Below are 131846 nucleotides of genomic sequence, written 5' to 3'. Positions count from 1 at the left end.
GAGTTTCCAGAAGACAATAAATTTGTGTTATGTATCCTTTTGGGGGACTGCTAGCACTGTGGGAGGCAGCATGAAACAGTGGTTTGATGCTGCATAGGAACGGGAGGAAAGTTGGCATTAGTGGCCAGGCAGAGGCAGCGGGTTATTCTGTCACAGGAAGCGATGAGAGAGGATGGAGACTGTGCACACCTTGCATCTGAAAGTGGCACATGTTACAGAGAGAGAATAAAGGAGGGTGGCAACAGGAAGGAGATGCAGGCAAAGCGGTTGCAGGCAAGGCTTAATTCTCCAGGCTAGGGAAGAGCATGCTGTAGTAACTGAAACAGATGATGGGAGCATAGACGAAAGATCATCTGTGTGAGAAGGCACCAAAGATCAGCAGGCCTTTAACAGCGTGGGATTGAATGGAAGGGCTCAGAGGGATTCACATCAGAAATGTTTAGAAATGTTATCAACAGGGAGGATAAATGCTGCTCAGGAAGAAGCAGAAGTAAGAAGGCTGATGAGGCGGGAGGTGATACTAGTTTTACTGTTGTTCTGTGTGAAGGGTTAGCCTTTAAGAGATGTGAGCTGAAACATAAGATTCCTTGGCACTTTCTGGTTCACCTTCGTTGTTCACGTGGTGTGGAGAGAAGGAAGGATGCAATACTGGAAGATGCTTAGATTCTTCATCAAGAAAAATGGTCTGAGAGGCAAAATATTCAGGGAAGTGGAAGAAAAGAACATAACTATATCGTTGTCTTCTGGTACTACGAAGAACCTTTCTTTTTCTGATATCCTTGGGTAGCAAGCAGCAAATTAGCAAATCCTCAAAATGAATTTTGAAAGTAACCACACTTTCTGCTCTGAGAGAGAAGTTTAAAATGTCTAACATAGTTTTGTGAGGAAGAGGAAAATGTGCCGGAGGGCTGAGAGTTCTTAAGACCAAGTTATAAGCCTTTGAAAATAGGATTTTATAATGGAAAAGCAGAGATCATTAACTATTGTAAGCACCTCTAAGAATGACACCTCTATAGTAAATTACATTCAAATTAATATAAAACTGTAAAGATTCCCTGACAGCTTTGATTATGTAAGTTGATTTTAGTAGTTAAATGTTGACTTTCTATAATGCATTCTCCAAATATTATACTGAATGCTGCATCATATATAACAATTACCATGTCACAGTGCTATTTTGTGTAAATTAAATTATTGACAGCAATATAATTTTGTATTCACTTTATTATTTTGATTCATTTTTCTGTCAAAATATACAATGACTCTTCACTAGATTTAGAAACCAGAAAAACTCTTTAGATGGTGAAGTATTATTCTCCATACATTATTTTTCCTTAGCCTGTAATGAGGTTGGAGGGGTGGGGGGGAGAGAAGCACCATTTCATTCCTTCTCTGACATTGTGTGTGTTTTTTAGACATGTTCTCAACTTTAAATCGTGTTACAATAGGTGTGCTTTCCAGCAAGCCTGCAAAGTCCAGAGCAGCCCTGGTCAGCTCCTCCAGGGCTGCAGTCCTGGTGGTTTTAGTGGTGCACTAACACAAGCACTGTCCTGAGTTGTGGGATGGGTTTCTTATTATGATGATTATTCAGCTTAGCTGTAAGGAAGGTCCATTGTACATGGCAGGGGGAATACTTCCTGTTCTTTGATATTTCTTATAGATAGAAGTAAAAATCAGCACCTGTTCATTGCTGCTCTTTCTCCATACCTTTTCTTCCCAGGTTCTTCAAAGGTTATGGCAACACTGATTGTCCCTTCCAGGATGCCTGTAAAGTATTTGCCGGTGGTGGTTGTAACTGTTCTCACCAAATGCACAGCCTGACAGCTTCCCACGACCTGCTCGGAGCTAGAGTGTGGAAATCAGGACACCAGCTGCATATTCCTACTGGACCTTGGCTCTTCTCCGGGTAGGTGCCCTGATCTTCCCTGTGGAGCCAGTCCTGCTCCCACAAGTTGGCCAGTGCCATCCTGTGAGGTGGAAGAAATGGGCTCAGATGCATTCAGGCAGAAAAGGGGGCTGAATCCACAATGTCACACACTGTGGGCAAGGGTAACTAACTACAGGTAGAAAAAAAAAACAAACCTCTGTTCTGAGTGGTGGTAGAAAGGTTCAGAAAATGTTTATCTTCTCAGCTGGTCCAGACCAAGGATGTTGGAGAAAGCCTACGTTGCAAATCTCAGTGGGGTTCAGTCATGGCTTAGGTACCGACAATCCTTAGTCACATCTGCATCTGCTCAGTAATAGAAAAGCAAAGGTATTTTGACACTGCTGAGAGCGCTGGGAAAAGTTTCTGGTGCCTGGTCCAGTGAGGTGCATGTAGCTGTGGGCTAGCTCCTTCTTCAGCAGGTCTGCAGCCCATATAGTTGAGGAGGCAGAGAGGAAAGCTGCAAGCTTTCAGTACGGTGAGGATGGGACAGCCCATGAGAAGGTAACAGGAGAAGGCTAAATCCTCTCTGAGTTCTCCATGGACTTAGCAGTGTTCTCTAAATACCTGAACGTTCACTTGTGTCTGTAAACCTGGGGTTGGGAACACAGATAAAATATATTTGCTTTCCATGGCAGCACAAAATTGCAAAAACTCATCTGATACTGATGAAATAACACTTAGCCATTGCACTTTCATTTAATGGAGTATGAGATGTTGCTATATTCTTATGTCTGCAGCATACACCAAATTTTTCTGTGCTCAGTTTTAAGGGAGTGAAGCCCAAAGAGACACTTGGCAGTCTCTGGGAATTAGAGTAGTGCTGAAAGTAAATGTCACTTCTTATCCTGGATCCTTCCTTCTTCTCCTTGCTTTGCCTCCACTTGGTATGGCACATACAAGATCTGTAGTGTGGTGGTAGTAGTATGTGTGGAGCTGGCAAAAGGCCTGTTTGCTCAAAGACGGAGATGTTTTTATATTAGATGATCTGGTAGAAAAACATCACAACTCAGCCAAGCCTGCCCTCCTAAGGCATTGGTATTGATGCATATTCTGTTGGCAAAATGAATGTATTAACAGTTATTGCAGAGACAACTGTGAAAGCCCCACATTAGCCCCGCATTATGTTTTGTGTTAACTGGTTTTATAAAGTCCCGGGAAGTCCTTAATGGATGGAAGAATCATTTCCTTTTAGCTTTAGCAGCCTTCCCGCCTTTGATTTTTTTTTTTCACTTGCAACTAAAGATCTTTTCCCTACATCTTTCTGCATATAATTTCACGCATCTTTCTTTGTATGAAGCAGTTTCACACACAACCACGTGTACAGCAGTATGGTTTTAATAGAACCTGCTTCATTTGAGAGCAGACAAATAGACTTGGGTCGTCTTTTGGCACAGGCACAAAATGCAAAGCTCTAATGCTGAATTTCTCATTTGGCCTCAATTCTTGTTTGGTCTGCCAATGTGGGAGTTAATCGTATAAACACAGAAATACAGAGGACAGGGGGAAATACATTCTGTTGTGTCCCGTTCGTGTAGCTCTGGTTCTCACTGGCTATGCTAATGCATTGCTTGCAGCAGTTCAAATGGCCGTGGTGATGAGGAACAGGTGGTGATGAGGAGTTAATGTGAGAGGACACGGAGAAATCATGTTGCTCGATAGGAAGTTGTTCCTCCCAGCATATTTCTGTCCTAGCCCATTCAAGTGAGACTCTATAACAGTATCCTGTGACTACACCAGAAGATACAACTGCACCGAGTTCAAGTGCTAAACAAGTATATATCCTGTTTCAGCTAATTCCAGCATCTGAGATTTTAGGTGGCAGTCATTCCCCTTGATGTACGAGTGCCCAGACACTGCGAAGATGAGCTAGGCCTTGTTAGGACCTCGTGCTGCTAACCTGGAAAGAGGATTAAAAGCTAAAACAGAGCAAACAGAAACTCATAGCTAGTTAAGTTATCCTGAGAGTAGGGAAAGACAAACCTGCTGGGCAGGTATTCCCTAACAATGTCATTTTGACATTACTAGCCTGCCTTCTCCTCGATGTATCCTCTATTTGTTCAAAGCAAATCATCTGCTCCTCTCAGTTATTTCAAAGTAAAGTCACAAGAATAGCTTGTTCCCACTCTATTCCAAATATAGCTGTTGGCAGCGATTGCTGAGATAAGGGGGAAGGAAAAGGAACTACCAAGGAAGAGGAAAGACAGGAGGGGGAAGAGAGAAAAGAGCTGAAAAGGTTGGACAATAGAGAGTAAAGAGAGACAGATGAATGAGAGGGGAGGTGAAAGAATAAGGAAAATACATCTCAGCAGAGAAAATAAATCAAAGATAGAAATAAACTCCTGCAAAAGAGGTGGAAGCAGCCCAAATACAGAATGAAAAAGCACCGTGCCCACCCTCAGGAGCAGTTTGAGTTTTAGCCTTGAAAAGTAACTAAACCTTAAATAAAAACATGCCCAATTTTGACTTGCACTCAGATTGTAAGGGTTAGAGCATCAGAAAACTTATGCTAATTTACACTGCTTGAAGATCTGGTCCTAGAAATTTTAAAGCAAAACATGTTGCTTATTTTAATCTCTCGTGGGATTTTTTTAAATTTGTCTGCTCCAATAAACTTTGTTGGCAGTTTCAGACAGAAAACCATCAGAACCTCAGCGCCCTTCTCAGGAGTTTGCAGTCTTCTGGTGAGACTCGAGCATCTAGCCATGCCCTTGGGAGCAGAAAACAAATGATGATAAGAAATAAGGAAAAGTCAGAACCACCCTCAGACTGGCTTACCCAGAGCAAAGAGCTGAGGGGTTTCCAGGCTCAGGGTAGACTGGTTTAAGACCAAGGCATGGAGAAATGAAACGTAAATGGGAACAGGTTGTGAAAAACAGCACACAGACAGGGCAAACACAGACGAGTCCTTGGCAATCCAGAAATCCCACGAATGGCTCCAACTTCCCTGGAGGGGTGGGAAGCTTCTGAGAAATAACCCCTGGAGCTCTTCTGCTTCTCATCTCAGAAGACTGGTTGGAAAATGGTGCTAGGGTTCTGCTTTCTCTGCTGGTCTGCTGCAGAGATGCGATATGTGACCTTACTCTCCAGCTGAGGATAAAAAGCCTTACTCAGTCCTGCAGGTGGTGTTTCCTCTGAACTGAGCACATCTGGAAAGCCTTCTGGACAAGCTTTCTAAGTACTCAGGCACTAGGTAATGGAACCAACATTACTGAAAGTGTGACACTTGCTATGCTTTTATGTCAGTCCTTCAAAGAAGAAGGCCATTTGCATTGTTAAAGGATGTGCTCTATCAGTCTCACTCTGGGCTAGAGGGCCGGTGCAGCTTTTGGACAAATACTATTTACACAAAGTGTGGAGATGCATTACTGCAGGAAATACAAGGTTAAGCAAGGCTGCTTTTGGAAGAAAGGGCTGCAAAGTAAAGCTGAGCAGTCAGACTATCACTATTCAGAAACAAAGTCATCATTTTGAGAGTCTTGTCACATGGGTGGTGTATGTATGAGTTATATCTGAGTTACTCTCCCTGTTGTGAAATACAACTTTTTTTTTTTTTTCTTTTCCAGCAAGCATCATGCAGAGCTGATGTTTTACCCAGTCAGCTTATACACGTGTGGAGGAGCCGCTGACTTTGGTCACGGAGCTGTGTGCAGCTTGCAGGCCACCTGGGACACTTGTGGGCCGGATTGGGTGGCGTAGCTGGCTGCGGGGCCAGGTTGGTGCTGGGCTCGTGGGCAGCAAGAGACCCTGTGGGCAGCAGTGAGTGGGAGCGCCTGGCCGGGCTGCCCAAGGCTCCCAGCCCCACACAGGAGGGTGCTGGAGGGCTTTTTGGCTGGGATGCCTCCTTCATGGCTTGCTCCCAGCGCCTCTCTGCGTTATGTGGTGTCTAACCTTAATGCTCCGGGGAGAGGGGCGTCATCGCAGGCTGTGGGACTGCAGCCATCAGGCAACCTTGCTGCCCTGGCCTGGGATCTGGGACCCACCGAGGCTCTGCATTTGTGTCTCTACAGGTAGCACATCCACGGTGCAAAGCTTCGGAGGGATGCCGTGCGCTGAAACACCAGGAGCACCCAGCCCAGCGCGCAGCTTTCTGCTCTGCGGGCCGAGTCCTCTCCGGCTCCCGAGCTCCTGCTCCCAGGAGAGGGCAGTGGAGCCGCACACGCTCCCGTGCTGCGGCCGGCAGGAGGGCCGGCTCCCTCGGGTGCTGGGCGAGGAGAGGAACGGGGCAGCAGAGGTGGGAGTACAGATTTAATACGTATGCTAGGAAGCGTGTTCGGGAATATCCAGGAAGTGTTCCGCGCGTTTAATAACGAGAATGAGTTGTCTGTAAACAAAAATAGATTTGGGGTGACCGAGTTTGTTGTTGCTTTTATTTGACTGGAAGTTTTCTCTGTTACATGTTTGTTTATGGCCACACACATTTTTACCAGTAACTTGCTGATTCCGCTCAGGCTTAACTTCTGTAGCCTGAATTAGAAATGTTATTGACATTTAAAGAACCCCTCAGGATGCTGCTACAGCTCTCCTGAGCCAACTCCTCACAATGCAGTCATTTACTTATTTCAAATTTACAGGCATTCACGCTAAGACAACAAGAAGCCTGGGTTGAAAACCGCAGAGTGTGGTTTTAAGGTACCATAATTAAGGGCAGACTGGGATGCCTTCTCCTCTACTCTCTAACCACCCCCCTTCCCTTAGCATGCGAGCAGTCAGGCAGCTGTTTCCTGAAGGTTCGTGTTTACACCAGGTTTCTCTGGCTGGGTACTGGCTTTCAGTGACCAGCCAGTAAAGGCTAAGAACCTGCAGCAGGTCTGTGAGGGAATGGCAGGTTAGATTTAAGGGAAGTGGCTTTTGACTGCAGCCTGGGAATCCAGCAGACACCCCTGGCAAAACACAAGGCATTAGTAAACAAGTATTTCTTCCTGTGAGGACATGCCAGGTCTCTCTACTTTCAATGAAAAAGGGCAAATTTATGGAACTCTGAAATACGGCTTCGAAGACGAGAACTTCTCTTTTATGTGAAATGGGTAAACAAACAAACCCCAGTCCCCCGCAACAAAAAGCACCCACAAACCACACCCTGAATCTAGCACAGGCTTAGGATCAACTTTTCTTGCTGTCATCAGAAGACAGGGACACTTACCTCTGATCCAGGAGCAAGGCCCGGCTCCCGGCTGAGCTGGGGTAACACTGTCCCCCAAAGCAGCGAGGCGCACAGTGGAAGCGTGAGGGTGTGTTTCCCGAGCAGACCTACTGGTATCACTGCTGTTAGCACATGAGGTTGGTCGAGTTTTGCTATGAAAACATAGTAACCCCCCTGGAGCAACTCGGAAGTGTGGTGTTAAGCTGGTTAAATGGTGCTGCCAGCTCCTGCAGATGATGAGTTGCCTTTTCTTCCTCAGCCCTCTTAAATTCAGGTGCAACATTATTTCTGCAGCTCCTATCTCAGGTGCTCGCAGTAGAGAGTGGCTGCAGGAAAATACACCCAGTGCAGCACCAGCTAGCACCTTGTTAAAAGAGCACGTATAATAAATCCAAGGGCAAAGAAACTGGGAGTGAAAGAGAAGTTCAGCCCTTCAGCTCTGAACTCTGCACTCAGGCAGCGCCATAGCCGGTCAGACATGTCACACCGGTAAGGGGAGGAGGCAGGACCACTCCGTGTAAGAGTAAATCTTCTGTTCTTGGGAGAATCCCAACGTGCAAGGTACCCAGTACAAAGCTAGCATGCATTTCTGTGTTCATTTCCGATTCACTTCGGAATCATCTGAAATCAATCAGTGAAAATACCCTGAATGGGTTCAGGGTGGGTTGCAAATTGGGTAGTTTTGCCTTTGGAAGCTGCAGAGTCCAGGGAGAAGCCAGATACTTGCACGCATACGGGGCCACTGAAGCACAGCTCCTCTCGTGGTGTGAGTGGGGCTTTGGCAATTTACACCAACAATCTGTCCGTCATATGAGACCACGTGGTTTATAGGAACCACAGGAATCAGTAGGATTTTTTGCGTGTAAGGCTCATTGACGTCAGTACGAGTTGGACGGTCTAACCCTGGATGCTAGTTTAATCAGCCAAATGAGGATCAAAGGCACAAAACACATGCGGAGCTCTACAGCACGAATATCTGAAAAGGGACGAGAACCATTCAAGTTTCATCTGTCAACGTCTTCCTGAAGACCAAGCATTAACTATGTTTCCATCTTGCCCTGCACCAGATCCTGCTGCCCTTCAGACAAAGCTCCCATTGAGCGTGACTTGATTGTCTGCGTAGAGGCTGGAAATCAGGCACAATTTACCCCATCCTTAAGAAAGCTTTTAAAATGAACCAACGAAGTCAAACAGCAGCAGTATTCCTTCTGTGAAGTTAGCCAGGAGGTCTGTTGAAGTGTATTTGTGTCAGTCTTTGATGGAATCCTTTGCCACAGCGGAAGAATGTTAAATTTGCCGAGTTGGTTCAAAGGTGGAGTTGAGATATGGGGATGTGAAACTCTGCTTCTTCTCTCTCTCATGTGCTTTATGATTTAGTGCCATCAGTGGGCGCGTGGCATTTTAAAATAATATAGGAAGATGCTGTCAAATATCGCTTAAACCCATATCTAACATTTGCACAACGTTTTTTAGTGAGGAGGACACTCTTCTTAGAGTTACCCATTTCTCAAATTCCTGTAAAGTAACTCGCCCCACTGCACAACAGATTCCAATATTTTGTTCTTTCATAGTAGTGATGAGACCAATTATAGCTCCGCTGTAATGGGAAGGTACAATACAATTGCTCCTACTTCTCAGTCAAATTTCCCAGAACCTGTCTCTCTCTCTCTGTCTCTCTGTCACAATTTAACTTTTAAATTGAGATTATTTTTTTTTTTAAAACCAAAATATCTAGGATCCTACTGAAATTGAACACAAGCTTTCTTTCAACTAAGTCTCACATGCCAAACTGTATTGGCTGTACATTAAGTGCTAGAAAGAACTGGTAAAAAAAAAATAAATCTTACTATATGTTAAAAAACACTAAGTGTATATATTCCCTAATTACTGTGCGCACTTCCCAGATCACCCATAAGGGAAAATATCTAGATTTGTGCCTACTGTTCCTTAGAAAGCATGACAAATGCCCCTGATGCTTTTACTTTTTTAGGTATGCTCCTGTCTAGCCTGGGTTCTGCGCTGACTGGAGGAGCAGTGAAACAAAAACTGAGCAAGTGAGAGAGCCTTTCTCAGCTGGTGTAAGGTGTTGCACGGGTGGAGAGGAGCCTGCGAGACGCGACCCGACAGCATTTGGGACCCAACACAGAAGTAAGTCCATGTGGCACGTGCCTTAATGTCCTAAAACCTGTAAATGTTGGTGTCTAGAGTTAAAACTGAAAGGTGAGGATTTTGTAGCCCTCCTGTGTATGCTGGTTTGTTGCTTTGGAGCAGAAGTGTGCTTTTGGAGCATCTCTCAGGTGTCGCCGTGTCTTGCTGCTGCTTGGGTTGTCGATTTTTTTTTTTGGCCACCTGTACGCCACTGGGTAGGGGTCTTACGCGCTACAGATCGTGTGAGAGTTGCTTTCCTGAAAGCAGGAATAAACAGTCATGAGATGAAATATTCCAAAGTAATGAGATTGGTGACAAAAACATAACATGGGCTCCAGCTTTCAAGCATAATTACGTGTGACACCCCCATCAGCAGGAAGATGTAGGGGCTGCAAGCTCCGAGCTTGGGAACAGTGCAGGGAAGATTGGCTTCTCCTGGGAAGGGAGGCACAGGGGAGGTTATTTTTAGCGCTCGGGAAGAAAAAAAAAAAAGCTCGAATTTAAGCACTCCTCGCTTCGATCCCCTTATTCTGGGAGAGAGCAGCGGGGAAAAAAAAAAAAAAAAAAAAAAAGAGTGCGAAGAACGGCAAAAGGGGGCTGTGGAGGCGGCGGGATGGGGCGGCGGGGGCCCGGCGGCAGGCGGCAGAGCTCCCCCCGGCTGGGCTCCGTTGTCGCGGCGGTGCTCGTAGCGCAGGCACCTCCAGCCGTGCCCGAGGCAGCCGCCGCTCGCTCTCGGCGTGTGCCCGCCTCTGCCTGAGCCACGAGCGCGCCGCGGCCGCGGCTGCCGAGAAAGTGAGCGGGGTCCGGCGGGGCGGCCCCGGGCCCTCCCTCCGCGGCTCGCCGAGCCCCGGGCGCACCGGAACGAGGCCTTTTTAGGGCAGGCGGGGCGGGGCCGGATCCAAGCCTTTTTAGGCCAAGGGCCCCGCCACCGGAATCCCCCCCCTGGGCGGCGGCGGGCGGCGGGGCGCTGGCGGCGGCCCCCGGGGGGCCGAGCGGGGCCGAGCGGGGCCGGGGCCGGGGCCGCCCCCGCGGGGCGCGCGCGGGGCGCGGCGGGGCCGGGGCGGGCGCGGGGTGGCGGGGCCGCACGCGGGCGCCCACGTGACCGCCGGGCCCCGTTCCCCAGTCCTTATATGGGCAGTGACGTCCCGGGCATTGAGGGGGCCCCCATAAATAGTTACCGCCAGACTTGTCCTCCAGCGCGAGCGGCGGCGGGAGCGCGGCTCTCCCGGGGCACCGCCGCGCCGCGACGGGGCGGCCGCCCGCCCGCCCGCACATGCCCGCTCCGCGCCGGCTCCGCGCCGTTCCCCCGCGCCGGTAGCGGGAGGCAGGGGAGAGCCCCGGCCCCCCGGCGCCCCCCGGCGCCCCCCGTCCCCGCCCCGAGCGCCCGCCGCCGGCCGGGAGCGCCGCTCCCCGCGCCGCCCGCCGCCCCCATGATGACCGCCAAGGCGGCGGACAAGATCCCGGTGACCCTCGGCGGGTTCGTGCACCAGCTCCCCGAGGGCATTTACCCCGCGGATGACATCTCCGCCGCGCTGCCAACTTCGGTCGCGATCTTCCCCAATGCCGACCTGGCGGGGCCGTTCGACCAGATGAGCGGGGTGGCTGCAGGTAAGCGGGGCCCGCGCAGGTGCGGGCCGGGCCGGGCCGCCCGAGGGGGGCGGCGGGGCCGCGGGAGCCCGGGGCGGCGGCGGCAGGCGGGGGTCGGGCCGGGCCGGGCCGGCGGCCGCGGCCCCCCGGGGGGCTCGCCCGGCGCCGCCTCCGCGCCCCTCGGCTCGGGGGCGAAGCGGGGGCCGGCGGGGCGCAGCCCCCGCAGCCGGAGCGCGACCTGTGCGCGCCGCGGCCCCGCAGCCCTGAGCCCGGCCGGCCGGCGGCCGGGGCGGGCGGCGGGGCGCGGGGCTGACCGGCGCCTTGCCCCCCCAGACGGCATGATCAACGTGGACATGGGCGACAAGAGGGCCCTGGACCTGCCCTACGGCGGCGGCTTCGCGCCCGGCGCCCCGGCCTCCCGCAACCAGACCTTCACCTACATGGGCAAATTCTCCATCGACCCGCAGTACCCCGGCGCCGGCTGCTACCCCGAGGGCATCATCAACATCGTGAGCGCGGGCATCCTGCAGGGGGTCAGCGCGCCCTCCTCCGCCGCCTCCTCCGCCTCCTCCGCCGCCTCCTCCGCCTCCTCCTCGGCCACCGCCGCCTCCGCCGCCTCCGCCTCCCCCAACCCGCTGGCCGGGGCCCTGGGCTGCACCATGGCGCAGGGCCAGCCGGCCGACCTGGAGCACCTCTACTCGCCGCCGCCGCCGCCCTACTCGGGCTGCGGCGACCTGTACCCGCAGGACCCCTCCTCGGCCTTCCTGCCCGCCGCCGGCGGCGGGGCGCTGCCGTTCCCCCCGCCGCCCTCCTACCCCTCCCCGAAGGCGGCGGCGGCCGACGGCGGGCTCTTCACCATGATCCCCGAGTACGGCGGCTTCTTCCCGCCGCCCCAGTGCCAGCGGGAGCTGCACGCCGGCCCCGACCGCAAGCCCTTCCCCTGCCCGCTCGACTCGCTCCGCGTCCCGCCGCCCCTCACGCCGCTCTCCACCATCCGCAACTTCACCATGGGGGCGCCCCCGGCGGGCGCCGCCCCCGGCAGCGCCCCCGGCGGCGCCCCTGGCCCCGGCGGCGGCGGCCCCGGCCCCGGCCCCGGCGGGGGAGCGGAGGGCGCCCGGCTGCCCGGCGGCGCCTACAGCCCGCACCACCTGCCGCTGCGGCCCATCCTGCGGCCCCGCAAGTACCCCAACCGGCCCAGCAAGACGCCGGTGCACGAGCGGCCCTACCCCTGCCCCGCCGAGGGCTGCGACCGCCGCTTCTCCCGCTCCGACGAGCTCACCCGCCACATCCGCATCCACACGGGCCACAAGCCCTTCCAGTGCCGCATCTGCATGCGCAACTTCAGCCGCAGCGACCACCTCACCACCCACATCCGCACGCACACCGGCGAGAAGCCCTTCGCCTGCGACTTCTGCGGCAGGAAGTTCGCCCGCTCCGACGAGAGGAAGCGGCACACCAAGATCCACCTGCGCCAGAAGGAGCGCAAGGGAGCGGGAGCCTCCGCCGCCGGGGCCGGGGCCGGGTGCGCGCAGCCCGGCGGCGGGAGCGGGGCCGCCCTGGCCCCCTGCGCGGCTCGGACGCGGACGCCCTGAGGGCGCGGGGCGCGCAGGAGCCAGCGCGGAGCCGCCGCCGCCCAGCGCGGCGGGGCGCGGGGCCCGGCGGGGCGCGGGGGGCTCCCCGGGGGCTCCCCGGGCCGGGCCGAGCCGAGCCGGGCCGGGCCGGGCCGGGCCGGGGGGTGTACATAGGGGCTGCGGCGGGAGGATGGATGCATGCAGTGCCGTCGTGGTGAGGTGTCCTTGGTGCCTTGTGTGGTGTAGAGCCCGGTCCCCCGGCTGCATGCGGCGGGGTGCCTTACCGAGCCGCTCCGACGACAGCGGCGACGCCGAGACCGGAAAGTTTTCCCTCCCTGGTTTTAGTATGGCTGTACATTTCTGCCTATTAATATTGGGATTTTTTTTTTTTTTTTTTTTTTTTTAGAGACTATATTTTTGTACGCACTGGTTTGTTTTTGTTTTTGTTTTCTTCTCGGTGACTTAAAAGTGTTCCGTTTGTAGTAGGACTCCGCACGGGATGTAAATACTCGCGCTGGAGCCGCCGCCCGGCGTCCGGGCTGCGGAGCGCGGCAGCTAACACGAGTGATGCACAACCACTAACGGGAGCTCGCGGGAGAGGGGGGCTCTCCCCGGCCGCTCTGTAAATAAACTTTTCGACAGGAGGGTCGGTGCTTACAACGTTTCTAAGAGAAGACAAATAAATCTCTTAATTATGCTAACTTGACACCTTTCTTTCCGGAGCTCCCCGGCGCCCGGGGCTCGCCGGACCCCCGCGACCCGGGGCTGCGGGGCTGGCTGCGGGGCTGCGAGGCCGTGGGGCCGCGATGCTGGGGGGTTGCGGGGCCGTGGGGCCGCGATGCTGCGGGGTTGCGATGCTGCGGGGCCGTCGGGGCGCCGCCGTGCGCTCCGCCTCCTCTCGGAAAAGCGGAGGCTCCGGCCCCGGCGCGCAAACAGGCGCTGCCGGCCGCGGGGATTTCCCTGCGAGACGCGAGCCGGGCTAATATTAACCGGGGAGCGGGGTGGGTTTTTTTGACTCACTCTGTTTTGTTCCGCGGCTGCCACCAGCCCGGGGCGGGCTCCCCGAGGGAGCGGCGGCTCCCGGCGGCGCGGGGCTGCGCGGCGGGGCCGGGGGCGGCGGCGCTCGCCCCCGCGGGGCCGGGCTTTTCCTCGGGCAGCGGCCCGGCCGCGTTTCGTTCGCGTTTTCGGCTTGCCCTTTTTTTTTTTTTTTTTTTCCCCCTGTTTGCTCGTTAACCTTTCTGTAAGTTCTCGTTGAAGGTGCGGGCCCCCCCGGGGCTCGGCACCGACGTCCCGGCCGCCCCCAGCTCCGTCCCGGCGGCGCCCCCCTGCTCTGCCCGAAGCCCCCGGAGCCGGCGCCGGCTCCTGGAGCGTGGCAAAGGCCGAAGCGAAGGGGGCCGGGCACGGCGCGGCCCGGAGGAGCCGAGGAGCGGGGCCAGCTCTCTGCGGGAGACGCGGCCTCCTCGGTGGGCACCGGCACCGGCCCCGGCCCCGGCGGGCCGTGGTGGCGGGGGTCGGCCGGGGCTGCCGGGCTGCCCCGCGCACCGTGCGAGGCTCCGACCGCCCGACGGCAGCCGTGCTGCGAGGCTGAGCCCCGGTCGGCAGCGAAACGCCCAGCTCGGACACGAGATGAGAGAGGAATCGGCCAGCAACCGGCTGCAGCAAGCGAACCGTGCGTCGTGGGATGGCACCGCCGGCCCCGACCCCGTGCCTTTGCTCTCCAGAACAAGGAGCTTCGCAACACCGCATGTGCCTGGATTTGTCTGCGGGGCGACGGGGGGAGATCTGGGCTGAGCACCCAGATTTAGGCGTTGCCTTCCGAAGAAAGGCCAAACGCAGCACCTGGGCTGTTCTGCAGAAGAAAGTTGCGCTCTTTACCACAATTTGGTTCAAGACTGTCATACTTGTAAAGGAAAGTAATGACTGGTCAGTGGTGAGATATCCTGTATTTATTCTGTAATTCAGCAATAACAGTGATTTTGCTGTTGTGAAAACACAATAATCAGATTGCAGAGAGAAGGAACAGTGTTACAGACTCAAACCTTCTGCCTACAGATATCCAGAACATATGAAGGAAGTTTCAATCACTGAGTAAGCAAGAAGTTACACAAAGAGGCTTTTCTTTAATGCATCTCAGGTTTTCTTTGCTATTTTCCCTGGCACTATGACTTTAATACTTTGATGCTAACACCTTTATTAAAAAAAAAAATAATTAAAATTTTGAAATTTTGCCACGACTGTTAACAGCACTCTGCAATGTAAGGGACCATGCTGTCCTCTATGGAAAGATGCATTAAAGTCCTATCCCATTAAACATCTCGGCTAGATTTTACACATGGAAAAAGACTTAAAAAAAAATAATAGAGACCTAAGGGGGAGGATAGAACAGACAACATCCAAAATCAAAATACTCTGTCGCAGTTTGTTTTTCCAGTACAGCTGTTTGCATGCAGCACGCTGTCTTCTTTGTGGGCTTCTGAAAAGGGGATGATGCTCTTCAGTAGCATTGGAGCGAGTGAGGAACACAGGCTGTGCCCTAGCGAGGCACTGCATTATAGTTAATGACTACGTTCGATAGAGAATTGTTGCACATTAACTAATGCTACGCTGCAGGGGAATTCCAGGAAAAGCAGGTAAGCCAGCTGCAGAAATATCAGACACTTTAAAGTGCTGTAAGAATAAATGGAAATTGCCTGAAATAACTTCCACCAATTTCTCCTTGCAAAAGAATTAATACGTGCATACATAACGCTGACTGTATTTTATGTTAATTCTTCATCAGTCCCCCTTCCCCCCCAAAAAAAGTTAAAGAAAAAAAACAAACAATGCCATCACTTAAATCACTTAAACATTCACACATACAAGCAACTGCACAGGAAAAACAAGTCTGCTTTTATAAATACACAAAGAAAAATGAAAGCCAGTTGTGGAACAGTTTCTGGAGCAGGTTGGTACATCACTTAGGAAGTTGGTTAAGTGGTGGTTTTTTATTCAAATTCCCACATTGTGACCGCGAGGGTGAAGGCTGCCCCGGCTGGGCTTTGTGGTACGAAGCGTGCTTTAGGGATAAACAGGCACAAGACCATTCCCTGCAGTATAAACAGAGTATGTCACCTATAGAAAAAGCTTCTCCCGTTAGAAAGAGCGCATCCCCTGTCAAGGACAAACTGGATCTCAAGGCTGCTTACACCATAGCAAGGCAGAATTCGCTGCGTGTCTTCTACGCTATGTTTATTTAAAAGCCTTATGAAAAAGTTATCTTTATAAATAGTATAAAGACGGAAACCGCAAGGCTTCCAAAGCCCAAAGTGTTCACTTGTCCATATAAAAACACAGACCACGGATTAGAGAGAAGGTATCAGGTCAAATCTTATCTCAACCTAGGGTACGCATACTGCTGGATATGTAGGTTAGCTGCAAAAAAGTAACGTCTGTAGTGTTCCACGAAGCACGTGTTCCATGAGGCAACAGCGGATAGTCTGGTTTTTGCTAAGGATGCCCATGGTTTCCGCTACCCTCGGCCACTGCCGTATGAGAACTTCCAAGCAGGGTTAATTAGCAGCTGACCAGTCTCCTCCTGGCTGAAGGACACACGCACAGAAACGCTCTGATTTCAGTTGTGACAGACGGATCTTACACACAGCACTTCAACGAACTGCTAACAAGTAATTCTGAACCTGACGTTGTCCCTTAGGAGGGGGAGCTCACTTAACCACAACCCCAGGAACCAGCGGTGTTTAGGGAGCACTTCCTGCCTCAAGAGTTGTTCTGGTTTGTGTTTTCTTGGTTTGTTTTTTTTTTGCTAGTTCAGTCCAGCTCTTACTGAAACTCATCCTGGAGTCCCCAGCAGCGCGCAGCCCCAGTGCGTGCGGGCAGCGGGGCGGCTCCGAGCAGGGCTCTTATTGCATCCGCTCCCCGCCGGAGCCCCGCAGTTTGTGCGGGACGGGCCGGGCCGGGCCACTGCTGGCCGGGCACTCCGCGGGGCGGGCGGGTGACCGCGCAGCTCTCCCACCGCTTCACGGCTCCCGCGGGGCGCCACCGCTCGCAGCGCTCCTAACGGTCCCAACGCTCCTAACGGTCCCAGCAACGGTCCCAACAGCGGTCCCAACCGTCCCAGCGGCCCCGGGGGCCCCGAGGGCCGGCGCGGCCGCCTCAGGGGCAGACGCGGGGCCCGGGGTAGGGCTCGCCCCCGCACCAGAAGTCGGCGGCCGGCGGGGTCTCGAGCAGCCAGACCTCCCGCGGCAGCTCGCAGCCGGGCGGCGGCCCCTCCAGCAGGCGGTAGTAGTGGCAGTCCCGGCCGTGCTCGGGGTCGTAGGGCGGCGCCAGGATGTCGAGGAAGGCGGCGGGGCCCTCCACCGCGTCGATCTGGTGCAGGTTGTCGCTGTGCGGCGACAGCAGGCAGGGCGGCGAGGCGGGCGTGTAGTGCTGCCGGGAGCGCAGCAGGGCGCGCAGGCACGGCCCCGGGCTGCCGGCGGCGGCGGCGGGCGGCGGCGAGGGGGCGGCGGCGGCGGTGGGAGCGGGAGCGGGAGCGGGCACGGCGTCCATGCAGGCGATGCGCAGCGTGCCGTACAGCACCTTGAGCATGCCGTTCATCCCCGGGTGGTCGTGCAGCGGGATGCAGGCGCCGCTGCGCAGCAGGAAGACGCCCATGCTGAAGCTCTCGGTCTCGCAGATGTGCATGTAGCTGACGGGCGGCACCGCGCCGCCCCGCGGGCACCCCGCGCCCGGCACCGGCGCCGGCCCCCGCGGGGCCAAGTGCAAGTCCTCGGCGCGCACCTCGTCCAGCAGCTGCTGCAGCCGGTGCAGGTTGTCCCCGAAGGCCGGCCCCGCCGGGCTGCGGAACGTGATGCGCGCCTGCCGCGCCACCCGCTGGATCAGCGAGGCCATGTTGTCCCGGGGCATGGCGCCGCGGGGCCCCGGCCCCAGCCCCGGCCCTAGCCCCGGCCCCGCCGCTTCCTCCCGCGGCCGCCCCGCCGCGCAGGCGCGCCCCCGCCGCCGCCGCCGTGCACCACGGGGCTGGTAGTCCCGCCCGCACCCCCCCGCTGCCGCCCCGCTGCCCCCGCGCCGCCCCGCCGCGCCCCGCGCCCCCGCCGCGCCTCAGCGAGCCGCGGGGACCCGCCCGGGGCCGGCTGCGGGGAGGGCGGCGCCGCGGGGCCCGGCCCGGAGGGTGGCGGCGCGGGGAGCGGGACTACGGCTCCCGGAGGCCCCCGGCTGCGGTGAGCGGCCGCCGCTGGGGGCTGCGGGGCGAGGGGCGGCGGGGCCGGGCCGGGCGGGGCCGGGCAGGGCCGGGCGGGGCGGGGCAGGGCCGGGGGGACCGCCCGCGGCCGCCATCTTAGGGGGCGCCCTGAGGGGAGCGGGTCCAGGGGGGCCGGGGGGTGCCACACGCTGGGCCTCAGGGCCACGCGGTTGTTGAAGTCAGAAATTAACCCGTTAATTGTGGGATTAATTGAACAAAATTGGGCTCTCATCACAAGAACAGACAGGGTTATGCCACCTCGGGTCCAGTTATTTCTGCAGGTGTTCAGCGCCTCAGTGCTCTCGTAGTGTGGGCCCAGCTGGTTATGACTGGAAATGAGCTGCGTGATGCTTCCGTATTGCATAGGGCTCCAGTGGCTGCGGCCCACCAAGTTCAGTAATTTCATGTAAAGATGCGGTGATCCGGTGTGTTTTCTTGGTTAAAGGCAAACTAAAGTCTTAAGATGTGTGTTAAACTTAAGAAAGATGCGAGTGGAATGTTCTTGCATATAATGCAGGCTTCTCATGGCCTAGCAAAAGATGAAATAATGATACTTTAAACATAGATCGGTGATTTGAAACCCTCTTCCCTAACTTATTTTGTGCCTTCTATAAATGTTTGGTGCACAGATTGCAAATTTAGGTCATGGCATAATTGCTTCCTCTTCACAGAGGAGGATGCTCATTCGAGTTGCTAGTTTTGGGTTCCACCCCAGTCTATAAGCATGGTGATATTTGGCTGTTCCATGTTCAGGCAAAGGTATTTTTAAATACCTTCAACACCCCAATGCCAGCGTTGGAAGCACAGGGTGAAGATCAGGAGAGTTATTTCCATACCTGGCAGGATATTTGGGATAAGGGGGCAGGCATCTGTATCTTGAAGTGAGAGGCAGAGTTGGGCTTCTGTGGCATGTGACTATGGGAGTGAGGTGCCGAGGGTGGTGACAGCCTCTCCACGGCTGCATTCATGGGCAAGTGGAATTACGACCGAAACCAGGAGATTTGGAAGCCTCCATGTGTAGTAGTCTGCTCTTCTAATTGCAGGGTCAATCAATTTCAGTGTGGAGGTACGGATTGGAATTTTTGGCAGTTATTAGGGTAACAATAAATTATCTCAGATTGCTAGAATGCTTACTTTTGAACACACTGGTTCTTTTCCTGTGCAGCACAAAAATAAACCGTTTTGTGGAAACAGAAACACTGGGTTTTGGTAGGATGTTGGGTGCTATTGTAACATGCCGTTGTAAGATCGGGATGGAAAAAGAGCACCCTGAGTTCTGATCTCGGCCTGACCTTGACTTGCTGGGTTTTACTAGGTGAATTACGTGACCCTTTAGTACTTACTGCTCTGTAAACCATGAATCCCACATGCTGTGTACGAGGTTGTTTATTAAAATTTAAAAAGATCTTAAGAACATCTTTATGTGAACATTCCTAGTGCCGTTTTACGTTTGTGATGAGCTTTATGTTTTGCATAACTGATCACCTTACAGTCCCCAATGTTTTTAACTACTGTATTGGTTTCCTTTTCTAACAGATACAGACAAAAATATGTCCTTGGCACTTAATGTTCCAGTTAAATGTTATATCACACCCACATTTTTAAGTGCAGTAATATATATAAGAAAATATATAAGAAAAAAAAAAACCACAACACGCACTTAAAAGCAAGCTGTCCAACCAACTAACAATTAAATTGACTTTTTTAACTTTTTTTTTCTTTCTTTTGGATAGGTTTATGCTTAACCAACATCTACCATCTTGAAAGTATGGGAAGGAAAAAACAACAGTGTAGTCGGCTTGTTTGGGCTTTGCAACTGCTTTGTGTTGGTGATGCAATGACCAAAGTTCAGCCCAGTGATTTTGAGATAAAAGCAGTATGAGTGAGGTCAGAGTCAGGCTACAGTTTTGGTCTCTTGCTGTGTATGTTGTTTTTCCCCCCCACACAGAGTGTGTTGAGAACTGTTAACAGCTATTTTCTTCCCATCCCCTCTCAACTACTAAGTTGCTCTCCTTTTTTCTACCTGAGCTCCCCTGTGGAAATGACAATTTTTTAGCTTCTTGCTGCTCTGTTACTTTTATGCATTACAGTTTTCCCCAAAGTCTGTGAAATACCCCAAGCTCATTTTCACTTTCTTCTAGGGGTTGCTTCCCAGATCCTCTTAATTTGTTTTGAGAAGTTAGAGTTGCCTGTAATCATGGGGTAAACCAACAGCCTTGAATGGACAACAGTGACGACCACCTAATTAGAAGGTGAGTTGTTAACTGGAATTTAACCTTGTGTCATGATGCTGGAATATTTCACAAGGTGTAGAACCTGGACAGGCAGTGCAGAACCCATCTTCTGGCAGCATGTTGCCCGCCACTGCAGAGGTGTGTTTACATAGAACAGAAAATAGGACTGTGTCAAAGAACATCCTTTTCGCGCTGTTGATGCCACCGATTCTGCAAAGGTATGTGTTTCTTTACTTTTATAGCTACCACCAATCACAGAGAGAGATACAAATGCTAGCCAAACGTGATTCAGATGAGAACAAGGCTAAAAAGAAAGAAGACAAACATGTCTGTAATATTTGCTGTCTCTTCAGTAATGGCTTACGTAAAAGAAAGTTGGTTATCAATTATTCATCAGAGAATTTTTATGTATCAGTAGAAATACAGAGGAGTGCTAGATATAACTGTACTGAAATCAAAAGGGGAATTAGGTTCATATATATACCAAACTTCAAGCAGATCTATGTAACATTAAGACTCCCACCCACCTTTACCATTTCTTTACTGACACATATCCTGTATTCCATTAACCACGTAATTCACCCCTTGCTGCAACTCTTCATTTGTTGCAGCCTCCCAGTTAAATGCACTACTTCTATATAAAGCACATCATTAATGAGTTTTATTGACAGTTTGCTACTGAACAGCCTAGAGCAGGAGTTGGAGTGACTCAGAGTAGGAAAGGCTGTGCAGCATACAACTCCCCGTGCATGAATTTGCAGAGATAATGAACCTCATCCTGCTCTTCTGAGCTTAGCTCCACTGATTTCGTGGTTTCCACTGGTGCAGATCAGATCTGTGCTGGTGTCTCTTCTGACTGTGCCCAGGTTAGACTGTGGTGATGCGTACTGTGCGTTAGTCATGGCCTTATTCCTTCTGAACTCTCTGACTGTCTGGGACCAATGCTGCGTATGAGGAAGGAGACATTTACCAGTGTAGGTAGAAACTGCTTTCCCTTCAGGTGCTCTCTTGTTGGCATTTAGTTTGCATGAAGCTTTAGTTTGTGTGAGCTGCCTGTGTGGTGGCAACGACCTGCTGCAGCTGTGGAGCTGCGGGATACTTTTGCCAGTTGTATGCAGCCGTGACAACAAAGAGAGAGAGGGGGGAAAATCCACCAGTGGCTGTGGAAAGGGTTATCATATGACATTTCTAAGTTTCATGCATCTTGAATGTTCTTGAAAATAATCTAATTGTATAACTTGGGATAAATATGACTTCTAAGTCTAAAACTTAAAAATATAGCCAAAGAATATCGCTGAAGTGTCCGCAATACTGGGTGCTCAGGAATGGGCAGGAATGTAAAAATACTTTTTTTGATAGTTACTTAGATTAAAGAAACCCACAGCTCAATTTGCAGGTGTAATTCTGAGTCCAGAAGGAGCTGTATCATCGCTCTTATTACTGGCACAACTTTCAAAACAAGATATTGACAGAAGATGCATAGATACTAGGTTATGGAGAATGTAATTAGAAACAAATGGGAATCACTTAAGATTTTATATTATATTGGTTAAACTAAAAATGTAGAGAACACCATAATTTGGACTACCACTTTTAGTCTTTTAACTGACAGAAATGGGCAGAAGCTAAAAATGAGGTGTGTTTGCTCCTGATTTCGTTCTTGCTTATTTTTATATCTGGTTGTATTAAAATAATTTTGTAATTATTTTACATAAACACATTCAAAAGCAGCAAAATGCATGGGTTAAGTATCGTTTTATTGATGTAAGTTAATTTCAGTGCTGTTTCAACTTGTTGGGAAAGTTGAAATCTGTTTTCCCGAGATATTTGATACAGAATGAAAGTCGTTCTTGGCTGTAGTCCTGACACTTCGTTAGCACGAGGGGCTTATCCTATCTGGAAGATCCTGATCTTGAGTTTGGGCCGTGAAGTGTGGTTGAATTGCTCGCAGCGAAGGGGAGCACCAGCATGCGCCCTGTTGTGGCAGGTCCACGTAGTGAGTGTGGGGTCCTGCGTCACAGCTGAGTGCTGCTCCAGGCACGCCGGGGAGGGAGGAACCGCGCGGTGCTCGCTGCCACCGGCCCTGTACAGTTCCACAGCTCGGAGCAGGGCGTCTCCACCGTTTCTGAAACCACATCCCACAGATCCGTTGAATTCTTTCACCATCACCGGCTGCCAGACCCACAAGGCCCCCCCGGCTGTTGTTACATCAGTGCCAAACTCCACTTCGTTTTTCCTCTCTGTGACTTTTTCAGAGAATCCCGAGGGCCCTGTTTGGTTGCTCAGTCAGGGAGCGGAGGGTGGGAGAAAGCTTGCAAGGTCACCTCTGTTTGGAAGCAGCTCCCTTGGCCTTCAGCCCTCCCCTCGGCAGCTGACTTCCAAATGGCAAGAGAAGGTTTTGTTCGTATGACCCAGGGGAAGGGCCCACTCCGCGGACAGAGATGCTGCCGAGTCTCGTCATCTGGCAGTAAGGAGGAAAGCTGCTCTGCAGGGAAAGCCTGGTGTTCCTCAGCCCGTGTCTGTTCCTCCCAGTATCACTGACCGCAGTGCCGTGTTTGCTTTCGCCTGCTTTGAGATAAAGTGCGTTATTTAAGCACTTTTGTATTAGTGCAGGGTGTGATTCTGTGCTGTTGGAGACTGAGTTTGAAGTAGATAATTTACCAGCTCCGGGGTCCCAGAGGGTACTGGGTGTGGGTCTGCCACTGCCTGTGATACCTGAGGTAGTGATCGCGGGCCAACTTTCAGGCATGGTTACTAGCAAGGACTAAAGTTATCCTATTTTTGTGGCTTACAGGGTTACTGCTGTGCAGCTGAGTCATTGTAACCTGTTTGGTGCTCAACCGTAGCCTTCCCTCCCTGCCAAAAATGCTTTAGCACAGACTATCTTTGAGCTGAGCCCTTCTATTTCACAATCCCAGGGTGAGGACTGGGTACGGTCATCACACAGGTGATAAGCAGTAACGCATGAAGCCACAGGAACTCGATCGCCCTTGCTTGTACAACTGGTCTGTAACACATTACTCGGAGTCTGTTCTCAGCGTGAGAGGGAAATTTGTTGTTTCTGTTGTGATTTCAGGAGCAAATCTATCCCACTGAAGATCTCTACAGGGTTAAGCAATTGTGCTGAATTTAAGAAGGAAAGAATAAGTCACATTTGGGGAATAGCCAAGGAATCTTTTTCTATTTTAAATAAAAAATAGGTATATTTTTTTTCATGAAAAACCTTAGTGTTCAGTAGAAAAAGAGATGAGTGATGAATTGTAGTAGGTAAGGTATTTAGTGGGATAGGGAAATTTCTTTCAATGTTTTTAGGATTTTGGTGTGTTTAGGTTAATCAGTCAGTTTTCACTTTAGCTTCATGCCTGTCGGTTACACACCACTTCTGCTCTGTGCTGCCATACGCGTTTGTGTATCTTCATGTGACTGAGGGAAAAAAAGGTTGCCAGTGTATAAAGGGAAATTAGTTCAGATATTTAGTATCTAGATCTCACTTTTTCATTTCACAGCATGGTAGCAAATGTGTGTCAGATTTTTCTTAGAAAATTAGGATGCATTCCAGCAGAAACTGATGCACAGGCTCAGCTTCTCCTGAAAAATAGCTGTCACTATTCCCCATAGCTAAGTGCTTGGAGTCTGCAGGATCAGGGCCTAGCGAGCCTCACATCTCTCTTACAGTTCTTTTTTTTTCCTTTCTTTCTCTCTCTTCCAGGAAAACAAAACTCTCTCGTGTCTCCATGTTAACACGACTGGAAATTGAACGTAGGGGGATCTAGCATGTGATTCCTCTTTTTAGACAGGATTTTCTTCATAGCTGAATTGGACCGAGTCCTTTTTTTCCCAAACCAGATGGTAAGTGATTCAGTACTTTTAGCAGTAGAAAAATGATTTGTTTTCTTTCCCCAGTAGTTGGTGTGAATGTACTTTTCTTTATCTATTTACATATTATGTAAACACACTTTACCAGCATTTATGTACATAGTTTACAGTCCTAATCCTGCAAAGAGCCCTGTATAGGCAAGGCCTTGCACATACCAGGGGTTGACATTGCTTATGGTGAGCTGTTTGCATGGAACTCAAGGCAGCGTTGTAACTGTATTTGTATTTTTATGTATACACTAAAATTTATGACTGTATGAGGACGCAAACAGAGCCATAAGCCCACAAAAAGTTGAGTAACTTCGTGCACTTTACTTTTTTCACCTAACAAAGCCTTTGAGGATGCCCTTGATCTCCTCTGTCTTCCTGTGGTAGGTTGTAGTTCTTGTGACTCCCAAGTTAAAGCTAAAAGCTTTGGCCTTATTATAGAGTGTTAGGGTGAGTTCCTGCTGGTGTGCAGGGGTAATAAGGGCCTCATTCGCATACCTTTTGGACTGAGCTTCTACTAATGCTACTGGGGGGGCTCAGCATGGAGTGTCTTCTATCCTGCTGCTCCTGCCTGGACGCAGGAAAGCAACACTGGGAAGGAATTCCATTAATGGTGAGACATATTTGAGGGTGTATTAAAGATCTCATTTTACATATATACCTGATTTCTCAAGGTCAACCGCCTCCATGTTTGTGCATGTGCATGTGTACTGTTAAACCTGAACGCTAAATGCGGGGCAATGTCTTGTTTTGTGCTGGATAGAGCATGTGTGTAAGCCGTATGTATGTCACGTCCGCGTATGGATAACTGAGGCAGAACAGAAGGATCTGAAGCTGATCGCATACTACACTGTAGGGAAATGGTGTGTTACAGTGTCAAGCTGCTGGTTCCTTACACAAGCAGGTACAAATGGGGCTGCCCAAGCAGGCTGACACCTGTCCTTTCCAAGCAGATAAGAATTGTGTTTGTAGGTTTGATGTGCTTTTACCCTAGCTTTGTCTGAGAATTACAGTGTTGAATTCAGAGTCATGCTGCTGCTGCACTGAGATGACAATTCTCCACTTCAAAAATAGCGGCCAGTTTCTGTTTACGAATCTGTCTGTACAGAGTTGGAATGTGATTATCCGATTCTCCTGGTTCTCACCTCATCTGCACTCACTTCAGTTGGGTCACTCGGGGTTCATGCACAGAGAGGCCTTTACCTTGTTTCCCAGGTTTACCCGAGAGCTAAAACACAGATCTTAACATCTCCCACTTGAAAAATGTGACGTTCTTCTGCCTCCATGAATTACAGTGGGGGAAGAAAAAAGACACATGAATTTGCATTGGGAGTATCATGCTGTGACTTACCAAGTTTTTCTCCTTAATTAGATTATCATTTAGTGGAATTGTGGCAGAAGAGGACCCTTGGTGGGTTTTTTTGACAGGCATCAGTAACCAAGTTGGGGTGATTTCGTGTCTTACAATCTGTAATAGCTTACTTTTCCCTTTATACAATGGGAAGCATTTGGGGGAGTTTGCCTCTTGAACCACGTGGCTGTTGATGTGGTTATGCAAGGTGGCAGAAAATGTGCACCTGCGGAAGGACAGACAGTCCTGCTGGGTGCTGCTGCGTGGGGTGGCCTCTGAATCCCCCCGAGGTCAGGCAGCGTGCTGGGAGGAACACGGGCTTGTTTGGCCACCGTTGTCTGTGTTTTGTTTGCCCAGCATTGGCTGTGTTTTGTGCACTGAGGGCTGCAACTCTTGACACACCTCATCCCAGTCATGAACAGTCTGGTGTCTTTATAGCCAGGAATTGCTTTATTACAGTACCAGAGAGAAATAAAGGCACCAAGTACTGGGTATGAGTTTGTAAACGCTCTACCTGTAAAGGAGCAGAATAACTCCTGCCCCAGCCGTCGTGGGCACGCAGGGGAGTCCTGTTAGGATTTCTGGTCTTGTGCACGTTGTGGTTGCCCCCTTACCTGCAGCAGGGCTCTTGCTGCCTGGTGGGATCTTCCTGGAGTGCCTCTGCACCGAGCCACCTGTCCTTCGCTAGCAGATGTTGCACAGGGCACGGCACCATGCCTGGCAGTGTGGCAGTGACCAAGACGTGTGTAGGAGGTGAAGGGAGTCCGGGAGAACTAAGCTGGGCGATCTGGTCAGTCAGGGTGCCTTCAGCAGTGAGGCTGTGAAGAAATGGGGTCGGAGACCGGTTATCTGTTACCTCCTGTGAGCCCCAGTGAGTGCCTGTGGAGAAAACTTGGCTCAGAGCGTGAGGACTAAGTAATTGCTGGAAGCTCTGGGTTACTCAGGACATAAGCATATATTTACAAGCACTGGAAGTACTGAAGAGTGTTTCTTCTGGTTTCAGTTAATAATAGGGCACGTTGTGTACAGTTTGTTTGCTGGATAGGTTCATTTTATTGTCTGTAAATACACTGAAGAAACAATTTTGTCTTTTGTTCAGTGTTACCCAGCTGGCGTGTTTCTTGTAAATCAAATGAAGGAAGGGGAACAAGTAGCCTGCTCTGGTCTGTATGGGAAACAAGAAGCATTTAAAATAAGGGCCTCATGCAACTCCCCAGGAGTTAGAAGGGCCGAGCAGGGAGACAGCGTGTGCCACAGAGCACAAGACCTCCAATCCACCTGCTCTGCAGACAGGGCAAGAGGCTGCTGAGGGCAGTCGCCTCTGTGCAGAAGCAGCCTGATCGAGCTCTGCCCTCCCGTGTGCGGCACAGGGCTCGGCAGCTCGCAGTGCAAGCATTGTGGTTTAGCACTAGGGCAAAAGAGAGCAGAGCCTGGCCAACTGATAATAGCTTTTTGTGTTTGAGACTGAAAGGAAGGATTAAGAATAAAGTGGCTGTGTGTGCAAATAATTGTGTAAGTGTGACTCCTAAGTGACTTATAAAAGGCAAACTCATTATTTAATTGTTAGAAATACAAACTGTTTGGCACAAATCTTTGGGTTTGGCTGAGCTGTACTTGACCCGTGAGAGAGCAAAGGTGATTTTAAGTCCTGGGATCCAAGGGGCCAGTCTGTAATGTAACTAATGCAAGGCAGAGTCAGTGCATTAGCTGCTTTGTAATTGCAGATTTTTATTTTGTGTACAGAACCAGTTGATTCATTATCTCTTGTTTCCATTATCTAATCCCAATCTTTATGTGTGAACCTGAGCTATTTTACTTCCAGGGTGGCATGTGACTAGAATGAAAGAAAGGTTTGATAAGAACAAATTGGTTCTAATGTAACCAAAATGATAAAATTGGTTAAATCTGCGTGCAGAATCTGAAAACTTCATGAGAAGCACGAGTTGAAAATCACCTTTCTTCAGTTCTACTCTAGGCCCTTCGTTTCTTGCAATATTTTGCCCTTGGAACAGGGACAGTTTGGATCCTAGAACATGAAAGAAGATTGCAAGCAATCATGTTTCTGTAGCGTAACACTTTGTCACTCCTCAACTAAGCTTTAGGAACCAGCTGTAGGGACTCTGCTGTCACGTCCTGCGGTGAAATGACACCTGTTAGCTTATTGCATCTTCATGTTGTTGAATTCTACAACTGTGGTAGTATCACTGCAAGTTATCAGCTGTCCTTGTGCCTAGAATTGTGTTCATCCCATTCTCTGCGAGCAGAGAACAGATTTCCTGAGGCCAACATTTAAAAATGCTTTCACCTTTCAAAGAACCTCCAAAATTTGAGAATTTGATGAAGTAAATTTTATTTGTGCAACCTTTTTTTTTCCCCTTCCTTCCTTTTTTTTTTTTTTGGTCTTTTTATCACGTCAACCTGACAGCTGGTTTAAATCCAGATGATGTGGGGGGATGTTGAATTTTGCTGGGACATAAATGTGAGCCCAGAGTGAATGGGGTATGTATGGAAATACTTCCTGGCAGAAGTTGCACTGGCTGCGAGTCAGAAGCTTGCATCCAGTTGACATCACTGGAAGATGCACATGCAAAGTGAAAGTACTATGTGGCCTTTAGACTTCTGTTCCTGTGGTGCATGAGGTTTGGTATTACACAGAAGATCGAACCATTCACTTTTCTGGGTAACTGAGATAAAATGGTTATCTCTGATCAATTTCTGTCTTCTCTGTCTGGGGTATCCCTCCATGACTTCAAGAAAGTGCTGTGTATGTGCGACAGGGAGACTATTGGAATGGAAACCCTAATACAGGAATGATTAATTGATACTTGATCATTTTTAAAAAGATGAGTACCGTAGTTGCTGCTTATCCAGGTCATAGTAATAACTTGAAGGAATATATTCACTAAAGGGAAATGTTCTCTAAAGTGCTTGCTAACAGGTTACTTATGCTTGTCTGCTCTGAACACAGTACCTATTTTCCTAAGCCAAACTGGCAAGTAAGTTTTCTTCTTACTTAAGTATACCAAAAGTTACTGTGAGCATGGTGGGACTGCACTGATGTTAAATGAATGTCACATGTGGAAAATCAGGCCCAGTGCTTTTTTCTGTGTTTGGCAAAAGGAAGGGGCATTTCCATTTTCCATTGCTGATTGAGTTCCCCTACGATCTTATCTAACATACAGGAACACTGAAACTGCATCAAGAATGTATTCTCCCTGGTGCCCTACCACACAGAAAAATCACACAACCGAGTTCCCCATTTGAGTGTGTGAGGAGAAGCATATTTCCTGTCTCCTCCCTTTGCCTGCTTCGTCCTGCTAGATTTGGGCTCTCAGGGACAGAGCTGTCTGCCACCGCGCGCGAGGCTGTGAGTGCTGCTGTGCTGGAGAGAGCCAGCTCCCGCTGCAGCCTGCTCCTTGGGCGTTTCTTCGAGGGCTGAGTTAGAAGGCTGGTGGGTGGCTTGCTTACTTCTCTAGGGGAAGCCAGTGAAGCGGGTGGGCTGCGTGAGTTCTGCTTCACTCTGCTTGGCACCGAGCGTGACTGGGGACATCAGAAATCCCAGAGCTGCTCAGATCAGAGCCCTGTCTGCACGCATCCACAGCACTGGTCTCCAGGGAGCTGGGGCTACGACACCGCAGGATACGGGTTGCATTACCACGCCGGTCCCTGGCGGGGGGTTAGGAGCAATGGCAGAATAAATACTTGCAGCTCGCTTTCATGTTGCACTGCGCTGGACTTGTTCTTCCTTCGGTGCCATGAGTTGTACCCGGTGATCCCTGTGGGTCCCTTCCATCCGGGGATATTCTGTGATGCAATGATTCCCTTCTCCAGTGCTGCTTTGATTGCATCCTAAAGCCTTCATTTGCCATTAGCCTCTTGTGCGTTGCTGGCCAGCAGGTCTGTGTAGCAGCAGGCCCACCAGTCTTCCTGCAGGGAGTTCAAGGAGTTTTTGGAGAAATTGAGTGATTCCAGAAATCCACCACTTTCCTCTCTGCCAGTGCCCTGGATTCGAACTGGCCCTGGTGTCTGGGACAGCTGGGCAGCAGCGTAGGGAGGGAAGCAGCACTGGTGTTAGGGTGTTTCACGGGCTTGGGGCTGCCGATGTTAGGTGCTGTAAGCAAAAGTTTTATGAGAAGAGGGTTGTGGCAGAGGGGGAATCATTGCTATCAGGTCAACTAGGGGGTAGCACTTTGCCATCTCAGCACACAGGACAGGCAGAGGAGAAGGGACGACTGACAGGACAAAAAATCTTCTTAGCCTGGGCAATATCAGCTTGTCACTGTGAGTTCAGGAGTTAAATAGCTGCAAGCCTACTGCTGCGTGCTGCTCAAGGGGCAGGTTGTTCATTACAAGGCACAGCAGAGAGCAGCATGCTTGGGGCTTTGGGGTGCTGACAGGCTGGTACCACCCAGAATAACTGCGGGGAGCATGGTCATGGTCCACACGAGATCCAGTTTTACAAACTGAAAAAGCCTCAGCCTGCCAGCCTTGAGGACAACACGCAGCGTACGTACCGAAACCTAACACTGCCTTGCTTGCTGCCTCCACAGCAGCTGCGTACACGTGTTCAGCCCCGGGCACCTGGGAATGGCCTGACTGTGCTGGGTAGAGCAGGGGGCTGGAGAGAGATCTGCATGCTAAGGTGTGTAGATCCCTGGCAAGCCAGAGCCCGTGTGAGGATGTGGAGGCAATATTGCGGGTCGGAGAGATTGCAGGACTGAGTTAGGTAAGAGAATGCAAGAGCACACTCATAGGGCCACTTAATGGGGAGCAAGAAAGGGTTTTACTGTTTGTGGCTTGAGGGATGGGGCTAGGGGTGGTGGCTGAGCTTGGGAAGGTAGAGGAGAATCTGGCTGGGCTGCAGTAATCTTAAAACATACCCAGAGTTTGCAATTTATCCCGGACCAGATTGGAAATGTTAAATATTCCTCAGCAGTGCTTAGAAGCATCTGACAGTCACAGTGTTGGCCGTCCAACTTGCTACCCAGAGCACTGACAATTTGTCCCCTCTGGTTTGTCACACACACCTGCGGATTTAATACTTCTCTTTTGGAGAATGCAGCATTTCTCTGTGCTGTGAAACAATGCCTCTCTTCTGCCATTCTCATGGAGATGTGTTGCGATGATATCACTTCCTAGCAAGGGTTGGTGAATCACTTTGTTGGTGTTCATGAATCACTTCTTTGCTACCAGTTTCTGCACTGGTCTTAATATAGTTTCCAAAGGCAAAAATCATCATTGCAGAGACCTCCTACTTTTTGTTAAAGAGACAATACTGGGCTTATCTCATTGCCTGACTTAGCAAGCCCAAGCTCCCAGCATGCTGCAAAAGAGCTCTCCCAAATCTGTTCCTGCAGCTGAAGTTATTGCCACCCATCCAGTTGCCTTCCACCCCTGCAGAGACAGGATTGCTTACAGCAGAGCAGGGAGAGGGAGCACGCGTTTGTCTCAGAGGCTTGGGTGGTAATTCTGATCCTTGGCTTAAAGCTACCTTCCCTCCTCACTTAAATGGCTGGACTTCTCACTGGAGTGCTTGAATCCAAGGTACTTGCTCAGTTTTATTGCTCTGCAATGGGTCTGATACCCCCTGCACAGGAGCAGAAGCACTCTGAAGTGCCACGGGTAGGTGTGCAGAGGCTCTGCTGCTCGACACTTGGTCAAGAGCCTCCTCTATTTTATTGCCTGCCTAGGCAGTGTAACTGATTGTTCTTCTCCATCAACTTTGTGGGGTAAAGTAGGCAGGAAGCTGGAGGAAGCAGGTCCCTCAAATTCCTTTGTGTAAGGGAAGAGCAGGCAGCAGGCTGTGTGGGTCTGTCGAGGGAACGTCAGTGGTCTTTGACACCCACCTGGTAATGCCTTGGCACAGGGCTTTTTTCTAGGGGAAAAGGAGTTGTGCGAGGTGTGAACGCAGTGCTGTAAGGGTAAAGGGTTATTCTCGGCACAGCCTGAGGCTGCTTTAAGTAGTCCTTATGACACCACTAATCTTTTGGCAACCACAAGGCCAGGGAACTGCACAGGAGGCTTGGAGGAGCCTCTGCTCATTGCCTCGTGGGATGGGGCAAGCATGCCTCAGACACAAAGATCTAACCGATCTCTTATCCAGCACAGCGTGTTCGGAGGGTGTTTTCCCCCTGGTTTGCCTTGACCATTGTGATTTGCCATTTCTCTGTAACACATTACACGTTGTCAGCTGGTGTTTGTAACATTTCCCAGCAGCATTTTAAAATGAGAATTCCTCCGTGGAGGTCAGCGTGCCGTGCGGGACACGGCCTGCGTGTGGGCAGCATCTGACAGATTCCTGTCACTGTTACCCAACAGGCTTGCCAGAAACCACAGCACCTGCCTGCGGACTGCACTAGCACAACATTACCAGCCGAAGAGGGAAGCATCAATGATGTTGGTCGCTGTATGTGTTCGTGTTTGTAGCCCTTCCCTGCTATGTTGGGCGCGTTATAAATGTCTGCATGGATCGTTACAAGTGGTAGGATAATGATACCAGATACCATTCAGTGCTGAGCAGCCCACGTGTAATTATTGTAACATAAAAGCAGCTCAGAATATTGCTTAAGAGTTTCTCAGTTATCAGTGACTTTTCTACACAGAGACAGATAAAGAGGGAACCTGGCTGAAAGATTGCTCACTCCAGAATTAGTGCCAAGGATCAGATCTTCCTGACCCCATCACTAGGAAGATCCGTTCCCACATTCGTGGTATGCCTATGTGCTGGAGATTTTTCTGTTTCATTTATCATTTGTGATGGATGAAGTCACTTGAAATCTGTTTTTGATACCAAAAGGTTATTTGGCTTTTTCTGCCTGCGTTGCAGCTGTTAGTGTGTTTCATGTGTGTTATTAGCACTCTGTAGCAGAATGCCATTTTGTGCCCAGTAGGGATTAACAAAATTGCTTCACCCTTTCTGTAAGCTTGCCTGCAGTTCAAGCTGCTTAATTTTCCATGTGGTCTGGTGTCAGCCTCCCATTGTAAATTATCCGCCCTTGCGACCACAGCCTGATTTTTCTTACTCCGTCCAGTGGAGCTACTGACGAGTAAAGTTTAAGAAGTCAAGTTAATGTTAGGAGGATACCTGTGAGTATTTCATGGTTGCACGATTTGTACTTATTTGGTAAGTTTTGTAAGGCTGCTTGGTTCCTTCAAAATACGTGACCGTAGAAATCAGTTGATTTGAATGCAACCTTTTTTTTCATCTGCAGTCCCAGGAGGATTCTAATTGCAGTGTTGGCTTGTGACTGTGCTGAATTAAGAAACAGAGCCGAGCTGAAATTCCCAGACCAAAAGATGTGATGGCTACTTTTTTATACTTTTCTTCTAACAGTATCCGGCAATATCTAAGTCTTTTTGCGTTGTGTAAGTTCAGTGCTTTTGAAAAAAAACAAAAACAAAAACAATTTTTTAAAAACCTATTAGAATTTAAGAAAATAATCAGTCCTCTTCCCCCTTATTTGCTCACTTTCTCCTTCTGTACGTTTAATGTTGTTAACTGAACATATTTGAAAACTTTCAAATAATGCACCGTTTTATAGACAAAGGAATAAAAACCCAACAAGCTCATACTCTGCCTGTAGGAGTGTCAGTTAACGTATGGCAATTTTTGCATGTATAATATGTAGTCCATCAGCTAAGAGGAAAAGGGGAGTGAAGTTACAGATGCTAAATAAAGACAGGATGAGATTATTCAAAAAGACAGGAGGAAGGATTTGGAGCAGAGGATGGAGGATAGGTGGTAAGAAAGACCCAACCATAAGGGTCAGCTTAGCTCCCACTGAATCTGCACGTTATCCCAGAATTACGGCGGTGTGACATCCAAAGCCTTCTCAGGGGGACAGCTTAGCTCAGAGGGCAGCATGGGATAAGGCTCAAAGCATGGACAAGAAAAGGAGACTTTTGGAATTCAACCAGAAAGCAGAGTGAATGACAGCAGTTCTGCTGCATTAGGTTGGTATTTGGAGTTGCGAGCTTTGTTTTACCTCTGGACTCCTTGATCTTGCACAGTCCCCTCAGAGCAGCTGTGAGCAACAGAGGTTTCAGGGTAAGTTCCTATCCTTGAGCAGCTGCACTGGTCACGTGCAGTTTTAGTAAAGGCTGTCCCCAGGGTGAAGGTAGGCTGGTGGAGCTAGCAGCTGGTCAGTTCTCCTGGGAGATGTCCTCTTCCAAACCTCACAGGAGTAGCCATGCAAAGTGATTTTCAGTGGCTGTTAAGAAAGCGACACTGAACATGCCATAGATACGACCAGGTAGCATTTTTCCCTGGCCGTGCACTGACACTGAGTCTGCAGAGCTCTGTTTGATAAAAATCTGGGGCAGCTGAAGGACAGGCAGCCTATTCTGGTGCTGGAGAAGGTGGAGGTGTTCCTCTGCTACGTGGGGAAATACTGGTGCATGCTGAAACTTTCATTAAAAAGACCACTGACTAGAAGATGTAAATGTGATGCTTTTTTTTTTTTAAGTAACTCACAAACAGAGGCAAAACTAGTAATGAGCTGAACAATTAGCTTATCTTTTATCTTTCTAGATACTCAAACAGCTACAGATTCATCTACAATTTCAAATTAGTCTAGAAGAGGATAAAGCATTGATTTGAGGCCATTACACTCTTCCTGATTGGTTTATGATATTCTCCTAGGGAAAGAGTGCCTTTCTTCAAATTATCTTAACCTTCACTTTATTATCATTACTGGTCAAGTTAATTGTTATCTCTGTCAGAGATCACAAACCCTCCGCAAATCTGATTGTATTTTCTTACTTGTTTTTATCTATTGAAAGGTGAAGATGCATTAAAAAAATAAATGACCTTTGATGGCAGTTTGTTGCAGTGAGGAATCACAAACAGATTTTCAGTACAGCAAGTTTCTGTAAAAGTTGAGTGATGCCCATGAGTCTGTACAACAGATCTGAAGTTCTGTATGTACTTTCGGGTTTGCTTTTGTTCCGCGTGCGTCTTTTCCTCTCTCTTCCCAGTCGTCATTTCGAAAATGTCGGAGGAACCACGGCTGAGTGTTCTTCTGCTCCCACCTGTGCTTTGGGATGCGAAAGAATAACATTAGCACATAGAGGCCTCCACTTCCTCTTGGCTGCATCTGGACCATTTTATTAGGCAATCCACTGAGCCCGTGATCGGTCTGAGAGCAGCTGATGATGAGCAGCGCCAGGATACGGTACTGGGCTGCTGATCAATTCTGCATCTTTCAGAAGACTTAAAAAATTAGATTAATGAAGCATCACTCTCATAAGCCACAGTCTCACCATGAGGACATTAGGGCAGCCACATCTGTACAAAATATCTTCACCAGCAATCTTTCACCCTCTGACAAATCTTTTCTTCTTGAAGGTAACTGTGGGTGGTCTTCCTTTGTCTAATTTCTGTAAATTCGGGACATCACTTTCTAGTTATGCAGCTGATACTCGTGTTTATGTGAATGGCTATTTAAAAAAAGGAAAGATCAGATGTTTGTTGTTTCATTTCAACATAAATCAAACTTTGTATTCACATAGCAATTCTAGTTTAGCCCCAGGAATAGCTTTAGTATTGCTAAGTGTCTGGAGAGTATTGACTACAGAGACAGGGTTTTAAGCAGGCTGTAATAGTTTCTACAGCTGCTAACAGTTCCTAGAAGAAAGGCAGTATTATTCATCGGTGTTTAAAATGTGCATGACTTGCATTGCACAGAAGTCAGATTGGGAGAATGTCAGATTTTCTTTCTGAGATTCTGCCAGGAAAGTCTTCAATAACTGGAGAAATTCTTTTCACTGGTGAAATCAACATGCAGCACATTGTGTTATTATAATTGCTTATAGCTCACCATGAAAGTTGTCTTTGTATGCGTGGATGTACGGCTTGTACTGTTTTGTTTTTATTTATTCTGCATTCTTTATTATAATGTTCTTTCCTTTTTTCCAGACCAGAAAGATTGTTATTGAGCTTTCCACAAAGCTGAAATAACGCTGTGTGTGAAAAAAATGTTAACAATTTGAAGAAGTTATAAAAATTTATAAGTTGACTGAATACTTTGGAGATTTCTGCATATTTTAATATAAATAGGTAATGCAAATGTTTGTTCTTTGCATTTAGAGGTGGGTCTCTGTTTTCTAAAGGTCTTGTATATAAATTTGATTCTTACAATTACATTAGAACAAAACGAGTATTTTTTCAGGTTGCATAATAGGAAAAAATGTATTTGCAAAAGACACAAAACATACATGGTTATCTCTGAATGTCATATAGCCACGAAATTTAACATAAATAGTATCAGTTTTTGAATGACTTCATTAAGTGAAGTTAGGGGACTGCGTGTTGCAGTCAGCTGAGGTCCTTCCATTCAGTTCCACGGGTCTGGGGTTGGCCCACAAAGAGAAAGACCGTGCTGCATCTAGCTGAGAAATAAGAGGAAAGGAAATTGTATAGATATCTTGAAGTTCCAGATTGTGCTGGTAGAACTTGCATAGAAATTCAGTTACGGAAAATCAAAGATGTAGGAGTTATGTTAGATGAATTTTGTGTAGCAATGAGCTCAGGCTTTATTCATAACTGGAATAATGAAATAGAATAAGAGGGTCCAAAAGAAAGAAAGGAGGAGTAGAAATTGGTGAAAATAAAGAGGTGAGTGATAGATCACAGGGAGGTGAGCAAGGGCCTAAATGGTAAGACAGGTTTAACAAAAATTACTCCAAATGTTAACAAGTCAAATGTTACGATCCACCGGAGATGCTCTCTGGGAGAGTATCTGAAAAGAAAAATATCATGCTGCTTGTTTTGGTGCTTATTTTTTATTTGGGACGGTGGAGCAGTGTGAGTTTTGGGTGGTGTGCAGAAGGGGTTTAAGATCTGCTGAATGAGAATGGATGTCTGTTTCTCCACAGGCATTGCAGCCACTGGGAATGGACCCGGAGGGCTGTAGCTTTAGTGGGGACCCCTGGACTGCACGCTGCGTGCAGTTGGCATTCTTCACCCGTGCTTCTGAGTTACCTCTTCCAGTTCTGTTTTGTCCAAAAGGAATCCAGTCTGTGCACCTGGGGCCTGCTCTGTGATGCACAGTGCGGCACGGTAAGTGGGGCAGCTGGGGGGCTGTCCTCAGAAGCATGCTCCAGCTCTGAACGTGAACACACCCTGTGAAACTTGAGGGCAGGAGTGGTGACAGGGCAGGGTATGCTCAGAACCCACCAGTCCATGTCACAGCTGCTGGCAGCGCGTAGAGCTGAGAGCAGCGACAGCCATAAGGAGTACAGCAGGTGAAGAGATGGCAGGGATCCGTACTGCAGGGTGATCACTCTGGGAAAGAGGAAGGGAGGCTGATGGATGCAAGTCTGCGTAGGTGTGTTAGGAAAAAAATAAAAAAGACACCACCCCCTTAACACACATCTTAGAAGAAGGATTTGGGGGCGGTTTTATCTGATGAAACAATGCTGTCCAGTGAGCACATTCATGCCAGAAGGGGAAAAAAAAAATATTTTAAATCTAGGCAAGGTAACAGAGAAGTTAGCTGAAGTCCTGCAGTGTCTGCCGTCGACTCAGGATAATGAATTGCTCAGGAAGGTGGGTGCCTGCCCTAAGGTTACTGTAATTCAGTACTTCAGTACGGATTCTGCCCTGTCATACCGGTCATGAAATTTTGAAGGGGCTAGCTGCGTGTTGCAACATCAGCACCATTAAGAAGCGTGCCAAACTAACACACGAGAGTCCCAGGTTTGGGATGTGCTGTTTTTTATAGATCTTTTTCTCAAGACATCCTGGCACGTGCTTTGGTGAGTTGAAAGGCTTCGTTGGTCATTGTGACCAGTACAATGAAATAACATTGCTGCTAGCTGGTGGTTTGCTCTGTAGTAAGCTGCTTCTAATTTTCCAAGGCTGCTTTCCAAATGGCTATCACTATGGTAAATGAATCCAATCACTGTGGTAAATGAATCTTTTTAAGCCTATACTCACAAAACTAAATTCAGTTCAGTAAACTGTTGATTCTCGAGTCTTTTGTGAGTAGTTTTCACTGTAACATTATCTTGGATCATTAATTTTGAGTGTTAAAAATGAATGATTGGTAATGGGGAGTTATCAAAGACTCATTTCCATGTTCCCTGTCAGTATGCCACTTCATACTGTGTTTATTCTCACAGAGCCTGTCATACAGAAGTACCATTTTACAGAGCACAGACACAGAGAGAATTAATGATGTGCATAAGTCTGCGTAAGGAAATATGTTACAGAACTGCTCTTGGGTTTTCTCAGCTTGCGATGTTTAGCCACTGGACTGGCTCTCCTCGTGCTCTGCAGCACAGTTACATTCCTTTCTCGCTGTGGCTCTTGGTCATCCCCTCCAGCACAGCCAAGGAGGCTGCCACAGATACGGCGATCAGGTGAGTCTACACGTGACCAGGTTATATCAAGTAATGTAATGAATAGCTGAGGCAAATAAATGTGTTACGTACCAAAGTATAAGGTGTTTATGTATGCCAGTACTTTGAAAACACTTTGTTTAAAAGAGCTATTATCCTTGCTTGAAGCAATAGGCATGCACAACAGTTTGGCTTTTGAACTTTGCTAAAATTATTTGCTAATAAGATTTTGGCTTATGAAAGATGATGAAATGCACCAGCAGAACACAAATATCTTTACTAGATCTTGTCAGTAATTGTGAAGATAATTTTTAACAATGTTAGGATTTTCCAGGCCTCTTTCAAAATGACTGTGCTGCCTTGCTAAATGTGCTGATTGCTGTATGCCTTTGTCTAAAGAACAGTTGGCCTTAATTGCTTCTGAGCAATATTTCCTTGGAAGCTCTCAGATAAAAGGCAACACAGAGAAATCTGAAAGAATGTCTACTTAGAAACTGGCCATGCTCAATCTGTAAAGTATGTAGATTTTTTCTTTTTTTTTTTTCCTGGGGAAAGGCAGAAGAGGGCAATAGGTGCAGGATGTGGAGGGAAGAAGCAGTGCCATGACCCTGTAGCATTGCTGCATGTTGAGTCACGGAGTGACATTTAAACAATTCTCATTGCACCCAATATGAAAAACTATGATGCATGTCAAACTGCTGGTCGTCCTAGAGAAAGATTTAGGAGAAAAAAGGTCAAGGCACCAAATCCATAGGTAGCCTTTCCCATGCTTCCAATGTTGGGGGAGCGTACCAGCAAAACCTCAAGCCAAATGGTTCTTTAATGCCTTTTTTTTTTTCTTCTTCTTTTTTTTTTTTTTTTTTTTTTTGAGGGAATGAATGGCTCTGGACTTTCCATCTTTAGAGCTGGTGGTTTCCACACCACAGTGATTCAGCCAGCATGAACTCTTGACCAAATCCCATTTTGTTTCCTGGCTTTATTTTTCTAAAATATTTTACATTTAGCAGGGCATAAAGGCCTCCCTAGTAAGTGGTGGAGTAAGAAGGAGATCTGTGCTCTTTTTACTGGTTCTCTCTCTCAGAGGATGGATCTCTGTGCTTCTGAAAACATTGCAACTGAAGCAATTAAAAAGAATCACTGAATTTTGACTAAAACTAAGACTAAATCCTTATGTGGTCTTGGCTTTTTGATGCTGTGTGTTTATGTGGAATTCCCTTTGAGGTTTAATAAGAGGTCTGATTTTTATTTGAGGAATATGCCCTGCCTGAAATGTTCTAAGGCTTAATCAGTGTGTTATTACATGGGAAGCTCATGTACATTTGTTTAGTTGCTAGATAAATAGATTAGTATTGATGACAATTTCAGAGGATAATAGGTTGTTAAATTAATGTGGACAGCCTTGTTCCTTTGCCTCATTGGATGTTTTCTGATGACTGAATTCTCTGGGGCACTCTTTTTAAGTACTATGCTGGTGGTTATCCCAGTTTCTATGTAAGTGGTAGGTTCAGTAAGGACCTAGAGTAGCTTGGCTCTGGGGTGAGAGAGAGATGCCAGACAGGAAATCTATAGCCTTGGAAAGCTACAAATAAAAGAAATTATGTTCTGAAAATTAAAAACATAAAATGTTCTTTCAAAAGTTAATATGTTTATATAGATCCATTATCCCAAATGGTACATCATGAGTAATAAAATACTGCTATAATAGTTTTGAGACCTAAGATGCAAACAGATTACAGTTCACCTTTGTGAAAACACAGCATTATTTCCTTCAATTCCTTCATTATTTCCTTCCTTGCATCCTCTTGTTATTCAACAGACGTGAATATAGGTATGTCCAGGTTTGTTTCAGAGGCCCCTTTGTGCATTGACCCCCATTGTCTTTTTTGTTTTTCACACTACTCTCCCATCACTCTATAATTTTTTCCCCATTCTCTAGTAATTCATTGGCTGTCTCTGATTCTACATGGCTGCCTTTGGCTATGGGCTGAGACAAGCTAGTTGCATGAGGCTATCCTTCTTTTCAAGTGCTGGTACTTTTTATATGGTACAGGTCATCCAAAATGACCTGTATGGTATGTATAGATGTATGAGTTTGCTAATAACATTGCTGCTGATTAACAAAAAGGCAGGTAACAAAAGTTTCCATACTAAGGTTGTCTGCTCAGTGAAAATTCAGCTTTTTTTTTTAGTGGATGTGCACTGAGACAAGGTTTCGTAACATAATCATGTAGTGTTTTTTTTGTTTTGTTTTGTTTTGTTTTTACCTTCTAGCACAGTCTTTGAATAGAGAAATCAGTAGGGAGCTGGTACAGCTATTGCTGCCTGTGTTGGGACTTGAAGTGTGGCTCTGTATCCACCTCCACATGGCACTGAATATCATGTCATTTTGGCCTTGGATGAGTCTATGGCTGGTCACATTGCACATATTGCATGTGTAGCCAGAGGGGAGCAGGTAAACATCCTTGCTGCTGTGGCTTTGGAATCATTGATAATAGATTGCGTTGCTGAAGTCAGTGATATAAAACCAAATTAACATCTGTAATTACCTGTGAAACCTCAGAATTTCACGTTCCAAAATGTGACAGACAACCACCTTTCTGCACATCATTTTCTAGTGTGTCTGGTCCAGTGTGAATATCTTGTCCAGGAGTGGGAAGCAACTGCTATACCAGACGTGGATGAAAGTATTCAGTTTTCAACCTTATGGTATCCCATAAATTTTCCATAAAATCCCTCGAGTCCTCTTAATATTCTCAAAATGCTATACAGTGTTTTGTTGCAAAGCAAGGATCAGTTTATTCTCAGTAAGAACTGTGTAAGTTTTTATGTTCATGTTTTGTGATTTGCAAGTTATAAAGTATCATCTGCTTTGTTCTTCTGAAAAAAAATGCTTAGCAGCAAGATGGTATTCTCAAAACTTTGATAGTTTGCATGGGAATTACTTGCTTCGTGCAGACTACTCCCGAGGGACTTTTCAGTTATCTTAGGCAAAACAAATGATTTAATTATTTTCATCAAACTTGAATCTTTAGCATATTCCTCCCTTTGAATGTGAAGCCTTATATAGCCTTGATTTTCTTCCTGAACAGGGTGAGATGGAAAAGAAAGAGAAATTATTTCAGCTAAGTGAAAAATTCACACACAAGAATTTTTCCAGAGTACCTAACCTCTGTTTGCATCATATTGATGATGTGCTTACTGTTCTCTGATATTTATGTACCTTTCATATATATATTTATATTTTAAACAAAAAACAGCAACAACATTGTGAAACACTGTTTTGTGAGCCATTGTTGGCTTGATGGGGTTTGGCTGCTCTCAGTGTTTTTTGTTTGCACGAAAGCCTGAACACTTCCAAAACAAATGCTCCTGAGAGAATGTAAACTTCACTTTCCCTGAAGACCGTTCTGTGAAGCTCAGATGCTGGCTTCTTTTAAGTACTTCTCCTGTTAAAACTGAGTTACACAAATGTTGAAACTGAGTTACACAAATGTTTGTGGACGGTACACAGAAAAGGTGTGCACAGAATACTTAAGGTAATGAAATGCAGGAATGGTCTGCAGCATAGACTTTGGTTCTTAAAGTGTGTCAAGCTCTTTCTGTACCTGGAGATGCTTACTGTGTAGGATCTTCAGACACATCAAAGATGAAACTTTTACTTAGTCAAGTGCTGGAGGAGTCACTGGTTTACAATCTGCATCTCTCAGACAGCTTTTTCAGTCTTGTACCTGCTAGCAAGAGGTTCCTGTTCTTCAGACTGCTGTTACCTGCCAGAGCTGATAAGGGCAGTGTGGGATACTGCACTGTATGTGATGGCTGTTCACTGCAGCTGGTTCCTTCTGCTGCTATCAAAAGGTGGCTAGCACCTTTTTGCTTCCCTTATTGATCTAAAAGCTCAGACTTTGAAGCATTAACTGAATTTCCTCTTCATGCATTGCGAAGTCAGGGGTTGCCTTGAAGAGGATGTGTTCCATGCTGCTCATGAGAAATCTGGCATTTGTCGCAGAGACAGCACGTCACTAAATGGTCTTCTTGAGGAGGATCCTTCAGGATATGATCCTGTCATCGCCTGCTAGCGGTACAGCCACAGGTGGGGCTTAGTTGTCACTGGTGCAGTGCGTGCCTGAGCCAGCGGGGCAGAACAGCACGGGCAGCTGCTAAAGCAGTACAAGGCCCAGGATTAGCCGAGGCTTAAATGCTTTGCTCTGTTACGGCCTCACCGCTGCTCCCAGGGAGACAGCCCAGACCTCTTGTGCTGCAGCCCGTGCTGATGGCCAAACCACCCAGCCTGAGGACTGTGATGAGGCTGTGGCCGTACTAACTGCATCCTCTGCCTCCTGCTGAAGGCCTCGGGCCTCTCATTCAGCAGCATGTAGAAATACCTTTCAATCAGAAAAGCATGTGTAATCTCGCACAGCTTCATGGCATCTCTCTGCCTGGCTTTAACCTTGTGGTTCCGAAGGTGGCTTCAGAGGGCGTCCAGTCCCCCAAGGGTTCGGTGCCTTGCAGCCTTTGAGAAATGGGTGAGGTGTGGACGGGCAGGACATGATTGGGTTGGGTCAGAGGCGAGGAACTGGTAGGAGAAGCCACCTCTGTACCAGGTCCATTTTACCATTCCCCTGAGGGTCAGGGGAAAGTGGGTAAGGAGGACCTGGACCTCTAGATGTGGAACTAGAGTGGGGAAGGGAAGAGCCAGGTGCCAAGGTATGGAAATCTGGCAAGAACCTGGGATAAGGGCAGGGGGATTGAAGGTAGTGTCTTAGGTAGTGTCTTAGAGTGGAGGGATGCTGAGAGATGATGGGAGTGGGGCTCAGGAGTGAAAGGAGGAAAGGACACCACGTACTTGCAGAAGTACAGTGTGTGCTATCTGGTACTCACTTGCACCCGCAATAGAGAGATCCTGTGTGGGTCTGCAGTTTTGAAAACATCTATTTATTTTGTCTGCCTCCATGATTAGGAGGCCAATTTAGGGCTTATCTACTTGGGGAAATCCCTGCAAAATAGGCTAGGGTATGAATTTACAGCCTACTTAAAGACCCATCAGAAAACGCAGTGTAAATTCACACTTCAGCTTACTTCACAGGAACTCCCCCGCAGAAACAAACCCTCAGAGTCACCTCTGTACCTCAGTCTGCTGCTAAAAGTGAGTGGAATCTTCTCAAAGTGTGGGCCTCCAATTCCATTTTTATAGCTGGGTTTTTCTGTCTCTTGGGTTTTTCTGCAGCCAGTGTAAATCACTGTAGCTTTGCTGAGGTTGGAGAGCTGGGCCACTTCACACTGCTCAGGATCTGACCCTTTGCCTCAAGTAACCTTTTATTATCGATTGGCTGGAGGATATTTTCCTTTTTACTGGCTTCATTATTGAGCTGTTCATTCACTCCCACCACTGCTGATGTCTTTTTTTTTTCTTTCTTTCTTTTTTTTTTTTTTTCTTTTTTTCCTGTGAATTTTGTGTTGTGTTTTTCCTCCCATGTAATTTCCTAGTAGTGAACTAGTGACAGAGTGGGCTGCTGGTATTTCATCTTGTGGCTGGAGAGGTCAGGCTGCTTCTGATACAGACAAACACTCCATTACAGTAAACTCACAGAAAGTTTCCTTTTCAACCTGAAAGGAGAAGGAAACAAACTCCACCAATGGGCTTTCAAGAATTATTTCTGTGAGATGAATTCACACTAAATGCCAGTTTGGTAATATTCTGCATAGAGAAGGAAAAAAAGAGAAGACATTGTATTTCTTCTTTCTCTCTTCCTGAGCAGATTTGACTTGAGTCTTGGGTTAGATTAGATTGTAATCCTACAGTGAAAACACCAAACATTTGCACTGTGCATTATTGAAATTGGTCATTGCTGATGTCCAGATAAAAGAGCATAAAGGTCTAAACCTTCAAAGTTACTTGTCTGCTTGTGGTATTTAAAAAAACTTGCTTCTCATCAGGAAGAATTCAGTGATGAGGCAGATCCATAGTGCAGAGATAAAGGACCTCAGCTCTGAAGGATGGCATCACAGCAAATACTCCCTGCTTCACCTCTCCAAAGCTCTGAGCCAAACCCGTACATAGTAAGGTACATGAAAAGCTGATGGGATGCTTTTATTCCCTCCTCTTTTGCTCATCATTTTTCAGTGTTTACAAAAGCATACCTGGTTGCCCCATTTGACTGTAACAGCAGTCCATGGCATCGAAACCCTTCTGGCAGATTGCTGCCCTATGATGTGGTGCCCTCTGTGGAAATTCAGTCCTGCACACAGCCACAGTGCGTCTGGAAATCCCTCTGTGTTGGGCCTGCTTTGTTCATTGGGGGAGTTCTGCACAAGTGATTTTTAGGTTATTTTTTCATTCAAGTGCATGTCCAGTGAAAACCTTTTTCACCGGAGAACTGAAGTCAGGATTTCTCTACAGATGCCATGCTGAACTACTACTGTGCTATTACTGTGTTTTTTTTTTTTTTTTTTCTCCATATTTCTTGGAGTTCAAGTATTGCAAATATATTTCAAGAAATGAAATTTCATACACTGTAAAATTCTAATACCCACAATAACCACCAAGTCCTGTGGATTCATACTATCTGTTATTCATTCTTCTTTTGAATGACATGTTTCTATTCATTGGAGTAATGTAATTTCTATAGAGAACATTATCAAACTAACACACATGTAATCACCACTATCCTGGTGGTAATGCATGTCACATGTTTAATGAATGCTAATTGCCCTTTGACTGTTCTTTGTGGGGTCTGTTAAGCATCCATCTCATTCTTTATATGTCACTAGTCCAGATAATTCAAAAGGTTAAGTGTAATTAGCAGGCGATAGTAGCAGTAGTACTGTTCTTTCGAGTTACATATGGAGAGTTGCTTGCACGCTTGGTGCCAACTGCTTGAAAGGTGAGGTTTATTATCTGGTTAAAAGGAACTAAAATGTAACTGGCCATCTCTACAAGATAATGAAACATTCCTTGCTGCAGTCTACAGCAAGTGTAAAAAGCACTGTCCCTGTCTCCTATATGGCAATTTGATTTAAATATATTAGACTGCTCCAGGGTATACAGAGGAGTCTAATCTGGTATCTGTGGTGCAGTTGCATGTACCCAATATTGCAGTGTTCGCTGTGTATGGAATAATTTGACATGTAAAATGTGCTCCCTGCTTCTCAGGGGAGAGACAAATGTAACAGTGTATTGTCTCACTGCTAGCTGCTTGGACTTAGCTGAATTCCCTGTTATTACAAAGACATGAATAAAATTAACCTAAGCATAGAAGGAATAGGAGCTGCGAGATAATAAATATTTATGTCCCAAACTTGACATGGTGTCATAAATCAATAAATTTTGAAGAGATTTAATTCTTCTTTGTGCCTAATTACTTGACCTGTGGCACCAGTTTGCTTCAATTTGTTTTTGTGGTAACTTGTGCAATCTTACGCTTCCTCTTTCTACAGAAAATTTAGTATTGTTTGCTGATTTCCTCTTTAAATGCACTCAAAATTCCCTGTTTGCTAAATTAAGAAACCAGTAACGTGGAATAAAAAAAAGACACACCACATTTCATTGCCTAAGCTGTGATTTGTGGACGACATGTGTTGTTAATTATTAAAATCTGTGATTATGCCAAAAAAGTAATGTTTTATTTTCCCTATCATTCTGGTACTACACTTACATGGTTTTGCATATTGAAAAGCTTGGTTAAAAAGTATTTACAAATGTGGCTAATTTAAATGTGGGATCATATTATCAATTGAAAAATTTTATTGGAAAGAAGGCTTTGCAGTTGAAGCTGGCCTGTTCCTTGAATTAATATTGCAAGGTCCACTGTGGACCAAGCAAAAAGAAAGTCAGTTATGTGGGCACACGTTTGTGCTAGGTGTAAGTTACAAACATTGCATGCACCTGGCATTCTTCTCCCATCTTTCACACGCTGACTTTTACTATTTATGTAATACTTGTAGGGAAGAGACTGTCCTCTTGCTGCTCTTGCTCTGTGGTGTATCCATCTGTAGACAGCCTGGCTAATTTATAAGTCCCGGAATCAGGATCCTACAAGGAGTTGCCCAGGATAAACCACCATAAGTAGTGCTCTCTAAGTATTCACTTTGTTACATAATAAGAGTATTTCAGTTGGTGGCATACACTTGAACGTGGCTGATCTTCTTGTGAAAGCTGTTTGGTGAGGGATATTCTCCTAAGCATGGGGAGCCTAGTGGAGCAGCCAGTGCCTGGCTGCCTGGCATTGATCTGACTCAAATGGAAACACGTTTTCTTTCCAACTGTAGCTGAGGGAGGCATTTACTGTTCTGCTTCAGCCACAGGGTAGGTATGAGCCCAGCCAGATTGGTGTTCCACTGCTATTGCAGTCTCCATGCCAACTGTATGTTTAAAGAGATCCTGGTCGCTCTGGTCAAAATTCCCATTAAAAACAAATAGTTAGAATTGTTTCAGAGGGAGAACAATCCACAAGTCCGTGATCAACAAAGTGTTAAATGAAGAGTGATGTGTGTCTCTTGCAGTCTTCAGACCTACAATAAGCCTTTCCAGAGGCTGACTGTGCCATATTTCATCTAGCTACCTGCTTTGTGTGTTCGGAATGAAAATGCACAAAATCCCATTCCTTCCAAGGAGATAAAGGGCCATGTCACACCACACAGCTGGGTGTTTCAGAGCCACTCAAACTTGATCCAGTCCCTAGGCCTGTTTCACTGTGGCTTGAACTGCCCCTCTCAGGGGCCCAGCAGAAACCCTTAGTGCAAAATGGGCAAGATCACTGGAGCACAAGGTCACTGTGTGCAAATCTTGTACTCTGCAGGACATTGCGGCTCTCTTAGGTCATTTCAGCTTCCTGACAGTGCTGCTGTCACTGAGAGAACAACAGCAGCCTCTCTTTTGTACTGTGCCCCTTCCAAGAATTCTGAAGCCAGCGGAAGGGAGTCTAGCTGCTTTGACACTGGTGGAGCTGTGTTCTTCCCTGCCACTTCCCCATCTGTGCAGCTTGAGTCCAAGCAGACTCTTTACAGAAGGGTGAAAGCACTGCAGAAGCCAAACCAAGGAAATAAGTCAAAGCTACATTGAAAGGACGGGGTTACAGGTGTTATTCTAGACAGAAAATTTCACAACGCATACCAAGACCACACAGCAGAAATCACTTGGTTTCCAAGCCATTGGTCCAATGGTTCCTTTTCCTCCTCTCTGTTTGAAAATGTGCATAGCATGGGATCTGGCAGTTGCCTTTGTATTGGGCTTAGGTGAGATACACGTTTACACACAGGGAAGCTGTGGCACATTTGAGTGTTGTGTTGAACAGCTGTTGGCTTTTTGTGTTATTGTCATTAATATCAGTGTTGTTTGATTACTGCTTTTATCTTAGTTTTATACAGTTATTGGGTCAAGAAGCCACAGTTTGAGTTCTTTTTTCATTTGTCTTCACCATTAGACACATTCAAAAGACCATCCCGATAGGATATATCTCATCCTACTTGAGCTGTCAGGAGGCTAGCAATCCAGTCCAAGCGAAGTGTATGGGCTCTCTCGCCTTCCTGAAGCACTTTTTCTTTTGGAAATAAAAGCCTACTGGTATGAAGATCCTCTGCAATGAAAGTTTGTTCCTCTTCCTGTGGGACATACCTGCACCTTTTAGATCACTGTTGCTTTGTTCATACAAGGTAAAGCAGGGGCTGCATCAGAGCTAGAGACCATTTATACTGCGAGATAGCATGGTGCAAACAGGCATTTGTTGTAAATAAGCGTTGGAACATAATTACAAATATATCTTTACAGCTTATGAAAGGTATCTTTTCTCTGCATAAAAGAGAGCTACTGTGAGTCCACTTCCACCGTGGTCAAGTTATTCACAGTGTATAATGTGAAAGACAAGTCTGGAAGTTTTAGATATCTTTTGAAGAGAATTAAACTAGATTCAGTACAGCTGTTTATAGTAAGGTAATGTCTAACAACAACTGCAACACAGATATCATTTCAAGAGTCTCTGTTCCTCATCTTCTTATACATGTATAAATATTGTCTTAGATTATCTGATTTATCTAACTTCATGCTTTAGTTCATTATCTGTAGTGTTGTAATGCAGATCTAAGACTAATTCTGGAGATGATCTGAATTATTTCATAGTTATGAGAAATCCTTGGGAGGTATCTGACTGTTTACAGAGGAGTGTCTTGCTGTACCAAACTCCAGATTTCTCAGCACAGCCAAATCTCCTTTTAATATATTATAGGTTAATTAGCTCTTCATCTTGAGTCAGAATCTGTTTCTCTGAGGTTGAAGTTTAAAAAAAAAAAAAAAAAAAAAAAAAGACAAAATGGGAAATGTAAAGAAGTAACTGTGATCTTTGACACGTGGATTTGGTACCATCTGTTAACATGACTTCTAAAGTCAGTATCAAATTTGTTTATTAGTTGGATTTTCATGCTGTGGATAACATCACCCTTCGTTGTGAAGCTGTCAGATGTAGCTCCCTTGAGAAAGCCTCCCTGCCAGTTGAATATCTGCAGCAAAATCCTCTACTGCTCAGAACTGCCATGCTTCCAGAAAGCAGTGACACTGTTTACTCCAGCTGAGAATCTATCCCAGGAAATCCTTCAAGGGCAGGGTCTAATTGGGCAGCGAACCAAATGTCACCCCAGAGGAGGAATTGCCATGAAAACACTTACTGGTGTTTCCCCAGATGTGTTGGAGGCCTGTTGTTTTCCCAAGCCACAGAATAAAACATTGCTATTCTGGTCTGCAGAGTATTACTTTGCCATTAATTTCATCTGTTTTCCCCTCGATCAGAAGTGTTGATGTTTTTGAATTTTCATCTTCTTTTTCACTGGTTGTGTCTTCCAAAAGCAAAGTGTTGGAAGGGACTTCACAAGCTTGTCTGTCCAGAGCTGGCCAACATGTGCCTTGGAGATGTGTGCAGCTGGTGAGCATTTTTCCAAGGGTGTCTCTCACATTGGATTGGGACAGCATCATGTACAAAGGTGTCTGTCCTTACCAGAGCTGCTAGGTTGTCTGGTCTCCTAGCTGTGGGTGGCAGTGAGCTAGCAAGGATTGCTACACCAGCAGCTCTGAGATGCTCAAACTGTCTTGCTGAGGAGAAACGGGGTCTGGTCAGTCTCTCCAGCCTGTCAATTCCTCCTGGATTTCCTGTACCCTTCAGCACACTGACGTACATGGTACATAACTCATTGATCTCAGCAGTGTAAAAAATGTGCAGTTGTTAAACTGGCCACTCCAGCACAGTCTGTTTCTCTGGATCTGCTCTTAAAGGCATCCACTCTGAACCCTCTGCAGTTAACCACTCCTGATGCTTCACTGTCACATTTTTTGAAGATTTTTCTTGTGTATATGCTTTCACACATCAGGTATCAGTTCTTTTCTTGTTGCTCCCTTTGGTGTGTGGAGACTTGTCACTGCTACAACACTATCCTCTGTCTCAGCTGCAGAGGCTGATGGCATCAGGCTGTATATATTCTTACCATATAGCATTTTCTAGTTCCATTTCCTTTCTTGGTCACACAAGGACAGGAAAAGGAGTTTGGAGGAATTAAATGAGATCAAAATTTCTCTTTTGAAAACTGTACAGAGAGTAACCACCGCTCTCCTAGAAGAGGAGCAGAAAATAGCAGCTTGCGTCACTTTGTATGATGATGACTGCAATAAGAATGGGAAATAGTACACTTCCCTCATGTCTTTTGCAGCCTCTGGAGTTGATGAATGATAATTTTGGTTCCTTCTGAGATTGAGGAATGGATGACTAATGTCGTTGTGACTGGTGCCATCTAATTGGCTCAAAAGAATCTTCTGGTTGTTCTCATGATTGGCATCACTTCCCATCATGTGCAAGCCATTGGAGAGCAAAGACCATCTTTTGAACTGTCATGGTATGAAGAAGATGTAAAAGTATTGAGTTCCTGAAGCAATTCAATGTATATGAAGTATGTATGAATCAGTACTCTGATCTTCCTGTGCAGCAAGTCATAATGACTGAGCTATTTCTACAGTTGCTAATTTTATTATGTTAAAAAACACTTGGTTTGGTGTTAAAGTGACTTTTATGCAAAGTTTATATGAAGTTGTGATTTAAGAAGGACTCACCAAGAAGGTATAACTGAAATACTTTGCTTTGAGTCAGTTTGATCCATTTCAAAACCGTTTGTTGAGCTAGATTGCAGCTTATTGCTTAATATTAAGCCTAAGCCATCTGCCTGGACTGCTGCGGTGTTTCTGGGACAGGTGACATTGTATCCTGATTATTTCTTACAGCCACCCCCAGCTCTCCATTGCCTAACCGAGGGTGCATTGCAATTGCTGTTCGTACCTACTGTAGTGGTGGATCATGGGAAAAAGCTTGCTCAGAGAGCCTCGTTCAGGATGGGTAAGACAATATGTTTGTCAAATTGGGTCAAAAAAATATTTTGCTTTGGGTCAACACATTGAAATTAAATATTTCAATTCAGAAATGCCAAAACATCTAATTTTTCATCAAAACCGTGGAAATAAAATATTTGGCACTAGCTAATGTCAGATTTTGAAGGTAAGGGTGTGAATTTTTCAAGGGATATTGATGGGAGATTCCTCCGTACCACATAACAGCAGATGTTCTTAACGCAGGCCTGATGGGGAGAGGTGGCACTCAGGTGATGAAGAAATACTCCACACCATTCACCAACCTAGCGAGAAGAAGGCTTTGTGCTCATCTTGAAAGAGGCCAGTGCAAAAGTTAGCTAGGTAAGTGAAAATTACACTACAAATAGAAGAAAAACATTTGAAAGTCAGCAGAGAGAACACTACAGTAGGATTCTTGGAAGGTTAAAAGAACAATGTGAATACAAACAGGGAAAAAAATGGAAAGGATCTGAGGTTGTAGCATAGAACCAAGTTAAATGCTCAATTGGCATATTAGAAATTTGCTGGGGTAAGTCATAGGGCTGGGGTATTAGTACAACTCATTCTGGAAGGCCGGGCTTGGAGAAATGAAGTGTTGGTAGTATAGTTGAAGGTTATCTGTGCTTGTTCTGATGTTGTGGAATAAATGAGGGACAGACTTGTCTAAGTTAACTTGTTTAAGTTAGAAAGAGAGGAAGAGCACAGCCTCTGTGATGGGAGGATGTAGTTTAAGCCACCTCACTGGAAGGAGTGAAAAGACGTTTTTGAGCAGTTCTTGGAAGTACTTTGTGGCAAAGCCTTGGTGGCAATGCGCACTTTACCTGGATACTGTTTGGAAAGGCAGCATGGCAAAAACCTTAGTGCATCACCGTCTCGGAATATGTTGGGGGCAATTCCGTTTCATAGGGGAGAAATTCTTAGAAAGGTGTTTTAGTCTTAAGTCTTAGTAAGAAGGATGGCTTGCCTATGCATCTACAGAAGGGAATAATAACGAAACTGAAAATCTACTTGAGAGGTTTGGATTCCTGGACAGATAGGAGAACAGACTGTCAGACAGTCTGTACAGAATTAGATTGTGAAGTGATAACAAAATATAATTGTCAAAAGTAATTAATGTTAAACTAATGTAATTTCCCAGTTCATAGGGCAGCTAGCCAAGGAAAAAAAGAATGAGCAGTAGATATCATATAGGTATTTTTTTCATCTTGACTTTTGATCTTTGTTATATTCTCTGACTAGATTACCTATTGAAATCTGGGTAGTAAGACTGGGTAATTTTACCCAGTCAAAGTTGCCTGGTTGGAAAAATATCCTAACAAGATGATCAGGTAAAAAGACAAGGCTCAAACATTAGGAAAAATATTCTAATTGTATAAGTAGTAAAACCACAGCACTTAGGGTTAAAGTGGAATCTTTTTGACTGAATTTTTAGAAGAACAAGCATGACAAGTACTTTTCAGAGATGGTCTAAGTTACTTATTCTGCCTTAGAGCAAGGGAAAAAAATGAATGATTGCCCCAAATCTCCTCTGGAGATGGATTTTTAAGCATCTATTAAGTCAGCACGTTGGGGGGACTTTTAAGACCCCTGCTTCTCAGGTGGAGTCAGGGCAAGCATAAGCCCTGAACTATGGAAATTTGCCTCGGGGCAATATAAACGCAGGTTTGGGGTTGTACCAAAGGAAAAGAAATATTCTTTATCTAGTCTGCAGAACTTTAGACAGGGATGTCCAGCTCCCCGGGTTGAAATACTGCACATCAGACCAGCATAAGCATTTCAGAGGCTATGGCACATGATCTGCAAGTGTTTTTATACAAACTGATTTTCTTTAAGAGTTATGTTCCAATGGTGAGGAATGAAGTAAGGGCATGTGATGGAAGTGTGCAATGTAAACAGTTCAGGTTGCTCCTAGGAATTGCATGGTTTTAATTGGGTAACAGGCCATGAACTATATTTGTAAAGACTATTCAGCAGTTTCAAACCCCAAAATATATAAGAAAACCATGCCCTTCTGGTGACAGCTGACAAACAGAAAAAGAGCCAAAGTTCATCAATACGAGTCAGTGCTTCTATGTCCTTCCCAGAGATACCCGTGGACATTTGTTGCTGGCTTCAGCAGGTTTTGTGGTCAGCCTGAAGATAGTGTTGTCTCTTGGTCCTGCTCAGGCCTGACTTTGATCTCCTGAATTCACTGGCAATTTTAGGCAAGTAAAGACTGCCTTAACTGAGTAGGTGCTTTAGCCCTCCTCCTCTTTCTCTCTTCTCCTCCCTTCCCTCTCCTTGCTTCTCCTACTGCCCTTGTGGCCAGGGACTTGCTGTCCCTTTTCCTGGGTGGTGACCGCGTGGCCAGTCTCACTGCAGAGCCACGGACTGAGTGATAGCCACATAACCTCTCACCTTTAATTGTCTACCTCTGCTTTCTTCCAGAGGATCTTGCCCTTGCTACAGGGATGGCTCATTTACTTGTGAAGCAGGGGGTGATTTGCAAATTATAAAATTGTGATGGTTCTATGTAATTTAATATTGAATTATAGAAGTGCCAGTTGAATTGAATGCATGCAGTTGCAATCAGCATTTCAGCAGCTGCTTCATGAGCCACACTTGCAGTAGGGGAGCCTCAGGCAGATGGGTGAGGTGAATGTTGAGAAGTGGGAATCGGTCTAGTCATCCTAAGAGAAATCATCCCCGTGTGTGAGTCAAACCTGCAGTCTCTTGCCCAAGATGAAGGGAATCTCCCAAGGGCAGCTAATCTTGCACGATCTTATCAATTGAGATCAAACATCACAGTGTCAGGTCAATAGATAATTCTAAAAGTGCATGCAGCCCTCACTCAAATTCACATTTAGCTCTAGCCAAAACACAACTCAAATCACGATCCAAATAACCTCCTCCTCAGCCCACCTTCATCGCCGTTCTGTTTCAGTGGCAGATGCAGCACAGAAAAGATTGCTTGAATGCTTAATTCAGAAATTTACTGTTTAAGGCATTACTTGTATGAACACCAGCGTAACACATAGAATACCAATGCCCTAAATTTAGTAGTTTTGTCTGAGTCATTTTCACTGTGTGGGAGGGCTGTGAAGACACTCCACCGAGTGGAGAAACTTGCTGGTGCTGTCTGTCCAATGAGATTATTTGTTAAAAAAGTCAACACAACAGAACTACAGATATGTTTGTGAGTAAAATGCAATTTTGTTGCAGACTGCAGTACAGGAAAGGGGTGGTGATGCTCTCCGCCCACTTCAAAAGCTGAAGCCAAGTTTAACTGATCCGTATCTGATACTGAAATAGGTACTGAACTTTTCATGACAGCAACACACAGACCCAGGTAAACACTCTGGCTGCGTGATTTGGAGGGACATAACGTGGTGTAATCCCCAGACTGGTCTGTGCAATTCCATCTTCTCTTCAAACCTAGCAATAGCAGCTGAGTTGTGACAATCCTACACATTGCCAACCAGCAGCCAAAAGCTATTCCTGGGTTTATTCACTGAAGGGTGAAATTTTGTCCTACTGAAGACAAGGCAACTTTTGCCACAGAAATTGTTTGGTAGGGCTAGGAATACACGCAGACTTTTTGAAATAGATATGGGCACAAACAATTCAGCTTGGAAGTGAGAGGGGCATTTAGACTCGTTCTGAACTGGCCACATTTACTTTTATATCAATATGTATTTTGTTCTTACTCAATTAGCCTTTCTTCTTGAATGCAGCTGATTTCAAGTTAATATGAAAGCAGCGATTCCATTTTGGAGATTTTCCTTGGGTAATTTTTTCTGGGACCTAGGTGAATAAAATTATCCCTCTCCTCAGGTGAAAAGCTAGCTTGACTGTGCCTGAGTTTAGTAAGAATTTCTTATGGTTTTGGTAAAAGTTCTAGCTCAGCCTCTGCACTCTGTTTTGGAGCAGACCCTTCATCAGGCAGAGATGAAGCACAGACTGCGTACTGTCTGATGGCAGCCATGGCAAGTACGTACACATGCTGGGACTTGAACCTATGGCCCTGATTCTCATGAACACTGCCACTGAGTTCAGGGCTCTGCTCACCCTAGCTGGAGGATCAGTCACAGCATGTTTAGTGCCAACAACAAGAACTCTGTTCCTACAGAAACTCCAGTAAAATCAAAAGCTTGTTAATAGAAAAAGAGTAGTTAGCTGTTATCATAAACTGAGCAAAATGCCAAACAAAATTCTGCTCTGCTATTTGTTCCTGTACAGGCATTTAGCTGCCAGGAAAGACCAGTCTTATAAACATGAAATTATATCCATGGTAACATGCAAGCCATGTTTAACTTTGCAGCATGTTAAAAGGTACATTAAAAAAAAAAACATTTTTGTGTTTTACTGCTTAGAATAGCAATTATGACTTTTAAGTCAGCTATTTTAACTCCAGTGAGCTTGGGAGTTGTTGACTTGTGAGGGTAAGGGCCAGAGGCACAACGCCTTCCTCAGAACACTTGCCATTGCTAGACGTTCCCATAAGGTATTATTGCTTAAATACATCCTGTGTTTTCTCTACCCAGACTCCTTTAGCTAGGAAGACATGACAGGTTGTGGTATTGGACTGCAGTGAAGTCCCAGCTGTACCGTTCTACCCTTCGTGAGCAAGCAGTGCTGTGGATCTGCAGCCATCATGGTCCAGTATTTACCCAAAAACCTACCGTTTTGGGGTAAATATTGGACTCAAGGAGCCTGCTTTGTGGTACGGCATCCTGGGATGTTAAACACTAACATTTTTCTGCTAGAAAGAAAATGTTGCTCACTGGGGCAGGAGAGTGACTGGAGTAGGGAGCAGACTGAACTAGAGTCTGGGCTGGAAAGCATATTGGGAAAGTAACTGAAAGATTGCAACTTGGAGCAAAAGCTGAAGCTGAAAACTGCAGATGGTTTTCTTATATGCATGATAATGTCAAACACAAAAAAGGGAGTTTATGCACCCTGTTGTCTGTTTTGTGCACAGTGAAAACTATGTGCTGGGAAATGGAGCCTTGTGTCTGGAGAAAAGAGCTATGACTGGCTATACAATATCATGTAGGAGTCTGTGGAAATTGGGTTTGTGGAGGCCTCTGAAGCCTTGAGCTCTGTTTGCCATGGAGTGGAGGGAGGGAAAGAGAACAGTATCAATGGGATGTGTCCTCAGTGTTTATTGTCTCTTAGCACCTACGTGGTAATGCCACCCTGAGTGAATTGTTGTGCTAGGAATGACTTGTGAAAAACAGAAATTTCCTCTCTAGGGGCAGCAGAACATCCCATGCTGGATGTGCAGGAGGCGCTGGAGGTCACGGTGACTACAGCTGAGTCCCACAAAGCACGATGGAAATGAAATGAACAGGATGTTCTGGTAGCTACTATTTTGTGTGCGTCGTGAAGCACTGGGGCTGGTGGGTGCAGTAGGCTGGGTGTTTGGCTCTGAAAAGAGAGCAGCATCTTTGAAGAATATTCTTAGTTTTGTTCTCTTCCCTCATCTGTTCTTCATGGCTCTGGAGTGTTTTGTTGGTTTTTTTTTGAGCTACACAGATGTGAAACAAAGATTGTACAAGATGCACTTCATGTAGAAATTTAGGAACATGTGTACTAACCTGTACCTCTCTTAATAGAAAAGTGACAATGGTTTATCAGCACAACCTGGCCCCTTACTTGTGGGAATCCCTTTTGTACTGACAGTCAACATGGTGTATGGAGAGTCTCGGACCAATCTCTAACTGGACAAGTTTTGGGCTATGCTGGTTTTTTCCCCACTTTTGTAAAGTGTACACAGAGCAGGTCTTCCAGCAGGGTGTACAGTTTGACACTGCAAGACCCACCAGTGCCTCAGTTACCGGAGTTACTGTTTTCAAGCCGGACAATATGAAGTGTATCTGAGATGCCTTGCCACTGAGTTCTGCTTCACCAATTTTGAAATATTTATTTTCAGGTGCCTAAAATGAGAGCCTAAAAGCCTGAGCTACCTGATTTTGAGACTACATTAGTCTTTCTTTGTGGGAAATTTCTTGGAAGTGTCTTAGGTATTATTTTGGAATGAAATTTGGATTTTATCTTTGACAGCAGTGTACCTTGTTCAATATGCTGGGGGGGGGGTGTCAGTATAAAGCATATTTGCTGTATCAGCCCTGTGGGTACTTTGGCCTTTGCTCTGGATCTTAGATGTAGTCATGCAACACTTCTCCTTTTGCAGGATGATAATATCTTTAGGTCTGGCTGCTGGGTTCTTCCTGCTTTCATGCTGAAGAGGTGTGTGGGAAGAGGTGGCTGGTTGTGTCAGTGGTGTAATGACCTTTTCCTGATGGAGGCTTGCTGGTGGTGTGAACTGGCAACACACTCCAGCAGTTGCATTTATTTCTACAAAGTTGTGCCTGCTCCTGATTAATCTTGCAGGAGCAATAGGAAAGAAACAAGAGCTGCAGGAGCCTGGGTTTGGTTGGGGGAGCAATATTGTACGTGTGGTAGCTGTGCTGGTGGGCATTCAGTGTGGGGGTGCAGTGTTAGCTGTGGGTTTTACGCCTTCACATTCTGGTGTCCATAGCCATGCCTGCAGAAATCAGTTGTGTGTGTGTGTAGCCGGAATCCGTTCTGCACATTTTCTTTCTGCTAGGAGAAATCTCATTAAAGAGGTCCTTGGGCACTTGCTAGGAGAAGTGTGGCACCCGTGTGGACACACTGCCACTCAAAGACCCTATTAACTCAAAGACTTTCCCATAACCTTATCAGACCTCAGGGAAAGCCTAGAGCACTTGGATCATGACCCCAGCCCAAATGCCTCTGTCAAATTCTGTGAGGGGAACTTAATAGGATTTTCTTCGTTCCACTATTAAGTGACCACCGGTGAGTTGTTCTGTTGAAGAGACAACAGGACCCACTGAAGGGCTATTTTTCCATGAGGTTAACTTAAGCTTACTGGTGACAACTGTGGTGGGTGGCTATTGAACCAAGAGTGTCAAAAGCCAACATCTAAAATGACCTTTAGGCTGTTTACTCAAAGCAGTAGCAGACTCGCCCCCGACTTCCTGATAGGGGCCATCACTTATCAAGAAATAAGAAGAACAAGTTGCTAGATATGGAAATCGTTGTGGGAGTGAGCCTAATTGAAAACATACAGCAGTGTACAGAAGTAATATTAATACACTGGTAACCTTTACTTTTTCTGTGGAATATGTCTGTTGAAACTAAGGTAGGAGAACTACTAGGAATCAGGAAAAAGGACTCTATATACCCATATCTATATCTATATCTGTATCTGTGTAAAAGCCCATGCCAAAACAAATAGAAAATCTTTTCTTGGGCAGACAGATGTGTATAAAATAACTCAAATATCTCTTTCTAAGGCTGTTCCACAAGCCCTATGGTCCTTTCTCCTAGCTATGCAATAAAGTGTCAGAAATCAGTGATTTTGAATTCACTTGAGTGAAACTGTTTAAAAAAGAAGTCTAAGGTAAGCTAAGTAACTAAATAGACACCAAAAATTCAGTAAGTCTTAACTTAATATGCAGAAAACTCAGTACTATGACTGTTGTACTATGTCTATGAGACTAGTTTCCATTCTAAGTTAGAAAGCTAACTTAGGTTCTTACTTACAAAGAAGTTTCTACATAATCCTTTGACAAACAAATATATACTTCAATACATGCTTTAAATATGTGTTTAAAAGTGCTTGGAATTTTAATGGATTTACCTCAATAAGCTATATTGTAGCATTTCACCATCTCAAAATAACTTTGTTTTTATCTAACGTTCACCTGTTTTGTGGTGGTGTTTTTTTTTTTTTTTTTTGGTTTTGGTTTTTAAGTAGTTGTTTTAATTAATTTGTTTCTATTTATTTGTGTCAGAATAGCAGCAACATCTAATTCCATTTTTGTGGTTGCTAAAAAATGTCCAGACAGGCTAGCATGACAGTTTTCATCCTGGAAGATTTTAGTAAGATCCCACTCCACTTGGTATATACGTCACATAAGTAAGTTACGAAACTGAAAGTTTCAGATGCAGTACAACAGCGAGTAATAAGCTGTTTCAAGATTTATTTATTTATTTATTTATTTATTTATTTATTAAAGGAAAAGAAACACCATCTCTTGGCAGAGTTTTCTCTCAGACCTTGGAGACTTGCTGATCTGCCATGTAGATCTGTACCATGGTTGCAAAGTATCAAAACAGAACTAAGAATTTTTATATTTACTCTTCCCACCCAGCACCCACAGATCCTTCCCCTTCCCTGTCTGCTGGGTACTTTCTAATTCTTCCTTAAACTCAGATCTTTTTTAATGTGAATGATGGTTTTCTATCTTCTTGTGCTGTTGCAATACATCACGGGAACATCTGGCAATGATGCATGTTGGAAATTAAGTCCGGTTGCAGGAAATGGTCCACAAAAGAAAATAACATCCAGACCATAACTCCAATAAGTCACTGGGATGTTGGATTTCTTTTCAAATTTTGGAAATTTCTGTGCAATTTTCTACGCGAAGCAGGTGGTTGGAATGAAAATGGTCATTTTGGTAAAAATCCAATGTTTCACTAAAACCAGTTCTCTTCAGCACCCCATCCCAAAATCTGTTCCATTCACAGGGTTCCAAAACAGCTTTGCCGTTTGTCAGAAGCCTTCTGAGGTAACAAATAATTCAGCCTATAACGAATTATTCACCCTATCTGTGCCCTATGTTGGCTGTGCCAGTTGTGTGTATCTTTGAAGTTCCTTGGGATAGATAAGCCTCTCCAGTGCTTGCAGGAATCCCCAGATGCTGAACAGGGAACCCTTTAGAGCCAGGAAACAGAAATAAACTGAAGGCAAGGGTGTTTCTGAAGCACCACCCATGTCCTGAGGAGAGATGAGTACCACTGCAGAAAGCCAGTGTGTTCCAGCCCGGAGGTTGTGCTGGTTTCAGAGAGGAGTATGTGTCTTGCTCTCCCTTTAAAATGTTTTGCATATTGTGTGTTCTGCTAGGAAGTGGGAGGTCACACTCAGACTCTTCCTGACAAAATCCAGTTCCTTGTTATTCACACCCAGTTACTGGCTAAAACATACAAAGAGTCCTCTTCCAGTCACGTGTCCGATTCACTGGGCTGAAGATTCAGCCCTTTTAGGATCAAAGCCTGAATATTTCTTGCCTGATTTCAGTAGGATAAGAGGGGAATCCCCTATCCAAAGCCCTGTGGTTAAGGTACCTCCTTGGGAGGTGAGAGACATGAATTTGAGCTGATGAATACATATCCTCTGATTCCTTTCACAAGCATACTAATTACTAGACTGTGATACAAGAAGCAGAAGGTGTTACCACTGTCAAAGCAGTTACTCAGCCTGGGTTTTAAAAGAAAGTGGCCACAGCCAAGTTTGAAAGCCCAAACAGTGGGTCAGTGTGCTTGTAGCTATGTTGCCTCTATAGTGGGAGGTAGCCAGGCTTTATGGATCCAGATTTCAGTCTGGGACTGAGTTTGGTCAAGTTTCCGAGGCTGGGGAATATCCTGGGCATGCAGGAGGTGATATGAACCAAAATGGGGGTGGCTAGAGGGGATGGGCATTGCAGCCTGTGGTGGGAGGCAAAGGGGAAGCCATTTCTGACCATAGTTCTGATCTTGATTTTCTCCAAATGCTGAAATGTAAATGCAACATCACTATAAGAGCTTCTGAGTATGAGACCACTGCTGAATCTGACAGACTCCACGTTCACCAGCTGATGGTACAGATTTACCTGCTGCTGCTGATGTGAGTTTAAGTGAATGGAACTTCACTCATGGTTAAAAGTTTTTTTTTTTTTTTTTAATGCACATTTTTTTTAATGTTGGACTGGGACTTTTAACAGTGTTATTCTGTCTCTGCATGTCTCCTTCAAGATAAGGTTTTCTTGTATTCTGAAATGATGTGGCAGAAGGCAAAAAATAATCGTGTGACTCATTAGGAAATAAACAGAGGCATAATTGCCATCTGTGTTTCAGTCCGTTTAATCTTCTCTCTCTCCAGTCATGGAAAAAAGTTCATGAAAAAGTTGAGGTCTGGTTTTGTGATATTTTTCAGAGAAGCTGGCTTAAAATATTACAGAAAAGAAAGGGGGAAAAAAACAATACTGGCTCTATACATTATCTTAGACAAAATGGATTAAATTTCTGACACCCTACTCATCAAATTCTGACCTTGATTTGACCCCATTGGCTTTTTACTGTTTGATGTTCTCAAACGATTTGGTGCCACTTTCCCTTTCTAGTGCAGTTAATTTTGAGTGTTAGATAGAGATCAATAGTCATAGCTTGAAATTGGCACCTTTGGAGGAAAAATATGTTGTGTGGCAGTAACATAGATTTGATAGTACTTCAGTTAAGAAAATGGTGTACTCTTTCATTATTGTTTTCAATGACAGTATCCAGAGTGTTATTTCATTCTCCTACCAAGATTCTGACAGTGTCTTGTAATATCTTATCTATCACAGAGTTTTCATTCCTCTCCTTTCATGCTTGGCTTCTGGAGTGGAACTTTATTTAAAAGGCCCCTGAAATTAGAAAGAATGACCGTGGCACTTCTGCTATCAAGCTGGTCAGTAAGAAATAAACCCCTTTACTTCTAGACTTGTGTCTGGCCTCCTGCTTGCCCACACTGAAATCTCATTTGATGTGCTGGCCATACTAGGGAAGCTCAGCTCGTTGGGTTTTGCATATTGCATAAGGAGGATGGATGGGAATGCCATCCTTGCCTTTCCCACTAAGGCAAGTGTCTGTGCTTTACTTTTGAGCTGTTGCTGCATTGCGATGAACCTCAGTTAGCAGGGGTGGTGGTTTCTGCATGACGGCTTGAAGGAGCTGCCTCTGGAGTGTTTACAGAGAAAGCAGGTGCTGAACAGTTTGGGGGACTTCTAATTGTACAGCTGAAATCTGGCCAGTTGAGCAAGTGTGCCCTTCCTCCTGTGTAACTTTGGTTATCCCAACTAGTTTCATCAACATTTGGCAGAGGGCTGGGAACACCTTTTTAACCAAAATTAATGCAATAGGTGCGTGGAGGTAGGAAAGAAATGCAGAGGAGGCCCAGGAGAGGAGAGGCACTTGAAAGGGAGATGTCACGACAGTCTCAAATAAAGGGAAATGTCAGCCACAGCTTGCGCCTCCTTTGTACCAAGGAATCCAACCTTTGGACACAGATGAATAAGGGTCCTGGATGCAATGGTCTGCCGCTCCTGGAACTGTTTGATTCATTTTCACCTCCTTCCCAGGAGAATCATGTGCACCTCTGTACCACCAGATATTTGAAAAACATTCCTCTGATTTCCCAACAAGAAATTTTCTTCAAGTTTGCATGTCCCGTGCCTTCCAGAGAACTTTTTAAAAGCCAAGTGTCAGCAATTTCAGGTCAGCAAATATTTTAATTTCTCTTTTAACTTGGAATCAATGACAAAAATTACCTGAATGTGTTTTTAGTGATGACGATAAAGCAGGGAAGGGTGGAGTTGTTTCAAGACTTACTCTCCTATGCATTAATTACCAGTTTGTTCTATTTATACCACCAGCCTTATAACTGTTTCTGGGGAGCAGAGACAAGCTTCCTCTCTGCTGGGAAACAGACTCTGCAGATGTAGTGATGGGATGTTCAGACTCCTGATACAGAGGAAATCTTATAAACAAAAAACCTCATCAAAGTGACCACTAGTGGTCATGGCACATGCAGCGACACTTTCTTAATGATTCACTTTGGTTCCTGTGTCTGTAGCTGGATTTAAATGGCAGATGAGGGAAGAGTTGTCTATCTCCTATAGTAATGTGATGCTCTGTAGGAGATGATGCTGACAGTAGCAGTGGCTGGACAGGAAAGGCTCATGCCATAGGCTTACTTTTTTGATTGAGGCTGTTAGCAGCCGACAGTAATTGTTCCGGTGTTATCTTCAGTACTTCAGTGTGTTACTCCCACTATTCCACTCATTTGTGGTTGTGATTTTGGGAAACAGAAGCAGTTCATAAGAAAAGACCACAATCATAGTCATTTGATACAACTTACTAATATGTGCTTCTCAAGTAATCCAGGAAGATTTTGAGAACTGTTCCTTTGCAACAGTTTTTCTTTTTTTTTTTTTTTTTCCTGTTTGATTTTGAAATGTTCAACTTATTAAGCAGCTGGAAATGAAGGCAGAGTGTTATCAAGTGATCCCTTTCTAGAGGCACAGCTTTTTCTTATCCCATTCTGCAGAAAGGAATTACCAGTTTCTGCTTTGTTCTTGGCCTCCCGAGGCTGTTTACTTGAAAACCAAGTGCCCAAGCAAGGAATCATTTTCACACCTTGGAAGCAAACATGCCTGGTTTAATACCATCTTGATTCCCAGTGACTCTGTTCTCGAAGTCATGATACCTGCCCCATGTTACCAGCAGTGAAGTCTCTTTGGTGCAGAAGAGAACAGGGAGATACTTGCAAAAGGCAAAATTGTCTTATTTTGATAGAAGCCTGTGTCATGTCATTGTCAACTCTTCCTAGCCAGCAACCAGCAGACACAAGATCTAAATGCAAATACAGACTGCAGGGAAAATGAGAGGGCAGCCAGACCCTGTTTCCAAAGGATTCCTGCGTCTTTGAGTAGGCACCTCAGCAGGGATGGCTCTGCATGGAAGTGGTTGCAGCAGCTACACCACGATGCTTTTCATGAAGTGAGGACTTCTGTAAGGGGGGACACCTCTGAAAGTGGTAATATTTTTCTTTCTGCTTTTTTTTACTCTTCAGTCTTTGGAGAGCATGTGCAGATAGGACAGGGAGAAAATATTTCTCCACGAATTTCTGGTTATTTAGCAGAGGAGCAGTGGCTGAGTGACAGGAGAAAGGCTACTGGGAAGGGATGTTGTAGGTACCCATGACTCATGCTCTTTACCTGACAGCATCTTTGAGGTCTGCAGATATGAAAGAGGGTTAGACCTTGTTCCACTTTTGTCCTCTGACTCAGGTATGGAAATGCTTCATGTACTGCTCTCTTGACATTTATTGCCTCCTGAAGGCAACTGCCTTTAGCATGCTTTTCTGTAGGCCTGTGTTCCCCTAGCCACAAGCCCTAGCTTGCTGTCAGGAAAGCTAGGACCTATGAAAGCAGTGTTTTCTGGATGTGCGACCCGTGTTAAATACGCAGATGTCTGGAGGAGTTTTCCCTGAAGGGAACGCGGAGGGTGTACTGAGATACCAGCTTCTCAGATGGGTGCCTGGGGTTCGTACTTCATCTCATACAGGGAAGCCCATACTTGTGCCCCTGCTCCAAGTGGGAGGACTGCAAACAAGTTCCTTGCAAGGGTGTGCCTCCGGTGCAGCTCCTGATCATGTAATCAATGAGCTCACGATCAAGAAATCATGAATTCATAAAACTTCATGTATCTTACCTACAATTCTTACCATTCCCTGAGAGCCTTTCAGGTAGGCCAGCTTCTTCTCATGCCCTTAGTGAGCTCCTGTGACACATCCTGGGTCCCTGAGCAGCTGCCTTCCTTCCCAAGTTCACTTCTGAGCCTGAAACAAGGTTCCAGCCTTGCCTCCCGACAGCCATTAGGTGTGTTTTGAAAAGCAGTTCCACTCTACCTGCTTCTGCCCTTCTTGTTCACACGTTTCCAGACTGATACGTTTCAGTGCACGGTACTCGTGGCTTACCCTAGAGCTCCAGAGCTGCACCAGGGAGTTTTCCCAGGTATGGAACCAGCTGTCAGGGGGGTGTCTGCAGCGTGTGCTTAACTCTGCACTTAGGTGATGCCATCGATTGCTAAAGCAGTGCATATGCTTACAGGTGAGTCACACTTTGAAAATGTCTTGCTTGATCAGGAATAGAGTCCTTAATTTGTTCTGCATGTTGTAGTTTTCCAGTGAAGGCTGGATTGGTTACGGGGTTCAGCAGGAGCATGATCAAACCTCAGGCTAGTGAGTAAGTGAATGGAAGAGTAATCACTGGAAGATGTAATCACTGCAGCTGAGATTTGATTGCTTTGCTGAATCTGGGGATGTGGGAATGCTCTGTTCAGGGATGGGATCCGTGAGAGATCCCTGGCATGCTGCTAGTTACATAAAATTGCTATTAATAGTGAATTATTTTTAGAAGGGAAGCTGACATATTGTAAAAGTGTCAAATAATAATGATATGGTAGTTAGTATATGTAATGTGCGTTTGCAGCCTAGATTGTTAGGCTCTTATAGGTTTGCCAGAAATTTCTGGAACACCCTTCTTGCAACTTTCAGTGCAGGCAAAATACCTGCCAGTACTTAAATTACTGCATTTGAACAGGAACTGCAAATTCAAAAAAAAACATTTTACCTGATTTATTATTGGGGACTACATATGCACTGAAAGAGTTTGGTCAAGTTCATTAGAGCCAGATGTAGAAATGCTGCCTCCAGCTAGCTCCATCCCCTGCCAGCTGCCTGCTGGGAGTGCCTTTCCTCCCTGCTGCCCCACCTCCTACGAGCTCCCCCACCTTTGCCCAGGCAGTGGGTGACTGCTCATCCTCTCACCTTTACAGACCTTTACTTCAAAGTGCCCACCCCCACTGCAGCTGGGGTCAACACCTCTGTGTGTATCCAAAACCATAGGATTATTTGCCTTGTGTGTGCCAATCCTGGGGTTGTGTTGTATTTTTTGTATGACTTTGTACAGAAAAGAGCATGTGAGTATTTGTGGGTCGGGAAAGGACAGTTTTTGTACACACGGCTGGTGTATGGAGTCTAAGTAAGAGCAGAGATGCAGTTTTATAGAGTGAGAACAGTATGCTTGGAAGCTACACAGCACCTGAGATGTTTTGTCTGAGCTGTCTTGATCTAGGACTGAGTGTTTTCTAACTTGTGGTGATAGCAATTTTGAACAATGTCTTGCTCTAATGTACTGGAACTGATTGTAGCAATGGGATAAAGGAATGAATTGTGAGAAGGAGGGGAGATGCTGGTCTTTAGTGCTTTTAGGAATAATAAAATGTCTGTTCTGCAGTATTTTTAGCGATGCATAAAGAAAAAAATAATCTGTGGGGTTGCTTAGTGTTTTTCCAAGCTTTTATTAGGATGTTGAAGGTAGAATCTTGGCTACCTTGAAGACAGCGGGAAATTGCCTTTGCCTGGCTTGGGTCAGTATTTCTCCCGTACATCTGTGTCTGTTGTGCTTGGCAAATCACCAGAAATCCCATTGCAGCTCAGTTAGGAGAAAGAGGAGCGAGCATCTAAGCTGTATTTTCTAAACAAAACGGAGTGCCCCCAGGTGGTGCTCGGGGGCAGAGGTTGCACCTGGCCAACCTCAGTCCATCTGAGGACACTGAGGGTCTCCTGAGCAAAGAGGTGCGAAAAGCCAACGGGGAAACACGGCTGCTTGAAACCAGGGCTCGGGAATGGTAAGGGACTCGTGGCAGGCCAGGGGCAGAGCTGTTGGCCTGGCCACCTCTGGTTGTGCAGCAATCCAGTTGTGCAGGGGATTTAGATAGCATGGCAAGTAAGTAGAGTTACACAGAGTTAAATGCATCCTGGAAGAAAGCAAATTCTACTCCAAAATCCTGACAAACAAACAAACAAATGAAAAAAAGAAACACAAAGAACAACACTCAATTGCCCAGAAATCTTGCTTATGATATGTATTAGGGTCTGCAAGCAGTCCAAATTCAATTGACAAATGTTTGGAGCTGGAGTACATGAAAGGGTGCCATGCTTCTTTTCTGAGCAATGGAAACCTGGACCAATTTGACCACGTAACTGCTTCAGCTCCATCCTGGGCTGGCAATTTCCATGCTGAGTTTTAACCTAGGAGCAGTTAGAACAACCCAATTTAAACATCTCTCAAAGACCTCGAACCGATGGTACTGATCTCCAGATGATAGCCTCCTAGATATTGTTACCCAAACTTTCTAGAAGTAGCACAAACGAGGAGGGAGCAATTCATCCTTGGCGTAACCCCATTTACTCTAGCAGTTTGGCCCCGAGGGAGTAGGAGCACTTGATGTGTGACAGCAGCCCCAAATGTCAGTATTTCTCCCCTTGTTCATTTGCCTGCTTGCTGTGGAGGATTTCATGCCATTATAAGCTGTTTATTTACAGCCTGATCAAAGTACTTAATGGCAGGGTTAATTTCTACGTTTAATGAGGAAGGCAAGACAGGAGACAGGTACTGTGTAATCGCATTTTTCATTTTGGAATTTGTTTCTCTTCATGTAGAGCTTAGCTTTGATTTTTATTACCATTAATGCCTGCATTTACTGTTCCTTCTAGTCTCTCAGATGAGCCAAAGCTACTGTGTCAAGAGTGGAGGCACTGAATTGTTCCAACAGCTTCTGTAGAAGTATGACAATAAAGTAGTAAGTCCGCAACTTCTCCGCAACAAGGGCTCGATTTGCAGTTTGGTTTGGGGGACAGTTAATACAGGTACGTTGTTTAAACAGCCTGCTGAAGCAACTGATCCTTCTATGCCTCAGTAGGTGTGTGCACATCATGTATGTGTGTTCATGGCCTCAGAGGGACAAAGGCTGTGATAAAATCCAGAGATCTTATAGTTTATGAAGTGGCGCGCCTTCAGCAAGGTTTTGCGGGCATAAATGATCTCCCACGGCACAAAAGCAATGGAGGCCTTAGCAAATGTGGCTCATTGATGTAGCTGGCTTCAGGAATTTAGCTGGAAGTGAAGAGCAAACTGAACCTGGGCGTATCCAGCTCCTTCTGCATCCACTGTGTTTCGCTTTTCCAAGCACTCTGTAAATTATATGAAAAAAGGGGATTCGAAAGTTCATGAGATGTTAAATTCTGTGAACCACTGTTAGCCAAGTTTCCTTATCACTGAGGTAGAAATTTTTCTTTGTGAGGAAAACGTGCACCTCTATTAGCACCACTGTGCAAGCTGTAGTTTGCAAATGTGGTGGGAGGCTTTGCTCATGCTAATTTGAGCTCAGTCATGCACCTTTTTTTGCTCTTTTACATGCAAATAGCAGCTGTGTCAGTCTCTGGGATGCCTGCTTGTTCCTTTAACGGAGAGATTCCAGTTCATACCTTCAACCAGTGCATTTGTGCGTGGGCAGAGGTATATCGTGGTGGTGCAGTTGCTGACAAGGGAAGAGCTGTGATGGAGGTTGGAACAAGTTAGTGAAATAGAGAAGTTTTGAAAGAAGATGCTGAACTCTTCTGGTGTGTTTTCATTTGTCAAAAACATAAAAAAGGGGAGTAGAACAACAGGCAACTGTACAAAATGGTAATCTGGGATCTTGCCCCATTAAAAAGGCATCTCTTAATTACCGGAGGGATCCATTTCTTCTTCTTTTGGGGGTCTTCCCATTTGAATACATCTTAAGGTGCGTATGACCTAGGCGAGGTCAAGTCTGTCCCTGGTTCGCTGGATCTTTCAAATCCATAAGGAACAAAGGGTGTGTGGGCTGCTTCCATGCAAAATGAATATAGAGCAGTATAAATCTCCCCTCTTCAGTCCTGGAGGGCTGTAACACCCAAGGGTTCAGGCGACGGCTCTGGGGCTGGGGCAAGTAAGCCGCCAGCCTTGAGGCTGGGAGGGTGTTTGGCTTTGCACAGGTGCTTGGAGGTTCACGGTACTTGCTTGGGGCCAGCAGGCACATTGGGAGGAAGTAATTGAAATAAAACACATCAGCACAATGTTATTTTCTCTGTCTTCAGCCTTCATCTCCACTTTATGGCTGTGGCAACCTGCACCCAGCCTCTACATTACTGTGGCCTCGTCTTCTTCTGCAAGGCCACCTGTGCTCTTGTGTCACAGAAGTCAGTGGAAAATGAATTCAGATAAAATCTTTTCCATGGTATCACTTTGGATGCCACCTAACCTCCAAACTGAAGAAAGTGGGCAGCAGTATCATGTGGGCTTTGTAAGGTTGTACAGCAAGGACCAGTTTAAAAGGGTGTTTGATTTAGGGTGCAAGGATTTCCAGGAATTTGGGGTGCAAAGGTTTCCAGGAACGCCAGCTCAAAGAAGTACGTTGTCCCCGTAAAGTTCTCCATTGATTCTGTAGGCTGCTTTCGCGAGGGGTTTTCTGAAGGTGACATCTTCCTTTTCAGAAAGCCCTGGCTACCACTTGGTCTCCCCCAAAGGGCTGCCGTGGGGTCAAAGTGCTGCAGCAGGACGCGGCATGTGGCTGCTTCTTTGGGTGTCTGTGGAGGTCCCTGCAAACTGCAGTGTAACTGTGCTTCAGCTGCCTCTGACCTGCCTTATAATCATCTTTAAGACATCCCCTCTGCCCATGTGCAATTGAGGTAGAGCAGCATGAAGGGAAGAAATACGTGTACATGCCTTAATCACACTGATGGAATAAAAGTGGTGCCAGCTTTATATAGGGAAGGCCCTTAACACCTCTGTAACCTCTCCACTTATTCGTGAGGCTGTGACCTGTGGGCTTTCCATTGACTTCAGAGTTGGTAATGCTGTAGTATGTTGCTGTACAGTAGGATGAAATCCTGGCCCTAGTAATGGCAGTGGAATTTGGTATTGATTTTGAAGGTGTTTTAGGGTTTCGGCTGCAGAAATTAGTGGCAAACCCTCCTGATGAAATAATCCAGTTATTTCCTGTCAAATAGAGGCTTCTCAGCAACATGGATGTTACAAAAATGCTTTTCAAATGGATTTTTTTTTCCTATTGCAAACAAACATCTTGAGCTATTGACCCCACAGAGTAATACATGCATATAATAAAGTTATTCCCTGTCTGTTTAAAAATTCCTTGTAACAATGTGGGTGGATCTGGCTATGCTGTTCTCCACCATAACAACCATTTATCCAAAGCAATTTGTTTCCTGGCCTAAATTTTGCAAAAGTATCTGGTTTCTAAAACCTGTGAGAAAGGGAGATATTTGCACCTGACACGTTTACAAGTAACTTAGATCAGGTTATTGATCAGCCCTGTGTATGTTGTTTTGCAGTGGGAGGATAAGATGGAGAGGCCAATCCATTACTGCAGCCATCCACCACTGGAAAGCAATAGCGCTAATGATACAGGTTTTCAATAGCTGATTTATATTATCCTGCAGTCAATAACAACTCCTGATTTTTGTCACTGGATGGTTTAAAGCAATGCTCTCAAATGCTGCAGGCCCCAAATCCGCCCCTCTGTAACACAGCTGCTGTGTTACGAGTGGGTGAAAACTTCCCAAAAACCCACCAGCCCTCCAGAGTGCGATCTGGCCCAGCCCTTTTGCTCACCGAGCGGTGGGTCAGGGAGCCCTGAGCTGGTGCAAGCTTGTTCCAGCGAGCGATTCCTCTCAAGATGAGCTACGGCTCTGCTGACTGCTCCCCCAGCACCACGCCACCCGGGGGCAAAGGATGAGGGAGTTACAGCCCTGTCAGTTACAGCCCACCCCAGACAAAGATTGCAATTAAAATCTCGGTGTCTGACTGCTAATTGGGTACTGATTAACGAGAAATCTGTGTTGGAAATTATAAACGAGGGGTAGTAACTGGATCCTCTTCCTCCTCCTAGAGATGCTTTGGGCACCGCGGAGGAGCTGCCCGCTGAACTCTGCACGGTGGCACGGCTCCTGAGCACAGGGCAGCAGCAGCGAGGAGCCGCGTTCACTGGAGAAAGCGCTTGACGAGCCATGTGAAACCAGCCCGAGCAGTCAGTGGGCACGGGCCCATCTCTTCTGGTTGTGTTTGAACATGAGAGTCACCACATCAAAGGACTGGCACGGCAGCTCAGCTCAGCTCGGCTGGTAGCTGGCCTAGGGGTGCTGTGGGAAAGGCTGTAGGAAACAGGTGGAGAGTGGAGCAGGCTTCCAGGACTGTCCTGCAGGTTGGGTGTATGAGGAGTCCAGACTCCAGCTTTCAACTTGGGCTGGAAGTTGGCAGCAGCAGGAATCGTGCTCAGGTGCGTGACGTGCAGGGGAGGCACGGAGCTGCTCTGAGCGCTGTGTCCTTTGCCCCTGCTAGCCACTCCTCTGCACCTCAGCTACGTCTCCTCTGGCCCGCGTGGCTCGATACTCAGGTGGTTCCCCACAACACGTGCACAAGGGGAAGGGATGTCTGCAGGCAAGCTGGATGCTTCGAGATGAGAGGGTGGATTTAGCGGGGAGGTTTGCACGCTCAGATGGGCTGACCTAATGGGACAGTTAATGTGGTTCTGGACTTGCACATACCCTGTTTTCAGGCAAACATTTCATGCAGATTTGTAACATGCGATAGCTGCCAAGCATCTTTTACACAGTCACAGTCTAGTGACTGAAGGATCCGCTAATTAAGAAGCCCCTAATTAGGCTTTTAAATGATAAACTGTAATAGCTCTAGTGCAGCTGTTGTAAACTATAGAGTAAATTATACCCAGTTGAAAGAGGCTTTAATTACGTATTTATATAACAGACTTTAAGGACTTTGAAAGATAAAAGAATTTTTAGTGTCTGCAATTAAAGAAACAAGAGAGTAACAATAGAGCTCTTAAACCAATGAAAGCAAGGAAATTCAAAGTTAATCTGAAAAGCCGCGCTGGTACTTTGTTTTACGCTCATGGCATTCTAATTTTGGGGGTTTGTTTTTATTCTTTTTGTTTTCCTAATGGATGAGATAAAGAAGTATTGTCAGCCAGGAGTTTATGTTCCCTGCTCTCAATTTCCTAGCTTTTATAGGTCCACGTACAACCTTAGTGATACTTCAGCAAACTTTCTGTGGCTTCATTTTTGCAGAAGTTCCAGCAAGAAGACCCTTATTGACCCCGTTTTCTCCTTGCATCCTGAGTTACAGAATGGTTGGTTGTACACCTGCCCTTGTGAAGTCAGCTGGAGCTCAAAAGTTGGTTGTACTGAGCTTGGAGACCACATTCAGACCAAAGCTAATCTGCAGATTTTTGGTGTAGTTTTGGCAGCAGTTCACCATTCTGTGCTTACCACGTGGAGAAAAGGGTTGGGTGTACCTGGGAATATTTGTCTATTTGGAGACTGCACTGTGGGCTCCCTTTTGGCAGGGTTCAGTCCTGCTCCTGTGAAATTGAGGAAAATTAAGCCCTTGTCCACGTTTGGGGCTAGCTCCAGTCTGCCTACCTGTTAGATGTGAACACTGCTGCTGGCCCCACAGCCCTGCCTGACAGTGCCTCTCAGTAATCTCACCAGCTCTGTCTCCAAACTCTCTTCTGCCCTCAGCCTCCCTGCTTTACCCAGCCCTGTTTGCTGCCCTTCCTTACCATCTCTAATCACAAACAACATCAATGCACAGCAGTGAACAAGTACTCCTTTATAGAGAAAAGGAAAGCTGTCTGTGATGTGCCATCCGCTGCCTGATGGATTTGCTGATCTGTTGCCAGTTCTTTTCATTTCTTAGATTACTGCTCCTCAGGACAAGGACTGTGTCTTTTGTGCCTGCACACCTCCACCAGGTGGAGGATACAGACTTGAGCCTGCAGGGAGCAGAGGGCTCAGGCCCTGTAGATGCTCCCTGGGACTGGCCTTCACAGCTGGAGGACTCGGCAGCCCACGGCAGCCAGCCAAGGTAGCGCTTTTTGCTTATTCCAGCCCCATCCAAGTATTCGTATCCGAAAATATCACAGCAAGGAAAATAAGGAATGCCATTCTCATAGTTAATTTTTACGTCCAATTAATTAGCCCAAAGAGTATTAAATTGTGCTAATGTAGTTTGCCTCTTCGATGCTGTCTTTTGACTTCAATGGAACTAAATATGTGCTTAAAGTTAACTACATGCGTAAGTGCTGTGGTGAATCGGGGCCTAGGGCATTAATTAGAACTTGGCTCAGATTTACTTTCAAGGCTTTCCCCCCCCCCCGCTTTTTTTTTTTTTTTTTTTTTTTTTTTTTAACTCTTCAGAGCTCAGCAGTGTAATTGGTATGCAGATGCTCCCTTTTATTGCTGGCAGAGGCCTCTGTCACTGTTCTGAAGGTACTCAGACATCAAGGCTGGTACAGTGGGCAGGAAGAAACCCCCCCTGAAGGCTTTCAAGCTTTGTGGGAAATAATGATGTATGAGACAGGGTTTCCTTTAGAACCTGAAGGGAACATGACAGACAGAATAATATGGGAGGAAAACATTGTCTTCACAATTGAGACTGATGGTCTCATCTTGTCTCCTTGTTATTGTTACCAACCAAGACTGAGATGAGCTTTCTTATGAAGAACTTCATTTCGTGGCAGGTTCTATCTGTTGGACACACTGCGCTCAGTGGTAGCTTTCCATCCAAGGTACAGATATTGACAGGCTCTGAGGAACCCTTTGGGGCAGTGTTTTAGCTTAAAACCTAAAATTCCTTCCAGCATTCAGATGCATTTTGTCAGGAGTGACAGTTGCAATTTGATAATCTTTTACCACTTTGCCTGCCTATCTCAAACAGCTAGCTGGAGGGGAGAAACCCAGGGTTGTTGGGCTCAGGAATGTCAGCTTTATGAATCAGCTTTTCTCGCACTTTATTAATTTCGCTTTCCAGTGGTTAGTGCATGTTTGGAAGAGACAATTGATTTGTACGGATCTGTGTAGGATGGAGCGAAGCTGGAACTAAAGAAGGAGTGCAAGTTGACAGCGATGCAATAGCTCTAATTGACAGATACCAAAGGCACTATTTAAGGCAACTTTTCTTCTGTTAAAGTTAAAAATCGCCTTCAATTTGTCCCTGATTGCCATGTTCAAAAATCAGTGTTTGCGTGTATATTCATTTAAAATGGATTAGCTGAAATATCAAGTGAAATATCAAGCTATATGCTTGTATTTTCAAGTTAGATGATCCAAAATGCTCTTGTGCAAGGTACAGGAAGATGGCTGTTTCTTAACTCCTCCAGAGCAAAAGCTGTCTTTCAGGGGACACTTAGCACATGTGAGATTTGTGTTAGTATTTTTTGGCACCCACAGTTTCGTCAGAAATGCATTTCAGCTAATGGGAGGCAGAAGGACTAATACACGAGCTGCGTGTTGTGGGTGCAAAAATGCAAGTAGAAATTACACCCACTGCTGGAAGGGCTAGGAAAATGTACCTTCCTGGATGTGAGCAGGGCAAGTTAGGAAATATCAGCCTCCTTTTACAATTGGCTGTTACTCTTTACATTTCTGGAGAACTGGGATCTTGCTGTTAATCTTACAAAAATAGATGCTGTGGTGAAGCCTCAGGCATGAATAAAATTGGATGTTAATCTTAAAGCAGATTTTTTACAGCTATGCACTCAGAGCCAGTGAATCCAAATGATTTTGGAAACTCTGTGTTTGTTACTTATTTAGATCAAAATGCTGGGGGGAAGAAAGGTCAGTGGCATAGGTACATATTGTAACATTTGGGGCTTCTGAAAGTTAAGCAGATAAGGGCAGCAAACATTAAACATCTCTGGCTTGACACAAATAATAGGCAAAGCTGAAAAAAGCCTGCTGACAAGAGGAGTGGGTGTTGGTGGGTGACTTGCTGCAGTTTTAGAGCTGTTAAGTGTAGGTTTTTTAGCATTTTCATTATTTAAAAGTGGAGTGGTAGTTTCTTCACTCCCTCTGAAAAGTTACTAATTTACTCTGAAATACAGGGTAACCCACAATGATTTAACAGATTTGTAATGTGCTTTAGAGTGATTTCAAGTAACAGACGCCCTCCTTCTCGCCAAGCTTCCCACTGTCTCAGCTCTGCCTCCACTCCTTTCTCTGTGTACATCTGCACCGAAATGCAAAGCAGGGACTGCCCCACGTGTGACTTTCATCTGCCTAGCTCCAGTGTCAACGGGTTGGGTGGCTTTGACCATTGATGCTCATGCAGGTTTCCCTTATTGCCAGTGTTCAGAACCAGAGGCTGTGTTAGCAATGCTTGGATGCTGGAAATCACATCGCAGAGCCTGGAGTGGCTCAAAAGGACCTGCCTCTGCTGGTACCACTGCAAGTGGGCAGGCCTTCCTGACACGTAAGCGTTTTGCTCAGTGCATGGAAAGTGCCTAGTGGAGCATGGCTTTGAACTGTGATTAAGGTCCCCAGGGTGCTCCTGGGATCTGGGCAATACTGAGTAATCCGCAGTCCTCTGTGTCGGATTCAGAGCAAGCAGCTGAGTTGCGTTCCCAGGGGGCTACCCGACAAAGACGGGCTGCATCCCAAAGATGGGAGTGGTGGGGATGTTCTCTCTGGTTCAGATGAACCAGATCTCAGCCATCCATGCAGAGACCGCTCATGCCTACCTATTGTTGTGTTCAATAACCATGCCTACAGCAGGATGTTTCAGCCAGAGGCCCCTCTGCATGGATGATATTTCAATTTGATGGAGCCTCGCTGAGAAGAAGCTGGCCTTGCATTTACTCAGAAAGGTCTCCAGTGGTTTGTGGTAAGGAATTGGGACCTGGGGCTGAAGCCACAACCTCCAGGACCAAACCACAGAATTTACACAACTCCTGCCAAGGCCTGCCAATTTGCCTTCCCAGCTGAAGGTCTGTGTCACCACACATCTGCTGCTTTTGGATGCAGTTGCCATTGCTGTTGGAAGGAAGAATCTATTTTGTTCAACATAGCAATATTGTCTGGCTTAGTTTAATTTTATTAGCTGCTGCTGATTTGTTACTATTGAGTGCATCTGTGGGCTTGTTTAGTATCGATAACCAAGGGTAGAAATACCTGAATGGAAAGCGAGATGGAGATGTTTTCTCCCCGTCTGCCCTGCCCTTGTGAGACCCCACCTGGAGTACTGCATCCAGCTCTGGGGCCCCCAACACAAGAAATACTAGGACCTGTTAGAGCCACAAAAATGATCAGAGGGCTGTAGCTCCTCTCTATGAATAAAGGCTGAGAGAGCTGGAGTTGTTCAACCTGGGGAAGCAAAGGCTCTGGGGAGACTTCACTGCAGGTTTTCTGTACTTGAAGGGAGCTTATAAGAAAGATGGAGAGACCTTTTACAAGGGCATGTAGTAATAAGACAAGGGGTAATGGTTGTAAACTAAAAGAGAGTAGACTTAGATCTAGTAGACTTGATCTAGTGAAAGATGTCCCTGCCTATGGCAGAGGTGTTGGATCAGATGATCTTTGAAAGGCCCCTTCCAACCCAAACCATTCTATGATTCTGTGCTGAGGTTCTGGAGGCCTCCAGGCTTTCTTTAGCTCTTCTTCCTTTCCCTGTTCTAGTGGGCCTGAAGAACACTTAGCTGTTCATAACAGAAATGATTCAAGGTGCATGGGACTGAAAGGTCACTGTAAGTTTCTGTTGCTCTCCGGGTGCGACTGGTATAGATCACATCTTCTTGCAAACTTTAAGGAAGAAAGCTTTTGTTAGAAGGAGAGATGGTGAGCTGGTGCCACCGACCTCTGTTTGGAAAAATATTTTTTGTGTGTGAAACCTTTCATGTTCTGGAGGCTCAAGTCAACTGCTTTTGACCTGGGAGCTTACAGAGTAGGTTAAGTGCAGCCATATGAGGGCTGAATAGATCTCAGTTTCAGAGACTCACACATATAACTCGCCTTGACTTGAACTGGAGAAGGGCCAGAGTTTGTTCACTTTCACTTTCTGTCACTAAGAAAAATGAGCACTGTTCTACGGAAGCTATAATTCCTTCCTTTCTTCCCAAATAGATGATGACTAAAGAAGGCCTGAGCTGAGTTATAGATATTCTTATATTTACTTGAAGTGAATGTAGCTCATAACTCTTATTTTAGCACCAATCTGGAACACTACTGTGAACAGATTTACAAAGTCTGCCTGTTCCTTACCTTGGCATTCTGGCATTTATGCTCGTTCTTGCACTGATTCTTGGGAGTTTAATGAAGCCAAATATCTGAAAGGTGAGTAGGTAAAAGGTTAGTTTCATACACAAACCTATTCTTTCTGTGCGCTCCATAATCTTCTTCCAGTTCTTAAGCATGGTTTTCTTCTGATACAAAGGGGTGAGGCAATGTTTGCTTCTTTTTTTTTCTTTTTTTTTTTTTTTTTTTTCTTTTTTATTCTGGTATGTGTGTCATCAGCAGTTACTAACTTTAGTCTAGTTGCAGGGTCCTTTGTTGTTGGATTGAAAAGACTACTAACTTCAACCGTGTGTTTTTAGGCTAGACACTTACCAAAACCCTTTACTGCATTTATAAAACGAGCAGATTTAATCTGGAAGTCATTGACAGAAACCAATAAAGGACTTCCTTGATGTGATTTTTGGAGTTACTCTGTGGACCTGAATTGCATGGTTTCAGGTATTGGACATAAGGGCACTTGAAAGGATAAAAAAGGTTAAGTGTAGATGACAATGAAAATGTTATCAGCATATATAGGTCAGTCAATAATGTCAGTGTGATATGTAAAGTGATATGAAATACCACTTTGATTTTATGGACAGTGCCTTACTGTATATAACTTACTGCCATAACATGATCCTTGGACTACATAGTTTAACTTTTAAAGTTTGTTAGTAATCTAATTGCCTTGAAATGCCTTATGAAAAGTATGCTTATTTACAGAACACATACAGTTGCTATCTGCCTAGTGTTAACTGTTACAGCAACCTAAGTTATGAGAACACATTTGGAAAAAATTGTGCCAAAGAGAGATTTTTTTTTTTTTTTGAGACTGTTGCTGGAAACGTTCATTGACATTTAGAGATGTGGTCTTTCAACTAGACTTCTTGCACCCAAATTATGTGCAGATTTCAAGCATCTTCAAGCCTACAGTCGTGTGCCAGAAGTGCAGTATTAGCCTTTCTTTTAATAGGGATAACTTTGGAATAGGTATCTTATTTAGTGGATTGCCTTCCTTGTCATTCATCACCGTGTAACATCTTTGTAGAACTGCGGTAACTGGAAGGAAAGAAAGCACTGGAAGTGTTTCTGTAATTGGAGCTCGGTTTGGCAGTTTTACCTTTCTGGAAAAGAAACGCTAGTTTTTCTTCTTTGCTTTGCCATCCCATTTTTGTGCTGTTGTGTACTGGAACAAAAGAATAAAGGTGAACACTGAAGAAGCTGTGAATTCTTTTTGGATCAGAGTTTGGGAATCTGTTCTGACACACGTTTTGGTGTTACTTTTTCCTGGGGGGCTTTATTCACAAACTTTCAGAACATATTCTTCCAGTAGGATTTCACATAGTTTGGTAAACATTTGAGTAAATTTCATACCATCTTATCAAAGTAGACACAAATACTTCTTTCTTCATGAACTGAGATGAAATTAAATGCTCATTTATGTTGGTGGGTTAATAATTAAGCGTATAGACTCAAATCAGTGGTTTGCCATTTCAGTGCAGGAGTAGGGTGAATGAAAACCTCTGTCAAAAATTAGAGATGAAATACTGAATCAACATACCAAATTATAGTGCATCAGGAGTATAGCTTTCTACTCTGGACAATGTTAAGACGTATCTTACTCATGGAAGCTCTGGAAACATTGTGAGTCTTGGTCAAACATAGTGCAACCTCAGACTGTAGGGATGTTACCACTCTTTGAGCACTGTGCACTTAGAGTCTGTTTTTGGCTGGTGGAAATCTATCCAGCATTTGGGGAGCTTGGTGGTGCAGGAGACAATCACAGATGCTCTATTAGAATAACTTAACACTGTCATGGGGCAAGACTCGGCCTCTGTGCTTTTTTGCACTTCTGAAACTGGTGTGATATTAATTAGATTGTCATCAGGTTTCATTAGTGAAGCCCCATAAAACAAAAAAGGAATGGCTCTACAGCGGTGTGACAACTTTGTATGTCACTTATATTGAATGTGTGGGTAGAGATCGGTGTTCATGAAGGCAGTGCTTTTCCAGAAACTTTCAGGTAAAATGTCTAGGTAAAAGCTGAACAGAATTTTGTTTGCTACCTGATAAAATGATGACCTCTTCCCTTCTAGGTAAGTTCAATTTTCCTCTCGATGATACCCCTGCACCTTCAACTAGATTTTTCCCTGGGTGGCTGCAGTGAATGGACCTGACCAAAGAGGGAATCTGGCCCACTGAATTCCTTTTCTTTCTCTGCAGTTGAATGAAAAGCATGTGCCTTTTGAAGAACAGCGACTGAAAGAAATACTGATGACTGCTGGGACATCTACAGAAAAGGATAAGAAAATTACTCTGCTACAACAGGGGCTCTGTTAACTCTTTCTTGTAGGTTGTATATATTAATAGTAACAACTAAAGTTTTGTATTTTTGCAGGGAGACACACAAGGCTCTGAATTGTATTGTTTTAATTGCAGCTAACTGAATGAATTAAGTGGAAAATCGCACACAGTGCTTTGATTGTCTAGCTCTCTGTATGTGAGGCTTTGGGAACAGTTTGTTATTATAAAAGAACAGCACTAACAAGAAATCAGCCAACATATAATTGCTAGGCTGAGGGACAGTTTGGGGAAAGCTGATATTTATTTATAAATTATTAAATAAAAGAACATAATATGTGGTTCATCTCTTACTGCCTCCGCACTTCAGATATTACTCATCTTCCTAAGCTCTGTGTTCTCCAGGACGTTGCTTCTTATAACTAATCCAGGGGTTGAAACCACCTACATCCAGGAAAGGAGATGCCTGTGCATTTGTTATGATGGCAGTTTTAGTTATGGGACTCACCTAAGAACATGAATCTGCAGTTCAAGGAAAGGACTCGACCAGAGAGGTGCTTTATGTGCCTAAAATACACATGAGCACCTGGGATCCTATTTAGGTAACCTAAATTCCGTCAGTGTTTCCTACTTGACGATCGTCTATCCAATATCCTAAATAGAAGGGTTAAAGAGCAGTTTAGGCACTCAATTTAGTGGGGTTCTCAAAAGCATTAGATATATTATTTCCATAAATTTTTGGAGGAATGATGCTACTTCTGTTTGTCTCTTGTTCTTTGCTCCACCTGGTTAGTGCTATACGACCCTAGAACCACAGCCACTTTGCAAGACAGAGAGGAGGACGATGGTGGTTGGACTCACCCAGAGGGTGGAGCAGTATTTCATCATTAATTGTTTTAGCTACCGAATATCTGCTCTAGCTTTTCTCAGAGATGGAGCTGCAGTGCCTTGCTCCAGGATAGACTTGTGGGCTTTTCTCCAGGAGGGCAAAGATAACTATTATCGTTGGCCCAGCGCTTCACAGCTGTACAGTTTCCTCTCATTTCCAAGTAAGAGCTAATAAACTGAAATTATCAGGGATTAGCCCTCTGAGGCTCTCTAACTGTGTGGGAAGAGCATTCTTTCCTCTACCTTTCCCTTGGCAGCTGAAGAGGTGATTTCTGGGACATGCACAGCCCATCTTCTTTGCCTTGCTGCCCCTCAAGGGGCAGTAGTAGGTGTTGGGAGATGTGCTACTCGCAGTCAGTTACACGGGGCAACCAGTAGCCTGTGTTTCAGAGGACCCAGTTGCAAAGCAGGTGCACTGACACCGAAGCAGTTCCTCACATGGCCATGCGACAACGGGGTGGGCAATGTCTGGGCCTCACAAGTGAAATTTTTGTTCTGCAGCAAAGGGTTTGGGTCAGAAAGGTGTGCCGTCACCTGGGTAAAGGGCATCGCTGGACACAGTTTGGACTCACTGGGCTGCTAGTTACAGATAATGTTCATGCTCTACAAACAAATCACGTTATTAAACCATTGAAGTAGTGTTTATGCAACTTTAAAATAGAAGCTTTATTGCACAACTTCACCTGCAAGCTTGTTAAAACTTCTGTATCCACATCATAGGGCATATTCTCTCTCCTCATTTACTTCTGTAAAGCCCTGCAGAGTTACAGTAAGGTCCAGCTGAAATGATGTAAAGATTAGATCGCAAATGTTGCCTACCAACCTATGGTAGCCAGACTATGTCTGGTGCAAGACTGTGTTGTGCCAGAAGGTGTCTGAGAGGTGGAGTTGGGCAGAATTTGATTTTGCGTGGTTCTTGCTAAGAATTGCTAAATATCCCTGTAGCTGTTTTTTGAAATCTGAATATATTTTTTCCCCAAATAAGTTGTTTTTTCTAGAAGAGAATGTAGCTACGTTTATGGAAGGTCTTGGCTTTTACAGTATATGAAGTCCATATAGTTTCCCCTCTGGATACATGTTGCCTGCATAATTACAGTCATAATGAAAAACAGTTTTGTTACACAAGATTTCAACAGCTATCTGTAATTTAGAAAATATTGGAGCTACTTACAACAAAAGAAATAATAAAAACAGAACAGCTTTGAAAATGTTGATATACTCAGGAAAACAAATCTTCATTTTAACCCTGTTCTATTATTCTCTCTCTGGTACTAAAATCTTTATAAAGCGCTATTGATTTCAACCAACTCAACATAAGATAATTTAGAGCCTCCAGCCTGCTGTCCCCAGCTTCGGGGGGATAAATCTTGGCAGCCTTTGGCTGGGTTTTGGAAAAGCCTCAATACAACGCTTGTGTGCACTGAAAAAGCTGCTCTTGCTGCAAGGAGTAACTCACCTTCACCTCACCTCCTTTCTCCAGCAGGACGTGGGAAAGTTACAGGATTAAATTATCCTTGATCACGCAACCAGTTGTATTGGAGGCCCTCAAAATGCATGTCTTTTCAAACCCTTATAGATTGTAAAAGTATTTAAAGATAAGAGCATGGTATTGCCAAGAAATGCTGTCTTGCTGAGGCCTACAATTAGCTCTATCAAAGGAAGGGATCTCATTTTTCCCTAGAGTGCATCTCAGAGCAGTGTAAAGTTAAAGATAGATACAACGTATGGTTCAAATCATGATTCAGGTTAATTAGTATTTATTCTTGGTAGGGGGCGGTTAGGCGGGGAACACCACATCCCAGGGGGCTGCGGACAAGGGGACGTGTCCAGGTCCCCCTTGACCTGGTGCCATTGCACACGTGTGTGTCCCTGGCCCCTGCCTGTTGGGTCGCCGTTTCTGGGTGTTTTACACCATGGAGAGCGGTTGCACAAGGGCATCTGGCTGGCTGCCAGGCTGTGGGAAGGGTGACCCTCCGCAGCTCCTTGAAGGTTTTCGGTTCCCTTTTTCCACTGCTGTTTTCGGCAACGCCACCGAGGCTCTTCCCAGCAATGACCGGACAGCAATGACCCGTTTATCTGAGGCAGCGCCATTTTCCTCACAAGCTCTTCCCGACACCTCTGCGGGCAGCACTGCCCGCCAGTCCCTCAACGTTTCTGCACCTCCCTTTGTCACTGTTTACATTTATTTTTCCCTGTCAGTGTCCAGGTGGAGTTTAGATGCTCCCGGGGGTCCCCTGGCCGTGAGCAGCCCCCTGCGGGCCGTGAGGGACCCTCCTGCCTCGCCCAGCCCCCCCCCCCCGGCATGGAGGGGCAGCTCCACGGTGGGCGGGCTCTGGGCCTCAGCCCCGCAGCCATAGGACAGTGCTTTTCCCGCTCTGCGACACGATTGGTCAGCTCGCCCCAGTGGGAGGGCCCCCGGTATAAAAGGCTGGGGAAGGCGGGCGCTTCTTGCGTGAGGCGTCGCCTCAGGGCGGGCTGGCGCAGGCACGGCTCGAGGTGCGGCTGTCTGCGTGGGTCTGGGGCTCTTCTCCGCACACCTTCTGGGAATATTTCCCCTAAAACCTCGCCAGGGTTTAAATTAACACCTCTCTGAAGGTGTTTTTGGTCATCCCGTGAAGAAGCGCGAGCCCCCAGCCTGGCCGCCTCACGTTCTGGTGCAGGCTCCTATGGTGTGGGAGCTGTGGCTCTTGGCTGCTGTTACCGCTAAAATTCAGAGGTTTAAAACTAAACAGCCCCGTAAGCCGTGTTTTTGAATGCAAAGTTGCTCCCTGAGGGGAGGAAAAGGACTTCCAAGCATGCCCATGGCAGAATCTGTGGTGGTTCTGCCTCAGAAAGGCTGTGGAGATGCTCTCCTCTCAGAGAGGAATAAGAACACGTACTAATGGCAGGCAGCCTGTAGGCTCATTGGGAGTTAGGTTGGTGAATGTTTTATTTCTATGTCAGTGGAGTTGTTTGCAATCTTTTTCCTCCCTGACTGCCCCACGCCTTGCAAAGCCCTGGTGCCATTAGCTGCTTAGCTGCCTCTGCAGCACCCAAGCAGGAGCTAGAGTGGATGAGGCACATTGCTTTTAGCACACAAAAATCTGAAATCTAAACCGAATCATGCATAATGCTTACAGCATCCATTTCTGGGCTGCTGCTTCTTAAGAAAATTAGCAAAAAAAATAATAATAAAAAAAAGGCATAAATTTGCCTTGTTGCTCACTAAATTATGGGAGTTCTGTCTTACTGTGTTGATGATAAAACCTTATTGCTGTGGCTAAATCAGAGTCAGGTCAGGTGTTTTCCACGTCTTCTTGAGTGTCAGCTGTTGTAGCAGTGCAGCAAAACACTGGGGGCAGGCAGCCCAGTTCCTTGACCGTTTGCCTCAGTGGACGCATAGACCCTTTGCTGATTTTGGTCACCACTAGCAGCGTGACAGCATTAAGCAGCTCTTAGCCATGCAAATACGTGGACAGATGGGCCTGAGGATCATTGAACTGATTTGAAACTGACTTTGTTTCCCCTTTTCCTGCTCTGTTCTCATGGTCTTTAATGAAATGATGCGAATATGTGTTCAGTAAATACTTATCTTCCTGTCTTCTGCTTGCCTCCAGAAAGAAGTGGACAACACTCAAGCATGTAACCTGTGTGGTGGAAGCATGAGGACAACTTTGAATGCACAGTGAACTCCAAGATGTGTGGCAGCTACAGGTAAGCCTGAAAAATTCTGTTGTATTTTGATGTTACTGCAGAAAATGCTGAGCTGAGAGGCAGGTAGTTCCTTGTGTTGACTTTTTTGGCAGTACATTCACTTTTAGGCTGTGCTCAGATACAGTGTTTCTAATTGACTAAGGGTTCTGCCAGTTCCCTGCGTGAAACTGACTTTTAGTGATGCGATGAGGCTGGATGGGCAGGTGTGATAGATAGAATTAGGCAGATCTGCCACCCTGGAAAGTACTGGATATAGATTCTGATTGTGAGCTGCTGAAGCAAAAGGAAGATTTCAGTGTGCCTTCCCTTTCTCCTGCGTTCCTGTGAAGGTGGGACTTGAAGTCTAGGACCTCAAGTCTAGGAGCTTGGATTATTAATCCCTGCTGTGTTCTGTTCCAGATAATGGCGGTCCTCCAGCCTTTGCACTGTCTGACAGCTCTGAGTGAGCACAAATCTGTTCCAGGGCTGAACATGGATATAGCTGTCAGTGTTAGTGTTTAAGCTATTATAGCTGGTTTTCAGAGCAAACCTTTCTTTTAAGATGAAGTGTATACTATGTGTTTCTTGGAGCTGTTGTTTCAGGCTTTCTGCAGGTTCAGGAAGGCTGTATTGAACATTGGCAAGTATATACTGAAGAGGACGTGGATGAGCTCACATTTTGAAATAGCTCTTCCACCACATGGGTTATTGTCCACTGCTTCCCTTTTAATTGATGACTTCTGTTCCACAGTATAAATTTGTGACAGTGTCTCTGGAACATTACAGTCAATGCATTTGCTGGGATATATTTGCTGAAGTAATATATTTAATAATTCCTTTATTAGAGTAATAATGTGCTTGGAAAGAACATCCGTTTCAGAAAGGCTGCTGCTGGTTTTGGTTGAATTTACCTTACTGTACATGAGAACATTCCCTAGTACTCAAAAGTTAGCAGGACACGGGGCTATCACACTGTCCTGGTGCCCATGTTTCTAGCTGCCCGTCAGACTTCCTGAAGTGGACGGTTTTGTCAAAGAATGAGAAATTTATTTGTGAACATGGCAAACTCCAGGTGTGGGGGATGTGTTTGAAATTATACCTGCTTGGAACAGCTCCCAAGCGCTAAGTCCATGAGTATCCATGACTGTCCTTTCCCCCCTTTCTTTAGTTTGACCTTTCTTCCATCTTGCTGGGATGTCTTCTAAGTGCGTTTTGTATACTTGGGAGCTGAATGTACCTTATCTGTATTTGGGTTCTGCAGCATTCAGAAATGATCCTTTCCCACTGCACTGAATGTCTTCCCATTTTGCTTGAATGATGCAAGCAGCGCTGAGCTGTGTATATCTTTCACCAGAAATATATATTTTTCATTAAAATGGCCAGTTGTAGAGGAAACTTGCAGATTATTGCAAGTTAGGCAGATTCACGGCAGACCAGTAGAACTGAAATGTTTCACGTTCTGTAACTGCTTTTATTGCTGACAGCTAAAATTCAGGCTGTCAGCATTGAGACCCTTTCCCTGTTGGCCCTTCAGATTCCAAGTGTGCTTGGTAAACTGCGGAGCTGTGTGCGTCTGGGAGGGTGCGCGTGATGCTGGTGGCATTGCAATTTGTGACAATAAAAATTACTTTTAGACTGCCATGCTTGGTGTTTCTAGGAGGCCCTTGCGATTTAAGGAGTGGGCAGATGCAGTGATGGGCTTGGAGCCTAAGTAATTCTCTGTGGGTGTTCAGATAGGTGAGGCTATGAGAATGTGTGGGTTATGGCAACAAGTAGCAGTCCCTTTTAGCACCGTGGCCCTGCTCTGTTTGGGAGGAGGTAAAAGAGGAGATGGAGCACCTGCCCTTCAGAGCCAGCTGTGTGGCTGCTCCAGGAAAACTGCTTACGTGTATGTGCGCAGGTCGCTGGGGGCTGCCTGTGCAGGCACGGGGGGCTTTTGTCTTTCTTCCTGTGGGCCTTTCAGTCTGCTAGTCGTCGGGATGCCTTGTTTGGAGGTTGGGTACAGGATGGAAAAGTGAGGTGGTGTCAGAACAGCTGTCCCACGACTTCCCTAGGGCTGTGAACGTTTGATGCACCTTCTCCCCGGGTCAAGTCACGTCTCCAAATTCTCTCTCCCCCGGCGTGGAACCATTTGTTTCAATAGATCCTTGACTGTGTTGGCTGTTGGGTGGCCCCTTTTACAACTGTCGAAACAGCTCAAGATCTTCCATGAAGCTTCTTTATTCTGCTTGCAACAGTTAGAGAAGTGATACTTGGAGAAAACATTAAAGCAACCGAAGAGTAACTGAGGCTGTAGAGCAAGCTGAAGGAGCACTGTCAGTGTTGTCCTGGGTCCCCAGGCAGGATGTCCTAAACACTGCAGCTGCGTTCCCACCTTACCTTAACTCCCCAAAGAAGGGTGGAGAGGAAGCAAGAAGAGCAAGACATTTCCGCAGCGATTGCAACACGCTCTGATAGGCAGGTTCCCTCTCCCTGCCCTGTGACAAGCGTGGTGTAGGCCACAAAGTGCTGCAATCCTTATCGGGGCTTTTGGGGCTTTTCTTTTTTTAAGAATTCCATCTTTGCAGTCACTTCTTCCTCCCTCACTGAAGGGGGTGTGGGGCGCTGACTAATTAACAACTGTTCAGTAGCAGATGCTGTTGTGAAAATTGTTTGATGGTGATTTAACTTGGAATACAATTCTCTTAAAGGGCCACGCAGACGTTTTCCAACCCCCTAGATGATGTGGGCTCTGTTTGGTGTACGAAACCAGCCTACACTGCCCTGAAAAGAAGAACCCTGCTGCTCTTCTTTCACGATGGTACCTGGAGGCATTGCAGTTGTCCTGCGTTAGCAGTCATTGGTGTGTTAGAGATGGTAATGGCATTGACTGTTGGATAGACCTAGTCACATTTTTTTAATCGGAGAATAAAAAGCCAAAAGCCAGGGCTGGTGCTAGTTACCTGTTTCACTCCTCCAAATGCAGTTAACATGCAACCAACATTGGTTGTTTTCTTCTGTGTGAAATCACATTAACATTAGTCATGTGAAATGCTGTAGTGTTTTGAAATCAATATTTATCAACATACCCTATTGTGGTTTATTTCTAGTCTGCTGATGTGATTGACTAGTATCTCATATGACCGTGACATTTGTAAATGGAGCAGGGAGAGTGTGTCATTGCCCTTTAGGTTGCTGTTTTCCTGAAAATTGTTATCAGATCGTGATATGCTCATGTCAGACCCTAAACTGTAATTGTAACACTGAAGCCAGGAGAGCTGTAACTCGAGTTCTCGCCATTGCCAGCTTTTCCAATTGCTTTTAGCTCAGTTTCTAGAGGAGCGATCGAGGTGTGTAAATGTGGTGAACTGGTGTCATGTGAGGTGAGCGAGCTCCACGCATCACAGCTGAGGAGCAGTGATCTCCCAAATGTCCTGGGTCACTCTTGGCCCCGTGCAGATGTTGCAGGTGCCCTGGGGTGGCTGAATTGTGCTTGACAGTTTGGTCAGGCAGCTGACTCTCATTCCAGGTTTCTGCCAGCTGTCTCCCACAGGTGAAATACCTTCAGCGCACAGCCATCTGCTGACACCTTGGAAGGAACTCCTCGTCTCTCCCACTGAGCAGGCACAGGCTCAATCCTCTTAGTTACTCCCCAGCTACTGCATCACTCATTGCAAGCCTAGTGATTTGGGCAGCTTTCAACAGAGATGTGTTTTTTTCCCCGATACCGTTTGGGAAGATTTCCTCGCATGTATGGGAAAAACCTGTCTTGCCAGCAGAAGACAGGGAAAAGCCTGAAAACTTTGTTGTAACTGCCATGCTTTAAGCTGTAATGAAGGAGTCTTTTTATACACAATTGAAATTAATATATGTCAGTCAACTGTACCCACTGGCTTGAGATTTCTGAAGCTGTCATGCAGAAGATCAGTGAGGAGTTCAGAGGAGCGTGGGCTGCAGTGTGGCCAGCAGTGGTGGTCTGTGGGATGTCACCACAAGACCCAACAAAGTGCTTGGTCTCTCGTGTCTGTTTATTTCATCCAGCGATGAACCATATATAGAGAAAGTGTCTCTCACATACACTGTGGTACTTTCTCAGTACTGCTCTGTTTTGTTTTTTGTTTTTTTCCATCATCATTTCTGCAGCCACAGTTCACAAGAGTGGGACAAGATTTGAGACCGTGGGGATTTGTCCTCTAGCTGAGGTGACTAGCTGGGAATTAGCTGGCAGATTTCATGCCCCAGACAGCAGGCTGAGGCACCAGTGGGGACAACGTTTGTGCAGCCATTTCCGAGGAAAGAGGCAAGGGCTGTTTGGTGAGCCCTGCCCTGCATAAGGGACTACGCCTCTCTGCTTGTGCCACTGCTCAGCTGCTGATGTCTCCTCTCAAGCTGTGGAGGGGTACAAAATTGAGGTCTTGTTCCCACGAGTGGCTGGGCTACCCAGGAAGTTTAATTTACCACGAATGGTATTTTCAAAATAGATGGAGGGGTCTGTCCCAACTCAGCACTCCTCCATCCCACCACCAGACCTCAGCTGCTGAGAGCGCTCCTGGGGGTCGCCCAGACCACGCTGTGTCAGAGCAAGTGCTCTCAGCGCCTTGCCCAGCCTGGCTGGCTTTGACAGGAGTCTGCCTGGCCACAGCTGCAGGGAGATGGTGTGTGATCAGCCTAGGCTGACACTGATTTAAGCTCCCAGATCACTTTGGCTGCTTCAAACAATCTAAGCTGCAAAGGTAGAAACCCTTGTGGATGGAACTACCTGCTATGCAGTCAAGAATGAATGAAAAAACAAATGTAGGAAATGAATAGTCAGCCAGCTTGTTGCCTAGGAGAGGAGGATTTATGGGATGCCGGTGTTCCTGCTGCCTTGGGGAAATGCTGTAATGACAGGGCAGCAAGGCAAGAGAGAGCCGGAGGGCCTCGTCATCGTGTCATGCTGATGGCATGGTTCAGACCTCCGCTGGGTTGAGTGGGTGGCATCTATTGCCTTTGCTTGTCAAACTCCTGGCCACCAAATAACGAGGTGGTTGTTAGAACCCTTCAAAATATTTTATGGAGCCTGTGCTCACCCATGTTCATTTTATTTCTGCAGATCAGCGGTGCTCAGGCAGGGTGTCATTGCGGGAGGTGCCTCCCAGCCCGCACGCAGCCGGGGAGCTGTGGTGCTGCGCAGAGGCACCTGCACGAGCCAGGAGGTTGGTGCTTGCCAGGCAGCCCCATCTCCCGTGGGTTGTGCAGCATCTGCATGGACCCTGCTGCAGCCCAAGGTAACCTGGGGCCAGCTCGAGACCTCCCAGCTGTATGCTCAGAGGAGGATCAGCTGGCCTCTTGGATGCTTGCTGCCCTCCTTCCCAAACACACCCACTCTCTGATCCTTTTCCTCGCTCTTCTTTGTGGAGAAACTCTTGAGTGGTCGATCTGTAACCTGCCAGTATAGGAGGGCTAAAGGCGTTCTGCAGTAGCTGGCATTTTGGGCGTTTAGATTATCGATGGTGTCCTGGAGTAAACAGCGTGTCTTGTTTTGGTGCTGCTCATGGGCAGGACAAAACGTGAGGAAATCCAGAGGGACACCAAGGAGCAGTGTATGGCAGGGAGGAGCCCCACTGCCCTGCCCACCCTCGGGTTTATCCCGAGGAACGGAGGCTTTGCAGTTCGTACAGGCAGCGCCTTCCCTCAGCCTTGCCAAACTAAAGATAAATGCTAATGGCAGAAGCCTCTCTCAGTACAAATGGGCAAACATCAGCCCCTGAAAAATGCGCTTGCTGTTTTAGTTAAAAACAAACAAATCAGTTCTTGTGCTTTTGAGAATTTAAACTTCCCTAAGTAAGCAATAGATTTTTCAGAAGAAAAAATTCTTACTAGGAGGCAATCCAGTAAGTCACATTAAGAACAGGCAGGAGCCCTAGGAGGCCCAGATTCAAATCTTAGATTTGTCAGCATTTCCCAATATATTCCTGGAAAAATCACCTAAATCATTTATAAGACAAGAATAATCTTTCAGTGTAGTCACAGTGTACTTTTCTGATAAACCCGGAGCAGTGACAGGCTTGTTACAGCAGGAATAAAATTCACCTTGCTGCCGGGGTACTGTGGTAACTAATTAGGTAAAACGTTTTCTTAGTGTTTCTGAGCAAGGGAAAAGGTGGGTGCTCAGTTCCCTGGCTGTCCAAAATCGCTGAGTGCTGTATTGTGTCTTGAAAGAAGCAATACCTGGACTGACCCTGGAACCTATTTGCACTGAGGGAAAGGGCAGTGCTGTCCTCGTTCTTAATTGATCAGCCCTCACTGAACTGAGAGCTGACTGAGAGGAACTCGTGCTGCACAGTGAGGGTTTGGTTACTCGGGAGGCTTTCTACTTGCCAGGCTAAACTGGATGCTGGAAGTAAAGAGTAGGGAAGGTCCCAAAGAGGCATTTCTCTTAAAAGAAACAAAAACAATTTTTTTTTTCCAGTTTGTGTGTGACAGTGAGGCAGCCTTGGTTAGCATTGGTTTTGTGGAAACCTCTGCAGTTGATCAAGACAGGAGATGAGTAAGATCGTGCTCGCTCATGAAAGCACCTTCTTCCAGAGACCACTGCTTGCTCCTGATCTGCTGCTAATTAGTCTCCGCCCTGTGATACTGAGTCATTATATTCTTTACCCTTTTCCATGGCTGCTTTTGGTGTGGAAAGTGACACAAATATTGCTCCCCTGCTGGAAATCATCATGTCATCTTCATCGTCAGTACCTGTAAGCCCAGATGAGAAGGGAATAATTTATTTTTTTTATTTTGGATAATGATCTCTGCCAGGAATGCTTTGAAGCTCAGCCATGCTATGGTGGTACAGTACACATAGCATCTGACTTGTTTCTGTAACGTCACAAACTTTAACTAAAAGCAGAAAAGCTCTTAAGCAGTCTCTAAAGCTGCTGCCAGGAAAAGGTGGAGGGATTCTACGCGTCAGCTCTTCAGTACTTTGTTTGACACCAGTCGCCTCGGTGCTTGACATGAGGTATGCATTGGTTTCAGCCCTACAGCTTCCCTGCATCCCCTTGCTCTGTGTAGCACTGGATTACACGCTCCAGCCTCCTGGCTCGTGTGGTTCTGCTTTATGTTCTTGATTGAGGAAGAAGGGGACAGGCTCCAAGGGTCACCAGTGTCTTTCACTGGTATGACTGACTTCCTCCCTGAATCCCTGCCGGCGTTACGAGCACAGAGAATGTGTCCTTCTGCTGAACTGTGCTCAGCCGGGGCTGGTTCGGGCTTGGTGCTGTGACTCAGATGAGCTGGAGAGAGACCCTTGGGACTTATGGAAGCAATTAGCTGAAGATGACTGAGATGGAAAGTTGCTGGCATAGTGGGTTACTGCAGCAGATGCGTGCAGTCATCTTGTTACGTCTTAACCCCTGCAGTGGGACGAGCCTCCTGGCAGAGCCCGCTGTGATGGGCAGTGACGAAGCAGTAGTGGCTGTGCCCAGGCAAAAGGAGCAAAATGGAAGTGGGTCATTAAAACTAATTAACAAATAGTAGGACACAGCTAGCAGTTCCAAGTACCCATGTCCCGTGCTGTGTTGCTCCTTCCCGTATCACCTCTGAACCCCCAGTGCCTGCTGTTTCCCTGTCCTGGGCACGCTGGGGCTGGGTGGCTCCTCACCTTTCTTGCCAGCTCAACATTTGGAATTTGTCCTTATGGCCAGCACCTGCCTTCGGTTGGCAGCTGGGAATCCTCTGAGGCTTGAGGTGCTCGGCTCTTGGTGTAATGCAAAATAAATAAAAATAAAAATAATAAAAATGCAAACAGCCTTGGATGAGCCTGTCTGCCCGGGTCTGGGCAGAGCAGGGAGCGTAGTGGAGCTCGGCTCAGGGCTGGGAGGAGGCCTTGGAGCCCTCTGCACTCAGCATGTGCTGTGGATGTCAGCAAACCTCTGTTTCACTTTGCTGTGTTCCTGGGGGAATTAGGAAGGCTGTGTCAAGTAATTCCACCCATTGCATGTGTACTGCGCTGACAGAACTGATGTTGACTGTCTGAAAAGGCCACATAGATGGTGACAACTGCCAGTGACTCATTTGATGGAAGGATAAGAAGATCGTAATAAAACAATTTTCCTGTGGCACGGTGCTTACAAGAGTTGGAGTAGCCCAAGCACCCAGTGACACCCTGAAGACTAGGGGCTTTTTCTACTTTATTTTTTCAAATCTTCCTCTTAAGCATTTGCTGCAATGAAAATAAAGATGCAGGAAGAGGAAGACGAGAGCATCTGAAATGTTTTAAAATAAACGTGGCTTTTTTCGAACATGCTTGGTTCTACGGTAACACCAATAATTGTGAAAGGGACAAATCCCCACCACTGAATATTTGTTCCCCTTGCAGCGAGCATTGGTAAAACTCAGTCTCTGACCTTACAGTACTAGTTTACAGTATCAGTAGTTTCCTGCCATGACTCAGTGGCTGGAACAGTAATATCTGTCAGTCTTTTTTTCCTCTCTCTTTCCAAATCTCTTTTGAAGCTTTTCTGAGTGGGCGGAGAGAGGCAAGTGACAGATATAGTCCTGGTTCTTGCCCTTCCTCTTGCACCTTTTAATTTTACAAATCAACCTGCTCCTGCTTTTCTGCCCTTTTATCCATCAGGCTTCCCTTTCACATAGTCCCTGAGCAAATCTTACTTTCCTTTTTGTTCTACTGGTGGTGCCTAGGCCTGCTGATAGTGCCAGGGAAATACTGAGCTCATTCCTGCCCTGGCTTTTTCCCCTTGCTGGTGCTTCTCTCTTCTGCTATCCTGATCAAACTTCTGCACATCCTCCCTTCCTCTGCAGTTATCTTGCTGAGCCTGCACTGCTATAATAAACTCTGCTACCAGCAGAGATTGATGGGTTTTGTACAGTCTGGGCTGGGTACGGTGTATGGTTGAGGATGGAGGACAAGCTGCCTGTAGGACTGGGGGCAGCTTGAGCTGTGAAGGCGCTGCTTCACCTGGGGGTCCTCCACAGCTGGAAATGGTCTTAATTCTGCCCTGGGGCCTTCCTGTCACAGGCTTCCCCTGGCCCAAGGCTAAGCAGCAGCAAGTGATGTTTATTCCTGTTGGTTGCCACCAAGCCCTGGGACCTTCCCAGGAGCCTGGAGTAAAACCCTCCCACTTCTGCAGCCTCCAGCCTGAAGCCCTGGCTCGGGCTTAAGGCTGCCTGGAACAAGAAGGGTGCTTCACTGCATCCAGAGGGGCAGCCTTTCACTGTCCCTACAGAAAGTATAAATGGCTGCTTTGGCTGCTGACTGCACCTTCTAACCCTGGAAATTATGGTCACAACCCAATCTTCTCGAATGGCAAATTTATTTCATATTTTGAGTTTTGTGATTTCTGTTGAACAAAATCCTTGTGTAGCCCGTGGATTAGGAGCCTGCTTTACTGAAAAAAAAATTAGCTTGCCTCTGGGGTCCTGGAGTAAGTTATAATCATGGTTCTGCTGCGTGCGTGCAGGAGGTGTGTATTTGGGAGGCTGACAACAGACAGGAGTCAAATTCAGGCCAAAAATTAAGTGGAAAATGTTTTAGTCTACCGAAGGCCATCTTGAGCCTCCTATGATCCCTTAACTTCTACCTAACATAGTCTGCGGGCTCCCTTGAAGCCCTGGTGAGTGGAGCTGGCTGGTGTTTCTCCGAGGTTCCCTCTTGAGGGCACGTGAGGCTCAGGAGCAACTTCAGACGTGCAGCTTGTCCACCACTGGCTGCAGGGCACTCGAGTCTTCTGGTAGGTGTGGAGGCCACAATGAAGCTCAGAATACTTGAAATTACTGGTATCAGTTGTCAAAGTTGGCCACAGCCCTTGCAGCATCTGTTTTTGGGAATCCTCGTGCTAATGTAGGCAATGAAGTAGAAATGTGTTTCAAGCCAAAAATGTGAGGGAAGGTCTGCTGGTGTCCTCTGCTCCGGACACTGCATTAGCAATACATTTCAGGCCAACCTTGGAAGTCATCTCAAGCTTTGTTTAGGCTGTGGTCTAAAGATGCTTTTTGGGGAGAAGAAAAAAAAAAGAGAGAAAGTAGGCTACTGAAATCGGCCCTTAACTTATGAAATCAGGTTTTTAGCTATCCGCAAAGAACCTTGTAATTGTCTGGGCGAGAGAGGAAGAACACTTTTCAGGACCGTGTGAAGTAGAAACTAGCTGTAAAGTAGAAACTGGAGAGGCCGACCCGTCAGCAGAGCAGAGTTTCTCATAAGCGCTGCTCGCCAGCAGCCTTCCTGGAGCGGGGTCTCCCCTTTCTGGCTGTGGACGTGCAGCTGTGCCGCTGGGCAGGCGGCTGTGGGAGCCGTTCTCAGCGCCTGCAGCCTTGGTTTCCTTACCTGTGTTTTTATTTTCCAAACGTGCCGTGTCCGATGCGGGCGCAGCCACCGCCGTGTCCCCGGACCAGCGGCGCCCTCTCTCGGCTCCTGGAGCCGCCCGTGCGCGATCCCCGCAGCCCGGGGGGGCCGGGAGCTGCACCAAATCCTCGGCAGCGCCTGCAGGGTGACTGGCATCTGCCCCCCGGCTCGGTTCTCCCGGATCCCCAGCTTTTAGGGGATGTGGTGTGCTAGGAGGAGGAGAAGCAGCCTTAGATTTTAGGTCTTGGTTAAGTTGGGCTGCTCGACAGAGGCAGGCAGCTGCCGGGAAGTAGGTAGCGGGATTTCCCTTCCAAATCCTTCTCTTGACGGTTCTGTTCCCCGGTTACTTCTTCTGAACCGAGCCCTGTCAGCAGAGAGCTTTGCTTTTGCTAATGAGGTAGGAATTTATCAGCACGCAGCAGCTCTCAGCCTCGTGGAAAGCCAGAGCGGGTGAGGGACTGTCCTAGAGAGCTCCCAGGGGATGCCAGGTTTTGAGAGTGAGCAGCTCGGGTCTGGCTGAATAATAACAATAACCCGTGATCTAAAGTCTCTGCTGCAAACCGCTCTTCCGCCTAACCTGAAGTTTTGGGTTTGCTAATTTTTTAGTAGCGTGCGGTTGGGAGTATTATTTGTGTTAATTTCCGAAAATCTCTTCCTCACACTGCTGTTTCCAAATTCAAATTTTCATGTCAGATACCAAACTTATGTGAAATCTCTTAATGCCTCTGGAGACCAAGAAAGTGAAACCAAGTCCTCTCATTTCCGATCAGCATTTTGTAATCAGAGAAGTAGCAGGCCTTTGCTCCGACAAACACCGCAGGGAGCGTATTAGGTCCGAATGCTGGGGGATTTCAAAGCAGGTGAAGCATTCCCTTTGGATCATACGGCCAACGTGTCCAGGGGTTGCTGTAACTCTGCTGTGGTCACGGTCAAAGGAGATGGTGGTGCCTGAGGAAGAAGCAGCTGGCAGCACAACTTCACACCTCACTTAAACCCAAGGCTCTTATTAGAGGTTATGGAGCCTGGGAGCTTCTCTTTGCTCTCTGACCATGCAGAAAAAAAAGGGGAAAAAAAATAATATCTGTTAGTAGACGTGGAATTGTACAAGGTTGCCAGAGTGCAGAAGCAGGTCCTGGAGATGCGAGAGACTCCCAAAGCTGTTTCAGCCCAACGAGGAGGCAGTGCTGATAGAAAAGGCAGCCACCAAGCCCCACATCCAGCTGGAGAGCCTGATGTACTGGCTTTTTTTTTTTGCATTTTTTTTTCCCTGCACATCCTGCCGCCTGGCCTATTCACAAGCAGGAGGTGGCAATAATTTTGGAGAAAACATCTCTGCAGGTTCGGGCTGTTTCTTTGTTTCCTACAGAAAAGACGGTCTGGACCAGAAGATTGGGAGTCCTTAACCTGTTGGTGTTGAGGTGATTTCCGTCAGTTTATCAGCTTTCCAGGCCTTATTTCTCAGCAATTCGAGGAAGCAGAGGAGTGGAGATGATGGAAGGTGGATTTTTGGCACAGTTTGCTGCATAGGCCGATGAGATATCAAAATATCATCCAGCACAGTTTGTCAGGACTTGGTGTGTCACCTAGTAACAGGCTTTGCAATCAGACCTCTCTGTTGCTCTTACAAGTGAAAAAATCCCACTGGCCTTGTGAGGACTCCACCGCCCGTGTTCCTCTCTCCAAGGAGGTGCTCTGGCTGATAGCCCCAGCAAAGCCATGGAAATCTGGGGCATGTCCCCAACGCTCGTCATCTTTTCCTCTAGCATTTGTCAGGCAGCTCAGTGTGCTGCCTTCTGAACCTCTCCGGCGCATTGCTGTGCGGTCGGATGTGCCATCGGGAAAGCCCATCCTTCCCTGCAGCTTTCTGCGAGGGTCTGGTACCCCTCTCCGTGACCCACCTGGCATTGAGAGCTCCCACAAACCTTTGAAGCCTAAGAAATTTTGCTTCTGAAACTCCAGACATCGGGTTGAGAGTGGCTCAACATCTGAGTAGCAACCTAAATATTTATACGTACAGCGAGTCACGGTGGTGGTGGTAAATCATCCTGGTTAATGACTTTTCAGCGTGGCTTTAGGTAGCTATTGTTTTTGTAAACAAATGGTTTCGCTCTGCATGCGTCTCCATAAGGGATGGTTTGAGAAAGCGCTGCTGACAGCTGCGAGCAAGTAGCGGTGCTGTATCAGGCATTTTATGCCCCTTTGATGTCCCGCGCTCTGTGGTAATGCAGCACGGTGGTGGTTAATGAGAAAGCGGGGTACGCTGCCTCCTGTCATTCCTAGACAAGAGCTGCAGGCTCTTGCACGTGTCTTTAATTCTGTGTGCGAGCATCCTGCAGAATGGTGGGCAGCTTCGGTGAGACTTTCGAGTGATTTGTTTTCTACAGCACTGAACAAGCAGCCTGGCTCAGCACAGCTTCAAAGAATGACATTTTTAATATTTTGATTGACTCAGTACAAAAAGGGATGAGACTCCAGCAGCTTGGAAAGGCACACTTATTGTGGTAGGTGTTACCCAGTGATTAATGTCTCTTACTTTAAATCCGAACCTCTCAGCTCCTTTCATACGTTTTTGCTAGCAACAGCAGATCCTCTGCCAGTCTCCTAGGTCTGAATTTCTTGAGGTGCAGACAGTGCCAATTTTGGTTTCTTGGCAATTTTGGGCTTAGGAGTTCAGCTTTGACTACGCGTTCAGATCCCTGAGTATTCTGCATGGAAGTTGTTGATCTGCGGAGCTGCTTTATGGAATGTATTATTCTGCTTTCCTGCAGCATTTTTACTGTATGGAAAACATTTTGTGCTTATTATCACTTGCCACATGCATTTAATCTATTTTTGGTAATTCTTCAGGGCCCATCACCATGGTATCCTAGCACCAGTGAACATAATGCCCATATCCATTCAATGTGAACTGCTGATGCACAACTCCTTTTAATATTAACATGGCTTCATTATGTTACTTTTTTTTTTTTTTTTTCCAAATACAAAATGTTTTTGCTTAAAAATAAAGACTTAAAGCTAAGACCATGGTTGCTATAGATGGAACCATCTTTGGATGGACGAACTGAGTTAGCCAAGGGGCTGGGCCTGCCCCTTTCAGCCGGCTGCACCTTATGCTGTTGCTGAAACGCTTGAGATAACTTTTTAAAAGGATCCGTGTCACTCAAAGTGGCCAAAGTACCACGGGTGGCTCTGTCTTGCGGCTCTATCTAAATATTTTTTGTGTGTGCTGGGTACTCCGTGGAGTGTACAGCCCGTGACAGGTTGCCACTGGTGTGACGCAGCGAGGGAGACGGGCAGTAAACCTGCTGGATAGCAGCAGATCCAGGAGTGCCGAGTGCTGCCAGCCTCCGGCGTCACTCGCTGTCCCCCTTCCAGCACTGCTGATGGCACAACGCTAGTGGTTCAGTCAGTTCCCTCTGAGCTCACACAGTAGGAAAGTGAAGTGTTTAGGGGCCGTAAGTGATGAGTATGTAGGAAATAATGCTGTAATAGGTTGTGATTCAGCTTCTACTTTTTCCAACTGAAATTTTCTAAGGTAAATGGCTCCGTGCAAGACAATAACATGCACATTTACCATGTTCAGCGTTTTTTGTATTACCTAAGTTTATCTCTTGATAAATCATTATGCAAATAATGCTGGAATAAATGCTACAGAACTAAAATGTGAGTGAAAACAAGGACGTATTCATTCTTTTGGCATGTACAAGCGTAGGGTGTGTTTAAAATACACAAAAGTGAGCTACATGAGGAAAATCTAAACACCTCTGAATCAAAACCAACTTTCTGGGCAGATATTCAGAGACAAGGCAATTCTGAGAGCTAAGTAGCATCTCCTGGAGTGAGTACTGGTGCTGAGTCTCATCTGGGCTCTGCACCTCGTCTGTGTATCCAACTAAAAGTTAATAGGGTAGCTTTATATTTTAAGGCAAGGATCCACAAAGGTGCCAGAAGACTTAGGTGCCAATGAGAAATCATTTTAAAACTTTCTAATTCCTTCTCTAACAGTGGCAAATCACCCCTTTTGTGTTTTTGTGAGTTCTTATGTACTTCTTTACTGTGTCCCTGTATCAAAAAGCAAGTGACTTTGCATTTACATGTACAGCTCTTGGTATGGCAACTTTTAAAAACATTCTCCACCATGGGGATTTTCTTCATGCCCAGAAAGTACCCAGAGGAGTGGTTGCACCTCTTGGCAGAGGACACATCCCACCTGCTTGAGCCGCTGACATCCCAGCTCTGTTACTGTCCCTGCTGAGGGGCAGGGGGAGCGCTGCCCGAGTGTGTCGGGGTGGGGTGAGCCATGCTGTGTGCATCCAGGGGTAACAAGCAGCTCATCGACCGTGCGAGTGAGTACCACCCCTGCCAGCAACGGCACTAGTTCCTTACCTTAGTCTGCAGTGATGTCCTTGTTAGGAGGCTAACACACAGAACAACTCTACAGGCACGGTGTGCGTTGGAGGGGTGACTTCAGGAGCAATGCAGGCTCCCAGCTTGGCCTGTTCATGTCCTTTTCCCCTCAGTGCTGTGGTGCAACTGACTCCTCTTTCACTTTTGATCACATCTCTCTCTGGAGAGCTACTGCCTGGACAACTTTTTTTATCTTCCTGTAGTTATGAAGCTGATAATTCCTTCATGGCAGAAACATCTTTCAGTCTTCCATGTTGAATTGATTTATTTTTTTTTTTTCCCCCAAGCATTCCTGCAAGTTCTCAAAAAATAAAAAAAATAAAAAAATTTTGATGTCCAAACCTGTCTGGCAATCCTTAATGCGAAGCCTGGACAGAGGCAGGCAGCTGTGCTGCAGAGCCCAGTATCACACAGTGTATTCTTCCTTCTCAGCTGTGCACTGCTGCTAACAGTTCTCTGCCTCTGCTTTTCTGATCAGTTTTACGTTCCTCTATATTTTCTTTGGCTGTGCTTCCCTAATTTGCTTATGACAGCATCAAGCCGAATAGCATGGATCTAGCTACCATTTATTTTGGCGAGCAAGGGCTGGAAACAATCAGGACTCAGCAGTCTCCCACGTAATGCATCCAAAAGCCCAAACCTCATGAGTAGTAGCAGGACCTGAATAGTACAGAATTGACACACAGAATCACAGTATCAATAGTAAAACACCAGAATAGTCTGCCGAGTGACAAATCAGTTGTCCCTTTCACTAATACCGAAACTAGATATGTGTGTTTTTGATTCAAACAGGCAGTCTAGAGAAGCTGTTTTCACTTCACCAACATGTGGCACGCTGATATTTATTCTTTCCAGTCTAGTGCATGGAATTAATACAGTTTCTTTTAAAAGTTAATCACAGGCTAGCTTTTTCCTCTTTCCCCTGTTCCTGGTGGGCTCAGGGAAAGCCTGCCACGTACTGCACGAAAGGGACTCACGCTGAGCACGCAAGCTGGGCTGCAAGGAGCTGGTGCAGCACTCGCTGTCTGTGACAGACTGTGCACTGCTTGCCCACTTGCTGCAGGCTTCACGCTGTATCCACTGGAGTTTGGGGGTGAACATTTCACTGGGAGCAGCTGCAGCTCCAATAAGCAGCAGGGGCGACTCACACTTCCAGGCTCTCCTGGTAGTGTTTTTCCCTGGCTAAATGAGTGCTTTTGTTGGCTTTTGTGGTTTTGCATTTTGCTATTTTGGTACTGTGCGCTCCCGGAATGAACTGCTTTGCTGGGGCACTTTCTAGTCATCATTCCAGTGATATTTTGGTAATGTATATGGTGTTTGAAGAGGAGATTGGTATTTCTGAACAATATCAAGCGCTGGTCCTCGTCCTCGCAAAGACTCAGAGGGATGATTCAGAGAGCCTAAGGTCAAAGCGTGAGCCCAGCGGTGTAACCTGTGTGTTACGCAGCTCTCTTGCTCATTGCTGCTTCACAAACCATGCCTGTCTGCTGGTAACTTCACAAACAACTTCCTTGAAGGGGAATAACAATTTTCAGCGAGCTTCTAGCAGGCGATGCGCACCAGCGATCAACGATCTTGGTCTTTCCTTTTGCCACTTGCACGCTGACATCTTTTCCATAGCAAAGCTTATATTTTATGCTTGGGTTCAAACTCTCCACATTCTTCTGGTTTCTGTCTTCTCCGCTGAGGTCCCAGAAATAAAATAATAACCTCCTAATCATTTCTTTGTAACTGAATGACTGGAAATGTAAGTGTGAAGGGAAATGTAAAGTTTCTTCCTGTTGCTTATTAGTCAATGTAATACATTTTCTAGTCTCAGAGAGATTACAGTAATATTTTATGCCACTTTTTTCTAATCTGCTTTCTCAATTATCAGATCCCTTGGAGGAAAACTTTGCAATTCAGTCATTAGAATAACCAGAGTTGGTTTATGTGCTGTTTCCATTTTCATTACTCAAGTCTGTATCACAAAAGGGCAAAGAATAACAGCACTTGTAAGACTGTCTGGCCCCAGCCCGTCAAGGAATATAGCAAAATGTGGGCTGCCCAGCAGCTCACTCGAAGTCCAGGGCGACTGCCATGTTTACCACTGCTTATTTTTATCGGCTTGTGTTCCAGCTTTTACTCTGTGTGAGAGAAGTTAACTCTAAATGTTGCTTTAAAAAACTGCAAGCAAGAAGAGGGAAAGACCCTAAACTTGAGGCCAGCAGGACAAGAGCACGGCTTTGCTATCATGCTCCAGTCATTCTTTCCATTAGTCTCAAGGATTATAAATTAATGAATCCAGTATTTATTCTTATTCTCTCAGTGAAGCAGTTGGTTAAGCCCATAAACAGCGTGAGTCTGTAAATATGAGAAGACTTGGCATTCGATGCCTTCTGCCATGCCAGTGGGCTTGCTGGTTTCTGTTTTCCTCTTAATGTTTCTGTTCCTAAAACACCTTGCTGTGCACGCCCCATGCCAGGATTATTTTGGGGAGCTAGCAATCGTTTCCATGTCAGCCCGGGATCCACTCATGCTGAGGGAATTCAGAGGCCCTGCTGCGGGACGCGGCTGGGGCTGGAGTCGTGGTGTGGGCAGAGGCCGCAGCGGGTGGACACGTGCTCAGGGCCCTCGCTCGGGAAGGCAGGAGGTGAGCCTGGCGGTGACTGGCAGTCCTCAGCGGTGGCACCCAGGCCATGAGCAGCAGTGGGGCACCTCCGTTTGGGAAGCCTTGTTTTACCATTGTTCTCCCTGGGATATGTATAATGCAGAGACAGAAAACCCTCGACCCACTGCAGGGAAGACAGGTGTTTCCTCCGTGTAAGGGAAGCTTTCGGATGACAGCTATGGCAAAGCACACATTTTAAAGAATTCAATTGTATACCAATTAGCCATAATGAAATAAGTTTAGTGGGGATGTTTTTATACGGAAGTGAGCGTCAGCTGCTGCAATGTGCAGCGTGAATGGAAGTATCCTTCATTACAGGGCTTTGCTGTGAGAGGGTCAGAGATGTAATCGTTTGCAGCTGTTCCAGTCTTGTTTCCACTGTCAGTGTAAATACTGAGGATGAGTGCACAAGCCGGCTAGACTTTGGGCTGACCTAGACAGCTTCTGGAAACTCAGGATATGCCATTCCTTAAAGGCTCTTAATTTTTCCCATCCCACCCTGATTGAAAACATTCCTCCTTCAGCCAAAATGTGGAGGAGAGAGCAAAGGATCCGGTTCAGCTCCTGTTGAGAGCAGTGACCAGTCTTAGCCAGGGCGAGAGTGGCTGAGAGTGGGTGTCAGCAGCCTGCTGCAGCAAATCAGTCTGACCCTGGTGTTTAGGAATCCAGGCTGTCTGTCCATGCCCCCACCCCACCCATTTGTGTTTTTTTTTTTTTATTTTTCTGAGTATGAAGTCAAAAACTCTGGAGTCAGATTCTGTTCTGGCACTGGTGCAGGGACTTATCAGTTCAACAACAATTTCCTCTCCTTACACCATCTGAAGATCTGGTTCACTGTGACTGCTGAGAGGCGTTCTGTACATCCTGTCTTACAGCACAGGTCTGCTGCAAGAAAAAAGGAAACAAGGACAAAAGCAAAAGGATTCCTAGGTGAAGCACCTTACCCATGCCATGGTGAGCACACATAGGTAAAGGAGCCATGGTGAGTACACACAGGTTAAAAGAGCACTGAAAGAGCTCAGTTCCTCTGAGTGACACTACAGATTATTTCCTGTTTAAAGACAAAAAAAAAAACAAACAAACAACAAAAAATTAAGAAAGAAACAAAGGCTGAAAGGGTTTTGTTATGAAGCAAATAGTTTATAATGAGTCTGACCATGGCTGCATCCACCAGGCTGCTGTTTACTACTCGGAGGAGTCACATGTTAGCCACAAGTGGGTGATGGAGGAAAAGCCACAGCCAGTGTAATTGATTACTACGGGGGCTGATCACTGGACTTGTTAGTTTTTTATTTTTGCAAATTAATTTCTGGACTTGTTGTATATGTAAACGAGTTAAATTCATGTCTGGCTGTCTGAAAAGTGATTCATCCAGAGAGAAAACAAATGGGTCAGCCCTTGAGACAGCTTGCCAAGAGATCACCATGGTCATCTCCATTAGCAGCAGTGGATCCTCATAGATCTGTTGGAGCTTTGGGATGCGAAGGTTGAGGAGTGAACTTGGCCTCTAGAAATCATATTGAGCTTCTGCAAGAGTTAAAATCCATGAGGAAAGCTTTACAGAGCTATTGAACGACTTGTATTATCCACATTAATTCACGATGGCCATAGGACCCAACCTCAGTGAAAAGCAACCTGGTGCCCGATAGCTTTTGAAATCTGAATTCTGTTCTCTGCTGCCCTGCATAACAGGCACGGGCGGTTATCAGCAAACACACCTGCCAGTTAACACCTCAGATATTATTGTCCCACTGTGCTAATAAGGACGAGAACCTAAGATCTTGTGCCTCATTTTCACCCTGTGCAGGCTTTTATTTTTTCGATACAAACTCCATCTGAACAATGTGCTTCCGTGTGTGCTGCTGCCCCGATGGCTGCAAGTGGCATTCAGGCACAGGCAAATTAGCACTTCTCTTTCTTTGCGAGTTCCTCCTCTCCATTTAGCACCAGCTTATGTGGAAATATATTCAGTTGGCTGCACACAAAGCAGGATTTTCAATGAAAAGGTAAATTTGTTTCTCTTACTTAAATTATGCCTTTGAGGTATGAACAGCCTTGGTGTTTGCTGTGAGGTATTGAACAGGCTTCTTGCTTGTGTTTGGGAATGGAGCGAGCTGGGCAATGTTTGTGAGCCGTGCTGCAGTCTGTGGCATTTGGCAGCGTGCTCCTGCCCAGGGAAGGACTTCTTCCCTTCGTGCTCTCTGTCGGAGTAGCCTTTAAACAAACAAATAAGAGGAGCACTCAGACTGAAAACTAACTCCCCACCCTGGTGTGGAATCTGCTGCTTTCTCAAACTCCCAGGTAGGATGATTTGCTGTTGGCCTTTCTGCCCTTCCTGGTCACCAGTGGAAGCTCTGTGTTGGTTGGAAACCTCCTAGCATGGTGGCTGGGGTGCGGCGAGGTTGTGATTGTGGAGAAAGGACTGTGCCTGCTCCTCCAAGGCAGCCAGCACGAGAGCTTCCACGAGCTGATGAGCAGAGCTGCCAGAGGGGCTCTTAAAAGGAGCAGCTCTGTGGCCCAGGATGCTGTGAGCGGGGCTGCCTCTGGTGGGCAGCGGCTCCGTGCCTATGGGCAAGCAGTGGCATGCTCCTTGGCCAGGCCGAGGAGCCAAAAGCTGGGGGAAAATGCTGCAGAAAACCTCAAACATTGGTATTGCCCTGGCCCCTACTCGTGTTTGGGCTGTCAGGCTGATGGCAGCAGGCCCTGGTTTCTCTGCTTTGGCAGGTGGATGGGAGTTTCTGTTGCCCGGGAGAGGAGCGTGCGTGTGGGGTGCAGCCAGAACAATTTGCTCATTTCCCACCTTGTCCTTCGGCACGATTTTAGGAATTTTTGCAAGCACAGAAGCAATTTAAAACAATGTGGGTTGTGTATGCTATTACCAGAGCCACGCAATGGATCCTCCTTTCTAATATAATTAATTACTAAAAATAGTTTATATATTGTCCCCCAAAATATGGCTTTGCTAGAATATCAGTAAAATGCTAGAAAATACATGTGTGTATATATGCGTGCTTTAAAGAAAACCTGTTGTCTCAAAAGTTTGAGTCAACAAGAAAATTAATTTAGCCTCTGAAAGTTTTGTTATCTCTCGGGTGGAGCTGATAGTTTTACTTAAAACTTCTGGTCATTGGATATATTGAAATAAAACTGAATTGTAAGTTATTGTGAGCAGGACCATGCTTAGGTTACACTACAGCTTCTTAAAGATGAAAGATAGAAATGCTTGAAATACACCAGCTTTTCCAAAGAAGTGCTGTGCTGTCATGATTAAATAAAAAGGAATGACAAAAATACATACTGGGCTGCTTCTTAAAGCAGTCCGTGCCACGACTGACTTCCAAGCACGTTAGCAATGTTCACCTTGGGAGATTTACTGACTCAGTTTTACTCCAGAAACTCTGAATTTCTTTAAACTGGTTTTGCTAGAAGACTGTCGTGACAAATTTATAGGAAGGAAAAGGCTGAGGAGGAATTAATTCCTTGGTTATACGTTGCTTCCTTCGTATTTCTCATAGAAACAGATGAAACTTAAATTCCAGAGGATGATGCTAGTGAAAGCGATAGTCTAGTCGCAAAAGGGTTTTTTCCTGACGGTGTCTCTCTCTTTCCAATCGGTGTTTATTTGTGTTGCTGTCTGAATTGCTTTTGGACGCTGACCTTAAGATGTTTCCCTAACTTGAGACTTCACGATGTGAAGTACGGTTTCCTTAAACCCATGAAGGAAGCCAATTGGATGGGACCGGTTATTTAGATCACATTGTGCAACAAAACTTAAGGGAAAAGCCTCTGGAGCGGTTCCAGGCCAGCTGCGGCTCGTCGGAGGTGGCTGACTCAGAGGACATCAGACGGTCCGTGCTGGACGGCGCTGTGCTTGCTGACACAGTGGCTCGGAAAAGGCTCTGGGGATGGCTTTTGAGAGGGGAGAGAGGGGAAGAGCATGGCCTGTCCAAGGCACTCCTCGCACTGTTGGCAATAACCTGTGCGATGGGGAGCCCCCAGGTTGAAATCAGCAGCAGCCTCTGCCCGAGCCACGCGGACCCGTGTCGGGAGCTTGGCTGTGAGAGTTGCTCTGGCTGGTGGAAGCAGCGGTCTGCTCTGTGTCCGTTCAGAGCTGCCCAAAGCTGGCCCTAAAAATAGCTGCCTGCCTGTGAGTCACAAATCCCCAGGCTGAAAAGAAATGGGATGAGTAGCCCGCAGCCCGGAGTATCCTGGAGCCTGCCCAGATGTGTTTTGAGGAGAGGGGCCCTGTCCCGGCCACACGCAGGTACCTGTGGCCTCAGGGACTTAGGGATTAAGTGGCTAGCAGGCTGTTATTGGCAGGAAAAAGTTGTGGTGTGGTCACAAGTGTGCTGCTAGTTGCCTCTAAGAAATTCAGTGGGCTTCACCAGGACTTATCACTGGGGGCAGCAGTGCTCGTGTGTGGTTGGTGGTGGTAAACATCAAGGTTTGGCAGCTGGGATGCACTAGGGTCGATCAATGATTTCACTTTGTGTGTGTTGAAGTCTTCAGCTGCCGCCTGAATGACTGGTGGCTGGTGGGTTGCTTGGTCCTTTGCTCAGAAGTAATTTATCTTGTGCAATCAGCAACTTGAGCGAGAGCTTAACCCCAAGGTAACACCGATCAGAGGCCGGCCGTGAGGAGCAGCCACCTGCCTGGCACCGGTTCCCCACCACGGCGCCCACCTGTGTCCCACCATGGCTCAACCTCGCTCCGTCCTGCTGTGAGGGGTACAGCAAGAGGGGTTTGGAGGGAAAATCCTTGTCGGTGGCTATTGGCATCTACAGCTTCCATTCCCATTTCTCCTTAAGGATGCAGCCTGAAGCCCCGGCTTGGCCAAGAGTTATAAAGTGTTTCTTTGCTTAGAAAATTGCAGCTCTTCAAGAAATCCACCTCTGTGTCATGCAACACCCTTTTGGCAGAGGAACTAAGGTGGGAGCGCTTTCTTTCGTTAGGATCGTGGGGTTGATTGAACTACTAGGTACAACTAGGGATCCAGGTGCCCGCTGCAGAGCACCCGATGGACTCACTGCTTGGCAGAGCCACAGCTTGTGTGGGGCCTTCCAGGGCATCCCAAATGAGGCCTGCTTGTATGATTCAGATCTGGGGTGTGACCTGCTTCTGCTCACGCTGATTCCAGACATCATGTAAAATAGCTCCTGGCTTAGCAGCTTTCATGGATTTTTTTCTTTTCTGTTTTTGGTCTGTGCACAAGACACTCATTTCAGGTCCTTCCTATCAAATTTCTGAATTTCTGCATTTCTGAAGTTAAGGTATTCAGGGAGCCAGCTGTTTAGTTTGGATCCCTCAATGCATTGGTCTTCCCATCACTGTGCTAAGCGACTAGAAAAAGTGAAATATACAACCAAATTGTAAGAGCACATTTTTCTTTCCTGAAGTTGCGAGGATCTTCTCTTTACCTTCGTATGTGAAGTGCCACCATAGCTGGAATTGATATTAAAGGAAACAACCAGCAGCAGAATCCATTTCACCTCCACAGACGTATTTACCAATCCCGGTAACAGTGGTTACATATCTGTGGTTCAGTTTTGCAGTCCTCCACATATGTTAAGCATACAATTTCCTGTTATATTTTTGTTGGCGAAAATAGAACTGACATTTTTCACACAACTTGCTTTTTATTTGCTAATATCCGTATAAACCACTAGATTTATTGACAGAAAGTTTCAGAAGGACAGCTCGCTTCCCCAGACCTGAGGACTACAGAAATTTCAGGCACCGAGGAAAGAGATCTGCATCGCTCTCCAGCTCCATGACACCTCCAGCACCGTCGGTAAAGCCTGCTGGTTGCTGGGCTTTCATTTCCACCTGGAGCAGATAGCAAGAAGCAGGGCACACCCTGGATGCACCGAGTAACCTCGGGGCAGCAGCTGAGAAATCACCACAAACACTTTTATCCGAGTAGATCCCATCTGCCTGTCCCACCTTGCAGCAACCAGTTTGCCTCAAGAATTTCCGGGTCATTACTGCAGGTTTTGAAAGAGGACGTGGGAAGCATGGCAATGTTTTTGTCTGCTAGGCCCTGAGAAAGCATGCTGCTGGACTTCCAAAAGTCCAGCTGCTGTTTGAGAGCTGCAGGAGGAGGAAATGAAGTCAGGGACAGACACCAGCCTGCGGATGAGTCTCTTGCAAGGGAAAGTGGGAACAGGACAGAGGACGGAGAGAAGAGGTGCAGCTGAAGCTGCTTCCCGTCCTATTCACAGCGTGGCCCTCCTAGCTGTGCTCACTCTGAGGTTTGGTGTTGCAAGGAAAAATTCCAGACACATTACTCATTTATGTTCGAGTCTGTTGACCTGATATTGTAAGCTGGGAAAACAGACTTGAAACAAAGAGGCCAGACATGAGTGAACAGAATGGTAATGACTTTACAGTAAATTGTGTCATTTTGAAGAGGTTAATAAATGCTCGTATTTTACTGAATGTATTAAAACTCTTAGTTAAATATTGTATGTTACTGGAAGGGAAATAAAATTTTATTTAAGTGGGAGCGTTTTAATTTTATCACATTTCCTTTGATTTCCTTGAAGTCTCCAAAATTGATTTTACAGGATTTTCAAAGTGGATGGTGTGCTTATAGTTTCGGTACGTTTGCTGCTGAAAACAAAGAAAGCAGTGCTTCAAGATTAACGTGATTAAGAACCAGACCCTGCCAAAACTTACACATGTGCGACTGAATGCATGCAAGTATTCTCCATGCACTAATTCGGACTACTCACATGAGTCAAGTTAAGAGCCTAATTGCATGCAGGTATTGTTTCCTCAAAATTAAGTAATTTGGTTTCGGAGGCTGTGAAGACCTGGTGTTATGCAGCTCCCATGACCCCTGAAATAAGAAAGCATTGTCAAGGCTGCATAAAATGACTTCTTTTGTTAAAATATTACTGAGACCATTGCTCCCCTCTCAGCTCCGATCGATATAATCTGAATGTTGCATCATTTCATCTAAAAGAGCTGCAGGTTTATATACTTTTTTCTGTGCAGAGCCACATGAAATGAAAACTAATGAGGTTCAAAAGGTTCCTGAGCATTTCAGAAAAAAAAGAGTTTCATTTCAGTTTCCCATCTGGAAACTGCCAGAATCGAGGGGGGAGGGGCTCCTTATTTCTTCCACAAGATCCTCTTGAGATCTTTTGTTAATGTGAACTCGCCCTCCCGAACCCACAAAGGGTCCATTCCCAGATGTTTCCCCACCCGCTTTTGGGGCAGACCCGCGGGTGTTTTCCCACCCGTGGCTGGCGCCGGTCAGCGCAGGGCACGGATCCCATCTCGCGGAGGGGGCTGCGATGTCTGCTGGGAGGCAGCAGCGGGTTCCCATCTCTGCACTGGGTGTCCGCAGCCAGCCGGAGCCGTGCCCCTTCCCTCCGCAGCCCCTCTGCGCCGGGCATCTTCTGGGTTGTGCCTCCTGAAGGCGTTTTGGGGGAGGGCAGAGCTCTGCGCCGCCACCTTGGCTTCCCTTCGTGTGCCTCCTGAGTAGCCTGCGGTGCCCCAAGATCGCTGCCCTGGGGATGCTCCCGTCCTGCCTGCTCTCCAGGTTCATATTGCTCATAAAAGCTCCGCGTTGGACCCTTACAGTTGTTTCGGCTGAGACTGTATTTATCTCTCTCCAGTGAAGCAATTTTCTTCTGTAAACGGTTGCAAATTCGGTTGGAGGCTGCCTTCTTTCCTGAGTGGTGCTCTGGCTGTTCTTTAGCTCTCCGGCATCCTTTCCTGATGAGAAGCGTTTTCTCAGACACCTCATAAGGCCTCGTCCATCCCCTGCTTATGGCCTGCAGCTCTCTGATGACAGGGCTCTCCCATTTCAGACTGAACTAATTACTCTATTTAACATCTGCTCGCTCCCTGGAGCAGTTAACTTTTCATAACTCTTCCCACTCTCCCTGAGATAGCTGTTTTTGTGCCACAACCCTGGCTTTGGGGAGTCTTTTATCTTTCAGTCCTGACACCCAGGACTCTCCAAGCAGTTCAATGGAGGGTGCCTGTGATCTGCTTCTGACAGCTGCCCCAACTTCAGCCAAGATCCCTTTAAGTATATATTTTACAGGATGATTATTGATTTTTGAAGTAGCTGGTTTTGGCCTTCAGGCTTGAGATACCTTGAAGTTGTTCTGAATTTTGGAGTTTGGCGTGAAAAGCGAACAAAGGCCAGTGCTGCAAAATGCATCTCCTCGCAGGTACTGGCTAACTCATGTAAATGTCGCTGAGCAGACGTGTAGACACAACCCTGCTGCTTAACACCCGCTATCTGCTCATAATCACTGCAGGGGGAGTAAAGGCAGCTGTAATGAGCCTGTGGGATCAATAATTGCTCGTAAGAGTCTGGTTCTGCCTGGTTTGAAGCACGAGCAACTGCGGAGTGATGCCCGAGTTAGAAAGCTGGAGTTTGACGGCCCGCTTTGGCAGTGCTGTGACGAGCCAGAGGAGCTGCTGCCTTGGGAGATGGGCTCTGGGCACGTGTGGCAGGGGAAAAAGTACAGCCTGCCCCAAAACCCACGGTTCGGTGTGCTTTGGTGTGGGGTGGCTCCAGAGCTGTCCCCTCACAGCCGGCACATCCACAGGCAGCAGCTGCCTCTTCTCCTTCCTGCGGGCCATGCTGGGAGCCAGCCTGCCCTGGCTGGGGGCTCTGACCCCAGCTTCGTGCCCCGCTCCCGTTGCAGCTCCCGTCCCGTTGCTCTGGCAGATCTCCGAGCCCTTCAGTTCCTCTGTGTTTATGGCGTCTGGCTGCTGCGTTCGGTACGCCTCTTAGCTCCCTGTCACTCACAGATCACTGTCACGTTTGCATATTCCACTTATACATAACAGAGAATAAATAATGGCACTGATAAACACCCGAGCAGCGCTCACCCCAGCCCCGATGCCGGGGGAGCTGACCCGTACCTCTCTCTGGCCGGCTGCAGCACCTGCCTAATGACCTGCTGCTTCCTGCGTGGCAGCTGCTTTTATGCTCACCATGACCGGATTAATAACCCCCAGCTCCTTGCTCTCTGTGAGCCACCTCTGTGCCAGACGTTTTGTTAAAACCTGACAAATGGCTGCTTTTCCTCCTCAGAAGCCTTCAGTTTCGCCGTCGCTGCGCTCAGCAACTGCTAGGGCTAAAAGAGAGTCATCGTTAAAGTAATAGGGCCTAAACACGGAGCTGGCATTCGCTGCGCAAGTGAAAGCTGCAAACAAGAGCCACAGGTGACTCACTGAAAGGCTTTGGCGTGCTGTTTCCAGTGGCTCAGCAGCCGGCAGAGCACAGTGGATGGCTCAGCACATGACTGCAAAGGAAAATAAATTAAGGAGCAGGAAAGCCAAAGAGAGGCTGGAAGCAAGATGCTGATACAATTACAGCAGAAGTGAAACCCGAGCGCTCTCTGAAGAGCTGAGTAACGTGTATGGTAGAGCTGTTGATGTACCTGACACAATACCCTTAAAAACAAAATCCTGTTCATTTCCTCCAGCACGTTTGTTTCCTACCGACCAGGCCGTGTAGCGGGAGGGTAATATTTAAGGCAGCTCCGTTCGCACTGGCGAGCGGCCAGTGGCAGACACTGCCTGGGGCCAGGAGCTTCTCCCCGCAACCTGCAGCGGGCAGGACTGGCTGCGGGGTGGCCACGGCCCAGGAGCCCCCAGCCTCTCCCCGGCACTGAGAGCACCCAGGGCTGGGCAGCTGCCTGCTTCAAGTGCCACCCGTACCAAAGTTGTTTCCCTGGCCACAGAATCACCCACAGAGCTGTGTCTGTCACCGGCCCTGGAGTTTTACACTGCGATCATGTTTGAGCACATCGTTGCTTTCTCTTGTAGTTAACAGATCAGGTTGGAAAATGGAGACCAAATGATAAAGTGTCTAATAAAGAAAACTGAGAAGTCAGATTCCAATAGATGTTGGGCCCTATTAACTTAAGGATTAAGCAGTATTCAGGCATCTATTCGCACTGTTAGCGTTCTTTTCCCAGTGAAAGCTGGAAAGTCAGACCGCAGGTACTGTCAGAAGCAGGCATTGCAACCACTGGGGAGAAAGAAAGTGGGAAAAAAAAAAAGCCAACTACGAACAGCCAGCTCTGGACTGTCAGTGGCTACCCTGAGCAGCAGTGACACCAAAGAGGTAACCAAATGCAAACTGTCTTCTCTAGAAGTTACCACGCTGGAAGTTTGCCCTCCACTGCTTCTCTAGGAAATCACGTCTTTAGGCATGGAGATCTCTTTCTGAAGGGTAGGTAAATATCACAAACGTTCGTTTTAAATCTTGTGGTTTTATTTTTAGGCTTAGAGCACTAATGAGACAAAAATGTCTTTCTGATTTATGAAAGCACTCTTCCTCTTAAATGATATGCAATGTACTGATAGCAAATAATACAATGAAAGAAAACAAATAACAGCAAATAGCATTTCTAATTGGTCCGACGTACATTTGAATATGAGTGGGAATTAAGTGCTCTGGAATATTTTTAAAGGATGATACTGCTGCTTTCTGATGGTACTTTTATATTCGTCTGTAATGACTTGTTTGTCTATTTGGCGAAGCCATTCCTAATGGGACTGAGTCAGGCCCTTTGGTGGACCCCCTACATTTTTCCTGAAAGTGAGTGCACAAGGAGACTCCCAGGGACTCCCCAGCTTTATGTTTTCTCAGAAACCAGGCTCCAGCAGGGTGCCTTTGGAAGCAGAAAAAAAAAAAAACAAAAAACAACAAAAAACACCTCAGGTTAAAATCAAAGGCTTTTCTCATCCCACGGGGTCCTCGGAGGACAGGTCCTTGCCCCATTCTTGTTTTCAAGCCCAGCACCTCCCATGTTTTTACAGCCCTAGCCCACTCCCCCGTGCCCCCAGGCAAGCCTCCATCTCTCCATCACCTCGAGGCTGGTTTGGGGATTCTCCCTGCTCCTCCCGGGGCACACTGAGCCCTGGGGCATCTCTGCCTCTCCTCGTGCTCCACCTCCAAACCGAGGGTGCCCCAAGCTCCCAGGGAGAGAGCCCCTGCCTCCTCTCCGGAGGCTCCATCGCACCCCAGGTGCTGCAGGAGGGCGAGGCGCGTGGGCAGCTCCCCTCCCTGTCTCCGCCGCAGGCTGGGACACGCTCAACGCCCACGGGAGACAGTCAGTAAACGTGGAGCAGAGCCAGGCCACCGAATGGGTTGTGTGGAGGATTCCCTCTTTTGCAGAGTTACTGTCTGATGCCCTTTTAGTGCCAAGTTTTAGAGCCTCCCCAAAGGAAGGGCACGGGAAAAGCACCGGGAGGGACGACGACGCTGGGCAGCTGTGCTGGCTTCACGCTGGTGCCCATTTGTAGTAGGAGATTCGTACTGGGTGTAACTATAAACTGTTGTCAATCTACTCGAGAAACTCGAGACCGCTCGGTAGTATCCGGCTTTGCAGGCTTGTTTCTTTGCAAGTTTATTTACTTTTGTTTCATAGTCGGGACCATGCGGAAGTTGCCACAAAAGGCAACAAGAACAGCTCGCAATTTGCTGAGTCCCGGCTGAAAAGCCTAGACAGCAAATCACGTTCCTATTTTTTCTCTAAATAATTCAAAGAGGGAAAAAAAAATAGCATCTTTGTCTATAAAGACTTTGTTTATACCAAGGAAAGTTTACACAGCTTGTAGAGAATTAATTTGTAGGAAATGAAATCTCTGTATCTTCTCCATCTTATATACATGGTCACCACCTCACTCCAAATCACACCGCCGCCTGGGTCAGGACTCTAGGGTTATCAGGAAGATTTCAGGCTTCAAAACGAATTACTTTTAATGTTAGATTGGGAAAAATGAGCGGAAGGAGCATGTGTAAAGTCTTGCTTTGTATCTTCTTCAGAGGAGCTAGGCTTGGTTAATATCCTGACCTGAGCAGATCCTGGGGCTGCTTTGCCCTGTGTTCTCCATCACGGACCACAGTCGGCTCCACCAGCTGGGAGTAGGACCGGGCATCAGTGAGAGGTGGGAGAGGGCCAGCCACAGCCCTCCTGCAGAGTTTGGTGGGCAGAAGCTTTAGAAAGGCACGGCTGAACTGTCGGAGGCATCGATGCTTTGTGGGCATGGGTACCAAAAGGGCTCTCTGAATTGCAGGAAAGCTGGGTCAAGGTGACTGTCGGGATCTGACTCCTGCTTCCCAATGGACTGAAGGAGAGGTCAGGAAAAAGTCAAACCTTCTGGTCAAAGCCGAACGGAGGGCTCCCAGTGTCTGGGGTCACTTTAAAAATGTAAAAAACACAGGCTCCTGAATGAACTTCTCATGTCCGCTGAACCTCGCCTCTGCACATCCTGCTCCCATGGGCAGTGGGAATGACAAAATTGCGAACTATACTTGTAATATTTTTAGCCCAGGCTGCAACAAGAAGTACTGGACATCTTATGGGAGAGCACGTTTCCCCAGGCCTTCAACAGTCTTTGTCCTTATCCATAAAGCTTGGATGACTGCTGACTTTTACCCAAGTCTCAAGCACTGCGTGTGTCCATCAGCTGAAACAAGTGTGTCTGTGCACGTGAAAGGTACCTGTTATAACTGAGCACTGTACCTAGAATGAAACAGTACCAGAAGAAACCTGGGATCTGTGATGAACAGGAAGGAGGCAGAAGTGTCACTCCCGTGTTTGCCACAGATTCCCCTTGCCTTCCCCAGGAATTCATGTGCTCCCGTGCACTCAGCTGGCCTTTGTAGCTCTCCTGGCCTGCCTTGTTTAACCTGGCACGGCCCGAGGTTTTCCATTAATCTGCTAGCAGGCGCTCTCGGTAGCACGCGCTCTCCCCCCCGCCAATCCCTGAGTTGTGGCTGTCTTTTAAAACCAAAATAATAGCAATGGTAAATAAATAGTGCGATCCAGGAGGCCTGTGAGAGAGGAGGATGCAGCCCTAGTAATAACTAAGGGTCAAAACATAAAGGGAAGACCAAACAGGAAATAACGGGACCCGGCGGGGACTGGATGGGACCGCGGACACCGCAGCGGCGCTTGTGCTGCCGGCTGGTGGCCAGAAGAGCGGCAGGGTTGGGTTGGGGTGCTCTTGGCACGCGGCCTCTGCATGCGGGGATCGGGAGGGAGCGTAACGCTGAAGACAAACCGATGCTGTGCCGCCGTGCTGGCCCGAAGGGGCGCCCCCAAAAGCGCGGCCGAGCAGCGGAGGCAGGCCCACGTGGAGCCTTGCTGTCCTGCCGACCGTGCTGGAGCCCGGCCATGGACTCGGTCCAGCACATCTGAGGAGTACTCAATTCGCTGCGTTTTTTTAAGAGGGGAAGAATTAGATTTATTTTCAAGATGGATCATGATGTCTTTAACTTCCTTTCAGTTTTGGAAATAAAGACCGGTGCGTGGAAGGAGGGACCTCTACCACACAAAATCAATATCAATTACGCTGCTGTAAAAGACTAGGCCGTGCATACACGCTGCGGCAATGGCAAAACCGCGGCCCCTTTGTGCAGGGAGTACTTAGCTCTTTCATAGCATTTGTGGCTGTAGTGGTAGTTGAGCTATTAAAGGAACAATTGATGAGGCTAGCTGACGTCAATACTTGAAAGGAACTTCACCTGTTTTAGAAGCAAAAATAAAAACGGATGTCTGTTAAAAAATATAATTTAAGGTAATCAGAATGCCATATAATAAGAGCTCTGCTGCACATAATTGGTGTTCCTCTCTTATTTAGCATAGCGGTTTGTCTGTATTCAGTTTGCTCACATGGGTTGGTTATTGCTTTTGGTTATTACTGTCTATATCTAATGACAAGTAAACTTCTGTTCTTTTTTCTCATGCCTTTCAAAATGGCCTCGTGTCATTTTGCATTTAAAGGGAGGACACGCATGTATCTGGCTGGACCAAAGTCCTAGAGAAGTTTTGCAGTTGCGGAGCACTTTATTCGAGATTCAGAGAGATCGTCTGCCTTGCTTCAGGTAGCAGGGACGAAGTGGGATTTTAAGAAGCATTTTAAACTTCCGATTAATGGGTAAAAAGCTTCCTCAAGCCCTACATAAAACTATCTTTTGCCCTCATTCCCTGCGCTACAGTGTTTGGCAGGAGAAGCCTGCTTTTAGACTTGCCCTTGGCCAGAGCTCTCTTCCCAGCCAGCCCCACTGTCCCCGCGCTAGCCCGTTCGTGTTATCAGAGTTCACCCCCGAGATGATCTGTTACCTGGTTCTCTGTCCAGGATATATTAATTTGAAAAAGAGGATCGTCAAGTTTAACAGCTTTCCTTTTCTGTGCCAGCTGCCGTAATTTCTCCTGTCACCTCTGGGGATTTTAGCTGAATAGTGAGACAAACCCATGCGGGAAAGGTAACAAAGTCCCTCGTTTAAAGTGGGCTTTTCACGAGGAATGTTCCCCCTCCCAAAATAAAGGCTGGATTTTCTCCTCAGATGTGTAGGAAGGGCCAGCTGAAATGTATATATCCGAGTACTATATTTTGCCGAATGTTTACAGTTATGAGATTTCTGATGAGATGACTAGATGACCTCCTAAAGCCCTTTCCCACCCAATTATTTATGATTCTGGGCTGCTCTAAGTTCTCATAATGGCTCCTTTATGACTCCTTACATAGTTTACTCGCTATTGAAGTTAAATGAATTGGTTAGTAAATTCCTGGATGCCCCTTTTTATAACTCAGTTGAGTGCTGTATTTTGTTGCTCTGAAATCCTCTGGCACCTCATCTGTTCTCCATGAACTTTCAAAAATCACTGCTCAAGGTATCGCGCTTGCCTCTATTAGCTCTGTTAGCAATCTTGGATGCTGTCATTCAGTCCTGTGGGTTTATAAATACTTCCCCAGGAATTCTTTTCATCTTCCCCTTTGATTTGCTCGTGGCTCAATCAAATCATCGGTAGAATCCAAGCCCCACAGTTCTCTTTTATTCTCTTTGATTACAAAAAGGCAGCAGTAATTGGCAAAGAGACCTCAGTTTCCCAACACAGCAGAAACGGTCTTGGTTAAGGCAATCAGCTGAGACCCTGGAAGGACTAATTCCTGCTGTACAACAAACAGCTGCTCTGTTTGTGATTGCAACCAACACGCTGGTCGGAGAGCATGCGGATTATCCTTCTATAAGGGGCAGTTGTTGGTAAACGATGAGCAAACATTCGATCTGAACATCGAAACCATCATTGCTTGAAGAGCTGACCACCGACCACACCTTGTTAAGTAGTTTTGTTTCAAAATTGCAGTTCTGGCAGCTCAGCAACAGATCGGATGGGGTATAACAAAAATGAGATTGAAAAAGTTAGCGTTGTAATCAGAAGGATGCAAATGAAACATCCTTAATACCTGTAAAAATCCACTGACTTTTTCGAGACTTATGTCTTGATAATGACATAAATCTGATCAAATCTTGACTGAACCGGCCTTAGTAAGGAAAACACAGGCAAAAGCTCGCTTGTAAGTGTGAACAATTTTTAGCAGTTTGGACAAAACTTCAATAAAGCAAAATAAGTAATTATTTAAATTAGCTTTCAGTGGCTCCCCTTTGTTACGAACTAATCTGTAGTTGAGTCTAGACGAACGCTAATTCTCCATTATATAAAGGTGCAATTAAGCAGATGAGAAGCAACGTTAGCAGCAATCAAAGCATTAAAGACAATAAGAGCAGGAGTTTCCTGCTTATCAGAGGCCGTTCTGTTCGGTGAATCTTGCAGCAGTAAGCCCGCTGTGGCTGGACCAGCCGTGTGTCTGGGCACGGGCTGCTCTCCAAACACTCCTCCTGCAGGAAAGGCTGTGCAGGGAACGCTGCCCCAAATCCCTCGTGTGCAGTGCAGTTGAAACAATTTCAATGTGATCCAGAGAAAAAGAGTGCTAAGGTCCCAAATCTGTGCACGTGCGTATGTTTACGGCCATGGATTAGGGTGGGAGTGCTCAAGTGCAGAAAGCGCAGTGGATGTGTTGGTCTCTGCAGGACTGAGGTGCCCAGTCCTGGTGCAGATCCTCGACAGCTTGTTTTCCTGCCAAGTGTTTATCCTGGGCTCCGAGCGGGCCAGCACTCCCTCCCTGCAGGGCGCGATTTCCCCCACAGCAAGCTCCAAAAATATATCCTCTACAGAATAGTTTTTCCCACCTTCTGCAAGTGTCAATCCATGTGACAATAAACCATCTCTCATATGTCGTGTCCCTTCCTTATAGGAGAGAGCAACACTGGCTGCTTTCCCTCTTGCAGGCCTCTCCAGAGGTGCGCTCCTTGTGTCTCAGTAGCTGTTGAGAGCAGCGGTGCCTGTCCGTGGATGTAAGGCACAGCAGAGCTCAGCATCGTCTCTCTGTGCTCAGAAACCTTGAATCTTGCTCTGTAAGTGGCAGGAGTGGAGAGGGGCTTTTGTAGAAACAAACAGCATGTAGTTAGCCAAATATTGTTTAGGCTTCTGAGCTCCAATAGTTCCAAACAGTGAGAACGAGATTATTAGATTTCACTAAATTGAGGCAGTATCTTGATGAGTGGGTGTCTGTTGAAAAATAGAGTGTGATCTTTAGAAGAGTCAGTTGCACGGTATTTGCAAACAGCCCCAATCCACATCATCACAGAGCTCTGCTCCTGTAGATGACAGCTCTGTCCGCGTGCTCCCTGATGTGTCCCTTCTGTTTGAGTCTTTCTGCTGGGACAAATCCTATCTAGGAACTATATTTTGCTGAGATCTTCAGTAAAGCACTCTTTGTCCTCCCTTCTTCCTCCCCCACAGTTTCATTTGCTTTCACACTTGCAAATGTCCCTTCTACAGCTGATGGCTTACCTCCTGTTAAAGAAAAAAAATAACAGAAATCTAGCGGGGAGATTCATCTGAGGGAGACTGCTGGTGCTTAAACATAGCCGTTGTACCCAGAGACCACGCTGAACGTGTGATGCGCAATTGTACCAACTGGTGTTTACAGCTGAAATATTTTCTGTGTATGTGAACAACAACAAACTGTCCTTCTCCTGTATAAACACAATCCTGTACATCAGCAGGCAGGGACTATCCATATTCACGAACATAATTGAAGATTTCTTTCAGTTAGCCATATAAATGCTGCTTACTGCAGAAATTGGAGCTATTGTTGAAATCTGGGCGCAAGAAAATGAAAGAGGGTGGATACTCAACATACTTAAACCGCTGTCATTTGTATTCCTAGAAGTATCACATTTTCTAAGCTTCCTAAAAGTGTGAAGTGTATCTCTGTTTCCCACACACATTACTCCAGAGACATCAGTCATCTGTTAAAATAGCTTCTGTAATAGTCTGAGAAATGCCGCTGTATCTCCCGTGTTTGTTTTGGCATTCATGCTCCAGGCAGATGCATGGGAGATGGGACGGAGGCAGGAGGGGGTGACGGCTGTCCTAGGGGCCTGGGATAGCTGGGGACAAGGAAGGACAGTCACAGAGTTTGTGAGAAGAAAGTCAGCTCTCCCAGAGCTCTCATTTCTTAGAAAGACGAGTGGATCAGCAAATCGGGGAGGCCAGGAACATGCATATTTGTGTGCGTGCATGTATGCATAGATAGGGCCTCAGGCCCAGGACATTTGCATTGGCACCTCCACAAGCTTCCCTGCCCTCTTCCCAAGCAGCTGAACAGAAGAATTACTTTCAAGGTGCCCAGCAGCAAGCCCAGGACACCCAAAATCACAGCCCTAGCCCCTGGGTTCATCTGAACCAAACCGATACCCAGTGCCAGGGGAAGCGAGTGCCGAGGTGCATCCCTGAGAGCTTCACTTGTGACCAGCCGGAGCCAGTCTGCTCCGTGCATGCAGCCAGAGGGGATGCTGAGGGTCGCTGAGCCCAGCCCTGGCGTGAGGCTCCTGCTCAGCCTGGGGGCTTCTGAAGTCTTGCCCTTGAGGGCAGTAGTGCAGTTAACGGGAGGATGTCACACAGGGATCAAAAGGGAGGGATTCTCAGAGTATTGTGCTCTTAATTTAATCATCCTGTGTTTTTTCCATCCAGTAAAATAGCACGTGCCAGATATTCAGTCCGTTATTACTTAGAGGAACGACTAAAGATCTCGTTTGATCCTGGCCTGAAGCCTGGTAGTACTGCAGGGATTGTAGCTGGACTCGGGTTTCCAACGAGTGGGTAATCCTGGAGCTGGAGGGAGAGGCAGCAGCAGCCCTTGCTGCCCGGAGCCCAGTGGGGTGAGTGGCTGGTGCTGCTGCTTGCTGGTGCTTTGTGCTGGGGGCAAAGCGCCCACCTCACGCTGTCAGTCAGTTCAGCAAACTTCTTCAAAAATAAATGAATAAATAAATAAAATCTGGTTCGATTCTCAGTCCACCCAGACCTATCGAAGCTGTGTTTGGAAAGGGTGATATTCCTGTGTAATTTGGTGAAAACAGAAAGGTTAAGTAACTTTCAAAACATCCAACCCAAGCAGCGGCAGTAGGGGCTGTGAAATAAGGTAACAGCCGTGCCTTTCTGTTCCCAAATGGCCTTTGGCTGATTGGTGCTTGAGTGTGCCCAGGTAGCAAGGTGCACTCTTCTACCTCCTGTCTGTCTCACCTCACAGCGCAGAGCGCTTTGTGGCGGCAGCAGTAGGAGTTGGAAGCAGCAGGGAATGGCATAGTTCAGCGTGCTTCTGCTTCAAGAGGCTGCTGCTGAATTACTGCTTAGTGATCCAGAGGCCCACTGCATCACCGATATTTAACATGTGCAATTACTGCAATCTTTGTGTTTTATGATAGGATTTTATTCACCAGTAGTGTACCTGAAATCGGAGGGACGACAAAGAAAGCAGTGAAGAGCTCTGGAGCTCTCATTTTTCCTAATGAAAGGGATTTTCTGTGCATGACAGCTTGTACACCTGGTAGAAACTGTAGCAAACAAACAAAATCTGGGTCTGTTGCTTGTGGTAAATCTCTGTAGATAGCATGCATGCACCAAGGCACTGATCTTCTCCGTAAAAGTCCTCAGTGTTACGAAGCACTTCCTGTAAAAGTGCTTCTTTTTGCCTTGTGATACACGCTGAATTCTGCAGACATTCCAGACATGAAATTATCTGAAATTGGACGAGTAGCTACACAAAATAAACAGCCGGAATGCACAGAAAGAGAAAAATTTGGGAGGTATTCTTCAGTCTGCAGCAGTCAGCCTTGAAAATAGCAGGGGCTGGAAAACATACCTTAAGGTAATGGCTTCTCGACTGGAGGCTTCAGACAGGCGCAGGCTCTTCGTTCTGAAAGGGCTAAAGAGGAGTCGCTTCTCCTCGTGCACCCTCCAGCCACGCAGTCGTGTGAGTGCCGCGGCGGGCTGCCCTCCCTCTGCTCTTCTACAAGTGGACCGTGTTAGCAGAGCATATTCCTCAGAAAGCGGCAGAGAGGCAGCGTTTCATTCAGATGTTCCTGCTCATGGAGTCCCATCCCTGCTTTGCCGTACCCTCCTGGCTTTTCTGATGAATGCAGAGACCAAAATTAACCGGTGAAAGGCAGTGGACTTGTTTGCTGCGTCCCTCCTTCCCCTCGCAGCCCTGCAGGTGAAGGCGTGCTGCTGGCGGGGGGCTGGCACCACCAGCGAGACCTCCGCCAGGCAGGGAGGTGCCAGCTCCTCGGCAGCAATTAAACAGAGACACCTGCAGCAAAAGGAGACGTCTCGCTAAAGGGTTCACCTGTGGAAGGCTTTCCCCCTGCTTTTGGGGCAGGGAATTAAGTGAACAGAAAGCATTTAGCAATAGAAAGCTTCAAATGTGCACACCCATCAGCCTGGCTGCAGGGGCTCTGAGATGGTCTTCATCACTACGAAGAATACCCAATATTGTGTCGTAAACGAAGGCAGGCAGATAACAAGCAATGTTTAGGTGTCTGAGGAGAGAATCCCTCTAAGACGACCTGGGAGCCTTTCTGGTGCATTAACGTGTATCCAGGGTCCCCAGGGATGGTGTATGCTCGCCAAACGGGGGCACAGAAATTCAATACCTCATGTGCTGCTGTAAATCCGAAGTGTGACCTGGTCACAGCCACAGAAACAAATACATGTAATGCCTGGCAGATCTGGAGCCCCAGGGCAGCGTCCCGTTTCACTGTTAGCTGTGCAAACTGCATTTCAGTTCTGGCGGTGTTGTTTTGCACAGCACTAGGCAGCAGGATTTGTGCCAAATCATCCGGAGGCAGGAGGGACGAAAGCCTGGCAATGCAGGCAGGCTCGTTTCAGAGGTAAGCGCCGTCCCCAGCACACTGTAGTTTGAGGGAAACCGTCCCGTTTTGGCATAAGGCAAGAGGATGCTTGAATTTGGGCTGGCGTTAAGAGCTGAGCTGCTCTAGGGGAGATCTGGGGATGGAGGAGCATGGCCCGGAGCTGCTGGCCCACGGAGCAGAAGGGGAATGCCTCTGCTGTCACTGCACGGCAGGGCGCGTGTGACGTGGTGGAGAAACGAAAGCTGCCTTTTGGTGGTCTTGCCTTCAGCCTTTTCTCTGAGCGCGAGGTGCGTTGGCACTGCAGGGCTCGCACACCCGGGGGTTGCGCTGGGTGGCTGATTTGGAAGTTATCCATACAGTTATTTCTGCTCATGCCAGGGCAGTGACTCAGCCCATTCACAGAAAAACGCTCCGAGATGAAACCAAATATTTGTTTGTGAAACTGGGGAGGAAACAGAGCCCCCTTCCCCTCCCCCTCCCCTTTCATCTATCACTGGTTTTAACCATATAAATGAGTTGTGATGCCAGTTTCAGCAACACAGATGTTTGCAATAAGCATGCAGTTGGGAAGTGTAAAGTAAAGATGAATGTATCATTATTATGCGTAAGTAAACTTTTGTGGCCCATTTGTCAGATCAGGCTGAATTGCGTTCTGTCTTTCCAGATTACAAATGGCTTGCATTAAAGCAACAGCTTTTTAAGAAGGCTGGGAAAACGTCCTGCTCCGATTGCTCATTGTAAATACTTCGGTGTAGAAACTTTGCCCGGTCTCTTCTCTCCCGGCTTTGGAAATAAAAGCTTAGGTAAAAGCACAATTATTTCCAGTCCAAGATCCTGGTGTGTGAGAGGCTGCCAGATCCTTTCCTATCAAGGAGAGATTCTCGGAGCTATCAACTATTGCATCTATGACAAGATGCTCCGGTGATATATAGATGCATTCCTCCATTTATTTTTAAGTTGCTCTTAAACACATTTTCTTTGGAGCAATGTTTCAGCCAAACAAGACAGGAAGGTGGATTTTTTTTTTGCCTTTAAACTAGTGAACATTTTTAAAAGTGAGCTATGCTTCAGTGTTTTTTGGCACACAGAATCCATCTTAATGTGGAGTACATGACAAAAAGTGCCATGCTTTCTATAAAGATCTTAAGGAGAGTGACTGAGCCCCAGTACCACACTGTAAATTAACTATTGTCCTTTGTCAGCATCAAGTGTGCCCCGTCATGTCAAATAACCACAGTTGGCATTCTGTGTATGAGCATGGCCCATTCATTCCACCCAGCAGTGAATAATTCATATAGCAAGTTTTACCCTGGGCAAAATACACTGACATCAAGAGTCACTAAACTCCAGTCATTCGCTGAACAAAATAGTTATTCATGCTTTCAATGTGAACCATTAAACCTCGCCAGTTAAATTTAAGAATGAATCAAATTAATTCATTTAACATCTTCTCAGCTCACAATAACATTGTTGGACGCTTGCTGTGCTTTGCTTTGCTTTTCCCTTATTTTTTTTTTTTTCTCCCCCAAACTGTTTGTACCTGGAAAATGAGACGCGGTGCCGAGCACCTTTCAGTAAGCCCTGGCAGGGGAGATCTCAGGAGAGAAGATGACCAGGAAGGCCTGACGCAGCGCCCTCGGCTTACAGAGCTTCTCGCACCACAAACCATCAGCTGCTCAGTGGGGAAGCAGGAGGCAGAGCTGGGCCGGCCGTGACACCTCCTGGCCAGCCGGGAGCTGCAGAGCAGGGCGAGCTCCAGCTGCGTCATCTTCGGGGTCACCCCTGGAAAAAGAAAGAATAGCTTGGACCAGTGGAAGCGTGGCGATGGGTCTTCCTGGGGTTTCTGTATGGGAAAGAGACTGGTTCGTGCGTGGCAGCTCCATGTTGCACCTCTGGCAACTGAAGAGCAAGGGTGGGAGCCCTCCTCACCTGCCACGGGTCCCTCCTTGCTGAGGGTGCTCATGGGGCTGTAGTGGGGGCCTGGGCAGGGATTTACAAGTGATTTTTCAGAATACTGTCACGGGCTGGTGGTAGAAGTCTCTGTTGTTCCTTATTGGAAGTTTATCAGAGGATGGCAAACAGTGGCAGTGAGTTTTTCACCTGCCACCACCGAGAGGGCTGGTGGTGGTACGGTCCCTCCTAGTTGTGCGGAGCGGAGATTGCATTGTTAGAGCCGCGGGCCGGCCAGCTCAGCCCTTTCCAAACCCCAAACACACAGACGTGGAATGGGAGTGGTGCCTAATTAGGGAAAGTTAATCATTTACTCCTTTGTGAGTGAGGGACGTGCTGTTTGCACTGCGGGCTCTCTCCCCGCTGTAACCCGTTGGGCGCTGCTCATTTCTGAGGTCAGGGGCACCCTGGGCCTGGCCAACACCACGTTTTCTAGTCAGGAAGGGATTGATGTGGGTCCGTCTGCCCCCTGGCTGGCCAGCTTTTCTCCCCAGCCCGAAGTACCCCTCTGCCCTGTACCTCCCCTGCTATTGCAGCTAGTTCTCAGCAGCTACTGCATTGTTATTGCACAAGGCCCAGCCCATTTTCTGATCACTTGCTTAATTTTCTTCCCAGATGTGTCCAAGTTGCTTCAGCTGGAAAAGAGCGAAAAGATGCAAGGGGAAAAAAAAGTGTGGTTGGCCACGTGTTGGCTGTAGGTGAAGCTGCAGCTCTGGTGCAGGCTCACCCGATGCAGGACGATGCCACCACCCCTCCTGCCCCGCGGTCATCGTCGAGCCTAAAGTTTTGTGCAAAATCCCACCTGTCTGGCGAGCTGACGAGTCCTCCTCGCAGGCCGTTTGCTTTAAAGCAGCGTGGTTTTGGTGCAAAATAATTAGCTCAAAAGTATTTATCACATCCTCCTGGAAAAATAGATCATATTCCCAAACACCTGCTTCCCCCGTCGAAATCGCGGCCTCTGATCTGTGTAACTGAACCCTGCCGAGCCCCGGCTGCTGCTGGCGCTGTGATTAAGGGCACGTGTGCCCGGCGGCAGCGCTGGGGAGCAGCCGGGCTCGGGGCAGGCACTGCCAGGGCTTTGCTGCCACAACACAGCCAAGCAGCATTGTACAAAACAACCCCCACGATTTCCGTATCAGCACTGGAGAGGTTGTCTCTCCTCGGTAGAGATGTGCTTCCAGCTGTACGAGCCCTTGCTCGGAGCCCAGCTACCAGGTGTGGGTACAGGTTACGGGTCACGGGCTGCTTTGGGTTGAGCTTCACCTGGAGGAGCTCCCGCGGTGGCTGCAGAGCAGCGGGATGTGGGTGCTGGGGTGGGAAAGCCGAGCTGTCCCTACATCCCATCCAGCTGCCCCCCGTGGGAGCTGGGGGTCCTCCGGGGCCAGCTGCACCTCCTGCTGGGGGCTCAGGAGCATTCGGGGGCTCCTTGACTCTACCTCGACTCTCTGCTGGGCTCCGCGCTGGCAGGAGGCAGCCCTCGCTGGCAGGTTGTCTGCACACGGACAAATCTCTTTGGCTTGCTCTCGATTTGTTTATACCTTAGTCCTCTGGCAGCTTCAGGACCAAGTAATTTATTTCTGATTGCTGGTGATTTTTTAACCTGGCAGAAAAAGGCACGGGAACAGTCAGTGAATAAACATTAAAAGCAGACAAATTTGGGCTCGGGAGAAGGTGACCATTTGTCACAGTGGGCATAGTTAACCATCAGGGCAACTTGTGTAGGGATTTAGTGGATTTTCCATCACTTAAAGTCTTTAAATCAAGACTGCATGTAATATAATACGCCTTAAGCAGAAGTTGCAGGCTCGATTCAGAGTTGCCTGGGTGAGATTTTTTGGTCTGTTTTATGCAGCTGGACGGAGCAGATGGTCAGAAAAGCTATGAAAATAACTCCCCGCAAGAGATCTGTGTTTAAATAAGCAAACAAACAAAACCCTTGAAAACGATACCCACACATACAAATGGATGAAAATTACACGTCCTTAGCAGTACTGGAGAAGGAAATGTTTGTGTCTGCCCCGACTGGCCACTGCTGCAGCTCCGGACACGGGGTAATTCGCAGGGAAGCCCCGCGCGCTGCTCCTGCCCAGCGTGGGAGGCTGACCCCACGCCTCGTGCCCTGCCCCTGGCTTCTGGCTCCCTCCGGGGCCTGAGACCTTCGTGTCTGTGAGCAGCAGCACCAGGCAGAGCCCCAGGAGCTGCGCGGGGCTGGCGGGACATCAGGTGGGCACCAGGGGCCTCGTGGGAGCCGGCTGCCCGGCGCTGGTCAGCCTGTGTCGCCCCCGAGCGCTCGCATCCCTCTCCCCTAGCAGCCGACGTCAGGAGGCAGCAGGCCTCCCGGAGAATGGCAGCGAACAGTTGGAGCTCTTCATTAGAGAGAACCTAATTAGACATTTATTATTTATGTGATTTTACATTAATGGCCTGGCAACAAGATTTATTTCTCGCCGTGTTTGTTTCACGATGTGGTTTCTTCAGCAATCAATTGATATTTGGTTAGCTTAATAACTATCTTGTTAAAATTAAATTAAATGCTACTCTGATTTAACTGCATTAAAATAAATGTTGTCATTGTTAATGAAATGCAAATAACTATTTAAATTGTGGCAGTGCTTCACTGAGTTGCCACTGCTGGATGGAAGGAGGCTGAAGAATGTGCCAGGGGGGCGCAGGAGGCGCTGGGACCCCCGGCCAGCACCAGCGAGGCGAACGGGAGCTTCAGGTCCCAGTGGCTAACCACAGCCGCCCGTGAAAGCAAAGTTTCCTTACAGGAAAGCAAAATCCCCTCGTAGGAAATAGGAAATCTGTTCCTTGACTTTCACTCTTTGATGTGTCCACTGGGCTAGAAAACTTGAAGCCGGCGAGGGCCTTGTGGGAGCAGGCGGGGTCTGTCATGTCTGGATTGGGGTTGTATGAACGCTGAATTAAAGCGAGTGCTCCGTAAGCTTTCTCTGCAGCGTGGGATGAAGCCTGACAGAAAGGTTGTCCCCAGGTTTATTTGTTTCTGAGCACGGTGAGGTCCCACAGGCAGAAGCCTGAGCACCCCACCTCAGCAGATGTGGACTGAGACAGGCATTTGTTTGTCACTGCCCACTACCTCACCAGCACACCCCGCTCCTCTGGCAGGCAGCGAGCATCTACCCAGAAAAAGTCTTCAGGCTGGGCTGGAAATGCCAAGCCTCCAGCAGCTCGTTTGCCATGAACATTCGCTGCTCCTCAGGCCTGGGGAGGAATTGCTGGGGCAGGTGGTGGGTACCAAACGCCAGCAAATTCGGCTCCTTCAGCACGTTGGGCTGTGGTAAGGGGAGGGTGTGGAGCACTCCACAGTGTGGATGGGAAGAGTGACGTGCGTACAGCAGTCAAAATGTGTTACCAAAACTTTTAATTTATAGGAGTGCGAAATGAAACAGGGGAAACAGCAGCTGGAGTCTTCAGGGAAAAGTCTTGACACGTTGCCAAAGCTCCGCGCTGAAGCTGTGTCATCTAAAATGCGTGGTGTGTCGGGCTGATCCAGCTCGCCTTCTGGTACTGGGGGCTTGTGTGGCTGGCGTGGGTGCTGGACAGCTCTGGCCTGGGCAGAGGAAGGGGGATAGGAGCCTGATATTCCTGTGTCCCAGTGTTCGGAGGGGTCTGTGCAGTTCCCAAAGCAAAGAAGAAATACCTGGCTGCAGCGAGGATCGGCGAGAGGGTGAGTTCCCACTCCTCCTCTCCAAAGGCGTGTGCACATCGGGCGGTCTGTGTTCACACAGACTGTTAATCACCCGTGCCGAGCAAAGAACAGCCCCCTAACAGCAAGCACGCTGCAATCTGTAACCTTTATGCTTTGCCCACATGTATGATCAGTCTTGACAACAGTGGAAGGAGCGCCCTTGTGATGCAGGGAAGTTATGCCAGACGAAATGCAGAGCTGCATCCGCATTCCCTCCACAGCTCAGACACGGCCGTTTCATCACCCGTGTGGTTTTTTCTTTGCGTTTCAGGGTATAATGATGCAGTAGCTCTGAGCCCGGGTGATATAACAGATAGGATGAAGAAACAGGAAAGAAAAAGGAATGAAGTTCAGCTCGGTATGAAAGGTCTAAAGATTTAAACTTGGCGGGGTTTTAATAAAGTTAGATGAACAACACATGATGCCTTGTGCTATATTCATCTTCCAGCGCTTGATGCTTCACATGATTTTCCAGAAGCTTTCATTTATTGAATTTCCTGCTTAGATTTTTAGCGAAAACAAGGAAGATAATGAAACGTCCCCATTTTAATTATAACTTAATTGCATACAATTAACTAAATACATCACTTGCTACAACTACAGTTAATGCGTTGTTAAATATTATTTTTACAATAGTGTGCCAAATGACATATTAATAATATTTGGTATCATTAGCGCTAGATTACAAAAATATTTGCCTGGTGCATATTAGGGTGTGATACGATGCGTTTCCGCATTGGGTGACTGTGTAGGTGACTCAGGATTATGAAATAGCTCTCAGCCCATATCCTGGATTTTAAAGCTTCCAGATTTGTTTGTTTATTTTAAAAAAGAGGTAAAGTCAAGTTCTTGATTCTGCTTTTATGGCATGGCTTTCTAGAATAAGCGCGTTCACACCTCCCCCTGAGCAGACGTGCTTTCACAGCTACCCTTACCCTGCCCCAAGGCCCTGAGGTTCCATTTCTTGGTTCCTCTCTATTCCTGTCTGCCAAGAATGATGAGGGGGAAATTGATCCTGCCTTGGGGATGAGGGCTGCACTAAATGACCTCTGTGGGGCCTTCCCATCCCTATTTTTCCTCAATTCTGCGTGGTCTGGAGCTGTCACGCGTCCAGCCAGCTCACAGAGGAGTCCAGGCAAGGCGGTGTCTGCGCTTTGTGCACCTTCTGTGCGGAGAAAACCAGAGTGGCGCCGCTCCGGCTGTTACTCCGTGGCTTTCTGTTGTGCTGGTGGGATGGAGGGATACGAGGCTCCCTTTGGGGTTGGGCATTCCCTCGGTGCCGTGGCTGCCCTGGGCGATGAGGTGCCGGGTCAGTCCCGCAGCCTGCAGGCTTCTTGTCTGGCCCCGGGACCCCAGCTCCTCCTGGCTCCGGGGCTGCTACGAGACTCGGGGCACCACATTTCAGCCAGGGTTCGACCTTTGCCTCTCCTGACCCCAGGAGACATCTCACTCCAGGGTTTTGGGCTGGCCCAAAAGTGATGACAGGAAGCGTTTGCAAACTTGCAATGACATTTGGCTTTCCAGGGCCACCCAGTATCTGGGCTTGCCTTTCCAGGGCTACAAGTACTTCCAGGTGTTTGGGGCAGAGCCATGTGTGGAAACATCCTTTAGGAGACCGACAGCTCTCTGCCACTTGTGCTGGCCATAACATGGAACCGACAACACAAGGGAAACCCTGGAGGTGGACAGACAGAAACACAGCTTCTAGGGACGAATGGAAGTGTGGAAGATGGGTGATTAATTCAGAAGAATAAAAGGGAGATGTTGCTTTAGTCGTGGCAAAGTCCTGGCCGGGGGCTGAAGTTGCTGGGTGCGCTGTGCAGGGCGGCAGCTGCCGCGCAGCAGTCGGATGCGGTGTTTACGCGATGCTCTGACATTTGGGATTTGCTTCAAAAATAAATACGAGTAGCTGCAACGTGAGAAATGCACAAGCTCTGCTCCAGAGCTGCCTGTGCTCTTCACAAGGATCTCCTCTGGCAACAGGGCAGTTTTGTCCGTGCTTCTTCTGCGGTTCTTGGGCTGGGCGTCTGTGCCGGTGGAAACCCCAGGTGTGCAGGGAGACCGGGGAGGCTGCTTTATGATGAGCTCACGCTGAAAGCACAATTGCTTTGGCTTTTATGGTGTCCTGCTGTTCGTTTGTTCAAAAGTAAAACTTGAGGATGCTTGGTGGAGGGTTTCTGTACTTCCTCCCTTCTCTCTCTCTCTCAGCGTCTCAAGACAAGTGTTTAACAACAGATCTTATTGGAGGGGAAAGTGAGGAAGAGTAGAGTGAGCAGAGAGAGGTGAAGTGAACGTGAACTGGTTTCCGCAGCCTTTGACAGCTCATCTGGTGGGAATAATGAGTAATTTATGCAGCATTCCCCGGTCAGATTATTGAGTGGCTAGACTGAAGCTGGGACACGCTCCAGGTCCAAATCAGATACAACAAAGGGGATATTTGTAGTCCTTTGTGTATTCCCGTATTGTATTCGTTTTTATTAATTTCCTGATACTGGAAGCATTTGGGGTGGGGACAAGAGGGTCTCACTTCCCTCCCTGTCCCCGGCGTGGTCTCTGGGGGTGCTGGGGCCAGCACAGCTGTGGTGGGGCTGCCCCGCTGCCTTACAGGAGGTCCCTGCATCTCCCCACTGCGCTGTCTGCCACACGTGAGGTGCATGGGGTGCAGCCCCAGCAGCTCAGCTGCTCCACGAGCAGTCGCAGTGGGGCCAGGGAGCCGTGAGTGCACCTAGAGCAGGCTTCTGGGGGGTCCCAAGCTGTAACCTCACTGCTCCACGAACGGGGAGCGTCCTCCTGCGCGCTCACGGAGGAGAGATGCGCAGCAGGCTGGGAAATGCCTCCCCTTCTGTAAAAGCAAACAAGCGGAAAGATCCAACAAAAAACAAATAAACCCCTGAGAGGCCTTTTCCTACGGCAGGGACTCGGGTGTAAGGGCTTGGGAGAGCTCTAGTTAGAGAGGAAACTTGGAATTGCAGCTTGCAATATATTGTGCCTGTTTTGCTGCTAACGAAATCATATGCCACCCATTACACTTAGGGGCATATTACTTTGCAGATGGCAAACAACCTTTTCGGGTAACTATTAAACAAATTTAAATGTGTCCTAATTACATTTATTCACAGCAGCTGAGATTCTTGAAAGTAATGTTACTTTTCCACTGTAGATCTTTATAGCCAATTTAGCATTTCCATTAGTTTCCAAACGCGTATGTCGTTGAAAAAAATACACCAACAATTCCTCTGAGCCAGGTTCACTCCCACTGCAATCCTTTTACACCCTTGCATCTGCCTTCTGCAGACGTTGCTCCGGTTTTATACCAGTGCAGCTAGAAATAGAATCAGGTCTCCTACCTCCAGCCAACGTTATTCAGAGTAAATCCTCTTCGACAAAGCGGCAGCCAGCTCGCTGCCAGCTCTTGGCAGGCTGTTGCGGAACCCTGGAATTGATGTCAGTTTTGGAAGTGGAAAACGCACACGAGGTTTAACAGAGAGGTATTACGCGTTTCTTTACAACGAGTGAGCACGCTTAAAACCGAAGGCAGCTGTCAGGATGGGCCCTCCACACTCCCCTGAGCGTTTGGTAGCTGCTAAGGAAGGAAACCGAAAATGGATCACCTATTTTTTTTTCCACGCTGATGCTAATTTAGTGCGTGAGCGTCTCAGTATCTCAGTTTGTCTGTAAAATGGGCAAATTGCTTACCTGGGCACTCCACCGCAGAGCAGGGAGGCTTATTACTGCCCAGCAAGAGGAGCTGTCATTGTGACAACCGCCAGCGGAAGGGCTCAGAGTGTTCAGCGGAGAACCCATTACGCCGGGTTCGTGAGTTGGGTAAATGAAACCGAGAACTGAAGCGACCTGTCGGGGCTGGCTCCTGGCAGCAGCCGGGCTCCTGCTCGGGGCAGCCACCAGAGACAGGTTGGTGGGACGGGGGCCTTCACGCGCGTCTCCAAATGCACCGGGGCCACCTGAGCGAGCGCACAGCCCCAGGGAGCCACCTCGCTCCCTGCAGAGCTTCGTGGGGCGTTGCAGGCGGGACTGACTGCGCTCTCCTTGCAGTTTCAGGACTGGTTCTCTCTGTTGGTGTAAGCAGAGAAATATCCATAGCTCTCCCTTGCAGTATTTAGCGCTAAGAGTTCGGTAATGCAGCTGCTTGTATATTCTTCCCGACCCTGTTCTTGTATCAATATGAATTTAAATTTTCTCTCCCTTTAAGCAAAAGGCTAATATTTCTTTCTGTCCCCCACTAACAAAACCTAGAGTACCTGCAATTAACTTAAACACCACTAACAAAGCCTCTATGTTTTGCAATGAGCTGGAGTCAGGACGGTGTAAAGTGACTCATGGTTTATATACAAGTGTATGAAAGCCAAACTAGCCTTTGGATAGCTAGGGATAATTCTTTCCATCCCATAAAAGACTGGTAGTTCATACTGTTTCTCATATTTTAGTTGCTGGGATTTCATGCCGATTGTGGTATTTACTTGAAATACCGAGCTCTGTGAGTCTGCCCAATTCCCAAGAACCCCATTGCCACTTTTCGTTACGAGCTACGATTAAGTGACAGAATTACATTGTTCGTGTCCGCAGGTATCCTGAACATTAGACCTGCATCTTGCACCTAGTTTGCCCTCGTTGTTACCTGGCGGTTGTCTGCTTGTATTCCCTCACCTCAGTTCTCTACCAACCAGAAATTATACACTTGTGGAAGAGGCGTGCTGTTCTGTAACACTGACTCAATGGCTCTGCTCGCAGTCCTCTTTTTGTGCGTTAGCAACAATCCATTTTTCTACCTGCAGCACGAGTGCTGGTGCTGATTAAAACTTTGTAGTAGGTTTTGAATTGAATCCTTGGTGCCGGGGATTTTTTGGTGTGTGGTAGCAAGGCGCGTGGTGCTCGCCACACTTGTAGCACAGTGCTCTAAAGACAGGTTCAAGCTGTGCCTGCCAACCAAATACACCTCCATGGGAAACCGACCTGCAGGTAATCCAAACAGGGTGCTTACAGATGATTGCAGTGTCTATCAGTGTAAGAACAAGGCAGCTTGAGCTGCAGTTAAATTTGAAAGAAGCCTTCATTCGGAGCCCTGCTTTAACGTGTTCTTCATTTCTTTCCTTCCAAGCTGACCAAGCTGAAACCAATCTGCCTCAAATTTCATAGTCAAGATTGTGTGCCAAGATTATGTATAAAGTGGGTCAGCTATTCAAAGCTGGTGATCTGTTTGAATGCTGGATTTGTGCTGATTTGTTGTTATCTAAACTGACTAATGTTTCATACAAACAGATTTCTGCATGTGGATTGCTCTGAAAGCGGCAAGCCCTGCGTTTGTGCTGCCACGTTGCTGGGAGGCGCTCCTCCAGTGCCGCTGGGCACCCCAGCCAGGTGGGCTTGCCTTCCCCCTGGGGGGCTTGGCGAAGTGGGGAAGCGCTCGAGGAGAGAGGGGGAGTTGTTTCTGGCGTGAAAGAGGAGCTGTGCCAGCTGGGTTGAAACATTTTTAGGACATCTTGGGAAAAAAACAAACCAAAACAAAACAAAAACCCACAACCACAACCTTTTTTAGACATATTTGCAATCTTCAAGCTCCCTGAAGCTTTCTTGGGGCAGCAAACAGCCCTCGCCTTTCTGCCCCATAGCAAAGCCCTTGTGCTCTGGGGTGGAGGCACCTCCCTGCAGAGGGGATGTGTGCCCCACAGCCCTGTTGCAGAGGCACCTCCTGACCGGCCGGGCCGTCCCTCAGCACCGACGGGCACGCAGGCTGTGGCAGAGCATGAAGATGCAGGTGGGTGCGCACTAAAAGCAAAGGGCCATTTGGCATGCAGTCATTAGCTGCTGCCGAGTGCATTAGTCCTCTTATGTCTTTCAGAAAGTCATCGTTTTATAGCAGAAAATTGCCGTTTTGTTCCAAGCAGACTTAGTTTCTATAATAAGAATAAAACCCCTTAATTAGGGTTAGGAAGAAGCGGACTCATGCACTCAGCAGGAAGGGTGGGAGCTGCCAGGCTCCCAGGAGGATGGGGAAGGGGCTGCAGCTCCTGTGGCACGGTGCAGGGTACAGCAGGGGTACAGCCCGGCACCGGGGCAGCACAAGGAGTTTGTCCTGGGCACCTGCTGCTGCTGCGGTGGTTTGCGTGGAGGAGAGGAGCGTGCGCCCTGTTTTGGCAGCAGTGCTTTCATCTTAATGCGTTAAAATTGCAGCGCATCACCCGTGTGCTCGGCCTCAGCGTTTGGCTGCCGTCGTGGCAAACTCTGCTTTTTGCCCGTGGCTGCTACTGTACAGCTTTGGCTCTATCCAAAACCAAGAAACATTGGCCATTTCTGCTCTGTTCGTGTGCTTGTGGAACTGGCCCAGCCGATGCTGTTTGCATTGCACATGACCACAAGTAACACGGCGCTTCCTGGGCTGCTCCTCACCCAGCATCCCTGCCTTTACCTACATGGCACTTGCACCTCTTTGGTGAAGTCCTGTCGCCAGTTTGTGGCTCAGCCTGAGGCTGGGAGCTGCAGTGTCCCTGCTGTGGGCAGAGCCTGCTGGAGTGCAGCAGGCGCACAACCCCCAGGGGGATGCGAAGCCCCAAGTGAGCCGTGGGA

The 131846-nt window shown here is 47.0% G+C and overlaps 2 protein-coding genes and 1 long non-coding RNA gene across 4 annotated transcripts; 2 read left to right on the top strand and 1 right to left on the bottom strand.

The window, feature by feature from the left end:
- Nucleotides 1–10617: 10617 nt before the first annotated feature.
- On the top strand, nt 10618–12394 carry EGR2 (early growth response 2). Its single transcript, XM_032191738.1, has 2 exons — nt 10618–10823; nt 11136–12394. Exons 1-2 carry the CDS (start codon nt 10646–10648, stop codon nt 12392–12394), a joined length of 1437 nt encoding a protein of 478 aa, XP_032047629.1. The 5' UTR covers nt 10618–10645.
- A 1907-nt stretch (nt 12395–14301) lies between these two features.
- Nucleotides 14302–17295, bottom strand: ADO (2-aminoethanethiol dioxygenase). The gene has a single exon (XM_032191603.1). The coding sequence runs from the start codon at nt 17270–17272 to the stop codon at nt 16523–16525; it is 750 nt and encodes a 249-aa protein (XP_032047494.1). The 5' UTR covers nt 17273–17295; the 3' UTR covers nt 14302–16522.
- A 2049-nt stretch (nt 17296–19344) lies between these two features.
- On the top strand, nt 19345–77967 carry LOC116491204. 2 transcript variants are annotated; one of them, XR_004253474.1, is made up of 12 exons: nt 19345–19493; nt 19748–19858; nt 23550–23689; nt 34972–35112; nt 35931–36114; nt 37291–37418; nt 49648–49759; nt 49996–50112; nt 65939–66091; nt 69154–71147; nt 73409–73532; nt 77552–77967. It is a non-coding gene; the product is annotated as an uncharacterized LOC116491204 (long non-coding RNA). The 2 variants fall into 2 exon arrangements; XR_004253473.1 differs by having other exon boundaries at nt 37179–37418.
- The last annotated feature ends 53879 nt before the right edge of the window (nt 77968–131846 follow it).

Source organism: Aythya fuligula, chromosome 7 (genome assembly GCF_009819795.1).
Source record: "Aythya fuligula isolate bAytFul2 chromosome 7, bAytFul2.pri, whole genome shotgun sequence".
Taxonomy (NCBI): Eukaryota; Metazoa; Chordata; class Aves; order Anseriformes; family Anatidae; genus Aythya; species Aythya fuligula.
This window is presented reverse-complemented; position numbering and strand designations above follow the sequence as displayed.

Coding starts and splice junctions, on each gene's coding strand:
- EGR2 (XM_032191738.1), top strand. CDS start 10,646: ATGATGACCGCCAAGGCGGCGGACAAGATCCCGGTGACCCTCGGCGGG. Junction 10,824..11,135: donor GATGAGCGGGGTGGCTGCAG/GTAAGCGGGGCC, acceptor TTGCCCCCCCAG/ACGGCATGATCAACGTGGAC.
- ADO (XM_032191603.1), bottom strand. CDS start 17,272: ATGCCCCGGGACAACATGGCCTCGCTGATCCAGCGGGTGGCGCGGCAG.